At 40.2% G+C, this 144,179-nt stretch overlaps 7 protein-coding genes and 1 long non-coding RNA gene across 10 annotated transcripts in view; 5 read left to right on the top strand and 3 right to left on the bottom strand.

Annotated features, from left to right (window-relative positions):
* Positions 1–2,908: 2,908 nt before the first annotated feature.
* Positions 2,909–36,309, bottom strand: plekhf2 (pleckstrin homology domain containing, family F (with FYVE domain) member 2). Its single transcript, XM_017714381.2, has 2 exons — positions 35,853–36,309; positions 2,909–3,848 (listed from the first exon to the last, which is right to left on the bottom strand). Exon 2 carries the CDS (start codon positions 3,835–3,837, stop codon positions 3,091–3,093), a length of 747 nt encoding a protein of 248 aa, XP_017569870.1. The 5' UTR covers positions 3,838–3,848; positions 35,853–36,309; the 3' UTR covers positions 2,909–3,090.
* LOC119263001 lies at positions 36,309–36,897 on the top strand. Its single transcript, XR_005130041.1, has 2 exons — positions 36,309–36,480; positions 36,572–36,897. It is a non-coding gene; the product is annotated as an uncharacterized LOC119263001 (long non-coding RNA).
* A 5,254-nt stretch (positions 36,898–42,151) lies between these two features.
* On the top strand, positions 42,152–43,315 carry LOC108437327 (beta-3 adrenergic receptor). Its single transcript, XM_017714355.2, has one exon. It carries the CDS (start codon positions 42,233–42,235, stop codon positions 43,220–43,222), a length of 990 nt encoding a protein of 329 aa, XP_017569844.1. The 5' UTR covers positions 42,152–42,232; the 3' UTR covers positions 43,223–43,315.
* A 5,404-nt stretch (positions 43,316–48,719) lies between these two features.
* Positions 48,720–63,615, bottom strand: ndufaf6 (NADH:ubiquinone oxidoreductase complex assembly factor 6). 3 transcript variants are annotated; one of them, XM_037536721.1, is made up of 9 exons: positions 63,160–63,615; positions 59,643–59,742; positions 58,688–58,810; positions 58,334–58,390; positions 56,513–56,615; positions 55,077–55,210; positions 51,564–51,665; positions 51,278–51,334; positions 48,720–49,190 (listed from the first exon to the last, which is right to left on the bottom strand). In XM_037536721.1, the coding sequence occupies exons 1-9, from the start codon at positions 63,495–63,497 to the stop codon at positions 49,062–49,064; spliced, it is 1,143 nt and encodes a 380-aa protein (XP_037392618.1). In that variant the 5' UTR covers positions 63,498–63,615; the 3' UTR covers positions 48,720–49,061. The 3 variants fall into 3 exon arrangements, with proteins under 3 accessions (XP_037392618.1, XP_037392620.1, XP_037392619.1); XM_037536723.1 differs by having other exon boundaries at positions 59,639–59,742; positions 63,160–63,293; XM_037536722.1 differs by lacking the exon at positions 48,720–49,190 and adding an exon at positions 50,883–51,029.
* A 1,831-nt stretch (positions 63,616–65,446) lies between these two features.
* Positions 65,447–92,221, top strand: nagpa (N-acetylglucosamine-1-phosphodiester alpha-N-acetylglucosaminidase). Its single transcript, XM_017714384.2, has 11 exons — positions 65,447–65,618; positions 67,854–68,336; positions 72,853–72,992; positions 75,497–75,605; positions 78,297–78,425; positions 80,696–80,898; positions 82,357–82,404; positions 82,738–82,866; positions 83,275–83,406; positions 86,515–86,596; positions 87,027–92,221. The coding sequence occupies exons 1-11, from the start codon at positions 65,533–65,535 to the stop codon at positions 87,238–87,240; spliced, it is 1,755 nt and encodes a 584-aa protein (XP_017569873.2). The 5' UTR covers positions 65,447–65,532; the 3' UTR covers positions 87,241–92,221.
* Positions 92,222–96,869: 4,648 nt separating this feature from the next.
* On the top strand, positions 96,870–106,130 carry tp53inp1 (tumor protein p53 inducible nuclear protein 1). The gene is made up of 4 exons (XM_017714385.2): positions 96,870–97,083; positions 99,611–99,921; positions 103,172–103,523; positions 103,765–106,130. Exons 2-4 carry the CDS (start codon positions 99,798–99,800, stop codon positions 104,015–104,017), a joined length of 729 nt encoding a protein of 242 aa, XP_017569874.1. The 5' UTR covers positions 96,870–97,083; positions 99,611–99,797; the 3' UTR covers positions 104,018–106,130.
* A 3,538-nt stretch (positions 106,131–109,668) lies between these two features.
* Positions 109,669–117,278, top strand: ccne2 (cyclin E2). The gene is made up of 11 exons (XM_017714356.2): positions 109,669–109,710; positions 110,629–110,685; positions 110,782–110,860; positions 110,966–111,019; positions 112,715–112,860; positions 113,012–113,147; positions 113,251–113,397; positions 113,481–113,711; positions 114,192–114,303; positions 115,412–115,569; positions 116,007–117,278. The coding sequence occupies exons 2-11, from the start codon at positions 110,672–110,674 to the stop codon at positions 116,121–116,123; spliced, it is 1,194 nt and encodes a 397-aa protein (XP_017569845.1). The 5' UTR covers positions 109,669–109,710; positions 110,629–110,671; the 3' UTR covers positions 116,124–117,278.
* A 6,399-nt stretch (positions 117,279–123,677) lies between these two features.
* The window catches only part of si:dkey-22o22.2 (neural-cadherin), a 184,174-nt gene continuing 163,672 nt past the window's right edge, over positions 123,678–144,179 (bottom strand). The window contains exons 21-33 of the mRNA XM_017714353.2: positions 143,142–143,377; positions 141,432–141,709; positions 140,041–140,255; positions 138,396–138,523; positions 137,914–138,041; positions 136,980–137,103; positions 133,828–134,008; positions 132,221–132,387; positions 131,529–131,793; positions 130,487–130,667; positions 129,845–130,098; positions 128,329–128,486; positions 123,678–126,772 (exon numbers count right to left, since the gene is read on the bottom strand). Coding sequence (XP_017569842.2) covers positions 126,299–126,772; positions 128,329–128,486; positions 129,845–130,098; positions 130,487–130,667; positions 131,529–131,793; positions 132,221–132,387; positions 133,828–134,008; positions 136,980–137,103; positions 137,914–138,041; positions 138,396–138,523; positions 140,041–140,255; positions 141,432–141,709; positions 143,142–143,377 — 2,789 coding nt within the window. The 3' untranslated portion in view covers positions 123,678–126,298. The remainder of the gene's footprint in view (positions 126,773–128,328; positions 128,487–129,844; positions 130,099–130,486; positions 130,668–131,528; positions 131,794–132,220; positions 132,388–133,827; positions 134,009–136,979; positions 137,104–137,913; positions 138,042–138,395; positions 138,524–140,040; positions 140,256–141,431; positions 141,710–143,141; positions 143,378–144,179) is intronic.

Here is a 144,179-nt window from a genome sequence, read left to right on the forward strand (position 1 = left end):
GCCCTCACCCCATCCGGCTCAGAAGGCTGAAGTCTAATCCGTCCTGCAGTACTTTATCGCTGCTTTTCCTAAATCCATTCTTTTTCCTGCCACAATAACCGTTGTTTGCACCAATAATCCATCCCTTGGAGTGATAGGAAAGACAAGAGACAGTTTTTAACCAATTCATATATACACACATATACATACATTTATTTATATATATATATAAATATATATATATAAATTTCTATATATATTTATGTATTTTTGTCCTGAAAATTAGTATCTAACAATGATTGATTACATTCAACTTTGAGCCCTTTCAATATTTTAAATGAATTTTAAAATGACAAGACTAACAGATGAAAAGGTGGGACCAAAAAAAAAAATACTAAGATAAATCACCAAAATACAACCAAAAATGAGGGAATCATAAATTACATTAGTCTTGAATGGTTCAAATCATATAAACAAGGGAAAAAAAGGCAAAAATCACAGCCCATCTGGCCATGTACACTTGTTGAATGCACCACCACAGGCTGTCATTATGTGAGAGATGTACTGGCAGAGTAGACGCCAGTTTCCCAGATTAAGCATAAAGCTAGACTAGATCTCCAAAGGTAACTCACAATGTCTGGGAAACTGACCCCAAGTGTTTCAAATGCAGTAGCCAGACAGATCAGTGAAAGCATAATTAGATCACCTCTACTGTAGCATCAAACAGACGTGCTGACCTGACTGACTGTTTAAAGTAAGAAATGCAGGCGAAGCCAAAGCTTAACTCATCTTCAGCGCATGAGCCTGTGGTTGGGAATCCAACAGATGCACTCATTCTCAGATATGTTCTGCTCCGGCTCCCCAAGAGCCTGATTAGTAATCAATATGAGAGACTTTCCTCTGCAGTGACTATCCTGGGTGCCCTTATCCGAGCTAACAGAAGGAATAAAGTGCTGGTAGCTGATCCAGAAGTGTTCAGGAAACACCCACACAAATGCAGAAAGAGCTGCAAGTCAATACCAGTCCCCAAAAGAAAATAACAAAACAAAACAAGAAAAAAAAAAACAAAAAAAACAAAAACTGTACAAATTTTACAACAGGCAGGATTAAATTTTTCTTATCAAACAAGTTCGCTGAGAAAAAAAAAACAAAAAAAAAAAAAAACACCACTAGACAGACATGTAGCAATGTAGTTCCTTAAGTCCAATGTTATTCAAAAGTAAAATTAGATTATTACCTTTGAGATCAAGTACAGAAAACTCAATTCTAAGTAACTCATTTACATATAATCTGAAAGACCAAAAAAAAATGTATCGCACTGCTCAAGCTTACATGAACATCTTGAGAAAATGCATGCCATTTTAAATTGCATATTAATTACTCAGTTCATTTGATTTCCCTTTAGAATGTCAGTTTCATAAAGGTTCCTGTAAATGTAATAAATACAAACACAGGAAACCTGCCCAACAAATCAAACCCCTGTGTTACTGAGATGCAAAGTTTTCAAGGCTGAGAAAAGCAGATTCATCTTGTCTCACTTGAACACCACACTGCACATATTAGCATAGCTAGATCGTAACAGTCTTACATTAGTAATGAAACACTTTCAACTGAAATTCAGAGTGTTAGTGCATTAAGTCATGTGTGATTCAAATGTAGAACAAGTCAGGGTTGTGTGGAGGTTACTTCCTCATAATGCTCTGCATCTCGATTCCCATTCTGAGACTTGCAGGAATGACTGCCACAGCCACTGTGTAGCCATGGTAACACAAAGTCCCTCATCCAATAAGAATTCAGGGGAAAGGGGAGGACGGCTTTAGCCCCTATTGACAGACAGTGCCCAGTTCTGCTAAGCAACACAAAAACTCAGCACTGAGCCAGGATTCAGACTACAAGTCGGACTGTAGTCACGCAGTGGGGAACCCACAGGATCTTTTAAGCCTGCACTCTCAGGACATTACTGCAAAAGCAAAAACGATAGACTGCGAATGGAGATATGGCAAATCCTATATTCTTTACCAGCTCTACCAGTTAGTCTGCAAAGATAAGTCAGACCTGACGATGGAGGCAGACTTCTCTGATCTCTAATAAGCTGCAAAAATAGCTTTAAGTTCAGTCATTTTCTACAGAAGAATATTTAAGAAGGCACTACGGCAATCAAGGCCTTTGTCCAATTACATTTTGGTGTTGACTATTTATATTCCTCGTTATATACATTTAAGAACTTGATTACAACTCAAAAAGCTTCTCACCGATTTGTCGTTAGCAAAAATTTGATGCATCAACTGACCAAATAGATCAAATTAAAAAGTTTTACATATAGACCTACCAAAATATGCATACTTTTCTTATTGGTATGTTCCCCCCGCTGTGTAAAACGTGGTTCCTGATAAGGGTACATCTAGAAAAATACTGTTAGAAATCTACACAACATGAACCAGACAGTTTTACCTGAAAGATTTTGCAGTCAGCATACAGACACAGCTGAACTTACTCATCCCTGCAGAAACAGCAGCATCGTAGCAGACACAAGCTCAACTTACAGATTAACTAATAACAAAAAGAAAAGGGAAATAAGGAATAGGACAATAAAAGCACCTATACATAGAGTATACAGAGGCTGAAATTAGCAATGAAGGTTAATATCTTAATGCAGTGGTTCTAAAATGGTAGTCAGGGACCCCCACACAGCCCACATTTTTAATGTATTCCTACATACTGTAGTTAGGTTGGAGCAAAAAATCTGGACCATCTCAGAGTCCCTGAGGAGTGGTTTGAGAACCACTGTTTTAATGCATTCATTTTCCTGTAGTGGGCTGGCAAATGGTGTCTACAAAGGGCAGGCCGCTCCCCCTGCGAGTAATGTTTAGTTGTATGCAGCACCTCAGGATTCCTACTGTGCATATTATCCATATGCACATGGTGTGAATACATTCAGAGTGTGTTTATTATGCTACTTCATCGGTACTGTTACCTAAGGAGTAAAATCACGGCAAAAGATCGTAGAATCTTTGCTAATTTCAAACCTTTCCACTACTAGCTACTAAAGCACGTGGGACTCTAAACAAGAAGACCATAGTTCTAAAAGAGCAAAGGGCAGTTTCACTGCCCTCAGTCACTGCTATCGTCTTCATCCTCGTCGTCAGAGACGTTGGAGCCGAATTTGCAGCTAGGTGGTAGGAGGCTGTAGGAGTTCGAGCGGACTGGCAGGGTGGCCCCTGTGGAGAGCTGGTCGTAACAGAACTCGCAAACACGGACCGGTTTGGACGACTGGCTGGGCAGCAGGAACTTTTTCTCCGAGCAGGGCCCGCACACCACAAAGCCACACTTTCTGCAGTGGTGGCGCCTGCTGACGGGGGTGAACTTCACCTTCTGGCAGCGCATGCAGACGGATGCCTCAGAGTCCGGCACCCACACTGCCGCATGCTCGCCGGTGGGCGACTTGCCGCTCTTTTCCAGCAGATCTGACACGCACTTGCTGATGTGGCTCATCCACTCTGACTTCTCTGTGGCTGTGGCAGCATACACTGCAAAAGACTTGGTAGGGGTTTTGATGAGCCAGCCGTTGCGCAGGTCTCCCTCATCCGCCACAGTATCTATGGTGACACTTTCCAGCGGGATGATGTGCTGCTTGTTGTACTTTTTTTTCTGGATGACGATGTTGCCATACACCAGGATGTCATTAAAGAGGAAGAACTGTCGTGCTTTGGGCTTTTTACGGCACAGTTTGGTGAGCACGCCCTCTCCGATGAGCACACGGCCTGGGATGGCCAGTGGTTGACCGGCCGTGCCGAAGCAGCTCTCCACCACCGCGATGCGCTTGGAGTTGGCCTCGCTGTTTGCCAAGCGGTCCACCATCTTTCAGTAACCTGGAAAATGGAGAGCATAGAAAAGAGGACAAATAAGTCTAAGCACATAGAGTTCTTTATATCATTCTATATAACAACACCCTGCACTGCAAAAAAACCTAAATCAACCCCAACCCTTCATTTTTCACTCCATTTATCCTTTTTTGGTATGTTTTTGGAATTATCAATGCAGCTTTACAAGCAAGCTTGTTTAAGGTTAAAATAGTAGAAGTGTGCTTGATTTGACAGATGTGATGCCACAGATTATACAAAGATTATATTCACAGCTTGACATATTGCATTATTTAAAAAAATGTTTTAAAAACTAATGATTTTAATTTTATAGTTCTAAATGCATTTTTAAAATACCAGTATATGTCTGCAATATTTATAACAAAAAATACATTAAAAAATGCCAATATTAATACTCACTGTGTATCACTATTCAGAATTTGGACAGGAGTTGAGAACTCCAGCACTGAGACCATTACTAAAAACTGAACAGGTGCTCCAACATAAAATACAGCATGGAAGAAATTACAAGCACCAGGGAAATGGCTATTCCACACTGTATCATTTAATTATCATGAACATGCCACACCAGAGTGAGTGAGTGAGTGAGTGAGTGAGTGAGTGAGTGAGTGAGTGAGTGAGTGAGTGAGTGAGTGAGTGAGTGAGTGAGTGAGTGAGTGAGTGAGTGAGTGAGTGAGTGAGTGAGTGAGTGGCAGAGAGCATGCAGAGGAAAAATGTTAGCTAGCTAGTAAGTACAAACAGCAACAAAAAAGAAAGGTTTGTTCCCTCTACTGGGTTGGTACCCCTCTGGTCACTGTAGCGGGACCCTCAAGTGTATGTAAAGGGTAATTAGGGAACATAATTGTACCACAATCCATTGCAATTTCATTCTTTAAGATGTACAGACTCCACATACCCAGTCACAAATTCACGCCCGCACACTTCCTGTCAGAAAACGTGTTTTAAGGTTTAAAACTGGACCAAAGGCACATTTACTTTGTAACGAGTGCAGCTGCACAGGACCTTTTTTGTCTGACCGTGTGTAATGACATCTAGCAGCAGTATTTGGACAAGACTTGAATGAAGCTTAAACCCATACTCAAGAAAAATTGTTACCTCAGTGATCTAATGACTGCAACAAAGTTAAAGTACTTAAAAACAAATTTAAGCACAAAAAATTATTAGTAACTAAAGATAGATTAATTTTCTCATAGGTTTATAACAAAACCACATTGTGGATTTTTATACAGCACTGTGCAAAAATTTTAGGCGGCCATGAAAATTGTTGAAAATCTGATGGCCGTTTTGCCAGTTATGAATATATTGGTTAAAATAAATCAGAATACAAAATAATACTTCTCACTGCACTCCAGTCCTGTCATGGATTTGTTCAATTCCATCAGCAGCAGACCTCATTTATTTAATGAAGGACTGATAAGATAAACTAGGGCTGAATCTCAAGTGACTCCTAAATTCCTATTTAGTGCATTCTGTGAATTTTGAAATTTGGCTTTTTCATACAGATAGTGCAGTATGGCTGAATCCTAAACGATTCTGTCTGGGTGCAGGAGCTTTTATTTTAAGACCCATGTTGTACATTACGCAGAGAGTGGGGGGCCACTTGAGACTCAGTCTAGGCATTGGGTTATAACTGTAACTGTAATACTAGACTTCCTCAAAGAGAGACTTGAAAATGGTTAATCTAACACCATCACTTTGTGTATGTGTATTTGTACTATGGTGTGTTTTTCTAAATGAATAAATACCACCTAATTAAATAGAATTTGCATAGCATTCTATAGACACAACTTACAATCTGTTTCTTTTGCAAATGAACACAAAGTTTAGGCAAGTTTCAGCTTCTGGTCAGTAGGTTTTAATCACAATTTGGGATGGAGATTTTTACTGGACCTGGCAACCCTGAGTACTAATATACACTCACTGGCCACTTTATTAGGTACAACTTGCTAGTAAAAGGTTGGACGCCCTTTTGCGTTCAGTACTGTCTTAATTCTTCATTGCATACTTTCAACAAGGTGTTGGAAACATTCCTCAGAGATTTTGGTTGGTTATTTGAGTTACTGTTGTCTTTCTATCATCTGGAACCAGTCTGCCCATTCTCCTCTGACTTCTCACATCAACAAGGCATTTTCGTCCACACAACCGCCGCTCACTGGATATTTTCTCTTTTTCTGATCGTTCTCTGTGAACCCTAGAGATGGCTGTGTGTGAAAATCCCAGTAGATCAGCAGTTTCTGAAATACTCAGATCAGCCCGTCTGGCACCAACAACCACGCCACGTTCAAAGTCACTGAAATCACCTTTCTTCCCCCATTCTGATGCTCAGTCTGCACTTCAGCAAGTTGTCTTGACCAGCTCTGCATGCCTAAATGCACTGAGCTGCAGCCATGTGATTGGCTGATTAGCTATTTGTGTTAACAAGCAATTGAACAGGTGTACCTAATAAAGTGGCCGATGAGTGTAGTTTTAGACTACAAATGGAATGCAGACAAGCTTATAACGAACTTTCAGGTCAGCTTTTTTTCTACTTGGTATTCTTTAGATATTTAAACCTAATGCTGAACTACTTGACTTGCCTGTGAACTCATTTGCATAGCCAAAAAGCTTAGGTTAAGTTGGAGATGCTTTCATACCTTTTACTGTATATACACAAAGTTTGTGAGTGCAAACTTAAGTGTATTTGAGATAGAGCATTTTGTTTCATCCCCAAGTTGGTGCAAACATGACTTTTCACCTTTCTGATGAAATTCGCTTCTGGGATTGTATCACATGATTGAGCGTGAGTGTGCAGTAGGAGTTTGTGAAAGCAGAGCTGCTCTCAGGTGAAAATGCAGCTTGTTTGACTAAAATCACAGTGATGGTATTTACCATGTTATAACATCAAGGTTTACTGAATTACTGAATATGTGGTCATATTTACAGGACATGCAGTGTACATATAGGCTATAAAATGCATGAACTTTACTGAAGCTAACATTACATATACACATATACACACACACACGAATAAATGTGGAAAAAAAACCTTTGAGACCGATTTAGCTTTTTAAAAACATATTGGTTGTTAAATCCTCAGTTTCATAGGCCTACACACAAATGCAGTTGTACACATCAACATCCAAAAACTACATTTTCTTCTACGCATGAATGAGGTGCATTGTTTATACTTCAATGCACAGGCAAATCTTCCTTTATGTTCATGTCTAAGAAGTCTTCTCTTGTAAATCTCAGAATATCAACAAAATGCGAGTCAACACACTAGATTTTATCTAAGCACTTGAAGTCAAGAGCGATAAGTCTGTATCTACTGCGATAAAACCCTAGAAGTAATGCTCAGAATACTAGGACTTGCACTCCAGCAGCTTCATGTGCTGCATTTTGTGAACACCATTAGTCTCTGAGGAAACTGAGCAGTTACTGAGCAACCGTTCAAGTTGCATAAATGAGCTTCTCAAGATCTGTGGAGAGAATAAATATTTCACTACTGGTAATAAAACTGAATGAAACAAAAGCGAGCACATATAAATAGGTAAACGCTCGTTTGTAATGGAGGGATGGATACACAAAACTCATACTTGAGCTTTAAACATGTCAGCTGCATGAAGAGGCTAGAGCTTCACAAACATCCTCTTTTTCTTTCTAGTCAGACTCTTAACATTTCAACAGAAGATAACCACTCAGCTTCCTACACAACTCTGTGGACATCCACCGAACCAGTTTTACCAAGCATATCATTATACAGTAATATTCAGCTTTGGGCAATATGGCAAAAATATAATATCACAGTTCTTGAAGATATCTTCACAAGACATGATGGGCTTCAATATCTTTCTATTTATGCAGAAAACCAAGGAAGTAAATCAACAAACAAAGAGAGCCACCTTTTTAAATAGTTACAACCACAGCTTGGCATTTTTAGTCTCAATTCAAGTTGCAGGGTTTTACACAATGTCTTGTATGTATGTGTATGTTAGCATGAAGGCCTGGTTAATCATTTTATATCAAAAACAGTTTAAAGTGCAGTGTTCAAAGCACAAGAGCTGCATTTTTAATTATAGCCCTACTTCTCAACCACATTATCTTTAGTTTGAAGTAATAACACGGAGCTGACGAACTGCCTGTTGATAAGTTAGATCAATCAAAAGCAACCAAACACTGATGTGCTGCGTACAAGACAACTAGAGGATGTGCATTTAGATGAACAGATATCTCGTAAACAAACCTCAGGGAAGGGGAAAAAAAAATGTTTAAAAACAGAATTCAACCAAAATTAGAACATGGCTGTGTGCTTACGTTTTAGACGGTAACACAGAGTTTGAAAACATTTCGCTTTTTTTTTTTTTTATAAATAGTCAAGAGTAACAGAAGCTGCCTCTTCAGAGGAGCTAATGTGTATCAGCACAACACTGGACGTTGATGATTCATCATCTACATGAGCTCTTTTCTCTTTAGTGAACAAGTTTCTCTCCGTTTTTCAGTTTTTCACAAAATTTGAAAACGGCTGTTTTACTTGTTTTACTTTACAATTAACGCAAATTTAATTTACAATGGACGAAAAGAAACGGCCCAAAATGATTAGGAAAAATGTTTGGTTCCACTCACTTACATTAAAATTACAGTAGGTTTTTCCTTTTCCTGTAAAGTTACCATTTTGGAGATACAGCGTTTCCTTCCGAAAACAGTAATATGGATGGATGGATGGATGGATGGATGGATGGATGGCTCTATCCAGCATCAACTATCGTAGTTAGCCTAATCAGCGGAAAAACATGCCAAAGGCAGCTGCGTTATCTCTGCCCTTGCAGTGATGTCATTAACAATACATCTTTGGCTGCACACTCCTGTTTTGTAGTACTGAGTATAATAGTACAACATTTTCACAATCCCATTAAAACATAAAATCAACATTTCCCTGCATTGTTAGCCGCCTTATTTTCTCAATATTCCGGACATGGAACAGTATACAGTAACAGTATACAGTAACAGGCACCTTGAATGGTTAACCAAGTACTTGAGTACTTGTGCACATCCCCAGAGACAGGCAGTATGTAGCTGCATTCAGACCTGGATCTTAATTTATAGGCAACAACTGCAATTTAAATGGCAGCAATAATGCTGATCAGAAAAATCACAATTAGATATTTTCCTTAAATCATCCAGCCCTACTTGCATGTTGGTCTCACCAAGAGGTCTTTTTTTATCCTGTGGTTCTGGGCCCTGTGTTTGTGTCATCAACTAATGCTAAAGGTGAACACCCTTCTTAGGATAACCCCCCTGCACATTAGGATAACCACAGCACCTGACTCAACCACTCCCACCTTCACACCTACGTACAAGCATGCAAGTTTGTTCCATGCACTGCTTGATGACTGAGTGGAAGTATTTCGCCTCTCTCAGAGGCCAGGCGGTCCTCATTACAGCTCTGATAAGCGTCTTAATTAGCTGAGTAGACTAATACACTACTGGAGAGCCTGCAAACCAGATCTTAATAAATCATTTCATTCCTTCATTCTGCTCAATCAACTTCAACATAGTTCTAAATAAGCTTTAGAGAAACAAAATGGAGAGAGTGAGGCATTCAAAGACAGCAAGCCTGATACCCAATCACCATTTCACTGACATGAAGCCTTCACCAACTGCAGGCACTAGCAGGAAAGATCTCTTGAGGCTACCTTTCATTAATATACAGAACTGTGCCGAAGTCAGAGACCACCGCTCATTTATTTCATGTTAAAACAGTCAGTTAAGTACAAGTCATTCATTTTGTGGAGATATTTCCCAGAAGTTAATCCACTAGCATAAAGCACAAACCTACAGTTCAAAAAAATTATTAAAAAGATGCAGAAAAACAACCGTGCAAGGCCTGGTAGACCACCGAAACTGTGGCCATCAGATAAACAGCACTTCAAGCTTTAATCTTTGAGAGAGACAGGAGAAAATCAAGCTTGACTCATGGTTTAGATCTGAAAAATACAGGTGTTTTTATCCATTTTCCCACTGTGAGGTCACAACTCAAACAGATACTTACTATTGAAAAAACTAATATAAAAACCCATATAATGCTGCTCTTCCCCCCAACACTGAAAAATTAACTTTATTAGCTGCCTGGAAATTAAATAAAGTGGTGGGCTCTGTCTTTTGTACAGTACTCTAGATAGATAATATAATTAGTTTTGATATAATGAGATTAGTGTGTAATGCTGACAAAAGATTAAAAAAACTAAACTATTCTAACACACGCTGACTGATGTCCATGTTCCCTTTATTTAACCTTTCAAGTGAGCAAGACTTCCTTATCAAATGCAAATAAAGCTCAATTATGGATATCTGTTATTTTGCTATTTTGCATTTTGGAGCTGTAAATAAACAACCTTTTTAGACATGATTGCACATTACAGATTTTGATCTAAAATATTTGAAAATTTTGTTAAAAAGCTAAGAAAAAAAATTTTAATTAAAAAATAAGTTTATTTTTTCAGATTTAAAAAGGGAAAAAATTAATGGAAAATTAATAAATTAACAAATTTTGAAAAATGACACCCAACACATACACACCCACACACGAAGTGGAAAGAAAAAGGCATAACACATTTACAACATCTCTTTATGAATAACACAATTAAAAGTTTCCAAGAACTAACTGAAACATCTGACTTAAAAGAAAATCAATATCTAAAATACTATCAATTAAAAAGTATACTTAAAGCCAAAATGAATATCTTTCAAAACAATCTCAGTCCATCCCCCATTACTGAAAATATAAAACCCCTAAATCAGCCCTAAGAAAATCTTATCAAATTTATAGGCTCTCATAGGTACTTTAAATTCAACCATATCAATGCCAACTAATCAGTGGGAAAAGGATTTTGATATTAGCACTGACACACAATTCTGGACACAAATCTGTGAAAATATCTTCATTATGAGTAAAAACACAAACATCCCATTAATTCAATATAAAATCATTCATAGGACGCACATTACGCAGTGCAAATTGTTTAAAATGGGACTCAGCAATTCAAGCATATGTACACAATGTACAACTAGTAAAACAGATGAGTATTTTCATGCATTTTGGATTTGCACACCAGTCCAATGTTTTTGGGAAAATATAATCTCAAAATTATCCCTATATTTGAAGAACAGCATTCCAATGTCACCCTCCCTATGCCTCCTAGGAGACCTTTCAGAAGTAGATCCATCAGTCAAAGATACAGTTCCTTTACTCCTGGCACTAATTATAGCAAAAAAACAAAACTGCTAAATTGGAAAGACAAAAAAAATATTTCTGTAACACAGTGGACTAATCTACTAACAGAACACCTACGCTGTGAACAAGCATCAGCGGCAATATCACAACAAGACAGAAACTATGCAACATGACATGAGCAGAAGCACCCAGAAATCCTTTTTTCATCTTCTTTATATATTTTTTTTCTTCTCCCCTCTTTTCTGTTTCTTTCCTTCTTTTAGACATTTGCGTATGTGAATGTATGAATATGTATATATGTGTGTATATACATTAATATAAGGCCAGGTGGGCGCTTCAGAGGAGTCCTTTGCAACGTGGTCTTTTAAATAAGACCCAGAAAGCTCTGACATGATGCTCAACCTGCGCTGGGAAGCAGGTTTGGGCTGGGGGCAGGGGGTCAGACGAAGAGTATGGAGCACCCTGGCTCTTCCTCTCTTCTGCACAGCAAGGCTATATTGTCTACTTATTATTGATGTAACAGATTATTGTATGTTGTATACAAGATGTTCAATGTGTGTGTGTGTGTGTGTGTGTGTGTGTGTGTGTGTGTGTGTGTGTGTGTGTGTGTGTGTGTGTGTGTGTGTGTGTGTGTGTGTATGTGTATATGAGTATACATATATCTTACCACTGTATTTACTTAGCATACTGCCTGGCTGTCATTATTATAATAATTAATAATTTTCTTTTTTTTGCTTAATGTACTGTCTGTCCATTTTTTAAAGTATTGGGTTTTGTTTGTTTTTTTTTTGTGTCTTTGTGGCTCGTCATGACGCACCTGTCTATTTCTACCAAGACAGGGCAACTGTGCAGCTCACTTGGAAAAACAAGACATGTGGTGACAAGAAACCCCACTACAAAGTTGTCCTTGTGACTCACTTCCTTTCCTATAAAGAAATGAAAGTATCACACAGTGTACCACTTAAGAGCACCCAACAGAACCAGGCAAAATGACTGAACACACAGCTAATGTGATATGGAAATTTATATCTTCAGGGTCAGGGCATTTTTGACCTCATCTAAAATTTTTTCAGGGTATGTAAAGAGATAAAAATTGTGTACGAGAAAAGAAAAAACTAGGAAAAATATTTCCGCACCAATATATTTCCACCACACATTAAGTTTAAAATGCACCTTAAATCAGACCTCTACAATAAAATGTCCAAGATAACCTGTAAATACAAGCACAACTAAAAAAAAATGTGCATCCTCATTACATACAGATGTTTACCCTCATCTCCATTTCACAAGTATTGATTTTTGTGGCCAAAAGTCTTTTATAAGAGGTAATTTACTACATTTACATACCAGATACTTACAACAGTATAACTGAAGTGTTAGCATTTATCTCCTGCTTGCTTCCACTGTATTTACTGCAGTGACCACTGCATAGAGTACTACAACAACAACATCAAGACTTCTGGGATAAGTCTCTCAATAAGGAAGACTTCAGAGCTGCTTTCAGTGCATTCCACTGAAGGTTTCCACAACTACTGCCCTTTTCAAGATCACAACAGAGAAAGGGCTACGTTACAGATAGGACACCACCCACCGAAACAGAAGAAGCAGAAGTGGAACTGGCTTTTACATCACAACTGCACTACAGAGATTCAAACTCTTCAATGAGGTCGTTTGTTTGCACACCTAAAATAAAAAAAAAAAATAGGCGAGCTACTACAACAATGCACTGCCTATACTATCCCTGTCATTGACTAAATCAACCCCTTAGATACACTGATGCCGCTTTTGGAAGCACCAGCACTACAAGCACTTTAGAAGCCTATTTACACTTTGCCATATCATTCAAATCTGGATAGTGCTCAATTTAGATTTATCCACATTCCACTAACACTTAGAGAGATCTGATTTGCACCCAATGCTGTTTTGCTTGTAAATATGTAAACATGGAATACAGGAATGTTGTTTTCAGTTACACATTCATAAAATGAAAAGGCGGAAACCAGCTTTATATTTTACAAGGCAGCTGGAGACGTTTTACGTAGATTTGTTTTGCCGTCAGCTCACTAGTGAAAGAGCTCTGCGGCTGAGAGCCAGTAGGGATGGACTGGCCCACAGCAGACATTTGATATTTTTCTTCTGCACATCTGCAGACGCCAATATATAAACATTTCTAAAACGTGGAATATTTCTATATTAGCATTACAGGGAAGCATAACATATTTCTGTAGAGTAACTAATGTGGTAAAAGTAGTGAGCTGTATGGCCAAAAATGAATACCACTGTCTAACTAAAATATCTGACTGTTTTGGCATATGAATATAGTATTTTCAAACCATTTTAGATGCTTAAGTAAACCTATTCTTGTATATTCACACTGACTTATCATTCTGTCCCCATTTAAATAAGATGCTTTTATGATCAAAAAAGTTGGGACTGTATTTGAAATGCTAATAAAAATACAAAGCAATGATCAGTAAATTCTGTTTGACCTGTGCTAAACTGAAAACAGAACATAAAAACCCTTATGCTTCACCTTTTGAGCTTTACTGTTTTTTTGTAAATATAGGTTCATTCAAAATTTAAAGCCAGCAACAGGTTTCAAAAAAGCATACCACTGTATTACTTCACCTTTTCTTTTATGTCCCTTAATAATCATTTTGGTACTGAAGACACAAACAGTTCAGCTGTGCAACTGTACAGGGCTTTTGTTGTCAAGAGGCCCGTCTAGTATCTGTACTCTCTGATAACACAGCCATGCTGTTGTAACACATGCAGTATGTGTCTTGGTGCAGTCATGTTGAAATAAGCAGGGCCCTTGAAAAAGAAGGCATCTAAAAGGCTGCATAAGTTGCTCCAAAATGAGTTCAGCATTAATGGTGCTTCCAAAGATAAGAAAGAAGTCACTCACTAAGACCCCTCCAGTACTACAACAGACCCTGGCTCTTGAACTTTACAACAGTAACAATCTAGATGGTCCTTTGCTTCCTCGGCTCAGAGAACACAGTGCCCTTTATTTTCATAAACAACCTGAAAGGCTGACTTGTCAGACCACAACAGCTGTTTCCACTGTGCATCAGTCGATTTCAGATGAGCTTGAGCCCAGAGAAGTCAGCAGCATGACTAGACATTGCTGACATATGGCTTCTGCTGTGCTTAGTGCAGTCTTTACATGCATTTGCAGATATAGCAACGGATGTTTTTTCAAAGTATTCCCAGGCTCATGTGGTGAGATCCGTTACGGAATGACTGTTTCTAATGCAGTTCTAATTCATTTGTGCTTTTTTGCCTTTATGGATGGATTTTTCCAGATTCCCTGAATCATTTGATATGATACATTATAGAGGACGAAATACCTAAAATCTTTACAATCTCTGGCTCAAGAACGTTCGTTTTAAACTGTCAAATTTTCTGCTGATGTATTTTTGGCAAAGTACTGAGTCTCCACCCATCCTTGCTGACAAAGGTCTAGTGCTTTCCTTAAAGCTCCTTTTATATCCAATGATTATATCACCCGTTTAGCAAGATTTTGTGAAAATCTTACAACGTTCTTAGACAACGTCTTACTTTTTTTGGAACTTGTTGCAGGTATCCATTTCAGAATGAGCATGTATGTATAAACAACAATGAAGTTCAACAGCTAAAACATTACATATCTTGTTTTTGTAGTCTTTCTGTTTAAATACAGATCAGAAATAAAAATAGTACAAAAAATAAATAAAACTGAATACATAGATAAACCTCAATCAATACTGCCTTCTAACACAAATTAAAATGAGAAGCCAACTTCTGGAATTTCTCAAGTCATTTCTCACACGCGTTCCGTATACTTGTGTCTCCGAACCGTCAGACGCTTATAGAATTTGGAAAATATTACAGTCATTCACACCGTCAATGCCAGCTGGCCCACAGTTTGCTGCACACACAAACCCAGAGGATGCTGTCTGATGCAGCTGATGTGCTAGGTTAAGGCTTACCCCAAACAATCAGCCATTCCTTTATGTCCACTACCCCGAGAACAAAGTGGACTTCTTCAGATGCAACAGACTAGAAAGCGGGAGTGGACTGTAGGACTGGATTTCCATATTAATTTGAAACCTGACAAACATCCTTGGCTCAGCTGTTTGGATAACCAAGCAAATGTTAGCATGGTTTGCACCATTTGTATGTCACATTAACTGAGCGTACTTCTGGCATAGCAATATAGCGGTTACATTAAAACTCATATCTGAGGAAAATGTAGACACTTGAATACAGGATAGTGCCATAAGTAGTGACTTGCTAACTAGCTTCCAAATGAAGCATTAAACATTTTATTTCCTCTGTTGGGCCTCATATCTCATGTTCCATACTAGTTACATTTTGGAAGATTACATATTAGGTTTGAGAGAAAAAAAAAAGAAGATACATTTACACTGAATTTCGTACGCAATGTATCTCGAACCACCTTCTGAACTGATTACGCAGTAATCTATGTGGAACACTGCATTTACTTGGCCTTTCACAGTAATCTGATCATCTACACGAAGAGCTTTCCCATGCCATAGGCATTAGACTAATCAGAATGCTTAGTGCATAGCCTTCCTATAGACAAAACAGACATGTCTGAAAACACGCTTTGTTAGTCAAATCCTGTGGCAAAATTTTCATGCGTAAAGTTTTGTTAACCTTTAGTCTTTGCTAAACACTCCTTCAGGAGGCCTAAAAGATAAAAAAGATAAAAGCACTGTTGATCAGGTTCTATGAATCCAGTGTTCCCCTGGGCCAAATTTATGTACTGCCCAGCTTGGATGAGACCCAGACATGGGATGTAACTGACAGGCTAAATTTTACTTCCTAACATTCAGCTTTCATTTCGTATGCGCTCAGGTTTTTGTCCAAAATAAAATTCTCATCTGTACTCAAATGTGAAGATGATGGAGCCACGTCTAGCTCCAGCATCTGGTCACAGCATACTGTAATCACAGAACTGCTTGGTCCTTTTGAGATGATTATACTCAGAGTTTTGTTTCTTCCATGATTACAGGTTAATAAAAGACCTCAAACGTGATGTTCAATCTTTGCTGTTTTAATGACAAGAGAGACAGCAAGAAATGTTTGCAAATGCAAGCAATCCATTTCTTATGGCTTTCTTCAAGCCATTAAAATTAAAAGCAGATATACCCTGCCTGGCCAAAAAAAGCTCACCACCTGGATTTAACTAAGCACATAGGTAAGAGCCTCCCATTGGATAATTACTGCATGGATGATTATGTTTCAGCTGGAAAGAAGTTATTTAACCCTAACTGATGCAGTGAGTAGCTTCTCATTTGTTAAACAACCATGTCGAAAAACACATCCTGCGGTCGTGGAGATGTTAATCTGTTTCAGAAGAGTCAAATTATTGGCATGCATCAAGCAGACAAAACATCTAAGGAGACTGCTGAAACTAGTAAAATCAGGTTAAGAACTGTCCAATGCATTTTTTAAAAGTGGAAGGACAGTGGGGAAACATCTTCGAGGACGGAATGTGGTCGGAAAAAAATCTTGAATGATCGTGACCTGTGATCATTTAAACATTTGCTAAAATCAAATCGTAGAAAAACAAGTTTAATAGTGAAAGTAAGAGAATCTCCACACACAAAATGCGAAGGGAACTCATGGGATTGGGACTAAACAGCTGTGTAGCCTTTAGAAAACCACTCATCAGTGAGGCTAACCGGCAAAAACGGCTTCATTCTCTTAGGGAGCATAAAGATTGGACTCTGGAGCAATGGAAGAAGGTCATGTGGTCTGATGAGTGCAGATTTACCCAGTTCCAGAGTGATGGGCGCATCAGGGTAAGAAGAGAGGCGGCTGAAGTGATGCACCCATCATGCCTAATGCCTACTGTACAAGCCTGTGGGGGCAGTGCTATGATCTGGGGTTGCTGCAGTTGGTCAGGTCTAGGTTTAGCAACGCTGTGTTCAAAGAATGAGGTCAGCTGACTACCTGAATATACTGAACGACCAGGTTATTCCATCACTGGATTTTTTTTTCTTCCCTGATGGCATGGGCATATTCCAAGATGACAGTGCCGGAATTTATCGGGCTCAAATTGTGAAAGAGTGGTTCAGGGAGCATGAAACATCATTTTCACACGTGGATTGGCCACCACAGCGTCCAGACCTGAACCCCATTGAGTATCTCTGGGATGTGCTGGAGAAGACTTCGCGCAGAGGTCCAAATCTCCCATCATCAATACAAGATGTTGGGGAAAAATTTATGCAATTCTGGACAGAAATGAATGTTGTGATGTTGCAGAAGCTTGTGGAAACGATGCCACAGTGAATGCATGCCATAATCAAAGCTAAAGTCGGTCCAATGAAATATTAGAGTGTGTGACTTTTTTTTTTTTTTTTTTGGCCAGGCAGTGTATTTGGGATTTATAGTCCAATACAGTATTTAATACTACTTTGAGAAACTACTAACTGTATTCCTATATAATTCAGCAGAAAGGCACTTTATTCTTTGGCACAGTAAGAACAACACAGCATTCAGTTAAACATGAATTCTTTAAATTAGGTGTGGGTGGTACAGCAAAAATATCACATCACAATACACCACAAATAACACGAAGGGACGATATTACAAAGGGACGTAGATAATCAACTATAATCAAATTGGAATCTTATTAACGTAGAATAATTTTTAAGTTCCTTTGAGAAACGCGCTGTGACATGACATAAGAACTTGTTTGAGTCCATCTCCAATTTATCCAACCAAATATGGCAGCTGCCTGTAGAACAAGAGTAGGGTTTTCCATCGTCATATAACTGGGTGAAAGGTGACCAATTGGGAACAGTTGACCATTGGGGACATTTTAGGCAGAAGACGGACACTATCTGTGGTGACTGAATCTCACCCATGACACTGTGTTCAGTTTTACTTCTGAGCTTAAACAAGTGAGTTTTGATTGTAACGATGAATCAGAAATTGGACTGAATATGTCTAATTTACATATAATTTGCATAAAACTAACTGCTTTGACAAAGTCTGTGTTAGATGGGGAAGATACCTGCAGGCGCCGTCAGCCCCAACTGTCTCTTTCTCTCTCTCCACCTAGCCTGCTGATTTCATTAAGCTTCTGCCCCAGTTCAGCCTTTGCGTGTGAGGTTACGCCTGTTTGTGTGAATGCGTTGAACTGTTAAGCTTATTTTTTTGAACTGTTAAGCTTATTTTATTCCTATAATTATGTTTCCCTTTTCATAGTCCTGTTTACCTGAAAAACACTTCTTATTAAATTTGATAATCTATTTTACTTTTAAAAATCAATGTGTGTTCTTCTCTTTTCAGTTTTGGGGTATACTGTATCACAGAACTTTGAGCTTTCTCACACATTACTTAACTTATCTTAATTATGCTGAATTAAGGTGAATTACCCAACAACAAAACTTCAACGATTAAGATTTTTATTCAATGTTTTACAAAGGGCATTTTAGTCACAAGCATAGTTCAGAAACACAGTTAGTCAGTGTTCTTTAAGTACTGCTGATATGCTTAGAAACAGATAACGATTAAATGCTGTATTTTCCATTTCTACTTCAAATATAAATGAACGGACTATAAAAGAGCTCCTAATCAAATCACAACTGCACTACCTTAAAATAAAGACAGAGAATTAAACACTTGGCGTAGTCATAGCTTAGTTCACCACATTTTTAAAAATCATTCTGTGTGATGACAGTACGCCGGCCCCTGATCATGGGACGTCTGTGAAAAAACCTGCCACCAGGAAAGAAGGGTCATTCCCAGCAATACACTGTTGTGGTTTGCAAGTTATGCAACACACCAGCCCCACGCCGAGTCATTTACGATTGAAGCTCCCTGGGTATTCACTTGATCCAGATTTGGCTGCACATTCCTGGAACTTCCTTTTCTCGTGAATATGAGTGTGCTGCACATCAATTGCAAAATGGAAACCACAAGAAAGACTATAAAAATAGAATAAAAAGGTTACTGGGTTGTACAGTGGGTAACATCTCTGACCCACACACAGAAGATCAGGATTCAGTTTGGAAGGTAACCTAGACACCTTAGATCAGTATTACATTCACTCTTTGAGCTTTAACATATTAAAGTCTGGCCTTTACAGATCTATAATTATACTACACAGGGCACAACCCCTATAACATGTAAGTAAATTCAAAACAAACCCCTGTCATTTGAACATTAGACCATGCATAGCAAATGCCACTCCCCCTCCTCACCCACTTTACTCTGATAAGATTCAGCCAGAAGCATAGTCTTCATCAGTGACAGCAGCGCTGGCCCAAACAGCAGTTTACAGGCTATTACTGCACAGATATCATGGAACGAGTACTAAAATTCTCCCATACTCTTAAAAACAACTTTTACATTTTATAATTAACAGTAATTTTAAGTATGTTTCTTACTGCAGTGCAAAACGGGGGTGGCAATGTACTAACAGTCAGGCTGAAGCCCAGCTGTTTACGTGCTGTATGTTGCCATAGAAACCACGACTGTAGCCCATCTATTATAGCTTTTACAATCAGGAGCTGAGGGTGTAGAAAATGATCCTTTCAACTCCATCACAGTTTTTGTTTTAATTCATAGCTTTTACTTATCCAGTTATTTTATTTGGCCACTGGATGGTGAATCATACGTCAAGTTATGCCCAAGTTACCCCATGGAGTGGAGGGCTTGGGAGCTTTTAGAGGCCAAACCAAACACAAGTTCTCCGGTTTCAGGGTTGCCCTCAGCAGAAACTAGTTTTACTTATAAACCACTACACTTCCATACCTGAGCAGGTTCATCAAAATGTTTCCATACCAGCCTCATTTGTCTAATGTTCAATAATTAAAATGTTCCTACATGTGACCTCTTAGGGATCCTAGCTCTTTTAGCTTCAATCTCAATGTGAAAAGCTGTGCAGAGTGTTGCACTAGAGTGAGGTGACATGAATGCCTAAACTAAACCTGATTATTTATTTTGAATATTTTCCATTTTATAACAATTGCTGTCCTTTAAAAGGCATTTGCTGATGAAACATCGTTTAGGCTACATAGACATAGTTTAGGAAAAAAGACAAAGCTTCTAAATACCTCACACAGAACTGAATACCAGTGTAACGAAAACACTCAAATTATGTGGGATAGACTGAAATGACAGTTCATTCAAAACAACAGCAAACAATCTGCACTGCTATGAACCTTCATTTTATCAATGGGGTATTGAAATCATTACACCCTTGCCGTTCAGCATTATGATCGAGACTAGGCACTGAAACCGACGAGACAGCCTGATCGCAACAAGGTGGGAGAAATTAAGAGAAATGAATGCTGGGTGGTGTCCTTGTTGAGCAATGTTCTAACTCACAACTCTGCCTCACAATGAAGAACAAGAGTAGACATGCACCTTTCTCAATCAGCAGACTCCCTAGCATGACTAACAAACACGGTTAACCATTCACAGCCACAAATTCACAAAAATCAAGACTCTCGCCTCCCCATTTATATGGATAAGGTTGCACACTGATTTTCAGACTTGGGACACAATTTCATTAAAACAATCTGACAACTAACTGCCCACAATGTGGCCAAGAGGGACAGGGATGCAGTCTCACTTCCTGCTCTCAGATGCAGGAGTGCAGCTAAAACTGTTTCACTTTAAAATAAAATCAAGATATTTTAAATACAATGAGAAAAAAAATGCAAAATAAATAAATAAATAGTCCTTGCAAAAAATCTGAGGACTGATTTTTTTTTTCTTCACATAACTTTTTAACTGTGTGACCACAGTTTGAACTAAATCAGGACAATGGTCCATATACAAGCAGGAACTAAAAGGCTCATGTCAAAAATCGTGCTGCCTGGATTTCCTGCATTTTTGCAAGTCATCACAAGTTCCTTTCTCAGGCTCTTTTCCTTGGCCTGTTTCTCTGTCTCTCACTTTCTATTCATGCTGTTTGTAGAATGGCACGGGGTGGGAGAGGAGCTAGAGATTGGGAAGTGGTGTGAATGATTTTCTCCATTTATGAGTAATTCTCTGCATGTTTTGGGTAACCTCACTGACTCTCACTGAACTCAACTGCCTTACTTCACTAAAAAAAAAAGAACCTACAGCCAGTGTTGGTCAATAAACTGTCTATCCCCTGAATACTGATATTGGTGTCACACAATATTTGACTGATTATTGGTTTTGAAGGTACTGATAGAAAAAGCATGAAAATGTTTATAGTAAATAATAGTAAGGGTTGGTACCAGCAAGTGTTGGCACCGCGTATCAGTGTCGGGCCAGTAACAGCAGAAAATACTGGACGAGGTATCTGAGCGAATAAAAAGAATGAATCCGATCCAATCCTGTAACAAATCTAACCTTAAATAGCTCTCGCTCACACTAGGCGACCTGATGTTATCAGTTGTGTATTTCTTCCTGTGGAGTAATACAGCGTAGAAGTTACACCGTTCTACTTTTAGACACCCATCTAAAGTGAAGTGCTTCTATTAAAAGTGCCTCATTTTAAAACTTAGTATTTTTAAATATCCGAAGCAGCAAAGGAAAACTACCATTGCACCACCTTTAATCTGTATTTCACAAAATGAACATTAAAATTAATATTTTATTCTGGTTTTATTTTTAGTTAAAATAACATCCATCACTTTTAGGGATTAATGCTTTTTAGAAGCATTATTTTGGATTATTCCCCCTTAAGTGCTACTATTCTTGCAAAGCTACTCGCACCAGTGCTACCTGCTCAAAAACTGACACACTGTGCTGCTTCTGGAGGATTATATTAATAAACTTTATCAATATTCATCAGAACTACCTACAATACGGCACTAAACATTAAGAGCATTTGCATATTTTTAAAACCTGACAGTAAATTTGAAACACTGCACGGTCTGTGAAATAAGTGCGCCTTGGCATTTGCAGAGGCTTGTGTGGAGGCCAGAGTTCAGAGAGGCAGGTGAGAGAGCAGCAGTGCAGACCAGAGCTCTGTGTCTATGAGAAATGCTGATGTACTGCTGGTCTCCCAGCAGAAAGCTGCTTGACCCAGATCGTCTGTAACCTCTCCTCGGTCTGCAAACAACTAGAAAAAGCTGAGGCCATGCAGTCACAATGCCAACGTCCAGTAATTAATCTCCCTACAAACAGAGCACAGATTTCTGCGTAAAACTCTTTCAGCTGGCCATGAGCTAATTCTGTAGCAGCAAGTGAACATGTGCTTTGAGGAACTTTTTCTTGCCAGGAGAGAAACTGGTGCACATGCACTTCTTCGCCACTATCTTTGTAAGCAGCTGAGAGAAAGAGAGAGAGATGATTAATATTACTATTATGCCACATAAGTTACAGTTTCAAAAATATCAAATACCAGCAACAGCCCGCCGTTATCGATCCATCTGAATAAAAACAGCTACACCCTTGCTTATGCAAAAGTTTCAAACAGATGTGAAACAGGGGTGAGATGGAGCTGGAAAGGGAGAGAGTCTGTGCCTGGCACTCACATGCTCATACTGAGCCACTGCAATGAGAGAGCTGGAGGCTCACGCTACATCTATGCTTAATTCATGAAAGTGATGTTTTCCTTGTCTCGGTGCATCTGTGAGCATAACTGGCTCAAGCCAAAAAACACAGTTAAAACTGTACACCTCAAATTATTTTTAGCAAATCACATTACTTACAATTATATGAGCAGTGATAATTTTTCCAGTCATTCAATCACCATGCTAACTTAGCTCATAAATAATAGAAGCTTATACCCTGCTAACCGCCACTGTACAAAATGTAAGCCTGACTCATCACTTGCCTGAATCCAAACTGGGTTGGTAAATAACCTCAAATACACTTGTGTGGTTTGAGACACTGTATGACACGCTATTATCTACAAAAATGGACAAAAGTTGACAAAAATTTAGGTTGTGAAAGGTCAATATGTTCATTAATAAAATGAGGGCAACAAATCAATCACTGGATTATTCAGATATAAGTATGTAACCTGAAGACAGCATATTAGCTGTGACATGCCTGGTTTTATAAGCTCCAAAAATGGTTACAATGAATCCTCGTGATCATCACACGTGTAAAAACTGACAAAGCACTGAGAAATTCCACAAATGCATGAAGCTACACAGACTGCCAGCTGCTGGCAGGACTGACAACCGCCTGCAAATATACTCCAAAGCATTCACAGCCACAATATGTTTGGTGGCAAATACTCACAGGATTAACCTGGAAAGCCTAATCAGAGAACCCTTCTTCTTGCTGGTCATTTAAGGTAGGCCTGTATGGTATGATGTCAGGTTTCAGACATCAGACAAAACAGCTGCGGGTCTTGGGAAAAACAAAACCTCATCTCAGCTTTCGTACATCAGGCCAATCAAATAACTTCAGGCAAAATGGCTGAAGAGACAAAGGCATGAGGCTAAGCTAACATGACTCGGATGGTCCTTTAATACTAGATCAGTTACAGTTTTATGACCAAATTCCAGAGGACAGGATACAACTAACTTTTACTGAACTACATTTTTTTTATTTCACAAAGACTGAGCTTCAACTCACATGATCTGTTTTCTCCCATGCCCGCTTCTGTGCCAGGGAGAGTGTCATATTACAGGACAAGAACATGTTCATATAATATACACTCACTGGCCACTTTATTAGGTACGCCAGTAAAAGGTTGGACCCCCTTTTGCCTTCAGAACTGTCTTAATTCTTCGTGGCGAAGGTGTTGGAAACGTTCCTCAGAGATTTTGGTTGGTTATTTGAGTTACTGTTGCCTTTCTATCATCTCGACCAGTCTGCCCATTCTCCTCTGACCTCTCACATCAACAAGGCATTTTCGTCCACACAACTGCCGCTCACTGGATATTTTCTCTTTTTCTGATCGTTCTCTGTAAACCCTAGAGATGGCTGTGTGTGAAAATCCCAGCAGACCAGCAGTTTCTGAAATACTCAGATCAGCCCGTCTGGCACCAACAACCACGCCACGTTCAAAGTCACTGAAATCCCCTTTCTTCCCCATTCTGATGCTCGTCTGCACTTCAGCAAGTTGTCTTGACCACCTCTACACGCCTAAATGCACTGAGTTGTGGCCATGTGATTGGCTGATTAGCTATTTGTGTTAACAAGCAACTTCTACCACCTAACCCACCATACACTCTGGTTTAACCACTTACTGCAGTTATTTTACAAACAAGTACCCACATGAGAGCACTGTCTTGTGGGCAAAAGTCTACTGTAAGCAAAATATAAATTAAAATGTATACTTTGGATGTGCTATGCAACGTGACACCAGGTTTCAGTTCCTCAGTCAAACAAGAGTTTTACTGGCTGTATAATAGCAACAACCACTGACACTGACTGGCCTCAGCAGTGTCTAAGAATGTGTCAGAATCGAAAGGACATTCCCTCTTAACAATGAGATGTATGAAAAATGATGGTTACATGTCAGGTTTGGATTTCAGTTTTCAACTCACGTACGTCTCTCAAGTACGAAATGCATGAAACCCATTTTCCAGCCTTGCTTTCAAAATGATCAATTGCAGATCTACATACATATTTTCTACTTTTCAGATAAAATATCAATGTTCACTCAAACAACACGATTATGTAATTGCTGTAATTGTCTATAATGAAAGCAAAGCCATCTTTAAGCACAAAATCAGACTCAAAATCCAGAACAGACATTATACTTAAACAGAATAAGACCCACAGATTGAGAAACCCTGAACGAGTAGACAGAGTAAAAAATGTATTTGACTACAGTCTCTCAACAGAAAGGTTCATGGGCACATGAACTGATAAACTGCTGCATCCTTGATACAAGTAAAATTTACTCAATGAAATGTAAGCAATTTCAGACATATTAATGGGTGAAGTGTAACATATCAAGTCAAGATTATAATGCCCATCATGGATTTCTAGGGTATTCCTATTAGATTTCAAGACAGCACAAATAACCCCACTCATCATTACAATTCCTGATTTTGTCTTGAGCCCAAGAACCTTTATAACCTGCCAGTCCTGGGATTTGAATCCATGACCTTGTGGTTGCAGGCTCACCCTCTCTTGCCACGAGGATACAAGCCACCCCTCAAATAGGACACTAACATACAACCTATTGCTTAGGGTGGCATAATGTCCAAAAGGTGTAACAAATAAGTCAGTGGTTCCTAACCCAGTTATCAGGGATACCCAGACAGTCTACATTTTTCCACCATCCCTATGTGCTACAAGCTGGGTTGGAGCAAGAGGTGGGCCATCTGGGAGACCCCAAAGGCTGGGCTGAGAACGTCTCACCCAAGCTGCATTAATTACCACCCCCACAATGATTTAATAATCCATGCTACATCTTCACATTGCAGTTACATTTTGCAAAAAAAAAATAATAATAAAAAAATCCAATTTGATTACAGAAAATATAGTCAGAGAGTATATTATATACAACCCCAAATCAAAAGATTCAGAGAATCAAGAGAAATCTCTGCAAGTAAGCGGCAAGGCACAAAACCAACATTGAACACCCGTGACCTTCGATCTCTCAGGTGGCACTGCATTAAAAACCGACATCATTCTGTAACGGATATTACCACATGAGCTCAGGGACACTTCAGAAAACCACTGTCAGTGAACTCAGTTTGTCGCTCCATCTACAAGTGCAAGTTAAAACTCTGCCATGCAAAGCGAAAGCCACATATCAACAACACTCAGAAACACCGCCGGCTTCTCTGGGCCCGAGCTCATCTGAGATGGACTGACGCAAAGTGGAAAAGTGTCCTGTGGTCTGACGAGTCCACATTTCAAATTGTTTTTGGAAATCATGGACGTCGTGTCCTGTGGGCCAAAGAGGAAAAGGACTGTCCGGATTGTTATCAGCGCAAAGTTCAAAAGCCAGCATCTCTGATGGTGTGGGGGTGTGTTAGTGCCCTTGGCATGGGTAACTTGCACATCTGTGAAGGCACCATTAATGCTGAAAGGTACATACAGGTTTTGGAGCAACATATGCTGCCATCCAAGCAACGTCTTTTTCAGGGACGTCCTACTTATTTCAGCACAACAACGCCAAGCCACATTCTCCACGTGTTACAACAGCGTGGCTTCATAGTAAAAGAGTGTGGGTACTAGACTGGCCTGCCTGCAGTCCAGACCTGTCTCCCATTGAAAGTGTGTGGCGCATTATGAAGCGCAAAATACGACAACGGAGACCCCGGACTGTTGAGCAACTGAAGTTGTACATCAAGCAAGAATGGGAAAGAATTCCACCTACAAAGCTTCAACAATTAATGCCCTCAGTTCCCAAACGCTTACTGAGAGTTGTTGAAAGGAAAGGTGATATAACACAGTGGTAAACATGCCCCTGTCCCAACTTCTGTGGAACATGTTGCATGCATCAAATTCAAAATGAGTGAATATTTGCAAAAAACAATACAGTCTATCCGTTTGAACATTAAATATCTTGTCTTTGTAGTGTATTCAACTGAATATAGGTCGAAAAGGATTTGCAAATCATCGTATTCTGTTTTTATTTAGGTTTATTTAGGTTATTTACGTCCCAACTTCATTGGAATTAGGATTGTACTATATGAGCTTAATGCTATGTGACAAGCTTTAAAAAAAAACAGGAAATGCACAAGAATTCATTTAACAGGTGTCAGTTTCACTATAAGTGAAACGTTTGGTGATGCTTTATTAAAGGTCATCAATAACTGTGAAACTAAGTGATGAGTGATAAGATGTCTGCTGTGGTTCATACTGCTTTAACTTTCACAAACAGGGGAGTAATCATACATAACCAGTTAGAAATACATCAAATCAAGGGCAATTACAGGTAGGCAATACCTTAACACTTACTGTATGAATCTCTCATCGGGGAAGGCACAATCTTACAGGCAATAAACATCAATATTTTGCAGTTAGTACATTTGCTAATATTTTAATTAACCACATAATCAAATGTATAAATTTCAAAATCTGTCACAAATGATGGCAAAGTTGATCAAACTATCAGCAAACTGGAAATGAATTAACTGTGAGATAATTCAAAATGTTCTACACTGAAGAACTAAGTCATCCAAATGCTCTGGAAACATCATTAACATATTTTTAACAAAGAACAGCAAAGAGCTTCACAGCATCAATGACAGCAATGACAGCAGCATCAATGACAAATTCACAACAGCACTTCTAAATAAAGTAACGTATAAAGCTTTGGAGCCCACAAAATTAAATTAAGCATGCTCTTGCATGCGTATACACCCACCCACCCACCAAACATCCTGTTGAACTACAGCGACCAACTACTTGAGAGATAAGATCTACTTTGGCATTTCAGTTATCAAAACACATATTACGGCATGACAGCTATGACACTCCTCACAGGCTGTAACATAAGCTGGAAGACAGTACGCTGCAATATCTTTGTCACTCCTAATTAAACTATGACCACGTTTCTTAATAACACCGAGGTGGAGCTCCAGTCCTGGCAGGACAGCACAAGACTGCATTCTGATTTAGCCTCTCTGATTTACTCATGAAGAAATGATAGAGCAAAAGAAAACTGCTGCGGCCCTCTAAGTCCTGCAGGAGCTGCCTGTGGCCTACATCAGTTCCCTAGAAGCCAATCAGAATGGAGCTGCTGACAAGGGTTTTCTAATCTTGTGCCACAAAAATTACAAGCAGGTTGGCCAAAAAATACTACAGGAGATAATGTGATGTCTGATCTCCCTGAAGTAAACAGCAGTGACCCTAACACCCAGGAGCTCCTGTTATGTTGATAACTTACACTTATGCTTTACACAGTTGTTTTAACTCAGATCCAGACCCATATCTGCTAATGAACTATTGGACTTTGTTGGGTACAGAAATAAGGTCAAATGCCAGGTACAGGTGCTTGTAAATGGAGTCAATCTTTTCCCAAATCATTCTGTTTTAGCTCAGCTTGTTCTAAGACCTACTGGCTCTAGTTTAAAGTTACTGTCTAGTTTAAAGTACTGTTTACATAGAACACTTCAGTCACAGAACCTGTGTGGTAAACCATTGTAAACCATTAACTCCTTTAGGAAAGCTTATTGTGATCATATAGATCAAATGTGTTACCATAGCACAGAACATTATTTTAAAAGCTTTCACTTTCTTTCTAGGGCACTACATAGCATTTTTTTTATAGGTTGCAAGCTTGAAAACATGTTTCAATACACCAAAATATGCTTATGAGAGGATTATGATGGGATTATCCCCAGGTAACTTACTACTACTGTGCATAAATGTTGTTGGTATTTAAAATTAAGATGTCAAATTTAGCTCCACATCGATCTGATCAACTGTCAAATATGATGAGTCAGAACTGTTACTGTCCTGGCTAAGCAGAATTGCACTGTCCAATAAGCATGCAGCTTAACATAAAATTAGCATAATAACAGCTTCACAGTTCACGTTTGCTTGCACCAAAATGCTGCACTGGCAAGACTCAAATCTGAGCGAGCAACTTTACACGGTAGTGGGTGAAGCTCTTAACCAAGCTACTCTTGCTTCACAATACTGTTCACATTATTAGTCGGCATGCAAATTTATCATGCAAATTTAAGTTATCATGCAAATTTAAATAATACCTCTTCACATTCTTAATGAGTGTTAAAAACAAACAGGCATAACTGAAAAACAATTTCTAGACTAAAAATTAGAGAAAATATACTGTACGGCAAATTGTACAAGGGTACCTAAATAGAGGTGTGGACACGACTTGGGGACCTGGACTCGAGGCTGACTCGAGTCACGAATATGATGACTTGATACTCTACTCAAGAAAATCAAAAAAGACTTACGACTCAACTTTGACTTCAAAAACCAATGACTCGGACTTTGACTTTAGTCTTATGACTCGGAAAGACCTAAAGTGGAAGAAATGTGGAGAGGCGTGCAGACTGCTACACCGGTGGTTACATTTCATGTGAATGGATTTGTTTCCTGCCATAAATATGATATACAGCAACGTCATCAGATGTCTGTCACTGTGCCTGTGATCAGGCACTGATGCTGGACGAGAAATCATCCAAAAGGTGTTCAGTGCAGTTCAGGTCAGGGCTCTGTGCAGGGCACTGGAGTTCCCCCACACCCAACCTGTGCGGTCATGCTGGAACAGACAGTTGGAAGCATTAAATTGTCTAATATATGTTTGTATGCTGTAGCATTAACATTACCCTTCAATGGAACTACGGGCCAAATCCCAAACTCTGAAAAACAGCCCCAGATTACTATCCTTCCTCTACCAAACTTTACAGTTGGCATCATGCATTCCAGTAGACACTGTTGTCCTGGCATCTGCCAAACCCAGATTTATCAATCAGACTGCCAGTTTGTGAAGCGTGATTCACCACTCCAAAGAATGTTTCCACTGCTCAGTGGCAGTGTGGTTTACACCACTCCATCAACGTCTGGCATTCCACACAGTGCCCTTTACAGCTGCTCAGCCATGGAAACTCATTACATGAAGCTCCCAATGTACAGTTCTTGTGCTGATTGTGCTGTTTGGTGGTTCGGATATTTGTACTGAGTGATGCAACAGAGGGTAAGTGATTTTAAACATGCTGCATTCTTCAGCCCTGGGTAGCTCCGCTGTGGGTTTGTGCAGTGTACCTGTCTGTGGCACTTCCATTTCACAATAATAACACTTACAGTGATCTAGCAGGGTAGAAATTTCATGAAGTGGTACTCAGCTGTTTGGTACCCTTGCTACTGCTAATGCTTGTCTATGGAGGTTGCAGGGCTATGTGCTTGATTTTACACACTTGTTAGCAGTGAGCGTGGCTCAAACACCTGAACTCAATCATTTGAAGCAGTGTCCACTTCTATTGGCCATATAGTATATGACAATTCAGCCTTTAGACAATTGAGATATCTAGTCCATTTCCAGTGGCACAGCTTGCATAGAAAAATACACGCTAATCAACAGCTGTAAAACACTTTAAAAGTGAGCTAAACTGTCTTATGAAGCTGCTTGGGCAGATGCTCCAGGGGATGTGGTGACTGGCTTGAGGGAAGCAGTTTTTGCCCACACCAAGGTGATAACCACTAAACAGAAGTCATACAGCATCTAAAGGGGTGGCCAAAAATACAATTTTGTGACACTTGAAGACACTTTCATGATGTACCATATGTATGGTGATACATTTTTATGAGATTTAATAAGATTCAACACAATACGCACAGTTTCATATTTACAGAAAATTTGGAATTTTATCAATATAGGAATATTGTGAGTAAATGCCAATATGGTTCATTTATATATCCAAAAATGCTGATATATAAACTACGATACACATTCAGAAAATGTTGAAATTGGGATTACCTGGACTAACAATACAGAGAAACATAGCATTTACCACCAGATGGTCACAAGCGCAGTTAAATAAAATGCAGTAGCTTCGTGTGATCTGAATATTCTACTGTTCCAGAGTACAATAAATACTTTAACAAATATCAGTCTGAAAGACCATTTTTTCCTTTTTTTAAGCATATACTTGTCAATAGCAAAACGATTCCTGAAATCTTTGTGCAACATTGAACCCAAAAAAAATTTTAAATAAAAAACTATGAACATAGTGATTGATGCTCAAGGTTTCACGTACTGCACTAACTCCAACTAAAGAGGACTAATTATGTTTTCTATGTAATGACGCACGCAGCTGCTTAGTGTTTTTCTTTACGTAGTGACAATATCTATCATATGCTCAGAAAACTATTTCTCACTGCAATTTCACACGATAACAACAAAATATTGCTATATTACCCAACCCTATACATCTGCACATACCATGGTTACTTGTACAGATTTACAAACAGCATTACCGTGATCTTCAACCACAAACGTCTTTGGACTGGTTAACAAATGCACCACCAGAAGTGTCCTTCCTTTCAGACATAGATCACTGACTTTCACAAAAAAAAAAAAATCACTGTTCTGAAAGTCTAAATGCTCTCAAAAGTATGAAGTTAGGAACTAGCGGTTCAGACGGTGGACTGCAGTAAACAGTGAGCCGATCACTGTTATTAAACGGGCTAACGTGGTGCCTGTTCAACTCACAGGGACAAGAACTACCTTCACCGCTGCAGAACTATATGCTCAAATCTGAAGGACCTTCATGGGCCTACACTTCATCACTGTAATATTCTACTACTCTTAACATTACCTGACTTTCTTAGCATGTTTTACTTAGATTGTACTAACACTACAACTTCAGTTACTTGCAAAAAACAGCAAGTCTCGAGCTGCACTAACGACGAACACTAGTGAAAGGAATGCACTGCAACATCTGTTTCTCTCATTCAAAACTCCTTCCAATTCTTCTGTATATTGTCAGTTGAATACCAAGCAGATCAGCACCACCCCCCGTTCCCAAATGGACATACAGCTGAACAAATCCATTAGGATGTATAGACCATTTTATAAAGTTCCTGTGCCCAGCATTAAACGCAGAACACTACCGAAGTAAAGGCACGCACTGGTGAAAACATGTGGTAGTCAGACACCACAGTAGAATATGATCCAGCAAGCTAAATGCAGAACAACGTTTACATTAGACTATAGTTACTTGCTATGTGGATTAATCATTTTAAAAATGCTTTGTTGATTCTGGAATTTACTGTTGGTCAACAACTGCTGTTATAACCAACAAAAACGCTGTCTTTTTTATTAATTAAAAAAAAAAAAAAAAAAAAAAAAAAAAAAAAAAAAAAAAAACAGTACACAGTGCTGGGGGAACTGCATTCAGCATAATTTATAGCGGGGATTTTATCACAGGATGCTTTTTCTTCATTTCAATAAGCAGAAATTTTACACTACAATTTTATACAATTTTCACTAAAGTAGGGAATTACATGGAACTAGGAATGCCTCAATCCAGAATCTAAAGCCTCTGATACGGAGTTTAGACAGAGTCTAGTGCAGCATTTGTATTTTCATAAGGTAAACTAAGATGCCAATCCCCGCTGCAGTAAAGTCACACAATTCATTCTGTGACGAATGGGGCGCTCTAGGCTGATAAGATTTGGTTTTTTTGTTTGTTTTAGTTTTTTTTTTTTTTTAGGAACTACTTTCTCAAATTATTATTTGCTTACATCTTTAAAATTTACTATTATCCAATTTAACTGATGTACCTGATTATTTGTCAACCCCTTTTACATGTTGCAGCAAAATCACGGTGCACAGTGATAAACTCTTAACTGACATCGTTTGTGGTTTTTTTGGACTGTTTGTGTGAAAAACACATTTACTGTTGTAAATACACTTCAATTTCAGACAAAGTAGTCTGCTCCTCTCTCCGTTTTGCGTGCGCCCCCTTTGTTAAGCCTGTCTGTCTGGGCAACTCCTACACAATGGATCTGGGTCTTATTGGCAAATTTAAACAGTGTAGTAGTTGTGAAACTCTTGCCATTACTCTGTACGCTAACTGCTGATTTACTAAATCACAGCTGCCCAAAGTACAAAGATTAACCAATAAAATCAACCCCCAAATAATCATGTACGGATCACCTACTGCCTTTCACAGCACGCAATGAATGATTGTTAAACCTTTCATGTTTCTAGCTTTTATTATTTATTAAGTTATCTGAATACCGTTTGATACACTTTGAATACACACAATTTCTTACTAATTATTTTCTGATATTTTCACCTCATGTCCTCCTTTTCACTGGATTGCTAATAAGCTTTGCTGTCAAAAAACAGTGTAGTGTGGCAGAGAGTTTGCCCTTCACTTTCTAGCACCTCTAACTGCCAACTCACAAACAAACAAGCCCAGAAAAGTCAAACACGTATAAACATTATGATCATTACAGCCCCACAGGGTGGATTATGTGCATAATCATAGGCTCACCTTTACAGAGCCAGGCGCTAGAAAAAGACAGCACTTCTTATTTACACACCTATTCCCATAAAACAAGCATTTCTCTTACAGCCAGTAGCGATGTAGTCTGAGAAATACTGCAGTCACAATCACCTGACTACAGTGTACTTTGGACAACTGGCTTTAAACAAGGCAAAAAAATGGGTCACACAGAACACAATACCTAGTCTAGGATTTAGATGACTATGGAAGGAAAACCGGTTTTTCTATCAAATGGAATATAAACCGGACAAAAACATTCTATGAATTACGTTTAAGTTAAAACGAAAACAACCAGCAGTGTCACATTTAAAAATACTATCAAAAAATATGAACACAATCATTTTTATTCAACACTTCACATACAGCACTGTACTAACCCCAGTTAAACCCAAGCCTAACGTTGTAATGAAACATGCAGTTGTTCAGCGTCTTTAAAGTACTGATAACACCCACAGTCATTTATCACAATATGATCATATTCTGCTGTATCTCCAATCTCAGCCAGTAAGTCACTCTGGCTGGAGGTTACTGAGAGCTGAGATGTTTCCGGATAGTTTTCCACTTACTTAAACTAAGATGAGTAGGTTGGGTTTTCTCAGTCCTGGTCTTGAAGTGGCCCTGCATTGTTTTCCTACCTACAACCCATCTGATCCAACTCCAAAAGAGCTTAACAACTAGCTGCTAAATTTGAAAGAGGTGTCACAACAAGGAAAACAAACTGTACAATGCTTAGACCAGGGCTGTGAGCAGAAAAATTGTTTCATTGCAGTCTAAGGGTTTTCTATTATTCACTAACAGACACAAATACTTAGGGATGCACTGATGTGGGAAATTGTATCCTGCCTTCCGCAACCCAGAAGGAGAAGCGGCTTAGAAGATGTGTGCTTGTGTGTGTTGTGCGAAATTGTGAACAGAGGTAAATACCCGATAATTTCCATGTGCGTGTCTGTCTAGATTAAAATAAACACATCAAGCACTGGTCAAATCTGAGTATCTGTCCGATGCCAATTATTTCGCAATAACTGATATATTTTGGTTCACCTGTAGAGTCACAATTAAAAGATGTTAAAACTGCTATTTAATATTTTACCTACTGCACTGTGGTAAATCCAATGAAACAGGTCTAATTCTGACGTCTTTATAATGAAACACGTCGTTGTTCAGTTTTCTTTATGATACCCACACTATGCTCAGAAACGCATATCATGTATCACTAAGAAAAAACGATCACAATAACAATATCGTTACATTGTAAACCCCTGCCGATATGATTCAGACATTAATGGGCATCCCTACAAATACAAGCTAAAGGTGGTCATTAACTGATCAACAGAACCAGGGGAGTGTCATACTCCTGAGGGTCATAGTGCTGCTGTGTGTTTAATCTAATATAATCTTGGCTTTGCAATTAGCTAATGCGTTGAATCAGGTCCATTACATCAGTGAAAACAGTCAGCTCGGCAGCGCTGCGGTCCTCCACACTGCTGACCTAAAATGTTCCACTTCTTACCCACTGCCCTGCTTTCTGTGTAGGTGTGTAGGTGATGAGTAATAACAACCTATAGGGAGCACAATAGACCAGTGTTCTCCATGACAGCTAGACAGACTAACATGCGCATTCACATAGGTTAGTATGTGGACACTGGTGAAACGCAGCCCTGTGTAATCTCTGACCTCAATATCCCTTCATATGAATGACTTACTGGTTACACACACAGTACTGTGTGAAAGTCTTAGGCACCCAAGACACATTTTCAAAATCTATTAATTTGTGTCTGCGTTTATTTGCTGAGATAAGTGTTAATATTTGAATAAACTACATTCAGAGAATATTCATTAATAATAATGAATTCATTATTAAAAGCAGCTCCTGGTTTGACCAATCAGTGCTTCAGTAAATTGCGCTCATGGTGTAACTGAGGATATTAACAAGTCTCTGTGGTGGCTGTGAAGGTGTCAAGGAAAAATATGGACCCAAGAAAGTCTGGTTACTTTTGATTGTTTTTATGTTTATTTGAATTATGAATATGACTTTATTCTAATGTATATTGGGATAAACTCGCTGCTGAGGTCAATTGTTTACAAATTTGCCCAGATGCCTAAAACCTTCGCACAGTGCTGTATATCACTGGTATATGACTGATATATCACGTCTAGGCAAGTTATATGTGGCTAAACTGAAAGAAAACGTAGTAGGTTTTACTAATAAATACATCCCAAATTATTGTCCAACAAGTGGGTCCGCTAACCCGACTGAGACGAGCTAACGAAGCCTTCCGTTTTGCCCAAAACTTTTCGGAAGAGGCTCTTCACTTCGCCCGAATTCCCATAAACTCCGTTTACCACTGTGACAAAAACAACACATTTTGTAACAAAAGCTACAGAAATGCGCGGCCCTCCACACTTAAAAGGACAAGTTTATGAGACGCGACCTGCTGGTCTCGCTAGCGTTAGCGTTAGCGTTAGCCAGCCCCACCGAGCGAGCTGGTTTCGGTCCTTAGGGAAGTTAGTTAGCTCCTAGCCAGTTAGCGAACTAAACCTGCCGTGTTGTTTGGATGAGAGCCGCTCGTCTGCGCCTGAAACCTGTGACCTTATACTCAGACAAACAGATCTCTGTGCTGTTTAGCTAGGTTAGCGACGCTGCCTGTCAGCCAACGCCATAAGCACAGCGACAGCAGCTGGAAGGCTGTGTAGTGAACTACGGGCAGGCTGGCTAAGCCTGGCTAGCGTCAACAGCAGAGGGTACAGTTACTCCGTTAGCTCGCTAGCGCGCGGCTGTGCTCGCAGAAAAGTTATTTTTTACCGAAAATTAGAAGATAACTTCGCGGCCAGTTCTCTTGAGTGCCAGGGTTTGGGTGCCTAGCTAATCTGACAGTCACGAATGAAGTAAATATCCGAGGCCAACTTAGGTTACAAACTTACCCAGCACGGCGACCGACGGGCGGGCGGACGGGCGGCGTTTAATCCGGGCAGCAGCCGCGCAGCGACCGGAGACTCTCTCAGTGACAGCAGTGAAATGTAAAATCCAAATCACGCTATTGAGTTAGTCGGAGTGCTTCTTCGGAGCCCTTCCAACTTTTCGGACACTTTTCCGTGCAGCCAGGGGTAAAAGGGTAACGGCAGAGTCCGAAGCGCTTAGCAGCAATATGGCTGAGTGTGCTGCGGAGTGGAAGGGAAGGGAATGTAGGCGCCACTGAGTCAGTGTGGGAGAAACGGGCAGCCGCTGCTCGCTCCTCTGCACTGATCCTCTACTAGTCAGACAGGGCGAACACTTCTTAACAACATTCAAACGAACGCGTGCCACACACCCCTGCTAACGTCCGCAGCCTGTGCTCGAAACTGTCTCGGCTATTTTCGGATTCCTGCGTTTCTAATGCGCTCAGGAAGTGTCGAGAGCCACAGTCTGCCCGATCTCACTGAACTGTAAAACAGATCCAGACACCGATCACGACCGCAAGAGCCCAGCGAGGCTCTTCCAACCACCACTGACACCAACAGTAGCACAAAGCCAGAAAGTGGGATTTCACACTACACCATGGCTGAGTTTACTGTGAGTAACACTGGACAGTTTAGCGCCAGGAGTGAGCGCAATTCTGTCTTACGCGATTTGGGCTTTTTGTGTTTTCTCTTTTTCTGTCCAGCCACAGAGAGTCATAACAGAAAGCAGAAGTAGTCTTGCGAACGGCTAAAGACTAAGTTCTCGGTGGGGCGGCAACAACGTCTCACGAGTCAGTAACACTTGAAGACATTTCTTCATCTATTTCATTTGTCTAGTCATTTGTACACGTTGACAGGTGTAAATACAGAGAATGCGCCCACTGTTCATTTGCTAAATTTAATAGGGGCACTGGGCCACACGATATAATGTAGCCTGTGCAAAAGTTATGGCACATTTTATCCTTCCTGTTTTTCCAACATGTTAAACTTCACAAATAAACGGAAATTTTCCACTAAAACTTGCAGAAAATGTCATGTTTAAGTTAAAAGCTAAAACATGCGTTCATGTGTTTTCATTTAGTAAAACAAAATGTGGTTTGACGAGAGGTGTTCAAACTTTTGCACATGACTCTATCTTTTATATCTGTTCACTAATGACATTGGTATATAGAGTAGTACTGATTTTCAGTTTTAGCAATCATTTTTAGTGAATATCATCCTTGTTATAACGGCCATACAATAGCCGTTCAACTGGTTTTGTAGTATTTTGTGAACTTTACTCAAGGTGACAGTTAACTATAATCAGGGTTGGGGAGAAAAATCGATTCTTAGGTGCATCACGATGCGGACGTGAACGATTCTGAATCGATTCTTAAATGTCAAAAATCGATTTTCTATATTTTAATTTATACCGTAATGTTGACGGAACATAAAAGGAGGAACTTGGAAGTGGATAAGTGCAGCGCCTGGACAGTCTGTAGCGGCACATAACAAGAACACAGCTGGATGAGCGAGAAGTCCGACCGGCTCTGCGTTAAAGCCAGGCTCGGTCAGGAGTCACAACCTAAATGATAAAAAGAACCATTTTGTCCTTTCAACAAAAATAAAACTACCCTGGGAGCCACAACATTTAATTCCCAGTATGTCTCAGTGTGTGCGAATGTGCTACTGTAGGCTAAAAAACATAAATGAAAACACAGACTTACTTTGCTCTGCTTTAAGTTTAGCTATAGCCGCTTTCCTCACCTTTCCGACAGGAAAATTCTCCTCAGAACTAGAAGTTTCTTGTAAATGTCTCCCAATGTTCGATTGTTTTACGAGGCTTAAGTGGTTTCTCATTCTCCAGCTTCTTGTTTGAATTTTCCCATTCCACCTTAAATTCTGCCTGAGGTGCCAGAATGTAAATGCGGCACCATTTAACATGAAATGAAAAAGTTCAACAGAGAAGCGACTTCATCTTCGCAGCTTTTTAATGTTTGACAGTTTCTCACTGCAGATTTAACGTTCCAGGAAACCAACTGCGCTGCTTATACATGCGAATAAGTCCAGTCGTCTCCAAATGTTCGTCTTAAATCTCTCTCTTTGCCTTTTAATTAGATACTAGCCAGGCAAGACTGTGTCCCAATTCACTTGCTACAACACTACCATTTGTTTTATTAACAAAAGATATTGGAAGTAAATTCATTGTAGATCATTATTAATACTTTACTTTAAAAGTCATCACACAGTGAGAAAAAAGAAATCCTGTATAGAAAAAAGTTGCATCGATAATCATTTTTTTAATCGCATCGCAGCCTCTGAATCGCAATCGAATCAAATCGTGAGGCGCCTAAAGATTCCCACCCCTAATTATATACATGTTTTGAAACAGTTTCAAATACATTTAAAAATAAAACAAATAGTCATTTTCGTTTTCGAGAAATGTGTTTGCTGTCTGCTTAACATTTACAGCATTTACAGTGTAAGGCTTCATTTTAGGAGACAAAAGCAGAACCAACAGTCCAATGAAAACAAGCTATGCATGTAACACATTCTTTTAGCATATAGACTAGCAGGACTCAGGAAACATTACATCAACAACATCAACTTTATTAATGCTGACTTACTTAAACTTAAATATCATCTGATATCATGACGCTGCGTTTAGTTGGGAAGTATTGCAATATAGAATTTAATCTGTATTACCCAGTCCTAATCTGAGATTCAGACCTCTTGTGATCGCAGCCGGAGATCGGTGATCTTAGGCCTATTCCCTGTTGTGGATGTCTGGAGGGCAGCTGTGCGGTGGCAACTGTCGTCATACGCTGTGTGTTTCATACAGGTGCAATGTTCAGTTACAGTGCTGCTCTGCTTTCTCAGCACCAGAGTCTGGCCTTTGAAGTTGTTCATGCAGCAAGTCATTCTGAGAATATTTTTTATTTGGCTTAATTTCCTGTGTATCCTTCGCTTTTTTCATTCTGTCATCATCATTTCTGCCACAATGAAGATACAAGAGATCTGGAATGTATAAAAGATGCGTTATGAGAGTGGTGATGAGGTGAGATGGTCAGCAGAGTCTTTTTTCAGGATCAGAATCAAGCTTCATTGGCCAGGTATGCTTACAAATACAAGGAAAATAAAACATGCATTCCTACCATCACTCACTTATACACCTACACACACACACACACACACACACACACCCATACACACTGATACACATGCAGTCATACCTGTAAACCCTTTTATAGATTGTCATTATTGCTAAGTGGTTTAGTGTGAAATGCACAGGGTTATACCATCATCACATAATTGTCTCCCAGTAATATCAGATCAGACTACAAAACATTTTGCTATGAGATCAGGATTTCTTAGTCAGTCACATAAAGTGATTTTATTGACACTCTATATAATGCAATATAAGTACTGCATGAATTCTTAATGGAAAAGAACAGATCACTAAGAAATCATGTGATAGTTCTCTGATTACATTGCAAAAGGTGACAAAACCAAAAAGTGTATTTGCACAGATTTACATGTAGGTCTTTTTGGTGTTTCAGCTCTTTGTCGCCTCCACCTGTCTCATTACAGAAAGTTCAGAATATTCATTGCTGATAAACAGTCCTGTATCTGAAATGAAGAACGCAATGATCTGTAAGTTATGTTTGAAGATGTGTAAGTTTATTCTAATAGTTATTTATTAATAAATAGATGTTAACATTATTGAAGCACTATCTGGTTGTTTTTCATAAAATAAAAAATAACTGTAATAACTTAATGGGGAAGTCCACAAATCTAGCAAAATTTCTGCATATTTATATCGTTAAATGTCAACAAAGTCATTTAGAGTGGTTTGGTGTGAAAAAATGCGCTGAGTCAGAATTGTTCACAGTGGTGGTGATAGGAACCAGATGTCTGAAGAGTTTAATGCTTCTAAAAGCCCCATCACTGGAAGTTATTACATGAAATGGTTATGAATACATTACCTGAAGACTCAACCCTTGTTGTATAATAGTTTTGAGAGACGGTTTTGGCCTAAAATGTACACTATATTTCCAAAATTATTCAGTCACCCATCCAAATCATTGAATTCAGGCATTCCATGGCCACAGGTATTAGAAGACCAAGCACCTAGGCCTGCAGACTGCTTCTACAAACTTTAGTGAAAGAATGGGTCCAGTCATGAAATTTCCTCACTACTAAATATTCCACAGTCAACTGTCAGTGGGATTATAACAAAGTGGAAGCGATTGGGAATGACAGCAACTTAGCCATGAAGTGGTCGGCCACGTAAAATGACAGAGCAGGGTCAGTGGATGCTGAGGCACACAGTGAGCAGAGGTTGCCCAAAGAGGTTTACCTCCAAACTTCATGTGGCCTTCAGATCAGCTCAAGAACAGCGTAGAGAGTTTCATGGAATGGGTTTTGATGGCCAAACAGCTGCATCCAAGGCTTACACCACCAAACGCAATGCAAAGTGTCGAATGCAGTGGTGTCACTGGACTCTAGAGCAGTGGAGACGTGTTCTCTGGAGTGACTAATCATGCTTCTCTGTCTAGCAATCCGATGGATGAGTCTGAGTTTGGCGGTTGGCATGAGAACAGTACTTGTCTGACTGCATTGTGCCAACTGTAAAATTTGGTGGAGGGGGGATTATGGTGTGGGGTTGTTTTTCAGGAGTTGGACTCAGCCCCTTAGTTCCAGTGAAGGGAACACTTAATGCTTCAGCACCAAGAGATTTTGGACAATTTCATGCTTCCAACTTTGTGGGAACAGTTTGGGGACGGCCCCTTCCTGTTCCAACATGACTGCACACCAGTGCACAGAGCAAGGTCCATAAAGATGTGGATGAGCGAGTTTGATGTGGAAGAACTTGACTGGCCTGCACAGAGTCCTGACCTCAACCCGATAGAACACAAATGCGCTTCTGGAAGAATGGTCAAAATTCCTATAAACATACTCCTAAACCTTGTGGACAACCTTCTCAGAAGAGTTGAAGCTGTTATAGCTGCAAAGGGTGGGCCGACATCATATTAAACCCTATGCATTAAGAATGGGATATCATAAATTCATATGCGTGTGAAGCCAGACGAGTGAATACTTTTGGAAATGTAGTGTATTTTATTTTATTTTAAATATTTTATTGTGGAAAATTGGGTACTTTGCTATTATTAAAGAAAAGATGGGTATTCTGAGTGTAGATGATTAATAGCTTTACAGAGAATCAGTAACGTCAACAACGTATCAATGAAGTAGCAGTGAAGTAGCAGTAGGGAAGCATCTGAATGCATTGAGGTAAATACCTTGAAGATATACTGTTCATACACTACTTACATTAATATCTTAACCCTAATCCTGACCCTTACCTCAACCTTAACCCAAAACCTAACCCTCATCATGGACCCAACAGTAGCCTTAACCTCAACCCAAAACCTAATCCTAACTTTAATCCTGACCCTCATCTCAACCCCAACCTTAACCCTAAAGCAGCTCATCCCAAAGGTGTTGGATGGCGCTCCATCACTCCAGAGAACCCAGTTCCACTGACCAGTGCCTGACTTTATACCCCTCTAAATGACTCCTGGCACTGGACATGGTGATCTTAGGCATGAGAGACAGTCAGAGACAGTCTACGGAAAACGTCATGTCACACATGTTCACACACGCGCACGGGACGAAGAGTGACATCTCGCGCGCTCTTCGCTCCACAAACACACGCGCTCACACCTCGCGCGCAGCAAGCTGATACACCGACAGGACGGTACCTGCCAGTGGCATTAAGATAGAAACAGTACAGCTTTATAACAGAAGACTCTCCACTTTCTGCTCTCCATCCACTCGACCCCTCCTCCTGCGGCTGCTTCTCTAAAACAGCAGGAGATCCTCAGGCTGCTGGACTCCTCCGACTCCTCCTCCTCCTCCTCTTGTGGCTGCATCTTTAAAACAGCAGGAGATCCTCAGGCTGCTGGACTCCTCCTCTTCCTCCTCCTCCTGTGGCTGCATCTCTAAAGGAGCAGGAGATCCTCTACAGACTGTGAGACTCCTCCTCACCCTCTTCTTGCTTCTCTAGAGTAGGAGGAGACCCTCTACAGACTGTGAGACTCCTTCTTCTCCTTCTCCTCCTACTGCTGTTTCTCTAAAGGTGCAGGAGATCCTCCACAGGCTGCTGGACTCTTCCTCCTCGTCCTGCAACTCCTCTTCCTCCTCCTGATCTAAAGGTGGAGATCCTCCACTAGGCTGCTGGACTTGTCCTCCTTCACCTCTTGCTGCTTCTCTAGAGGAGCAGGAGATCTTCTACAGCCTGTTGGGCTCCTCCTCCTCCTCCTTCTCCTCCTGCTTCTCTAGAGGAGCAGAAGATCCTCTTGAGGCTGCTGGACTCGGACTCTATGCCGGAAGACGTGTGCTGCTGTAGCGCGCTCGGCCGCGCGGTGGCGCTGCTCTTCATGGTGTTGCTGGCCGCCGCCACGCTGCTGGGCAACGCGCTGACTCTGGCGGTGCTGCTGGGCACGCGCCGCTACCGCACACCGCACGGCTACCTGAAGGCGTCTCTGGCCGTGGCCGACCTGACCGTGGGCGCGCTCGTGGTGCCACTGTCCGTGCACGCGGAGCTGGCGCTCGCGCTGGGCGGCCCAGCCCCCGCGTGGACGGCGCGCGCCAACGTGAGTGGAAGCGGCGGCGGCGCGCTGCACCCGTGCGCGCTCGTGGGCCCCGTGTTCGCGGGCTGCACACTCGTGTCCATCAGCACCATCTTCCTGCTGACCCTGGAGCGCGCCGTGGCCGTGCTCAGGCCGCTGCACCGCGACGCCGTGGTGACGCGCAGGCGTACGGGCGCGCTCATCGCGCTCTCGTGGCTCGGCAGCTTCTTCCTCGCCGTGTCGCCGCTGCTTTTCGGCCGCGACGTGGCGCTCGAGTATAACCCGTGCAGCAGGATGTGCACGTACGCGCCGCGCGCCGCCGCCAGCGCGCTCCTTCTCTTCCCTGCCTTCGACTTCACGCTGCTGGGCGCCGCTGTGCTCGTGAACCTCGTGTCTCTGGGCAGTCTGCGCAGACACTCGCGCCGCAGGAGGCGCCTGGCTGGGAACGAGTGCGCGCTCGCGGGCGCGCGCCGGCTGCCAAGCGGCGCGGACATCCGGGCGGCCAGGAGCATCGGCGCGCTCACGCTCGCCTTCACCGCGTCCTTCAGCCCCGTGGCCGTGCTGGTGGTGGGCAACGCGCGCGGCAACGAGTGGTGCGGCTTCTCCTTCTTCGCCTTCTGGGGGCTCGCGGCCAACAGCTGCTGGAACGTGGTGATCTACAGCGCGGGAGAGAGGCGCTTCAGACAGCGCGCGCTCAGACTGCTCACCGGGTGCAGAAACAAGAGCTCCACACACACATGACAGGCGCACAGCAACAGGCCTGTTTCAACACACACACACACACACACACAAGCACATACATACACACACACACGCAGACACACACACACACACACGCACATACACACACACACACACACACACAAGCACACACATACACACACACACACGCAGACACACACATGCTCTCTCACACACACACATGCACACACACACAGACACACATGCTCTCTCACACACACACACGCAGACACACACATGCTCTCTCACACTCACGCAGACACACATGCTCTTTCTCACACACACACACACACACGAGTAGATTCTACACAAATGGCTCTGCACAGACCACCAGAGGCTCAGCCAAAGGGGTGACCAGTGCCACCCTGGATGAAGCATGGCCACCCGTCTGGCTACCTCAGTCACAGAGTGAGGCAGCCAGTGATCATCAGTTATACTTAATAGTGAAAATGTGTCATCAGGTAGTTACCAGTCAGATATGAGATTAGTAATGACGCAGTTTTCAATAATAAACAAGCAGGTGAGTGAATGGGCACTGTGTCCCTTCAGCGGTGCTGCTCTGTGAGCTACGTCATAATAAAGAGGCTATTGGATGATGAGCTGAGTTATCTACAAAACATTAGTCAGCTATAACCATTTATCATGCTAACTTATTTCGTTTACAGTTGAATGCAGGCATGTAGGTCATCTTATACCAGGAGTAGTAACCCAAATGTTAAGAAGAGCCATTTTGTTCTTTCAATAAACATCAAACCACCCTGGGAGCCACATATAATGTCCATTTCACCATCTTGGTTGTGAATGTGTCTCAATATGTGCTGATGTATTAGTGTGGGCTAGAAAATATAAACGAAAACACAGACCAACTTTGCTGTGCTTTAAGCTTTAGCTCAAATATGGCTGCTTTTCTCGCATCTCTGACAGGAAACCCGTCCCCAAAAGTAGAATAGTTTTGTAAAACATCTCTCAACATTCGACGTTTTGCGAAGATGAACTCAGTTTTTCATTCTAATTTCTCTGTTCACCTTAAATAAGGCCTGAAGGTGGCAGAATGGAACTGCGGCACCGTTTGAGGTGGAACAGGGACATTCGAACGAGAAACTGACTTCATCTTCACGACTTTTTAGTGTTTGGCAGTTTTTCATTGGAGATAAGATGCATCAGGAAACCAGCTGAGAGCTCATAAATGCAAAAAAGACTTTTGGGGAGGCATATATTGGGATGTTGTACTGCCATCGAGATGATGTCTTTTCCAAGGAAGGCCATGGTTATGTTAGCAAAGCAGTGCCAAAGCTCATTCTGCACGTGCTACAACAGCGTGGTTTCATTGACACATAGTGTGTGCACTTGACTGGCCTACTTGCAGTCCAAATGTGTCTCCTATTGAAAATGCATCATTAAGTTGGGCATTGAAAACACTGGAAATCTTTTCTTTGTACTTTTGTCAGTCAAATAAAGGTACAGGAGAATTAACAAATCAGAGTCTAATTTTATTGCATTTCACAGAATGTCCCAGCTTTTCCAGAAATTGGGTTTGCAGTATTGACTGTACAGTTAACCAAAGTAATGTATGATCATATTACATTAAATATTATTCTGAGCACTTCTGTTGCTCTATGTATTATCACTATCCCCTGAAATAACACAGAGCACTCCCAGAGCAAAACAGTGCTACACCGTCACTGTGATGGGACTCTCAAGGGTACGTCTTCAGTACTTATATAGAATATAATTGTACCATAATCCATTGCAGTTGTATGACTCCACACACCGTGTCCTGTTTCCAGGCGTTTTGTTTTATTGTTCTATTCTTAAAGACTAGGCTATGAAAAGGTACAAATACATATTTCTTCCCTGGGAAAAACTTACTTAAGGTACACAGTTGGACCTTTGCTGTACCTTTGAGGGTACGGTTACCTTGTTTTTAACTTGATGAGCGAAACATGTTTCTGCACAGTATCTTTTTATCACAGTGTAGCTTTCTTATATACACAAGATAAAAGGACAACTTTCAGAACCTCATAATAAAATGATAAGTCTTTAATACAAATAATATCTTTAATGAGGCAAATAAACTGTACTCTGAAGTGAAGTTTCAGTCAACTGTCTCAAATGGCCACACTGCAAAAAAAAGGTATCTTGTAAGTAAAATTGTCTTGAATATAGTCAAAAAATATAACATTGCTCCTGTTGAGATTGTTGTAAACTTAATTTAAGATTATTTAACTTATTTCTAGACATTTTTTACTTGTTTGAAGTACTTTTATCGAGTGACATTTTCTCACTATGTTGGCAGATAATTTTGCTTGTCTTAAGAAATGAGCTTGAAACCAGCAAAAGTATCTGCCAGTATAGTGATAATTTTACTCAATTAAATGACCCGAAAACAAGTAAAAATGTCAGAAAATAAGCTAGAAAATCTTATAATAAGTGCACAACCACCCCAAAATGGGAAATGTTTGATAGATCAACTAGATTTAAGATTTCACTTGACAAGATATTTCTTTTTTTTTTTGCAGTGCACCTAATTGACCACTCTAAGTCCTATTCTATAAGAAGAGTTCTCTAAACGCTGCTAGGACCAGCACTTATGAGCGGTCAGGTAAATACTATTCCCAGTCCAAGTAACTGACTCATACTAACTCATACTATATGTCCAGAACTAAATATTCTTTTCAGTTAAGAATCCCCACTCAGAAAGCAGGACTAGTGTTCCTCCCTGTCTGGGAAACCAGCTGTGTATGTCCAAACGTTTCCAGATACCCCTTCTAAATAGTGAATTCAGCTACTTTAAGCTCCACCCATGACAGACACTCTGGAGGAGGATAACACAAGCCTAAGATCACCATGACCAGTGCCGAGAGTCAATTAGAGGGGTATAAAGCCCCACAGCACTGGGCTATTTAGCAGTGGAACTGTGTTCTCTGAAGTGATGGAGCTCCATACAATACCAGAACTGACTGTCCAACATGAGGTACCTGACCTCAATTATGCTCTTGTGGCTGAATGCAATCAAATCCTCAAAAACATGTTCCAACATCTAGTTCCCAGTGTACTTTAGCCATGTACTGCAGCAAGGGGGGAACAAACTCCCAAATAGTATCCTTGATTTCAGAAAAAACGTTATCTGAACAGGTGTCTACAAACCTTCAGGCATATAGTCTCTCACTTGAAAACCTCTTAAATTGTTAATCAAGGCTATTAATGCAGAACTAGAGCCCTGAATGACATTTTAAAGTGTTAGAGAGGGTTTTTTTCTCTCTTTCAAGCTGTCTTCACTTGACCTTCAGTATAAAGGTAATTACAGACTTTTGGTCTGCACTGATGATAATTAAATCCCACTCTGTCAGCCTGCCACTCATCACAAAAAACCCTCAACAATGGCTCCAAAGCTGCGAGAACAGGGCTTGAAACTGGGATTTTTTTTACTCTGGTATACCAGAGCTCCTATCTAAAACTGAGTTAGTATTACATATTTTATGCTATGTTAAAATGCTTTGCTGTAACCAAAGATAAGTAGAAAGTAATGCTCTAGTATATGAAAAAACAAGTATCTCCATTTTTTTGTGATTTTTCTCCCCCGCATCATTTGAGCTCAGCAGCTGTCCTTTACATTGTGTGAAAAAAATCTCTTCACATTAACTCACACTCATACAGGACCCCTCCTGTCACTGGGGCGGTACCCTCAAGGGTCCATCTCAGTCCCTTTAGTCAGGGAACATAACAACCATAATCCATTTAAATCATATTTTCTAGGCTGTACTGACTCCATACAGCCATCTCGTCTCCAGGTTTTTAAAATCTACTATCATTTTTAAAACATTAGATTATAAAATATATACAAATACATACTTTTCACATGGAAAAGCTTATTTAAGGTACACACCTGACCTTAAAACCACTGCAGTACCTTTGAGGGTACATTTACATTGTTGGTACCTTTATTTTAAAAGTAAAGAACATTGCTGCCGTCTCTTATAAAGCTGCCATTTTGGAGATACGTGTTTTTATTTGTACAGTGACAATATGGCAACAAGTCCAGTGCAACTATCAACTATTTCAAATCCTGATCAGACTGTATATGTCTTCACATCGCCTCCCTGGTTTTCCTCATGATTTAATGTACTCTTCATTAATTCTCCACTGTGGCCTCTGTGGTCCGCCAGGTTGTTGGCTGCTACTAAACTTGTTCGCTATTGCTAAACATCTTAAATCAAATAAAAAATATATATATATATATTAGTTTTGTGTTTTTTAACTCCAGGCACTGTCACAATGAAAAGCTACAGAAATCCAGATCTGAGCCCCTAGAGAACAAACCAAGCACAACAGTAGTATCAGACAGACAGACAGATAGACAGATAGATAGATAGATAGACAGAGAGATAGATAGATAGATAGATAGATAGATAGATAGATAGATAGATAGATAGATAGACAGACAGACAGACAGACAGACAGACAGACAGACAGACAGATAGATAGATAGATAGATAGCGAGGGAAAAAAAGCTTATCGGTGTTAATAATTAGACAGAAATTTAGATTAACCAACAAAAACTACATTTGTAAAACTACATATGTAGTACTTCACTACATTTGAACATAGCTAGTCCAATGCCAACTCTCTTGAAAAGATGGTTCTTCAAGTGTTCTTTAGTAAAGGGAATGACTAACCGTGAGGTATGCTGAAATGGTTCTTCAGTTCAATGCAGAGTATGTTACACAAGAAACTCACCGAAGAGTTCTTCTACTGTTACAATGTCAATGTAGAACCATATACAACCTATTCTCCATCAACCTAAGGAATCTTCTTCCCCATGCAAAGTCCCTTTAAAGTGTGAAATGTTTCTATATAGAACTTGCAGTTTGAAATGGGACCATTCCTTTTACAGAAGAACCATTGCAGAACCACCTTTATTAAGAGTGTAATTGCAATAAAAATGGATGTTGCGTCGAATAGCAACGTCTGGGAAAGTTCCAACAGTTCCAAAAGTCTGGGGCGTTCCAGTGAATCACCATGGACACAGTCAGATTCTGAAGCAGCACTGAGATCAACTTCAGCGAAGTGAAACCAGGAGGGCCGAGTAAAACAAATATGGATAATTGTTGTAATCAGGTATAAGCAAAAACATCTCATTCACACATGACTGATGCCCAATTACTCATTGATCAGAGTGTCTTATTTCCTAAACACAACTTTGCCCCACTGTGAGCAAAATTAGCAGCCTCACAATAACAGCAACACTACATCAATCAATAGACCAAGCTTAAGGTTGTTTCGTGTTATTGACTGCTGCTTTTTGTATTCAGGCACTGTGTATGAACAGTGTGAATTACAAGACAGGAAAACTGCCCCAATCCAATTCTTTCATTGATTTAGACAAATTAAATGGTAATGCTGCTGCATTGTTCTCTCTGATTCACGTCATCAAGTAATCCAAATAAATACTTAAATAAATAGATGAATAGAACACTTAAAAAAAAAGGCAACTCAATTTTGCAAAACTCTGTAAATACATAGTGTAATTAAGAATCAGCAGGAAAAATAATTTCGTTTTGAATTTCAAACAATACCAGTTCAAGGTCCCTTTCCTAGACTGATACCTTCTTGTTATGTTCTTGTTGGTTTTTAAGGAAATTCTACTCTGTAACTTGCGTCTAGAAATGACTTCTCTAATATACTTGATCTTTAGTGCCGACAATCAGAAAACTGATATCAAAAAAGATGTAAGTGCATCTATACCATTCCCTACACCACATGGTGTCTACGTTTGGATCATGACTTGCAACATGAATGTATTCTGTATAAATTAAGAGCTAGATTTAAAAAAAATATATCAGTATGTCTTTTTCCATGATCGAAAATAAAGCTGGATGGGCAGTAGTGGGTTCCTCCTCTGCAGGCTGTGATGAAAGACATCAAAGTCTACTTTCCTCACTCTTTCCAGGTAGTCCTCAATAGCGACCTGCAGTACAGACAAACAATCTGACATTAACCATTTCAGTTACAGTCTACTTAACTACAAACTAATCCAATAATATTTTTTTAAAGCTACACTATGTGAAATATGGGGATTTGGAGACCTCTCTGGTGGAAATGTGTAATTGCATGAAACATGTGGAAGATGCATTTGATGATTGAGTACTCTTTCAACATGCTTGCAAATTCAAAACCTAGTGAAGGATATGTCTTCTGAGGATGGAAGTGTATTATTTACTGTTGTCGTTGTAGCTCCATGAGTCTAAATGTTGATTTTGTATTTGAGGCCTAAATACCGAGGAACACATTATTGTGCCTGTGCATTTGACGTGGTCCACAAAAAAAAAAAAAAAAGAATTGTGACAACACATCTGACATTTATTATTTTAGGTTTCACAGGGTGACTCACGGCAGGGCACGCAGATCATATTTCACTGTGTTTTTTCACCTGACTCAGTAAAGCTGCTTCTTTCAATTCTTTCCAAAAAAAAGAAATAGTACAATTTCAAAGTTATTACTTCTTTTGTCATCAAGAAAGTGAGACTTTAGCTATAAAAACTGATTAACAGATTATATAACAGATCACAAAAGACCACCATTTACTCTTAATTATCTCAAGTAAACAATCCAAAGTACGTGAACATGTCTTTCAATTACAACCCAGTTTCCAAAAAAGATGGGATGAAATGAAAAATATGTCAAAGTTGTTGAGCAGCTGAAACCCTACAATGAGCAAGAATGGGAAAATATTTCACTCTCAAGACTACAGCAATTTGGCTGTTCAGTTCCCAAATGCTTAGAGTGTTGTTAAAAGGAGAGGTAATGCAACACAGTGGTAAACAGGCCCCCGTCCCAACCTTATTTTTTTTAAACGTTTCTTCCATTAAATTCAAAATGGGCATTAATTTTTCAAAAAAACAATATCATTTCTATATATAGTGCTTAAATGATGTGCATATCATCACATTCTGTTTTTATTTAGATTTTGCACAGTGTGCCAGGTTTTTGGAAATGGGACTGTAGTACGTTCAGCCTTTGCAGGTTACATTTATTGTTACAACTGTATAAAATCAAAGACTCAGTCATGCACTCTTAATAGACAACATGGATAATAACATGGATCATACTGAAGAGCTCAGTGACTTTCAATGCAGCCATATAATAGGATGACACTTGCCCAAAAGTCAAATTTTTGCCCAGATACAGCTGTCTCAGTCAACAGTAAGTGGCGTTATCATCATGTGAAAATGCATAGGAGCACTCAACAACTAAAGCACAAAGCAGCAGGCCATATATGTTCACAGAAAAGGGCCACCAGTATTAATCAACTCTACATTAACATAGATGGTTTTGAGGTGAGATGTAAGGAGATGCACATACAAAGTGACATTTGGGTGTTCACTACTTTTGCCCATCGGTTTCCATTGATTATTGTGTCAGAGAATGGTAAAAGTGCCATCTGAACACACTTTGTTTCCTGCAAATCCTCTCATATCAAATGTTGACACTTTTAAAAACATTCTAACCATACATTTATAAGTCTATCATCCAAAAAAATAATACAATTAAAATAATAACTAAATGTACTTTAGAGTGGCTTTTTGAAAAGTGACAGTAGCTGGTGTATAAACGTATTCTTAGAATTGCGAGGTTAAAACAGACAGAAAATTTAAGGAAATTGATGCTCATTAAATTTAATAACGCCCCTTGTTGGTCAGAACACGCGACCATTATGAGGAGCTTTGTTTGAAATGCTGGAAATTACAGTCAGAACAGTTTGTCACTTTCCTCCACTTCAGTGTTGGATGCTTGCTTGAAGAAAAAACTGTAATAGAGGAAAAAAGCCAAGCCATACCAGGGTCATCTAATTACACAGGAAGGACCAGGCAGGTTATGTTATGGAGGGCAGACAGAGAGCGAGAGAAAGAGAGAGAAAGCGAGCGAGCAAGCAAGAGAGAGAGAGAGAGAGAGAGAGAGAGAGAGAGAGAGAGAGAGAGAGAGAGAGAGAGAGAGAGAGAGAGAGAGAGAGAGAGAGAGAGACAGAGAGAGACAGAGAGACATAAAATCACTTACTGTGTGCAGAAAAGCAGGCATGGCAGCATCGGGAACATTTTTACTGAATGATCTAGCCTGTATAAAAAGAGTCTGATTAGTGGATGACAAATTAGTCAAGGGTCAATGCAGCATATAACTAATATAACACTGAGACACATGCTGATGCAAATTTTCTTATTTAAAGTGACTAGTATTTCAAGCATCATCTATCTGAGGTTACTTGAAGTTAATGCTATTCAGTCAATACGACAAAACATCCACAGTATATTAACAAAAATTATCAATTTTTAATAAATACACGTACGTGTTGGAGATGGATATGAGCTTGGCTGGCAATGTCATACACAACATCCCTGACATTCTGCTCTCTGCTGCCACGGATGAAGTCTTCCTGAGATGCCCCATGCTGGGAAACATATCAACAGTTCAGTCTTAATCTCAGCTCCACAGAAAAAAACATGTATATCACTGGACTGCTCCAAATGTATGTTTACTCAATGTAATTCCAAGGCTGTGCCAACTGAAATATTCATTATACTTTCCAGATGTTCAAACTCTTGAGGCATAAAGGGACCATAATGCAATAACCAACCAAGTTATCCCCCCAACCCACCCCTAGGGCCTACTCTGCCACATCAGAAGGGCACCTGGAGGCACCGTCAGGAGAACATTATAATCAAAACTAAGCATTGTTGTACAACCTGAAACCAAAATATCAAAAAAGCATAGAATTTAATGTCTAAATGTGCCTTCCAGCTATTTTGATTTTTGTATTTGTAGGCCTATCACAATGATGAAATATAAGCTGGTGAATCATTTTTATATAAATAATAGAGATTAACAATTTTTTTTGTCATTTTTGCAACTAATAAAATAAAAGTCTGCAGTGGACTAATTCACTGATTAGGTATGCTTACCATGTTTACTGTAGCTGACACTATTTTTCATGACATGACATGAAACATTACACTGCTGTATGTGCGCGCACACACACACACACACACACACACACACACACACACAAACACACACACTCAAAATTTAGCAAACATCTTTTAAGACACCTCATTGAGGATGTGCACGAGTACTGGAGTTCTCGCCTAACTGTTGGAGATTCCAGTATCCGAATACTGAACTTACTCTTCCAGCACTCATCGTTTCATCACAGATGCGTGACTCTAAAATGTGGTTCAGCACATATTTGTGAGGAAGTATTTATACTGGACTGTGCCACTCAGCTCTTTGCCAAGGATGTGTTATTAAGGACAAGGCTGAGAAGGCAGATGCGGCATAGCTTTTTCTCTAACAATGCTGATCCAGAAACAGCGGAAATATATTTCTCTGAAAATCTAACATGTTGGCACATCGTCCACTGAGCAAAAAAAAGTCTTGTGTTAGAGATGTTATCAGTGTCTGGGGTGGGCCCTGTTAGCTGTAGCTTTAGCTCATCTGACGAGGCAGCCCCTGTTTCATAAGTATTCCTCTGCTTGCTGCAATTTTTTTCCAGTACTAATGTTTTAGCCACTTAAAACCAGTGCTATCACCTAAAAGAATAGGCCTCCAGCTACAACCCTATTTCATTTTGGCCCCAGTATTTTTATGATTGTTTTTGGGTTTTTTTAACTTCTCCTCAGTTAACCAGTATGAATCCTAATTTTATATCCTCAACCTTCTCAAGGACCCATGGGCAGAGTTAGCAGATTAACATATTTACATAATGTAATCTAATACAGTTAACTGCAAAAGTTGTCATTTATTCTAATTCACTTGTGTACTAGCTAGTTAGTAAAAAAAAGGTTTGGAAGTAAAATCAGGACAGGGATGTATGACTGGTACAGATACTCAACTATGAGAATTAGTAGGGATGCCCATCTCTACCCCTCGAACAAGTATAAATTGAGGTCTTTCTAAAAAGTGATGGCTCATTCTGTAAAAGGCCTATACTGGCTCATAAATCTCCATACTGGCACAAAAATAACTGGCACATTTGAACATTTTTGCATGAAAGGCAACAAGCTTTCATGTACTCTGTTTATCAAAGAAAGGCAAGAAAATAATGACAGTTTTGTTTCACCCTCAATTTTATCCGGTGCGAATTGCGTGAGGAAGTAAAACATGTACAGATGCAGAGCAGCAGACCTTCAAAAGAACAAATCCATTATCCACTTTGTAACTCAACACAATTAAAAAGACAACACATGCACATCTGTACCAAACAAAATGTACCTTAAAATTCTCAACTAAGCACCGCTAACTCCACAGACAATTAGGCTTTAGACACCTGAGCTCATCATGACAATCTGACAATCAGTAGAACGTGACTGACTGCTTAGGTCTGTTCTGAAAAGATTACTGCTTTAGATGCATGTTAAAAGAATGTCTCTAATGACAGTGAGACTGTTGTACAGCAGATTTCAATGCCTTTGGGCAGTCTGAAGTTTGTCTACACTGGCATTTACACTACAGCCTGAGACAAACACCAACTACAATGTTGTGTTCTTCAGCATTTGTTTAATATTAGCCTCTTCTTTGGCTAACTACCTTTAACTAACACTATATAAATATGATTTGCTACTCACTGAGCTACTCACAATGTAATCCTTTAATCCACATCAAAATGAGCACTACAGATGTATGAGAGTGATTCAATTTAAAATGGGAAAAAAAAAGATTTACAAATCGAAATTTCTGTGTGAATAACAACCATTCAGCAGGTTGAAATAACCTGCCAGAGCTGTCACAATCTTAAAATTATATTTCAACTCAAAAGATAAATCAAGTGATTTTTGTACTGTTTGATAATGCTGTGTGCTGCATTCACTTCTGTTATGTTACAACAGTGCCCTCTGCAGTCTGGATTACAACATTAAAAAAACAGACAAAGAACAACAATAAAAGACACTATAGACATCTCAGTACTTGCTTTTCTAGCTGTGATATTTGGTTAGATGACCTAGAATATTCCTTCTATTGTCACCAGATGATTATCTTAATCCCTCAGTCTGTTTACAGCCCATTCAAATTAGAGTAATGACAGATGGTAACAAACAGGTAACAGGTTGAAACTAAGGCAACAGGTCTGGGCTTAATTATAGAGTAGGCACTGGCCAATTACATCAGAGCATAATTAAATCTTCAAGATGTAAACAAAGCCATCAAAAGGGGTTTGATGTGAAATCCTTCATTGTAGAGAATCCTACAAAGTCAAACTGTTCACAGTGGTGGTGATGAGAACCAGACCAGAGCTATTCAACAGCACTTAAAGCCACATCACAAAAAGTTTTTACATGTTATTAATGTTCATGAATTTGCTGTCTGATGCCTGAGGTGTTGTTTTATTAAAGTTCTGCAAGATTTCAGCCAAAACTCCTTTTTTTTCTTCTTCAAATTCATTCATGGCAAAGAGATGTAGGGTGTTGTAAGGCATAACAGTAGCCAAAGAAAACATGTTTTTTCCAGATTCATCACTATTTTACCATCACCAACATTACATATTAAAACTCAGAAGATATGTGTAGGATCACGGGTTTGGACAATAAATATATTTGGTTCTTATCACCTTAAAGTAAGTTTCTGTACTGCACATCAATCCACACGGAATGTCTTTGTTTACATTTCATATACTGAATTATCAAGAAATTTAAAACCTTGGTGGAATTCCACTTTAAACCTTAATGTATTGAGCTTGCTACAGAAATGGGCCCTGCTGTTCCACCACACTGACCCTAAGTACTTCCCATCTTGAGGCTGAAGGACTAACTGACAACTGGGAGATGACCTTTATGTATTGCATGATACCACTCAGCAGTGCACCCACCAGCATGCAGATGTCCATGGGCAGATAGACCTTGCGTCTCTGGCTGTGGTAGAGAGTGGCTCGTAGACACGTCACAATCCCATGTGCTTTGCCAATGTGGCTGGCGGCATGGTCTGCATGGACATTTTTCACTCCTTTATAAACACACACAGAGTACGGCATGTTAAACTTAGTTAAAACTCAGTTAATGACTTTTGCTTCCCATATCACAGAAAATGACACTTTCCTTATAATTATGAAATAAAAGTTGGATATATGTTAGAATCAAAACATTCACTGGTCCGTTCAGTCCATATATGGAAATGAACTTGCAAAAACAACCTGTTAAGTGTTCACTGATTTTGTGATGAAATACATGAAATACAATGCATTTCCATACATCCACTTATTCAGTCTACACTAGTTCAGCCCCATCCAAGAGTGTTTTAACCCTAACTGCTATTTGAACGAGTAAAGAACAGCCAATCAGAAAAGAGGACATTTAAACATATCAGTCTGTAAAAAAAACAGGCGGTTTAACAACAGCTTATAAAAAAGGATGGAAATGGTCATGCAAAAAATAATTATTGACTGTTTTGGTACATAAACCACACAAACAACATTAATGGACTTCAGGGGAAAAGTAATGAAAATGTTCTATATCTGATGTGTGCTTCTTTAGTTTACAACAAAGATGCTGGGCTAACATTGCTAACCAACACTGGACTTACACCGTCCCCAGTCTCAATTTGTTAAGTACATGCTAGAATCTTAAACTGGTTCAGGGTGCTTACAATGGTAGCCCCACAATTCACCTATGAGGAGACAGTTATTTTTGGTTTTTTATAGGCTAAAGTAAGTACGTAAGTAAGTATGGTGTTCTAAACCACATCACTTTGTGTAAAATAAATGAAGACCTGGATGAGTTTTGAGAGGGTTGAGAGAAGTTTTTGGGCAAGTGAAATCCAGTGTTTGTTAACAATGCTAGCCAAGCATCTTTGATACAAAACTAAAGAAGCAAACTTCAGATCCAAGTTTGTGTCTTGACTGATCGACTGCATCTGGCTAAGTGATAAATCATGTTCCTTTGATTTTTCACCAAACTATTCCTTTAAATAAGATCTTTACATCAATTAGTCTGTAGTAACATTTTTTTAAATTTTGTCTTCATTTGAAGGTAAAAAGTCTAAAATATCACGTTTCTTTAGTTCCAGTCCAAAAACATCTTCACAAAAACATTGATATTTATAAAGCAAAAACAATGAACTAAATAAACACCTCAAAAAAGTCAGCCACCAGCAAACTACCTATAAAACACATCACAAGAGTATATCAATGTGTTTCATTCAGATAAGATTTGCTGTGATAAAAACCAATCCATGAAAATAATTGGGGGGAAAAATCATCTGTACTAAAAAGTCAGGGTAGCTCCAGGTTTTCACACTGACAAAGCTCACCTAGAGTCTCCAAGAGGAGATAGAGGAGAGAAGACTGAGTGTTCTCTGCATACGTCTCCAGCTCCTGAAGGTTCCTGTATGCCCTGTCCTCCATGTCCTTCTCCTGTCAAAAAGCAAACAGAAGATTCCATTACTGCTTAATAACATAATACATATTTGGTAGGTGTTAGACATCAGACACTCAGAATGGAGAAATTTCCATCAGTAAGACTGAGCATGGCTGTGTTCCTGAATGAAAACAGAAGCAGTGTAATGAAGACTATTTCTGGACTGAAAGATGATGAATACTAAAGAATCTGGATGTGGTATGAAGCACCTTGAACCGGAAGTTCAAAGTTTTGTTACATTTGTGAAATAATGGCTCAGGTAGAAGTAAAAGTACCTGTCTGAAGACAAAAATAAAATAAAGCAGCAGAACATCTTCGTAAATTCAGCAAAATGAAAAAAAAAACCTTAAATATCAGAGACTAAGCATAAAGGAGCACAACAAAAGGTAACTAAATTGCAGCGACCAAATATACTTGAGCAAAAGTATTAACTGGAATTGCAATGACTTTTAAGACTTCTGCATAAGTCAATCGTTGAGATGTAAACAAAGTTTTTCAGATTGGTTTGATGTAAAATGATTCATTCTAGAGAAACTTTATGACTCAGAAAAGTAACTAAGTGCTGGTGATAGCAACCAGGGCTCACAATATCTACAATGCAAACATACCCATTATTTGCTTTATCTGCAATCAAAAATGACCAGCTGACCGAAATCCATCTTCTGAGATTTTATTATTTTAATTTTGATAATAGTAAAACACCTGTCCTTACCCTGAATTTTATTTATTTTAAAAATGTGTTTTAGGCCAAAGGCTTATCTCAAAACTCTCATTAAAAAATGTCTCAGATAATGCACTTGTAACCATTCAGTGTACTTGTTTTCTGTGATGCAGTTTTTAGTGGTATTAATCGCTGTAGACATCTGGTTCCCATCACCCCTATGCTGAACGATTCTGACTCAGTTTGTCTAGAATGGAGTATTTCACATCAAAACACTCTGAAAACTTGAAGTCTAGGACATTGTATTATGTATAATAGCATACTAGGTAATGTTATAATGTATAAAATCTTTGCCAGTTTGTCATGGTTCTGTTGTACACAGCACAACAAAATGTGTCAGTGGTCCACAAGCCTAGTCATGCCCCTTTGTGTCCATTGTCCTTTCCTGCAAAAAACACATCCACTTTAGCTCTATTAGCCCAATAAATGGATCAGGGGTGTTGGGAGCAGGGCACACACTAAAATGTTCAGGGCAGGGGGTCCTCCAGGACCAGGGTTGGGAACCACTGGTCTAACTCATAATTAGAATAAATTCTCCCCACTCAAAAAATTGCCGTTGATAACACCGTCCAATATAGAAACAACTAATCTTTTGGCTTTGCCTAAAACTAGCATTTAATAGGCTATTTGTCATGTAATTTGTAGTGTAATAAAAATGTCGATTACTGTCATTCAGTAATCTGTATGTCCGCATCGCACCCATCAGCCTCATCAGTTCAACAGAATTCACGATTTTGTATTCTGTTTGTGTTCCCATCTAATAATGCTCTAGCACTACAACACCCATAATACATTACGCACATACAGCATACAAACACTGAGAGCCTTATCTTTAAAGTGGAGGCTTTTGGGATTACTGTGGCATCACTGTAGGTATGTTCAACTTGTAAAAGTTGTATTTTTCATTTTGCCCAGTGTGTCGCTTTAATGAAATCAACAAGAGTTAAATCTAGTAAATCATCCAAACTTCTGCTCAAAAAAAGCAAATCTTACCCTTTCAGCTATGATCTTTAACAGCCATCTCCTCGTCAGTGTGTGTTTCCTCACTGCCTGCAAAGACCGGTACATTTACGTTTAGGAATCACAGTTCGTTCCCTTTTCTGATACAATACTTACTTGATTTCAACATCAGTGTTTGCACTGCAAAAACCACATTTAACCAGAGCATTTAAATTGTGATCACATTCACAAGTCAATGCAGTATTTTCAGCAAATTACCACATAAAATCATGTGTATGTGAATGTACATAAATAGAAAATATATTTTTTGGCATTTAGTTCAATCATGTTATCTTTTTAACAAATGTCATCTTTCATGAACGCTGTTGAGCTCAGAAGAAAACCAACCCGCCACAACTCCACACTGACAGGCTGGACAGGAGGGTCATCTCTGTATATATCCTCCACCGCCGTCTTCCAAAACTGCATACGCATTAGACCAATGGTCTTCTGAGAGACAGAGTCCTTAACCTAATGTAAATGGTCCATATAAAGTAAAGATTCAGGCCACATGGTTATACAGCTTTGAACATATAACACTCACACTAAACAGTCAAAATTTTAAATATTAGAATAGATTAACTTTTTTTTTCTGCAAATGAACTTTTCTCTAACATTTTAAGTTCGCATATTGAAGGACTATGAAATGTGGGTGGGTATTATTCAGATATGTTTAGAAAGATGTAATCCCTTTTAACATAAACCAATCAGCCATAAGAGGCTTGTAGTTCTTTTAAAGCAGCCGAAAGAGCCAAATTACAACTACAATGACCACTAACACCATGACGCAACTTCCAGTGTTATTTAGCACCAACCTAACGCCATTGTACATCTCTCTGCCCACGCTGGGGCTGATTCTCAAATGGCTCCCTGCTCCCTACATAGTGCACTACACAGGAATTATAATACTGCCACTTGCACTGAAATGGTGTCTGACGAAGCCATTCGGAATTCAGTGTGTACCACACTGGACGAATAGTGCACTACACAGGAAATATTTCATAATTTACACAGCACACTGTATAGGACTAAGAGAGCACAACTTTTTTCAATTTCTGCATAATTCAATCATTCAATCAAGATGTAAACAAAGGAATTCAAAATTCGTTCATGTGAAATTAATGAATCGCAGTTTATTAAATCCATCAAAATCATTCAAAAACATATGAAGATTCTCAATGTGCCTGATTCAATCTTTGCCCATTAACATATAAATGATCATTAAAATCACCTTAATCTTAGCCAGCGTGTCTACAGAAGTACATACATGAGTTTCAGTGCACTGATCATCATGAATACCTGCCTGTGCCAGTTCCACATTGAAAGCTCTCAGCGCCAAGGAGGAGCGGCGAGCAGCCTCAGGAAGAAGCAAAGAGCACACGAAGCCTTCATAGTCTCGAGATCTGTCCATGAGAGAACATCAAAAATCTGATATACAAGAGCATTTATATACTATCCCTATAATGGTGTACAGTGAATGATGTTTGAACATAAATGCTGGGGTTACGCTAACTCTGTTAACAACACTGAGTTCAAAGACTTCCGTACAAAAGAATTAGGCCTGATTTCAGCAAATACGCAAACTGTGACTGCTGTCGTGAGGTTTTGTTACTCTGTAGACAGCAGGGCAACAGGTTCAACAGACATATCTTCAAACTAATTCTCAGTTCCTCACTGTGGTCACATGTAGCCAAAGTTAGACACGGACTTGGCTACAACCAGAAGAGCATGTATTTATTTGGTATGAAATGCAAGGGGAGGGCAAGCATTAAGAGGCTATAGGCTATATACAATGCTAAAAATTAGAGATGACATGATACTGCTTTTGCTTTTCGATACTAATACTGAAACATTCATTATGGGGCAGTCGTGGGCTGGAGGTTAGGGAACTGGCCCTGTGACCAGAAGGTTGCTGGTTCAATCCCCAGTGCCAACAGCACATGACTGAGGTGTCCTTGAGCAAGACACCTAACTCCCATTTGCTCCCCGGGCTCAAATGGGTTAAATGAGGTGGAATTTCCCCGTTTGTGGGATTAAAAAAGTATCACTGATCTGATTTTAAAACTTATGCTTTTAAAATGAGGTATTTTTAATTTAAGTGCTTCATTTAAGATGCTTAATTATTTTAATACCCTGTAGGAAGAAATACAGAGCTAACACCATCACATCAAACAGTGTGTGTGTTATTTCTAGAGAGATTTGTAACAAGACCGGATCACTTTAATTTCTTTTTTTCCTCTCTGATATTCAAGACAACAGTCTCTGCTGATATCGGCCATCGATAATTTAGCTGTACTAGCATGTGAAAGTTGCAGATTTCATACGTAAACCTTTGTATTCAAAAATATGCCTAGTTATACTCTCATGATGTCAAATGTTTTAAGTTAAGTGATTTTTTTTTTTTAATCCCACAACTGGGGAAATTCCACCTCCGCATTTAACCCGTCCGTGAAGTGAAACACCACATACACACTACACACTAGTGAATGCACACACACTAGGGGGCACACACACACACAGTGAGCACACTTACCCGGAGTGGCACCCGGGGAGCAATTGAGGGTTAGGTGTCTTGCTCAAGGACACCTCTGTCATGGACTGTCAGTGCTGGGGATTGAACCAGCAACCTTCCAGTCACAGGGCCAGTTCCCTAACCTCCAGCCCATGACTGCCCCCTAGGTCTATATTAAGATACAAAAGGTCTAGGTCTATATTAAGATACAAAAACTAACAATACTATTAATAGTAACTAAATATGCCAACATTTGGTAGAGCAGATCATAATCATGTAATGTAAATAAATCATGTACATCATGTAATCATATAAATCATGTAAATAAAAGGTAATGCAAACTGACACCGTTTGCATACATGGCATGTTTTTCTTTACGCAGCCACTGTCTTTTTTAGCTGATAAAGAGAACCATTTGCATGTTTAGATTCTAGAGAATATTTTGTATATGGTTCTATTTACCACCAAAAAGGGTTCTGTTAATGTTACAAGCTGGACATTGTAACAATACCTAAAAGGCTCTTAAAAGAACAATATACACTATATTTCCAAAAGTATTCAAGTCGTCTACCTTCACAACGCATATGAACTTAAATGAGATCCCATTCTTAATCCATAGGATTTAATATAAGGTCGCCCCACCCTTTGCAGCTATAACAGCTTCAACTCTTCTGGGAAGGCTTTCCACAAGGTTTAGGAGAGTGTTTATTGGAATTTCTGGCCATTCTTCCAGAAGCGCAGATCTGTGAGATCAGACTCTGATGTTGGATGAGAAGGCCTGGCTCGCAGTCTCCGCACTAATTCATCCCAAAGGTGTTCTACTGGGTTGAGGTCAGGACTCTGTGCAGTACTGGGGCGCTTTACACCCCTGCAGTCAACAACTGTCACTGAACATGGTACAGACCAGAGTGCATGGTACAGACATGGACCAGAGTGCTCCTCTGTGCTCAACTAAACACCAGTGTCAGCACTGGGTGCACCTTAAAGCAGATAAATTCACCAGTTAAAAGATGTATCTGCAGAGTCGGACGAAGTACACAAACCATGTACTTGAGTTAAAGTAGAGATACCCAAGGTAAAATATTCCTCCAGTAAAAGTAGAAGTCCTTACTCTAGACCTCAACTTCAGTAAAAGTACAAAAGTATTTGCCTTCAAATTTACTTAAGTATTGAAAGTAAAAGTACTAAAAGATTAATTCTGGCTCTGATGTCCTGTTGTCATTTTTATAACAAGACTCGCTTCCTGAACTCATTTTAGGTGAAAATCCTCCAGCGTCTCTCTTGGTAAACCAGTCTTTTAATAGAACGTCATTAATTAGTGACGCTGACGTCAATTAAAATGATCATAAGCACAAAACACTGAAAGTAAACAGTTTCCATCAGGGAGAACCGAGTGGCTCTGAAATCACTTTTACAAACAAGCAAAGTTTCAGTTTAAGATTACTTTGTAAATTAGTGACAAGTTTAATAAAAACTGGCTTTAAACTCAGGATCACAAATAAGTTTTCCTTTACTGTGTTGATCTGTAGGTCTCTGTTCATAAACATAAACTAACTAATTTACTATCAAATGAAAGTGTTTGTATGAATTCAGAAAAAAAACAAAACATGCCAGTCACAGCTGTGTGTACATATTTCTATATTGTGGTCTATTTACACAAAGTTAGGTTAGTTCATCATTTAGGTGACATGTGTGCTCCCAAATTTTTACGATGCTGCACTGGGTCGGTTTGACCAACAGGTCAAAACAAACTCAGAACAAAGTGACCACTCTGCCCTGATTGGTGCTCTGGCTTTGCACTTCTTTTGTTTTGACATGTTACATTTTTATACACACAAAAACAAAAGGAACGACAGATTTCTCAAAATGTAGTGGAGTAAAAAGTCAGATATTTGACTTTGAAATGTAGTGGAGTGAAAGTAAAAAGTTGCCCAAAGTGGAAAAACTTAAGTAAAGTACAGATACACGAAAAAACTACTTAAGTACAGTAACGAATTACATTTACTTTGTTACTGTCCACCACTGTGTATCTGGATATGGTGGCAAAACGTTGATCATGATGGATCCTAAGAAAGAAACAGCAGTCAACTCTCTTGACCCAACTCTTCAGTTCATTCATCGCGAAGAGCAAATGCAACGTTCGCTCAAGGACACCTGAAAACGGGTGGTCCCAAACAAACTGAACGGAGGAAAATCACAGCAGGGTAAAGGAGGCTACAAAAGGACCTTTTTGTTGTTTTAAACGCTTTAGCTTATGATTTCGTCCATTTGGAGCCCAGCTAGGTAATGACAGCTCAGCACTGCTTACCTGACGAGATCAATACAGTACTGTTCGTCGTGTTGCGAGCTTGAATTAGCGGACGAGCTCAAGCTCTTAATCTCTGTCGGTCTCTGTCTACATGTGGCATGTGGAAATATCTTACTGCAAAGCGACCTTCTGCTGGTTAAAAGTCCGTATTTCATGCTTATAGAAGGTGCCATGTTACTTCTCACATGCCAGCAGAGGGACGCCGAGTCCCCTTCGGCTTCAATCGGCTCCTCCACTTCCAGTCCGCCGAGAGACAACCAGCGAGTTTTGGGTTCCGCCTGTGTTGACGGCCGTTTGAGCGTCGATATCGCTGAATGTGCGCGTGGCTTTGGGGGCATTTATCTCTACACTTAGTCCAATATCATGTATGTTTTCTTCTGCCAAATGCATTATGATATATTATGAATTGAGAACACAAAAAGTCTCCAGTGGTTCAGTGCTGTGTGGACGCTGCGGGGAAGTGGAGCGCAGAGCTGCGCCACCTGCCGGCTACACTCGTTCATTTCGCCACAGTGATTGTTTTTTTTTTTTAATAACGGATTGAAAAAGGGCTTAAATCTGAAACTTTTGCGAAACAATTGTTTTGCAATCACGTAAACAGAGTAGCACAACTGGCTACGCGTACACCCAAAAGGAACGTATTGTTTCCTATCCATTCAGAGATTAAAACACAAATAAACTACAAAACCCATGACTCTCGCTTTCGTGCGGTCGCCGAAAGGGACGCCATCTTTGGAGTCCGATTCGGAAAAACGTCTCTAAAATATTTTTCAGTTTATCATTTTGATCACAAGCAAAGCGAAATATGCGCGTGACATAACAAGGGATGTTGTACAGCCTTTAAGGTGTCCACAATTCATCGGTTTTTAACGCAAGCATCAAAGGGCGATTAGACCACTTTCCTTCCATTCAGTGAAGTTTGTGTGTGACTAGTAAAGTATAATGAGGAACCCTGTGTGCTTGTTAAACATGACTTCATCGGATGTTTATGTCTTGCCCTGTACATGATGGTTTTAATAACTTTAAATGAGGGTCTCATCTCAGGGTGCTTTACTATTAAGAGTCTAAGGGTCGTGGATGAAGATAAAGTATTCATGTCAGCTGAATGAAGACGTGCTACATCCAAGGAACCTATTTTAAATCGTGTTTAAACACTCATGCATCTACAGGAGTAAATGTAGAGCTCCGGTTACGTGTTGGAATAATTAAACATACAGATTTATACAGAACCTGTTCAAATGAACGGACGATACAAACATCCACACATAAATAACAAAGCAAAATAAAATTAAAAATCAGGTAAATAAAATAAAATGAATGAAAAACAAAAAAAAAACAAAAAACTGACCGATACCTAAAATATGGATGTGAACTACATCCAGTGTAACTAATGAAGTGTATGATATTGATATGATATCGGGCTTTAATATACATCTAGCTGTTTTCTGTCTGAAAGTCTATCAAAAGGCTCAAAAGGCCGTGTGTTTCAATGGAGCTCTGGCTGAAAAAGGCTCTATGTGTGTCGACGGAGCCTGAGCGAGGGGGCCCTAGTTTCAGGTCCCAGGAGAGAGTTGGGCCTCTCTGTCTTTCTAGAAGCTGAGGCCATAATAACCAAAACCAGATGTAAGCCATACCATAAGATATTGTCACGTGCTAATGTATGGATTTTGCGGTATGTGTGTGCGTAAATTTTGCTTAAAAAGCTGAAGCATCTCGGACTTCAGGAAGATTCCACATTGGCTTCTGGGTCTCTGCAATAAGGGCTTTAAGCGCTATCTTTAATTGAAATAAAGTTGTTCATGTTTAAATCCAGATAGTGTCTACTGAGCTTTCGTCATCCCACCTGCACAACTGAGAATAAACAACACTAATAAATATATATAAATAAATATAGAGCACTTCTTCACCTCTCAAGTGTGAAAGTTTAATACAGCCGAAGGTTGAGCGGATGTAAAATCAGGAATACGCGTTTATCTCACTCTCTGCGGAAGCTACACGGTAAATAAGACTCTGTATACCGGCACATACGGAGCCCCGCTGGAGGCATCCTGCGGAAATAAAAATAATGCGCGGCCACGCCAAATTGACGCGTGGGAACGAGATCCTAATGCGTGGTCACGACTTAGTAAGGCGTGTGGATTAAATGATTAAGTCGTGGCCATGACTTAGTAAGTCATGGGAACGAGATCGCGGCTTACTAATTCGTTCCTACGCTTCATTCCCACGCGTAGATGGCGCCCCGGCGACGGTAGATGGCGCCCCGGCGCGGCACATGACTGAGTCACATGACAGTTCAGTGCTGGGAAGCTCAGGGGAACTCGAGAATAATGGAAATACAGCTGTGTTTGATCTAGCCGCTCGAGTTTTTATCATATGGCAGCTCTGGTGGAGAATTTACGACGTATTTATTTTCTCCTCCTGTGTGTTGGAGTTTGGGCGACGGGCAGCAGAGACATCCGGTAAGATTCATCTCTACTCGAGTTTCTACAGTGTGTAGCGAACGAGGCAGGAACTGTCTTCATTATTAGGATCAATTCCGCTCACACCTGAAACTACATCGGTCTGGAGAGAGCACAGTTTAAACTTCGGTACTGATTCCCACCACAGCTGGGAGGAAACGGGCGGAAGCACCGCCAGCTATTGATCATGTAACCTGGTCACTGTGTGGAGGAGGGCAAAGTGCGGGAGGAGTGCAGTGGGGAGACCAGCTGCGGCTCAGACTCACTTACACCCGTTTAAGGCTTTTTACTGATTCGGCTGCAGCGCCTCGTTCTGATGAAGTCGACTGCTGGTTTGTGTGAGACGTTCATTTACATTTGCCATGCAAACTAGATAACTGCAGTCTTTACCCCGGAGGCCTTTAGAGCTACAGGAGAGCCACCGTGTCAGTGCAAACATCCTGGTAGACCCCTGCATGTACCCCCAACAACCCCCATGAATGAGTATGTTTTAGGTCAAAATTGGATCTCAAAAACCTCATAAAACAGCTTTTAGAACAGTTCTGACCCACTGAACGTCTATAGAATGGAGCATTTCACATCAAACCATTTTTTGTAGGTTGTTGATCATAAAATTCTCTCAAACTTCTATCTCAAAACTGTGGTAAGACTACATCTCCGGCGTTAACTAACGTGTTGGTAACCATCTCATTTAATAACTTTGTGTGAGGGAGCTTTTAGAGCCATTAAATTCTTTAGATGTCTGGTTCCCATCGACACCTGAGAACCATTCCAACTTAGTAAGTTTCTCTAGAACAAAGCATTTCATGTCAAACCACTTACATCTTAGCGATTTAATTACGCAAACTTTACGCAAAAAAAAATTGGTGGCTTTCCCCTTCAAACACTTCAGTTGTCTAGATTGGAGCATTTCACATCAAAATGCACAATACACCATAACCATTTAATTCTATCGATTTTTTCAAAATTTCTTCATAATTCAGTGGCTGGGATGTAAACAAAGTCATTCAGAGAAGTTTGATGTGAAAGAGTTCATTGTATAGAAACTTGTCTATTCAGATGTCTTTATAGTGGTAGTGATGGGAACCAGGCCTCGCAATGTCTACAGCACAAATATGGCCATTTTATTTACTATCCAGAACCACCAGTAACCTACACCTGTCCTCTGAGGCTTCCTATGTAATGGTAAAATGGTGACAAAACTACTTTTGTCAGATTTATTTGGGGACCGTTTTGCCGCACAGCAATGTCTCTGGCTTCAGGCAGTTTGTTCACATAATCATGTAATGTAATAACTTCTTGCAAGGGAGCTTTTAGAGGCATTGATGTGTTCAGACGTCTGGATCACTACCACTGTAAACAATTCAGACTCTGAGTTTCTTTAGAATGGAGTAACCACTCGGAAAGACTTTGTTTACATCTTAACCATTTAATTATGCAGACATTTTGAAAAATCTAAGGCTTAGAGCTTTTGGTTTCCCAAAAGAGTTTTCAGAATACCAAGGATTTCTCTGATGTCACTGGCAAAGTGTCATTACTCTGCAGCTTATCAGATTACATTTTGCTGACGCTCTTATCCAGAGCGACTTACAATTTAATCATTTTTACAGAGGTAGGCCAAGGTGGTGTTAGGACTCTTGCCCAAGGACCCCTATTGGTATAGTGTAGGGTGCTTGCCCTGGTGGGGGATTGAACCCCAGTCTACAGCGTAGAAAGCAAAGGTGTTAACCACTACACTAACCAACAACCAGATTATCAGCATTAATCTTCTTAGCTCCTCGTTCAGTAATGTACACAATGTGATGTTGGCACTGGAAGCCATGTGGGCATAGCTGAAAGCTTCATTCGCGTTTGATCCTACTTGTTTTTGGTAGTGCACAACAGCACCTTTTAGAATTCTAACCAAATGGGAGGTAATATTAAATTTGTGCACACTTAAAGTGAAAAATGAATGAATGGAAATGTTGCAATCCGCTCCCAAGATATCTACTTTTTGGAACAAATAAATGTATTTTTTACCTTTTACTGTATTTGTATTCATTTGCATCTATTGTAGTGATATATGGATTTTTTTTTTAAAGCTCAGACACACTTATTGCCAAGATAAATGGTTTCAAACATTGTGCTTAGGTGCCTGAGACTTTCGCACAGTGCAGTATGTATATATGACATTTTGACATGTAAAAACATGACTTCAGAAATGCTGTAATATTCTTATGTTTTCTCCCCCGACAGGTACTCTTTGGATGATGATGTCTTGTCTCCCTACACCGGTTCTTATGGCTCTTCTCACTCTCATCGGTACGTGAGGGACTGTCAGCCAATCACCCATGGCAACGTAACCCACGAAACCTGGCCGGCCAGCAATCACTCCGGGTCACCTGTGGTGGAGTCCAAGATGTTCATGTCGGACATCAGCACCAATTCAGAGACTCCTAAATGGGTGAGTGGCCACATCACCGTGGTTCATGACCCTGTGAGGACAGTGTCTGTTCTAGAGCCTGGAGGCCCAGACGGCTGTGAAAAATCCCGTAGAGAGCTAGTGGAGAACACTGCTAGAACGAGAAAGTGTCTGATCGCCCAGAATGGTGGCTATTTTGACACGCTCAGTGGACACTGTTTAGGGAATGTTGTGAGTGATGGCAGACTGGTACAGAACAGCAGAGGACTGCAGAATGCCCAGTTTGGCATTAAAAAGGATGGGACTCTTGTGTTTGGGTAAGTTTATGTTCCTTTTGGATGAATGTCCCTCAGTAGATATGTATGTTGTTCTTTTCTTTTTTGGGCAGTCTCAGTAAAAAGAACTGAAATGTAAGCATTGATGGGCTGTAAGTATTGATATTTCTCCATGAAAGTTAAAAGAAATTCCAAGCCTATACTGCTTAGTGTCTGTAAAAATTTAAACTGAGACCTTATCATGCTCAATGTTTGGGCTGGGCAGTACAGTATTGGACAATATTTATGGTTTATTGCGTATTACATGTCAGTGTGCTTCTCTAAACAGAATGAGGATATCGTCAGTACTTAAAAGCCGCATTATGACCTAAAACCAGCGTTTAGTACGTTATTTGCCATGCTATGTAATAATCTGTAGCATTTTATCACTTAGCCTCATCAGTTTGGAAGAATTCCATTATTCTATCCTTGTTGTGTTTTCGTTACTCAGTGTTCTTGCACTGCAGTACTGAGCAATATTACACAAATATTACATAATACATCATACAACCACTGGGATTCCACCACATGGTTATGTAGAAATCTTATTTGCTGTCCAGGTCCTTGTAGCAGCTAATCAATCCGATTAATATTAGCTCTCTGGCTTAATTCTGCTTTTATTTTTCTAATTTTTCTGGTGTATATTTGTATATACATGCACTGAGCAGCCATAACATTAAAAATTGTTTCTACATTCCTTGTCCGTTTACCACGTAGCTGCACTTTGTAGTTCTATAATTATAGACTTTAGTTCATCAGCAGTGCTGTTTGTGTATGTTTGTGTGTGTGTGTGTGTGTGTGTGTGTGTGTGTGTGTGTGTGTGTGTGTGTGTGTGTGTGTGTGTGTATATATATATATATATATATATATATATATATATATATATAAACATACATACATACATACATACATACATAGGGTGGGCCATTTATATGGATACACCCAAATAAAATGGGAATGGTTGGTGATATTTAAAATGTCCACTAGGGGTGGGGGAAAAATCGATTCTTAGGTGCATCACGATGCGGACGTGAACGATTCTGACTCGATTCTTAAATGTCAAAAATCGATTTTCTATATTTTAATTTATACCGTAATGTTGACGGAATATAAAAGGAGGAACTTGGAAGTGGATAAGTGCAGCGCCTGGACAGTCTGTAGCGGCACATAACAAGAACACAGCTGGATGAGCGAGAAGTCCGACCGGCTCTGCGTTAAAGCCAGGTTCAGTCAGTCACAACCCAAATGTTAGGAAGAGCCATTTTGTCCTTTCAACAAAAATCAAACCACCTTTGGAGCCACAACATTTAATGTCCAGTATGTCTCAGTGTGTATTAATGTCCTAGTGTAGGCTAAACAATATGAACGTACACGCAGACTCACTTTGCTCTGCTTTAAGCTTTAGCTATAGCCGCTTTTCCTGAAGTCGCCAGCGTCTTGTTCGAATTTTCCCATTCCACCTTAAATTCTGTCTGAGGCGCCAAATGTAAATGCAACAGCATTTAAGGTGGACCGGGAAAATTCGAAAGAGAAGCCAAGATCTTCACAACTTTTTAGTGTTTGACAGTCTCTCATTGCAGATATAACATCAGGAAACCAACTGCGCTGCTTATAATTGCGAATAAGTCAATTTGTCTAAAAATGTTCAAGCAAGCGATGTCGAAGCTTCCACCCAAGTTGGAAGTGAAATAGTTCATTACAAACTCTGTCGCAACTTGTCCTGCCAAGGTTAGAGTCTGTTCTGTGTCGTTGAGATCCAGGTCTTTCGCGCTATGCTGTCCACTTTGGAGATACAGCGCCCCGTCTCGAACATATTTTAATGAAAAAATGGCCTTTTTGCTTAAGACAACGTATTGGAAGTAAATTAATTAGGTAATATTACAAATACTTTGCTTTAAAAGTACAAAGTTGTCACACAGTGTAAAAAAGAAATCCTGTATAGAAAAAAGATGCATCGATAATCGTTTTATAATTGCATCTCAGCCCTGTGAACCGTAATCGAATCGTGAGGTGCCTAGAGATCCCCACCCCTACTGTCCACTCACTGTCCACTCTATTAGACACAGCTTCCTTGTTGGTCAACCTTGTAGATGCATCCTCTAGTCCTTCATCAGTGGTCACAGGACGCTGTTGGCTGGATATTTTTGGTCGGTGGACTATTCTCAGTCCATCAGTGACACTGAGGTGTTTAAAAACCCCAGTAGCACTGCTGTGTGTGATCCACTCAGACCAGCACAACACACACTAACACACCCACGCCACAGCAGTGTCACTGCAGTGCTGAGAATGATCCATCACCTAAATAATACCTACTCTGTGGTGGTCCTGTGGGGGTCCTGACCACTGAAGAACACAGTTTAACAAAGGGAAACAGATGCACTACAGTCTGTAATTGTGGAACTACAAAGTGCGCCTGTATAGAAAGTGGAGCTTAGTAGTTTAACTGATTTGCATGAATGTTTTTTTTGTTCCTTTTCGATTAAGCACAGAAGTTTGAAGCCTCTTCCATGTTTTACCTGAGGCTTTTGACATACATATTAGCCTATGGTTTACCTTGTAACACTTTCACAGTGACTCTTTCAGTAGAGAAGCCTGGTATGCAGTTTTCTATTTCTGACAACCCTCTGTTTAAGCTGCTGTTTGTATTCTCAGTCAGTGATGTATATTGAAGTTCCAGAAGGACCAGAGTGATTATTTTTTGTCTCATGAATATTTTTAAATCTCATTTGTTGATTTATGCTATCACTTTCATTATTTTGATAGTTATTATAACATATTATGCCTGTGTTTCTACTCTTGAAGACCAAAGGAGAGCTTGCCTAGCTATATCTACCCGGATACCATGGAGAAAAATAACTACAAATAATTACAGATATGAATTCCCAGAAATCATCAGGCCTTCTCTGAAGGTCTGGAAGGTTCCCAAGGTGCTTGTCGTTCTTCCTCCCACCTTTTTAAGATGCATCATCAGAGGGGGATGTTCCTAGTATTGAAACCAAAAAAATCTTACTCTAGAGAGTGCTGTGGAACCACGGTCGGGTATGAGTAGACTTGTTTACAAGAGATGTGAAGATGGTTATGATGAAATTTTGGCATGAAATGTCCCTTGAAAGAACGCTGACTGTGTATTATAAAGAAAGCAGGATTAGTCCTGTTTAATTTGATTTAGTGCAGTGCGTGAAATGCTGAATAAAAACGATCTTCATCATTTTGATAAGTCCTATTTTGAATAACACTTTCTTCTCTGTTCCAAATGATAAAACCTCAAAAACACAAAATATTGTGATGCTTTTCGTGTATCGAGGACATGTCTCAAAGTGATGTTATATATTTTTTGTTATATTTAATTTCACACAGCTTACTAAACCATGTTAAAACATATAAAACCTTTTATCTCCCTTTATGAAGCATTAACAAGCCATTCATTTACAGCATGGTAAATTTTACACTGTCTTTGCTGCAGCATACTATCCGAGGAATATTTTAAGCTTAAATGTCCCAATGGCTCGGCTTAGCTTGCAGTTTTATGAAAATATAATACTTTTTCATCTCCCAGGCCTTTGTCACCACCTATTTGCAGCTGCTTTAAGAGAACTAGACTGATAGATTTGTCTCATTGTTTTTCTCACCAGATTTCATTTCACATTTATTATGATGGAAATGAATGACCACAGAAGGGAAGTGTTTTGTTGTGAGGCTCATAAGGGACAAGAATGTGCCTTACAGTTAATAAATCCCTGCCCGAAACCTGATACTGAAGCATTGAGCATAGACGTGAACTGGTTTTGACCCCTCAAAAAAAAAAAAAAAAAAAATCATCACTCAGTCTTATCACACACACACTCCCTCACAGGGTGGCGCTGTATCAGCTGACTGATCAGAGTGAACTCAGAACACTGACGGGCAGATCTAAGATGAGACAGGAAAGACAGACGCCAAGAAGGGCCTGAGAATGCAGAGGCCCAAAAACATCTGCTCCTCAAAATAGCAGCGTTACAAAACGCAGCACTCTTGCATAACAGACCACTGTTCACAAATAAGAGTGAGTCGTTATGTGCTTTGAGTGCTAAAAGTGTCACAGCCTGTTGTTCATTATGAAGGTGCAGGTTTCCATGGAATTTTCCACCATGAGATAAAGGTGTTTGACCACTTATGTGAAAAAGTTACTGTGGTTGTTAAACAATAAACAGATTCAAACAACCATGTTTTTGGCTGTTCTTATGAATCAGGGGGTTTATTGCGCTTCCACATAGTAGCTGAATTGTTCAGGGAAAAACTGTGCCAGATGCAGCTTTGCCTGTTTTCATTCATCTCTCTCTCTCTCTCTCTCTCTCTCTCTCTCTCTCTCTCTCTCTCTCTCTCTCTCTCTCTCTCTCTCTCTCTCTCTCTCTCTCTCTCTCTCTCTCTCTCTCTCTCTCTCTCTCTCTCTCTCTCTCTCCCCCTCTCTCTCTCTCTCTCTCTCCCCCTCTCTCTATCTACCTCTCTCTATCTACCTCTCTCTCTCTCTCCACGGTGGTAGTTATCTCTCTGAGGAAGACGTTTTGGATGAGGTAAACCCCTTCGTGCAGCTCATCAGTGGGGTGGTGTGGCTGCTGAGGGCAGGAGAAGTTTACATTAATGAGAGCATGCAGGCCGAATGCGACAGGACTCAGGAGACAGGTACGTTTGGTCTAAGCCAGGGGTCTCAGACTCCAACTGTGTGCTGGTTCAATTAAATCAAGTCAGCTTGCGTTTATTAGTAGAACTATATGGTTCTCTTATTGTGTTCGCAGTGTGTTCCTGGTATACACGAGTGAAGTTTTGTGAGTGAAGTGACATGGAGAGCATTTAATTCTACATTCTCAGTGAATTTGCTGATTCTATTCAAATCTGACACACTGTATTTACCACTGTCTTGAATGAATCCATGAAGGCAGATTTAACGATCAGTCCTAAATTCAGATGAGCACTTAGTTTGAGCTAAACTATAGCCATGTCTCTTTAGCGTGCAGCGTTCGTGCTGCTTCCAGTTAATTTGTTCACAAGACAAATTAAGCTTCAGCCTAAACTGATATGTTGGGCAACCAGCCAGGGTGTCTGATGAAGCAAATTCAGTCATGAAGTATAAATACTGAGCTGCAGTGCAATGAGAAAGGTAGACATAAGGGAAAAACTGTCAACACGCAGCAGATCATTGGCTATCTGAGGGGAGGGATATGGCCTGTGAGGCAGTGCTGTGACATCACTGGTCTATAAGGGGGTTCTCAAGTGAGGCAATAGTGGAAAATTTCAACAAGCTGTATCAGCCCATTGAACAAAATCATAAATCATAAATGATAAATAAAGACATCATAAATAATACAGATAAAAGGTAAATTACAGCACTGAAATGGAATCAAATTAAAATGCAGTGAAGTAGTCCTGACCAATATTGTCTGTACTGGCGTACCTGTATTGCCCATCAAATGACGGTATCAGTTCTTAGATATTGAACAATGCCGAAAACTTAGTATAGTACTTTTATGTAATTTGCTCCAGTTTGTTTAAATAAAACTGTTTAAATATATAAAAAGTGTGGTTTCTGTCTGATTAGGAATCTGCAGAATCTTTACACAAGTTAGGCGAATCATTTGCAATAAAAAAAAAAAAAATGTAAAAAGTGTGTATTAGGTTTAGGCATAGGTCTTTATTGTCAATGTCACAAGTACAACGAAATTTAAAGCGCTCTCCAGTCAGTGCATCGTATATGTGTGTGTGTGTGTGTGTATATGTGTGTGTGTGTGTATATATATATATATATATATATATATATATATATATATATATATATATATATATATACATACACATACACATACACAGGGTGGGCCGTTTATATGGATACACCCAAATAAAATGGAAATGGTTGGTGATATTAACTTCCTGTTTGTGGCACATTAGTTTATGGGAGGGGGAAAACTTTTCAAGATGGGTGGTGACCATGGTGGCCATTTCATTTTGAAGTCGGCCATTTTGGATCCAACTTTAGTTTTTCCAATGGGAAGAGGGTCGTGTGACACATCAAACTTACTGAGGATTTCACAACAAAAACAAAAAAAAAACTTGGTTTTAACGTAACTTTATTCTTTCATGAGTTATTTACAAGTTTATGACCACTTATAAAATGTGTTCAAAGTGCTGCCCGTTGTGTTGGATTGTCAGCGCAACCCTCTTCTCCCACTCTTCACACACTGACAGCAACACCGCAGAAGAAATGCCAGCACAGGCTTCCAGTATCTGTAGTTTCAGGTGCTGCACATCTCGTATCTTCACAGCATAGACAGTTGCCTTCAGATGACCCCCAAAGATAAAAGTCTAAGGAGGTCAGATCGGGAGACCTTGGGGGCCATTCAACTGGCCCACGAAGACCATTCCACTTTGGAAGCTGGCACATTCCCTGAGGTTTTCCAGCAAGATGGTGCACCACCACATTATGGGTGTCAGGTCCGAGCATTCCTAGATGAACAGTTTCCTGGAAAGTGGATTGGTCATCATGGGCCAGTTGAATGGCCCCCAAGGTCTCCCTTAGACCTTTATCTTTGTTTTTCTTGTGAAATCCTCAGTAAGTTTGATGTGTCACACGACCCTCTTCCCATTGGAAAAACTAAAGTTGGATCCAAAATGGCCGACTTCAAAATGGCCACCATGGTCATCACCCATCTTGAAAAGTTTTCCCCCTCCCATAAATGTGCCACAAACAGGAAGTTAATATCACCAACCATTCCCATTTTATTTGGGTGTATCCATATAAATGGCCCACCCTATATATATATATATATCCACAAGTGCAGAAAACCTTTGTGCATGCATGTGATTGTAGTTTACATTCGTAGTGTAAAAAGTTAACAGTACTTCAGTCTCTTTGTTTTTTTAAGAGAAAAAACTGAAGTAGAAGTCAAAACAAGCTATGCCAAGTTTGTAAGACATTATTTAATAGAGTAGCAGCACTTAAAAAGCAGTGTTTTCTTAACTTCATTAATTAATTAATTAACCCAGTTGATGACCTAGATGTCATCTGATACTGTAGTATGATTGGACGGCATTATAATACTGAATGCTATCTGTACCACTCAGCACTAAGATTAATAAAACAGAAAACGTTGTCCTGTGTTACAGTGAAATATCAACCCTGTTGTTTGTTACAGGAACGTTTCAGCGCTTTGTTGAGGTGATGTCTGCCCGGACAGCAGTGGGTCATGATGTGGAGGGCAGACTGATTCTCTTCCACGTTGATGGCCAAACAGATAGAAGAGGGTGAGAATCGCAGTCAAATGGATGTATTTTTCACACCAGCTGGTTCGTTAGCTTTGGGCTCCTACTTTGTTCTAACGGTCACACAGCTCTTTTATGTTTTGTGCAGTGATTGTGTTCATGTTTATTTTATTCATTTGTAACTACTTACTGCCAGTTTTTTTTTCAGTGCATGTGGGGAACCTTTACGTTATTTTTTTTATTTCATGAAGAGCCAAAAGCAGGTTATCTACATGCAGTTCAAATCAGAAACCACCACAAATACTCCACTCGTTTGGTGCTCCATGGCTCTTCTCTTACTGTTATGTGGATGTTGAGTGTTATACACACCTCTTTCACCACTGCCCCCCATCCTGTAATTGACTGTATCCATTTATAAACTTCAGAGAGGGAAATTCTCCAGTGTCCTGATGATACTCATACTACACCTCATTGATGTTAATGTTTAGGACCTTGTGCTCCTGTATTTTTATGTGCAGGTTGCATCATAGTTGGAGGGAACAAAGCCCTTTTGGATTAAGTGGGAAAACTACATATTGTCTTAGTTTCTTTTCTCTTTAAAAAACTATTTTTTTACTTTTAACTGTAAAAGGTGAAGCAAAATGACCTCATGCAGTCACTTTTTAATGCAAATTAGTGAAGAGAATGATGGACATCTGTGTACAGTCATAGGCAAAAGTTTGAGCATGTTTTGCTGATGTAAAAATAGCACATGCTCTAAAGAGAACACTTTAAAATATAAAATTTCTCTTCATTTTTTAGCCCACAAGTTCTAATTATTTGGTTAGTTAAACATACTGGGGAAAAAAAAGAAACTGTAAAATTAACCTTTACACATAGTATATTAGACACTAGACTTGCCTACACCATACAAATAAAATGTGCCAGAACTTTTGTACAGACTACATTTTTTTTTTTAATATGTAATTACCACTACATGTAATTTGAGCAGGCAGACCCAAACTTGTGACTGTGTTTGTAGTAGTTTTTGTACAACCCCAATTCCAATGAAGTTGGGACGTTGTGTAAAACATAAATAAAAACAGAATACTATGATGTCCAAATCCTTTTCAACCTATATTCAATTGAATACACTACAAAGACAAGATATTTAATGTTCAAACGGATAAACTTTGTTGTTTTTTGCAAATATTCACTCATTTTGAATTTGATGCCTGCAACACATTCCAAAGAAGTTGGGACAGGGGCAACAAAAGACTGGGAAAGTTGAGGAATGCTCAAAAAACACCTGTTTGGAACATTCCACAGGTGAGCAGGTTAATTGGAAACAGGTGAGTGTCATGATTGGGTATAAAGGGAGCATCCCTGAAAGACTCAGTCGTTCACGAGCAAGGACGGGGCGAGGTTCACCACTTTGTGAACAACTGTGTGAGCAAATAGTCCAACAGTTTAAGAACAACGTTTCTCAATGTGCAACTGCAAGGAATTTAGGGATTTCATCATCTACAGTCCATAATATCATCAGAAGATTCATAGAATCTGGAGAAATCTCTGCAAGTAAGCGGCAAGGCAGAAAACCAACATTGAATGCCTGTGACCTTCGATCCCTCAGGCGGCACTGCATTAAAAACCGACATCATTCTGTAACGGATATTACCACATGGGCTCAGGGACACTTCAGAAAACCATCGTCAGTGAACTCAGTTCGTCGCTCCATCTACAAGTGCAAGTTAAAACTCTGCCATGCAAAGCAAAAGCCATATATCAACAACACCCAGAAACGCTGCCAGCTTCTCTGGGCCCGAGCTCATCTGAGATGGACATTTCAAATTGTTTTTGGAAATCATGGACGTCGTGTCCTGTGGGCCAAAGAGGAAAAGGACTGTCCGGATTGTTATCAGCGCAAAGTTCAAAAGCCAGCATCTCTGATGGTGTGGGGGTGTGTTAGTGCCCATGGCATGGGTAACTTGCACATCTGTGAAGGCACCATTAATGCTGAAAGGTACATACAGGTTTTGGAGCAACATATGCTGCCATCCAAGCAACGTCTTTTTCAGGGACGTCCTGCTTATTTCAGCAAGACAACGCCAAGCCACATTCTGCATGTGTTACAACAGGGTGGCTTCGTAGTAAAAGAGTGCGGGTACTAGACTGGCCTGCCTGCAGTTCAGACCTGTCTCCCATTGAAAATGTGTGGAGCGTTATGAAGCTCAAAATACGACAACGGAGCCCCCGGACTGTTGAGCAACTGAAGTTGTACATCAAGCAAGAATGGGAAAGAATTCCAATTGAATTCAATTGAATATTGGTTGAAAAGGATTTGCACATCATCGTATTCTGTTTTTATTTATGTTTTACACAACGTCCCAACTTCATTGGAATTGGGTTGTATTTGTTTGTGGTCTCTGAGGTATATTTTAATATATCAGCAGTTTATCCTGATGACTAATCCTCTTTTGCTGAGTCATTGATCAATTCAGTTACAGAGAACAGGATGTTAAAGGCTTTCTATGTTGGCATTAATGTCCCTAATGGTCAGCGCTTCTCCTCAGTACCGCACGTCCCGAAAGCTTAATGTCTTTGCCTGTTTATATTAGAAGACACTCTCAAATGTACAGGTTTAAAGCAGGGAAACCAAAATATTAGCCCAATGTAACTACCTGTATATTTAGACATTATTATTCAGGTGAAGTATTGTTTTTCTTTAATGAAATGTGTTTTTGTTGTATGCAGCATGAACCTGTGGGAGGTGGCGGAGTTCCTAAAGAAACAGGGAGTCGTCAATGCCATTAATCTGGACGGAGGCGGCTCTGCTACTTATGTCCTTAATGGCTCTCTGGCCAGCCTCCCGTCAGATCACTGGTGTGTAAATCCTAGTCATCATTTTTAACCAGCAGTAAATATTCTAAATAGGAGTGGGTGACATGGCAAAAAATGTAACATCAGGATACCAGAGGACATTTTTGCCTTACATGATGTATATCTGATGTAGATCTGATATATATGATGTTTTTTCTGACATTTGGTAAGCTATAGCAGACAAAAAAAACCAATAAGTGATTTTTATTCAGCAGTTGTTCAGTGTCCTTTAGTGTTCTTAAGTACTGACAATATCCACAGTATCGACCATATCTACGATATCCTCAGAAAAACATGTTGTGGCACATTTTAGCATATTGTATAATGATAAAATACTGTCATATTGCCCACCCCAAATGCTTATTGTATTTAATAAGTAGAAGGCTTTCAAGAAACATAGGCCTTACTGCCAGTGGTGCTGACAATAGTATACTTCCATGGTTCAGCCTATTAGTAATGTTTTGCTTCAGTACTTAAGAACTTTTGTTTTCAGATGAAAAAGGTCCCATAAGGTTAAAGTGCAGAATGTACACACAGTTCTGTGTGACAGTTTAGGCACCCATGATCAGATGATATATTTTGTTGGTTTTCTAGGTGAAAATGTTTCTGCACATTTTACTGCACAGTTACTGTTTATCTGCTGAAAGTAATATTTGCATATGACACCTGCTCACCCAGCCTTTCTTCTGACATCAGTGGTAATAATAGCCAGAAGAGTATTTGTATGTGTGTATATTTACACATAGTCATATACAAAGTTTGACTCAAATAATGTTGTGAAATTGGAAATAACACATACTCAAACAAATCTTCTACAGGAAGCAAACTTGAATATGTAATATTTCTGCAGAATTTCTTGGCAATGTAGTAAATATAGCGGTAAACCATAATTGTGTACTAAAATGTGCAGAAATGTGTACTCTGTAGAGAATGTGCTAACCTGCTCTCACTTAGAAAATCAATAAAATGTAATTTTACCAGGAGCACCCAAACTTTTGCATGCAAATGTGTGTGTGTGTGTGTGTGTGTGTGTGTGTGTGTGTGTGTGTGTGTGTGTGTGTGTGTGTGTGTGTATATATGTGTGTATATATAAATATATATATATATATATATATATATATATATATATACCCACAGACACACCCACGTCACTAGGCTTTATAGAGAGCTTTGGGTTGTGAAGCAGTGGAACTGTATCCAATACCTTTTGAGATGAGTTGAAGTTGAGTTGTGATCCAGAACTGATCATCCAACATCAGTAGCTAACCTCACTAATGCTCTTGTGTCTGAATGCAAATAAATCCTCTCAGCAATGTTCCTACTTCTAGTGTAAAGTCTCAGAAGAGTGGAGAGGGGGCAAACATTTGGACATATAGGGTGTGCGGACACCCCTCATAATTGAGTTCAAATATTTGGGTCACGCATTGCTAACAGGTGTATTAAACTATGCACTTAGATCATTATATGCAATGCCAAGTGTTGGCTAGAGTGGTGTAAAGCAAGCCACCACTGGACTCTGGAGTAGTGTAAAGGTGTGCTCTGGAGTGATGAATCAGATGGAGGATTTTAGGTTTGGCAGATGTCAGGATATGTGCCAGAATACATAGCATCAGTAAAGTTTGGTGGAGTAGGGATAATGGTCTGGAACTGGTATTCAGGGTTTGGGCTCAGCCCCTTCTTTCCATACAAAAATATTTTACAGGTATATGTTTGTGGCAACAGGTTGGGGAAGGCTCTTTCCTGTTCCAGCATGGTGTGGCCCTGTGTACAAAATGAGGTCCATGGTTTAATGAGTTTAGTGTTTAGGAACTCTAGTCTGTACAGAGCCCTGACCTCAATCCCACTGAACACCTTTGCAATCAATTGGAATGTTAATAGCAAGCCAGGTCTTCTTGTTCAATGTCGGTTCCTGACCCACGAATTCTCAAAGACACACTCCAAAATCTTGCGGAAAGCCTTCTCAGAAGATTGTAGGCTGTTTTAGCCTCAAAGGAGGGGGGCATCTCCATATTAATACCCATGATTTTGAAATGGGATGCCCAACAAACTCAGACAGATGTGATGTCATTTTGGCACTTGAGTGTGTATATATATATATATATATATATATATATATATATATATATATATATATATATATATATATATATATATATATATAAAAACTAAAGCAGGTTTTAAAAACAAAAACATCAAATGCTCTGGTAAACTTTTTTTGGTAAGGTTTGCTGTTTTCTGCAGTATTAATTGACTACTGCCTCTTCTGGGTCCAGTGTTGAGGCAATGTGGCGATGCCCTCGAGCTGTCTCCACCGTGCTGTGTGTTCATGAGCGTTTGTGCCAGCCAGAGGACTGTAGCCAACATGGGGTCTGTGTGGATGGCCAGTGTGAGTGCCAGCCCGGCTGGACCGGGCCCACATGTGCCAATTTAACATGCCAGCCAGCAGCCTGTGGAGACCATGGGATGTGTACTCCAGGTGAGTGTCTCCATCTTTAAATCCCTGCACTTGTTTTAGATGATTTCCAAAAGATAGACGTGTTCAGAGCATGCAGGGTTCTGTTTGCAAATGTAAGTGTTTCTGTATATATACAGTATATTACATACACTACATGGAAAAATTATGGGGACACCTACAGAAGCTTTTATGACATCCCATTCTAAATACAGAGGCATTAATATGCAATTGGTCCAACCTATAGCAGCTATAACAGCTTCCACCGGAACTAAGAAATTTCATGAACTTACTTGTGGCATGCTTTTACAGTACCATGCTCAAATTCAGTGAGCTCTTTCCCCATATTGTCCCAATACTTTTGGCTGCCAACAGAATGTTGTTTTTATAGTTCCTGTAGGTTCTACAGTGTCCTAAACAACATCAACATATCTGAACAACCTTAAACAAGACCTAACAGTGGTTTGAGAAAGATGAAAGAAGTGTTGGTGATGAATGTTTATAGAAATGTTTTGGGCTGTTTCGGTTCTTTGTCAGCAACATTAGCCTTGTGGCCCCAGTTTTAAACAAAACAAGTAAACCTTGGACTCCAAACATGTCTTGGCTGATGAATTACATCTGAGTTAAGTGGAAAATTGTGTAAATTAGATTTTTTTGCTAAACTATTCTTACTTGAAAGCCTTATATCCTATTACAGCAGTATAACTGCAGTACCTGTCACTGAGTCATCAATATAATGGAGAGAGTGGATTATTAAAATGACAGAAGTGACAGACATGATCAAATGAGGAGGACAGCAGGCGAATCTTAGCAAGGTATCTATCTGGCTGTCTAGATACTTTAGCTTAGCTTGGCGTATTTTCTCTGGCTAAAAGGGTATGAATGTTGACTGAGGTAAGAGTTACACTAATGTTAACTGGGTTGTAATTAGTAGCTTGTTGATCAACGGCTCGGCCAACTGTCAGGATTGACTGATACCATATATTCCCAGTGGTTGTATGATGTATTTGTATAATGCATGCATGCGGCGAAGGATAGAAAACAATATAAAATCATGGATTCTGTCAAACTGGTGAGACTTAAGGATATAATGCGGTGCTACAGAATACTGCATAAAATGACAAATAGCATAATAAACTCTGTCATTTTAAAAAGTATCTTAAATGATTATCTCTGAACAAGCCCATACCAACCTAATCTAGTTTTTTCAAGGCTTAAATCCTCACAGCAATGTTCCAACACCTAGTGTAAAGCCTTCTCAGAAGAGTAGATGCTGTTACTGCAGCAAAGGGGAACAAACTTCCTATTAGTACCCATGATTTCAGGAAAAATGTTGGATGTGCAGGTGTCTACAAACTTTTGTATATGTTATGTGGTATTAATTAATACAGATATGCTTGCCACTTATAGTTAATAAGGAAGATTTGTCAGCTATGCACATGTATGTGAAGTTGTCAGGATGTTGTTCATCTCTCTGAACAGATGGCTGTGTCTGTGATGCGGGGTGGATGGGTGCCAATTGTAGCCAAGGTAAACACAGACAAATTCAACTCACCGGTTGCACACATACTGGTTTATTTAACTATATGACTAAGGATAAATAATGGAAAATATGGCTCTCTGCTACATCATGTTCAGGTAGAGTACAGTTAAAATTCAAAAGAGTAAAGAAAAATACAACCACTAATAATAATGATAGTATTTCTACTGCAGTCTTATTATTAATCTTGAGTTTTGTCTATGTTTTAAAAAATGTGTGTTCAACAGTGCTTCAGGTAGATTTGAATTGCAGGCCCATTGTATTTTTAGCAAAGTTCTCACAGCCCATCAGACAAACCTCTCTTACTGTGTCTCTCGTTCCAGAGTGTGCAGCAGGTTTCTATGGTGATGGCTGTAACCAGATGTGCACATGCGTAAATGGAGGATCTTGTGACTCTGTCCATGGGCGATGCTCCTGTCCTGCTGGTTTTTATGGAGATTCTTGTGAAGAAGGTGCGTAAAACAGTTCTAATGCAATTATGCAGTGCACAAGGAGCGCCGCTGTTTTAATTTTAGTTGTGAAATCTTTTCTGACGTCTTTTTGTACCTTAGGCTTAAACAGGCTGTTTTTGGTTCTGTGCCTTTAGGACTCATATATTTAAATGACCTCTGTCCTAATTGGCCACTTTGTATTGAACCTTATTCAAAAAGCAGTCTGGGCTGACTTGTTCCCTATAACTTCAAGGTGAATGGGAGGGCTTAAACTGCTGTAAGCTGAATAGGCAGATACAGTTGTATGCAAAAGGTTGGCGTCGTAGGTGCCACGGCCTCTAAAGAGAACACACAACACACAGGGACAATCTAGTTCTCTGAAATGGACCCTTTAACACTGTACGGACACTTTTTCCAACTTTTTCTTAGAATGTCCCCTGGGTTTCTATGGGCTGCGCTGTCTGCAGCCGTGCCAATGCAGTGACCTGTGCCCATGTGATCCTGTCACCGGCAGCTGCAATAACACGCTGCATGACCAGAGGAACAGCAGCCTGCATAGAGGTACTGATCATATCAGCACTGCTCTGTCTATGTAAATGATTTAGATCTTGCCCTTGCTGTCCCATGTCCCTCATGTTCTTAGATAAAGCCTTACATACTGTGCTTTCCATTTTTCTTCTTTCATTGTGCTTTCTTTACTGTCCTCCATCTGACATTATTTATCAGTGCAAGTAACCAGTACATCAGGCTCATGTACATCAGTACATCAGTACATCATGTAAAAGTGTAGGGTGATGGCCGTCTCCTTTGGAAACTGACCTGCACAGCATGATGGAATTTGAGTTCTCAGCAAATTTGTGTCTGCTAGGTTTTTCTTCTTGTAGCAATTGGAGATATTGTCTTGATAACTCACTTAAATTTTCCAATTGTTGGTTGGTGATATGGCTTGACCTGTTCAATCATCTCATCTTAAGGTTTCATGGATTTACTGGTTTCAGCAAAAATTGCTCCGATTTCGATTTGAAGTTATTTGATTTACACGATATTATCCAAAAGTTTGTGGACACCTGCTCATCTAACGTTTCTTCTGGAATCAAGATTATTAATAGGGAGTTTGGCGCCTTTTGCTGCAGTAACAGCCTCTAATCTTCTGGGATTACTTTAATATGTGAACATTGCTGTGAGGGTTTAATTGCATAAAACCAATTAGTGAGGTCAGGTACTAATGTGGGATGATCAGTTCTGGATCACATACTTCACTCTAGCTCACACCACAGGTATTTAATGAAGCTTTATCACTCCAGAAAACACAGTTCCACTGCTCCACAGCCCAGTGTTGGGGGGTATTTATACTCATCTAGCTGACACTTGTCATTGGACATGGTGACCATAGGCTCCTATCTGTTGACTGTGCATTTCTGTGGAAATTATACAAGGTGTGTCCAGAACTGAATGCCTGTGCCAGCAATGGGTGCACCTCAAAGTAGCTGAATTTAGTAATTAGAAGGGTATGTGAATACTTTTGGGCATATAGTGCACATTCTAATAATATGCACCTCTGGTGTGAGGAAAGTCGTTCAGCTGACACCTGAACATTTAATCAGTCAGTGGAAGATTGGAGTCTGTTTTGGTTGGTATTAGAATTTTGAGCTCCTTAAATGGGCTCTGTGGCTAAAATGAAACATTTAACAATTATTATGGCTGCATCCAGAAACCGTTCCAGGATGCTGCCTACTTCTGTTGTAAACATGCCTACTTGCCTCCAAGAATGGTGCCATAGTAGTCCAGAGTGAGATTTTAGAGTCTAGAAAACTCCCTTTCTGATGATGTATCTTGAATGTGAGAGGAACTTTCAAAAAACCATGAGGGCTGTGAAGCAGATACGTGAGGACAGGCTGTGTGAAATATTTTTGCTAGCGAATGCAGAAGGAAGCCAAGGAGATAATGTTACTACTAGGAAGTCAACTATCATATCTGTATTTATTACCCTCTGCATGAGTGGTACTTCAGTACCTATTCTTTATTGCTGTGGGAATTGAGAAATACTCAATTGTTGTACGATATATTTGTGTAATGCATGATAGATATTGTGGTGAGAGAATATGAATGGGGAGAAAATACAAACAGATACAAAGCAGGACTTCTGTTCAACAAATGAGGCACCACAAAATATAACATCATAAGGCTGGAATGCCCCTGTAAAATCAGTATCAATGACAGCATTTCAGTTTCTGTCAGGCCCTAGATATTCACAGTTCTACATTACACATCCAGTGAATCATGTAACTCATGGTCTCCCTTTGTCTGTCTTTAACTACCAAATGATACCTTTTCTTTGCTCTTGTGCGCAAACAAAGAAGGTGCAGGGATGTTTGTGCAGGATGAGGGTGTGAGAGAATCTCCTTCAGCTTAGTGGAAGTCTTGTAGCGCTTAATAGTTCAGGAGTCGAGGCTGAGGTTTTCAGGGACAGTCAGAAAGATCAGCCAGTTCCAACTTCTCCAGCTCCCTGACCTTTATTGGCCAGCATGCCCTGGACCTCACTCTGCCCTATGAGAGCTGAAGATTGTTGGCTTTTTCTGCCTGTCTCCCTTCTGTCTGCTGAGTGCCTGGCCCACTCTGCCTGCTTTACTCTGAGTCTGGCCGTCTGCCTCTGTCTGGCTGATGGAGGGTTTAAAATTAGATTCCATCAAGCTCTGCTGCACTCTTCTCTTTAAAGCCCCCTCTGAGTGTTTATCAAAAGTACTTTATCCACCCTGTCAGTTCCTAACTGATGTATTTGCACTGCATGATTGTTTTACTATGTCTAGAGTGAGTGCACCTGCTGCCTTGTGCTAGAGAAAAGCTTTCCTGTCTTTTTTGCTTCTGCATCATATCTGAACCCAGTGTTGTGAGGCAGTAGACACTTTAGAAACTTTCTTAATCCCCAAGGAAGTTGCACGACTGCAAAAACATCTGTGCAAACCATTTAGGTGAGCACAAGCAAATGTAGAGTGAAATGTAACAGATTTTTTTAATGTAGTAGAAGAGATACTTGTGAACAGTTTCAGAAATTCTTATAAATGTGGCTGAATGTTTACATTTTAAAGCTTGCTATTTAGGTTTTGGGGATTTGGAGACCCCTCTGTTTTAAAATACGTTATAGCACATGGGCGGGAGAAGTATCTGGTGTGCTTCGGCCTCCTTCCCATGCAGATGAATCTGATGATTGCGAGTGCGGTGAAGGATTATTCAAAGAGAACTTAGTCAAAGCTAATAATAATATGTAGAATAAAGTTGATTTTGGCATTTGAGACCAAAATATTTAGCCCGACCTTGTTTTTCAACCTGTGCATTTGACGCTAATACATACAGTTGCATCCTTTTTCTGCTGACTCTGTAGCTCTGCTTCTTTCAATTTTAACACAAGAAAAATCTTCTGGCCTTTGATATTTGTACCAATAGCTTTTATGATTTTAATTAAAATTTGTGGAGTAAAATGTTGTTGTTTTTTTTCCTTTAAGGTATATTATTGGGTAAATATTAAATTTCAGTAATACTCGAATGAGCTGCAAGCATAGTGACGAAATGCAATAACTTAAACCTCTAACTGAGCATCAGTCACCCTGTGTGGCAGTGCTACAAGTCGTGGTCTTGGTGAGGAAATGGAATGTTTATTTCTTCCCCCTTCAGCTGGTCACTGCCTGGCAACCCAAATGTTGAAGGAGTGGAGAGAGCAGGAGGAGGCTCACAAACCAAGGCCTCATCTGTCTGAGTAAGTGTCCTCATATGTAAACAAACATAACCCTGCTTTTAGTCACCTAAATATGTAGTGCAACTGGATCCATAACGCTGGCTTCCTCTCAGTTTTCAGCTGGCTTTGCTCCAGTGGAAAAGTCTATTGCCTTAAGAGAAAGGTCATATTTTAACAGTGTTCTCTGAGAGTTTGCATAATAACTTGATTATTGCCATGGAAATGGACTTGAATATCTCAGACCTTTGTTGACTTGACCAGTCTTTGCAGGCAGACTGAGTCCCCACTGTGCTTGTAAACAAGTCATTCAGTAGAGAGGCAGTTGCGCATGTATTAGCCTCCTATGCCATTCAAATGTAAGTGTGTAGTTGCTATGGTTTTGATGTAGGCCTTTGTGTAGGTTCTGGTAGTGAATTCAGGTTACTGTCTGTGTCCCACTGTGTGCTTGTAGGCAGAGCTGGCTGGTTATCACCACTGTCTTGGCTGTTCTCTTGCTGACCAGTGTCACTGGAAACATGATCCAAGTGTGCCGAAGGTTCAGAGGCCATCTGCAGGAGTACTCCTATGTGCCGCTGGAGGAGATGAACGGACGCACAGGACAGAGCACACAGCCTTTAAAGAGCCTCTTTCTACCAGATGACTCGGACTCGCAAGACTCCCCATGACCTGAACAGTGATCATAGACTCTGTATGATTAGATCTGTGCATCTGAAAGTAAGCATGTCCTGATGAATACATGAGCATACATGAGTCAGTATTTGTATTATGGCCAAAACTGTCCTTACATGACCACAGCTGCCCAAGTGATCTCTGCCTGAGAGAGTTGCCTTTCTGACTCCATCTGCATTGGCTCTGGCCTTTATTAGTAGGCCTGTCGCAATTATTACATTATTGTCTGATTGTAATTATTTAAGTTGATCGCACTTGTTTTTCATAGTCATATGTTCACATGGCAACAGAATCTGATGCATTTTCATCAATGTGAATCGAATGCGTTTTCATCAGTTGGGTTGAGGTAAAGGCTTTTACATAAAATAAATTTTGCAAACACAAGAAAAGTGCTGACTTCTAACCATGACGCCTTTAGAGGGCAGCGGCGAGTAATGTGTTTGAGCTCAGGCTGTTTCTGTTGTGGAGTTGTGAGCTACTAAGTAAGTTTGGGCAGTAATATGGTAATAAGGCACAGGGAGATTCACTCGGAAGAGGCCCCGAATATTCTGTTGTAACTCCCATTAGGATGAAGCAATCTGAACCAAAAACATCCACTACGTACCTTGATGTGTAATTGATTGCAGTACATGCGATGCTGGAAGTGATCTCCGATTTCTGCCAGACAGATGAAGGGGTACGGGGGTATGCACCTGGAAGTTGCGAATGAATGTTAAACGTTGCGACGGCTGTCCCGCGCCTACCTTGTTGCTTCGATGCAGGGGAATCCCAGCTTGTTCAATCCCAGCGGTTGTTTTGGTCAGATTGCTTTGTCCTAGAGAGAGTTATCACAGATTATTTGGGCCTCTTTCGAGTGAATCTCCCTGTGTAATGCGTTGTTAAAAACTATGCTAATTATGCAAGTGCACTTTTTTAATATGAAATTTCTGTTCCACCTTCAAATGGCACATTCGAAATAAACACATTTCACCCATTTATATTTTAGGGGTTCACTGATTGGTAGTGAGGGAGCTCACTGGTGTGCCACCGAAAGAAGGGGGGGTTACTTTAAAAAACTAAGCATGTTTGTAGCTTAGCAGCGACTAAGAGCTGTAGACACCACAGAATATGTTAAATTTCAGTGCTCTCAGCTATCTGCTAAGTAAGTGTCATTTCAGCGTCAGTTAGCTGGAAATAAGTCTGAACTATGCTGTGTGGAATGTTTGGCCTGCTAACTAAGCTATCATTAGCTTAGTCGACTTGCTACAGTTCTGAACACCACAGAACAGATTTTAATTCCTCTTTCTCTCACTCTGACACCAGTTGCTTGACTTTTGCACTCACACTTCAGCTACTTTAGCTTTTAATCATCTAAACTGATGTCAGCAGAGCACCAGTTAGTCAGACTAGAACCTGAGCTGTGGTATGTGGCACTGTTTGGGTCTGTAATCTGTCCGCTAAGCTAACATTAAGGCTAAAGATGCAAACTCTTCACAACAGGTTTAGCTTTGCCTTTCTTTCGCTTCACCAACAGTTGCTTGACTACCCAGCTTTAAGCCCTCTTTTAAGCCCCTTTGTTAGCCAGAATCCAACATGTTCTGTGGTGAGCAGAGCTGTTATCATTCTAGATAAGCTAATGCTAAGTGGCTCCTCTCTCCTAGTTAGCAGCATTCATTAATTCGGTGAATAATGGCTTGAGAATTGTGCACTGTGTACACTTATTTGGTGACCATGTATGCGAACAAACTTTTTCATTATTCTCAATTTTGAAATAATGCAGGACTGCACAAAATTGACAAATGCTTTTACATCTTCTACAGTGCTTTTATCCTTTACCCTTTAACCCCACTGGTATATATACTGCAGTAATATTTGGAGATGGTTTGAAACAATTGAATACCACCCAACTCTACTACTAAAGTGCCAACAGCAAGGAAGCAAATAGCTAGTCAACCAATTTGGCTACTTTAGGCTTGTATATTGTATACAGTGAACATAAACGTTTAATTAAAATGTTAATTGAAAACATTTATGTGGCAGTCAACCCTTATTGTAACAGGACTTTTGGGAGTTTTGAGCCATTTGTTCCTGCTGATAGTTAAGGATATATTTCACAAGGCAGGATTTCTCAGTAAACTGGATAGCCCTAAAGTGAGGACTGTCCGGTCAGAACATGCCTCATCTCTGCTGCTTTCAGGCAGGCTTGTCTTTGGAAATTAAAGGAAAAATGTTGACCTAAAACACAATTCGAGTCAATGGGCAGATATACTGTCTGCTCACAGTTCAAATGTAGCTGTGTCAGCTATGCCTTCTTGTGGTCATATCCCCGCTAGAAAGACAAAGCGAATGTGCAAAAATATCAAAAATGGAAAAAATGGCACCTCATTTTGAGGCTTTTACAGTCTTACTAACAGGCATCTTGGCTCGGGTTCCATGGTTTCTCAGTATTGTCTTGTTTGGTGTTGTTTACTCCATACTTCAGGAGCTTCCATTTTGGTCACCAGGCTTGCATATTAACTTTAGAAAGGCCCTTCATTATCTTGATGCTCCACTTGTTGCTCTAGCACCAGACCAGGTTGAACTGTGAATGAAAATTTCCTTACCTTTTTTTTTCCCTTCATTCTTTTCCTTTTGAAAACGGTGTGACCCCATTTGGCTTTTATTATTGTCTTGGCCTACAGTTTATGTTGTCATAAGCAGTTTCCTTTGGCACACATTGTAAATTCATGCACTGATTAGTTTTTTTGTAGATTTCGAGAAGGCAAAACAAGGAAATTCCCAATGGACTTCGGACTTGACAGACTCATTCATTAGTTTTTTGCGAGGATGTGTTTACTAAAATGTTGGGAGGTAATACCTAACTGAACAAGAGATGTAAGGGCTAGGATTAACTGGTTTCAGTGCCTTTTATTACCTGCCGGCTCAATATTTAAAGGAATTTTATACAATATCACTGTACAAAGGTAATCAGCTTGGCTCAGTAGAGCCTGTAGAGCCATTAGTTGCAGCAATACAGCAACAAAATGAGCTGCTTTAGTCTATAGTTGAATATCACCAGACAGTTGCCAAACAGATTGTCAAAACAGGCTGCTTTATTTTTATAGCAAGAGATATAAAAGCCGAAAAGCAAATAGTTCATAGCATGCTTATAGTAAGAGAAGAGTGGAAGGGGAGGCGGAGGCAGATGCCTTTTTTCCACTTTATTTTTGTGGTGTCATTCTTCCAGTCCTTTAGGACATCTGGTGACATTTCACTTGAACATGTGATGGAAGGTGCCAATGGATTTTTATGATTTTGTACTAAGCTGCTATTTCTATGTGTTACTGAGAGTTGCTCAAGTTAATCTTGTGTTTGATACTTGGGTCTTGCTGATTTTGGTGGCTTGATGATCAGGCAGGTATCCCTCTCTGCGATTGCTTAACGGCATGGTTTGGTCAAAAATCAAATTTAAACAGTTTTCCACTTAACTTGGATGTATTTGCTCAGCCAAGGCATGTTTGGAATCCAAGTTTTGTAGCTACAAGGTCAACATTGCTAGCAAATGCTGGAGGTCAATAGTAACCCAAATCTTTTTGGGTAATACATCCCCAAACCTCTCTCAGCCCATTTAAATGTCCACATCTTTATTATGGCCACACAACCTTCCTTCAAAAGCAGTTAAGGATGTGTAGACAGAAGAGATTTGGGTGATTGTTGATGTTTAAATGGGTTTGCTAGCGACTTGTAGCTCCAGCACTGAAATAAATAAGCTAAATTTGGACACCAAACATGTCTTGTCTAATCAGCTACATTTGCAGAAAGCAGAAAATTCTCCATCCAGATTGCCCATCTGACCCCTTACAGGAAGTACCTTTTGCTTTATACACAGCTGGTCTTAGAGCCATGTGACCATTCCTTTAGTTCTGTTCATGCAGTGTTCATGTTTCACCTCTGATTTAATGTGAAAGATCTGATGTTCTTGTTTAGAGTGTGATCTCACACACTCACTCATAAGCTCCTGAAGATCATGATGAGCTGAGTTGGAGTGAGATGTGAGGTTAGGGTTGGACCTAACATCTGCATATGAGAAGTTGTCTGTGAGTATAGTGCTAATGGATTGGTTTTGAACTGTGAGAAAGTTACTGCACGGTTTCTGCTCAGTGATGTTCATATGAGAGGGTGAGTCCCCTCCACTGTAAAGCTCAGGAGGCCCCAACTCTTCAATATCTTCACTTTTTTTTTTTTTATACTTAAATGCTCCATGTACTGCACACTCAAACAATAAGTCAGGGCAATCTGAATGATGGTTGAGGTTCTACACTACCGTTCAATGGTTTTCAATAATATAAACTAGTTGTATAGAAATGTATACAATGATTCAAATTTGTAACTGGATAATTACAATATATTATTTATCATGTTATTTGCTTGTTTACAGATTTATTGACTGATTAAAAATACCATTTTGGTGACAAGTGTGTTTTTCAAATACACGTTGCAAACAGTAGTTTAGTAGATAAAAAAAAAGTTACTATGGCTAGTGATTCCAAACTTTTGAACAGTAGTATATATGAGCTTGTGTTTTATATGCTGTCTTGTACATTGAGGTCAGGCATTTGTATACAAAGTAATATGAATGAAATAAAATAAATTATTTAATATCAGATAAATCTGGTAATTTCTCACATGAACCTACGCTATGATCCACACTCACGTTGACATTGTTTTTTTTGTTTTGTTTTTTATTAATCACTGTCAACATGGGTGGTTCCACACTGTTGCTTAGCATTCTGGTATCCATAATAACTGCGCTCCACCTCTGATATGCATGCATAAGCTGTGCAATAACTGTGATGTACTGCAGTGTGATTTATGTGCTTGTTGATCCTGCAGTTTTAACGTTGCTGTTTGAATTTGAGCTTGAGATTTTGATTTTGAAAATTTTGATACAAATGCTTTACTTTGTTATTTGTATTAACAACTAAAATAATATAAAATAAACAAATGTTGAAATAGAAACCTTGTGTGCTCGGATGTATGATTCATGCTCTATGTATGCAATTCTCATTCAACAGGTCAACATATTCAACCACTGCTAATACATCTGGGATTACATGTGAGGCAGTGCTGACTTGTTTGGGCTGTGGATAGACAAAGTTGGGCATGTACATTTTGTCGTATGCTGCTGTAACATTTATGATTCACAGCAGATTTTTGCTCACGTTAATTGATGTGGCACACTGTGTGTGAGCTGTATAGTCAGTCTATGGTGTCAGGTGGCAGGAATATTCCACCTGTCTGTTGTCTAATTGCCTCAGGCTGGTCCCGCCCACATGTCTGTGCCGTTTAGCTGATGCAATCTCCTGCCCAGATGTCAATTTGTAAGCTCCTTTACATCATCTCTCATTACCTTCACTTTGCACATTACCTGCCCTCCAAATGTTCTGTTCATTTGGTACAAATTACCTTGCTCCACTGCTGTTCCCATTTGATTTGACGGCTGTGCTGTTTACACAGCTTCTTGGTACAAATGAACCATTCCCTATCTACCTGTGTCGAATGATTGTTTTTTTTTTTCCCATGGTGATAGTCTGCAGAGTTAAGGGGGAAGCCTACCAGTTTTTCAAAAGTTTGGCATAATTCAAGGATGATGTGTAAAATAAATTCAAATCATTCAAAATGTTTTGATGCGAAATGATTCATTGTAGAGAAACGTACCAACTCAGACTTCTTTACAGTGGTGATGATAATCAGAGGTCACAGTGTCTGCAATGCAAATAAAGCCATTTTATTCCCAATGCAAAATGACTGATAAACCTATACATACGTCATACATGAGTTTTTAAATGGTTGCTGTCCAAAAAAATCTCCAGAACTGTAACTTAACAACATTAACAACTTAGCATTCTTAACTTTTAATGCATTTAATGGTTGTCAGTTCATAAAGAAATTTCCACACAATGTAAAAGGCAGCTGCTGTGCTCAGATGAAGTTTTACAAAAGGTAACATGGTAATGGAAAAAACTGTAAACCTGTAAAAATATTTTCTTTGGGGACTATTTTGCCTCTTATAGTGTCCTGCATGTATCTCATTGTAAATGGATTTTTAAATATGTTTTAGGCTAAACTTTATCTCAAAACTATTGTAAAACAAAGTGTATTAATAACCATTTAGAGATGGACATCTGGTTCCTATCACTACCACTGTGAACAGTCCTCACTCTGTGTTTCTATAGAATGCAGCTTTTCACATCAAACCATTTCTAATGACTTTACGTCTTTGAAAATTCAGTGGAATTCCCCTTTAGTGCTATGCCAGCTGCTGGGGCTCGTAGGTGGTAATGATCCACATAAGACCACATACAGGTTATTTAAACCTCGATGGCACAACTCCAGGTTTAAGCTCTTCCTCTTGGGGGTCAACATGACAGAATCTGGCCCACTTATTGGACTGTTTGTATCTGATTACATTACATAACTACACTGTAAATGTAATGGCATATGTCAGCTGTCTTTACTGTAATTATTAAATCATGTTAGCTGCTCTACCAACTCTTCCTGAACTGAATCCGAGGTCTGTGTGCAAAATAAATAGAGCTTTCCAGAAAATGAGAGGACTTTTGACATGCTGATGCCGTCAACTGGGGTGTAAACTTTGTCCAAAAGTCTATAAACACCTGCTCATCCAACGTTTCTTCTGTTATCCCGTGTGTTAAAAGTTCATTTGTCCCCCTCTGCTGCAACCTCTGCTCTACTAACCTGAGAAGACTTTAGATGTTGGAACATTGCTGTGAGGGTTTGATTGTATTCAGCCAATTAGAGCATTAGTGAGGTCAGGACTCCATCGCTCCAAAGAACACAGTTCCATTGCTCCACAGCCCAATGTCTGGGGGGTTTATACCCCTCTAGTCAGTGCATGGCAAGATTAGGCTCATGTGTAGCAGCTCCATAGCATCCCATTCTATTAGCAATGCTTTGTTATGGAGATTACACAAGCTGTGTGTGCATAAGGGAACATCTGTGCTAGCAATACCTACACCTTAAAGATGGATTCACACAAATACCTGTGTCTTAATTTTTATTGTGTTTTACTATTTGTCATTTCAAAACTCAGTTAACTTTTATGTTGTGTTAAAATTTTGTGATGAATAGATCAACAAAAGTGATCCAAAACTGGAAATACATCTTGTTCCATTACCTTCCTTATACATATAGGCACAAACACACAAACATGCCACTCAGGAACTGAAACTTGATGTCAGAATTCATGGAAAAGGCTGCTTCAGTACGATGGGGACACCTGATTACATGTAATTGATAAACACAGTGGTGTAGTCATTGAACTCTCGTCACTGCTATTGCACAAGACGTCCTGAACATGCCCTAAACATTAACAAAATTACATAAGCCAGGCAGCAGCCGGCTGACAGGGTTCTGGTACAGTACATCTAGTGTTGTTTCTGCTTGATGGGCTTTGAAATTTGAATGGGAAAAAAATGTTTATCAGATGGGGGGTATTATTATTTTTTTAACCCAGCTTTGGATTTAAGACCAATCTTAGCTAAGGAACACTGCATGTTTTAGGTTTTCAAGCGATCATGTGAGGCCTGTGCACAGACAAGAGTCATGGGCACTGAAGAAAACATCACATTGTATGTGAGAGAGCTGCTTCACACTCACATCTCTTCAGCAATTGGAACACATGCAGTAAGAAAATATTTGCTTAGTAGGAAGAGTGTGCTCCTTGTTAAACAGTTACTGTGCTGTAACTTGAAGGAGTGCAGCGAGGCCACCAGCTGACGAAGGAACGGCCACTGTTCCTGACCCAGGAAGGAATGTTTTTGAGCCTCTGTTTAACAGCCAACTTTCAGTCATCAACAGGAAATGACACAGCAGACAGCACAAAGAGCAACATGGCTCTGTACATCACCCCACCCTTATTCTCCTCACTGCCTCAAACAGCCTCGTTAACGTAGTTATCTACATTGTCCACAAGTCAAAGGTATTATTAGTGAGTTTGTCCTCCATTGTTCTCTACTCTTCTGAGAGGTAGATGCTAGAACATTGCTGTGAAGATCCCATTGCATTCAGCCACTGAACAACATTAATGAAGTCAAGTACTGTCACCGATGGGTGCATTTTCAGTTTGAAGTCATATGTAAAGATTGTTACAGTTTTTAAATATCATTCATCCTTGAGTCAATACAGTTCATATATAGAATATATAGAATATCTGTCTATTCATACTCACAAAGCAGTAATTATATATTCTGTATTTATTGTGTGCTGTAAAAACTAAATACTCTGCACATCGTATAAACGTGCTTTGTGCTATCAAACATGTGGAGGTGAGATTCTGAACAGTGAAACAAATGAGATCTAAAGAATGATCATGTCTGAGGTTAAACTGAGAGTGGTTTGATTAACACTCTCACTTGGCCTGAGTTTCCAGTCTTGCAAATATGAAAGAGCTTTGTCTAAACTGGTGTCCTGCTCTGTGCCTGCAGGGGGTTGTAGCATATTCAATCAGCTCCATTTAACCCCCCCCCTTCTGATTCTATAGTCCCCCCCTTTCCAGAGCAGCCTCTTCAGATCCATCTGCCTGGAGGTGGGGGGGGTCCTTGTAATCCCTAGAACTGGTGACCTACATCTTTTGCAGCAATGTGTCATCATTTTCACTTCTTTGTTTGATACAGCCTCTCAAGACTTAGTTAAAAAAAAAATATATATATATATATATATATTTTTTTTTTTTTTTATTTAACCCATTCATTACTAATAGTAGGGGACAAATGCTGCAGAACTTGTGCTGATTGGTCTAAAGTGATGTTTTATTTAGCTATACCTTGAACAAACAATCAACAGTTTGCAATGTGATAACATTGATAATATATGATAACAATAATAATAATAAAAATATCAATTGAAAAAGTGAGATTATGCTCATTTTGAGCAACACTGGAAATGTGCTTTTTATTTTATCCTTATTAATGTGTAATACTATATTGGGTCTACATTGCAACAGTTTTTGTGTATGATTTGAATTTCTTTCAAGCCAAACCGAGTCAGAGTGGTAGTAGTAATCTAGACACCAACACCTCAGCTGACTGACAACAACCTGAGTCAGATAAGGGAAGACAGAAAACCTGCCTCAGCAGATAAGATTTCTTCATTTATTTCATCTATTTAGTCATTTGTGCATATTCACACTCGTTTGTGTTGCTACAGTCTGTGGATTATCCTAAGGATCTGAGTCACATCGAGCCTTGTGTTCTTTGGCCCCTAAGCCCTGGCCCCAATGACCCGTCCAGTAATCCACTCCTGTAATGGAGCAGTTTGGACCTACTGACAGAAGGACGTGCTGTAGAACGACTTTCTGCACGACCTCAGAACCTGAAAACCAAGTACACACAGTGGGCACTAGAAGCCCCGCCGCTGCTAAGGGTCCAGCTCCTGCCGGCTCGCCTCACTCCGCTCCGGCCCGTGTAGCTGAGGCGCGTTGCCCGGTCATGTCTCGCTTTGTTTGATCACGTGCGTTGGTGACAGTCAGTCAGAGCGGAGCGCCGCTCCTGATTGGCTGGTGAATTTTAAACGAGTCCCTCCCATAGGCTGGGCGAAGTGACGTCGCCGGCGATCAGCTGTTCATTTTCCACAACAATAACAAAGAGAGCGCTTCGCTTCGCACTCGGAGGAGCCGCCGCCGCTGCAGGAGAGACGCCGCTGAGAGCTCCGACTCTGAGGGTCCAGAAACTCAGTTTTTCCACACAGTAGCTGTATTTATATATTTTTATATCGTGTAACACATTCTACCTCAACTGCCAAGGGACCTGCGGGGTTTTTGAAGGCTTTACGCTCTTCCTGTTTACAGTACTTCGCCGCAGGTGAGTCTTTCTTTGTTCGTCGTTTAGCGCAGCAGCCGTTAGCAGCGCCTTTGAACTGAGTCTGTTTCGGGTTTTATCTTCTAAAATGCTCATATTAACCACTCATATGTGCAAGCTGTTAAACATTGCGTCGATAGGGATTCTTATGTTGTCTTGCCTAAACTTTTGTTTGCTTCAAACGCTTTAAAAGCGCAGGGTTGGAGAAATGTAAAAATATGATTTTTTTCATACTTAGCATGTTTTTGGAGGGCTTGACCTTCCTGACCTCCCTGTTTACTATGTTTACTGCTGTGCTTCGCTGGGTGAGCTGACCGATGATATCGGTCTTAGGGGTTAGGTTTGGCTCAGTTGGCCTGCTGCTGTGGTCGTCCGCCCTGCTGTGGGTGGGTGTAGAGTTACTCAGCCCTCCCCCACTGCTTATGTAGGCATCGACAACATTAGGTTAGCTGTTTAAGGCAGGCCGAAGCTACACCATCTCAGAGGATTAGATTCGCCTAAACCATGTACTAAACATACAGATGCAGCGGGAGCTGCCGGTGAATTACAACTATGTCTCATTGGGAACCGTGTGTTTCAGTAAGTTTGCTTAAGATGCCGGTCATCTTTGTTCCTGACGCTGTTAGTCCGGTACGGCTCAGTGTTAGCTCAGTTAGTCTGGTACGGCTCAGTGTTAGCTCAGTTAGTCCGGTACGGCTCAGTGTTAGCTCAGTTAGTCCGGTACGGCTCAGTGTTAGCTCAGTTAGTCCGGTACGGCTCAGTGTTAGCTCAGTTAGTCCGGTACGGCTCAGTGTTAGCTCAGTTAGTCCGGTACTGCTCAGTGTTAGCTCAGTTAGTCCGGTACGGCTCAGTGTTAGCTCAGTTAGTCCGGTACGGCTCAGTGTTAGCTCAGTTAGTCCGGTACGGCTCAGTGTTAGCTCAGTTAGTCCGGTACGGCTCAGTGTTAGCTCAGTTAGTCCGATACGGCTCAGTGTTAGCTCAGTTAGTCCGGTACGGCTCAGTGTTAGCTCAGTTAGTCCGGTACGGCTCAGTGTTAGCTCAGTTAGTCCGATACTGCTCAGTGTTAGCTCAGTTAGTCCGATACGGCTCAGTGTTAGCTCAGTTAGTCCGGTACTGCTCAGTGTTAGCTCAGTTAGTCCGGTACGGCTCAGTGTTAGCTCAGTTAGTCCGGTACGGCTCAGTGTTGGCTCAGTTAGTCCGATACTGCTCAGTGTTGGCTCAGTTAGTCCGATACTGCTCAGTGTTGGCTCTGTTAGTCCGATACTGCTCAGTGTTGGTTCAGTTAGTCCGGTCCAGTGTTTGAATTCATGACTTCGACCTCATACTGTGGAAATTCCGCTTTTATTGGCGAGGCCAGTTTTATTGGTGTCCAGGTTTGGCCAGTCAATAAGCTTGTAAGAAAGTAGAGGACTTTCCTCAAGCATGCCTTCATTTTAGCACTGTGTGAAACTGATTACATTTAATATCACAATAGTTTTCAACTGTATTACAGTAACAGATTAGATTTGAAAAAAGTCTTGATGTTTTGTTGCACAATAATTTTGCCACATCACACACCTCTACTGTGAACTGCGTTGTTTTTTTTTTTTCTTTTAGAATACACCAAGTTTAACTTGTAAACATTGACAAGACAGGATGCATTTACCTTAAAGGAAACATATTACATATTATTTATTTCATTTTTACTCATTTTAAATATTCTATGACACAATGTCCTATATGACATCACAGCAGCATTTTTTTGGCCTAAATGCTGCATATCTCTGTAATTTGACTTGTTTAATACAGCTGACTCATGTCAGAACCTTCTGAAAAAAACTACCAGTCTGTATGAGGATTTGTGAGTAATCCTCTTCTTCTGGGCTCTGTGCTGTGGGTGACCCCACAGAGCCCCACACACTCCTACACAGACAAAGCAAGCTATGCTGAGCAGGTGCAAGAGATTGTGAATCGACTGCCTGTCAGATAAAGACACAGCTGGTTGAGGGGAAGCTCTCAGTGTTTCATTGCCCAGCTGTTCTGTTGTTGTAACATGCAAAACAACAGATAAGAGGTTCCTCATGACTCAGTTCTGAACAGAGCAATCAACACAAAGAGCAGTTGTCATTGGTATCAGCTTCCTCTGAAGTGGTGTATCATTACCTAGGATAGATGACCCTACAGGCAGTACTCTGTTGGGCAGGGACTGTCAATCAGAACTAGTTGGCAGCCTTTTGGCATTTTATGAGGGTAAGCATAAGGTTTATGGCTGAAATGAATCATCTAGACAATCTTGCTTGTGCAGTTTTGAGATTCCTTACCACATAGCATTAAAACCAGTTTTCAAAACACATACTTAAAAATGTGTAATGCTTCTGCAAATAATGAGCAAATGTTGCTACTGAGACTGTGACCTCCTGCATAGAGTAATCTGGATTTGTTGATGGGTTCTTTTGTTAATAACGGTTGTTTCTGTCATGTTTTTATGCCTTTGTCTCTTATCTGAAATTTGGGTAAATAATGATAGATTCCTCTCTTATTTTGTCCACAGATCCTTTAATTTTGCACCTGTGAACATTATGACTGACCTTTGTTAGTGGTGTTCTTCACACGAGAAGAAGAAACTAATGCACTTCAGCACCTTTTCGGAGACCTCTGTTAGCGGCTTCAGCAGCTGATGACCAAAGAGCTCCTTCCTCAGCCACTAGCAGGCCCACTCCTCTCCCAGCAGCCTCACCATGTTCCAGAGGTTCACCAGCATCCTGTTTGGAGACGCCTTGGAGGAGGCCAGTGGATGTCCTGCAGATCTGGACTTTAATGAAAATGAAGACGACGAGGAGTGGATCCTTGTTGATTACCTTGGTGAGTGAAACCTTGTTACATGTATTGCAAAATCACCTGATTGAAATTATTTGAGCTGAACGCAGTTGTTTTCCACTGTTGTTGGTTTTCACAACCATATATTTGCATTGAATTAAACAGAAAGTGACTGTTTTAATGTGTGTTAAAATGCTATAAGATATGTCATGGGCACCTTTTAAGTGGTGTGTAACACCTTTAGAGAACAGTGAACAAAAGAAGACCGGTCTAGTTTTAATCACTCATAGGTTACGGGTAAAATGAAGAGTCCGGGCATACTTTGTGTTACATTAAAGTAAGTTTTGTACTTTAATGTGATGTCTTCTTCAGAAGTGAGGGTCTTGAATGTGGTGTAATGCACTGCAGAGTAATGCAGTGATGCCTCTAGCAGTGGTGACAGACCAGAGTACAATCACTTAAATATTTTTTACCCCATTATTATAAAGCTTGACTTGGCAACCCTTCAGTCTGAAAATATAAATACAGACTTTAAAAATGATTCTCAGACCTGAAACTAGTTTTCAGACTTAAAGCAGTACCCAGACTTTCTCGGCACCCTGAACGCAATGCCTGAAGTGAAACAATATGTGGTTTTCATATTTAGTGTTCTTTTTTATATGGCTTCTGGCTTGCTGGGGTTTGCAGTGACCCCAGCTAACCCTAACTGAATATGAACAGTGGCTGCACAGCCCTGTCTCGCATCATACAGGGTGTGAATATTTCAGGTGCAAGGAGATCTGTCTGGCTCGGTTCAGTTCTCTGAGGTGGGGGCTTGAGCCACAGAGGGTGACCAGGGCATTAGTCCTGCAGCCAAAAACCTCTTAATATATCACACAACAGTGTCTGCTGCAGGGGTTAGAATAAATATAGCCCTCATTCGGTTACCTTTCAACTTAATAACAGCAAACTGTGCAGGGAGACACAAATGCAGAACTTTTCCTGCCCACAACTCTAGAGGTCTAGAGCCACCTGGAGGACCAGACAGTGGCTAATGGCCAGATCAGCAGGATAGGAAAAATATACAAGATATTTCAGACTGCAAAACTAAAACATTGTGAGATCTTTTTACTTGGACAGAGGATGTTCTCCAATTGGTCCATGGTGTTGAGTGAATAAGAGTTTAATTGGCTTCTCGGGGACAGTAAAGAGCACTGTAAGAGGGTTAAGGGCCTTCTTTTTAACCAGCTGGAAGCAGGCAGTCACCCAGCTTTGGATAAACAAGGTTGTGTAGGCCTTAAAAGTTGTAGATGTAAACACATTTGAATTCCTTAATATTCAGTAGCTGCAGATGTGAATGTGGGTCAAGGCTATGCAGTGGATCTTAGTCAGTTATAGTTTTGCGCATGGTTTTACTTAAAGGTTTGCATTTGCTTAAACGCTGTGTTCAAAGCATTTGCAGCATTTTCCGCCGTGCTGTATAAAGGTTCTAAAATAAGAAAAATCTTTCGTTTTGTATTGAACTGTATAGTATATACTGTGGGTGGGAAGGGGGAATTCCTGTACTTTTCAGCTTTTCTGCATAATTCAGTGGTTTTAATGTAAATAAAGTCATTCAGAATGCTTTTGATGTGATCGTGCCTTGTAAAGAAGCTAACTGACACAGAGTCCTTGACAGTGTTTATGGAAACCAGCAGTCACAATGTCTGCTATGCGAATACAGCCATTTTAGTTATTATCCAGAGCAACCAGTAAACATGTCTCTTGAGGTTTTTTTTGGTTTTACCACTAAAATACATTTTCCTTTTTGCCTTGAATTGATTTTTTTAAAAATACACCGTAGGCCAAGATCTTATCTTAAAACTGTTGTGTATTCCTAGCATTTAGTGTAAATGGCTTTAAATGAAGTGGCTTTAAGAGGCGTTCAACTCTTCAGACGTCTGGTTCCTGTTACCACCACTGTGAACAACTTTCTTTTCTCTGGAGAATATTTCATATCAAACCACTCTGAATCACTTTATTTACTTTATTCACTATTTATTAATTTATCTTAACCATTTGATTATAAAGGGTCTTCACACTTGCACATCTTCTTTTAAAGGACCCTTCATTTTAAGGTTCTAAAAGGAGCAAAAGCATCTGGCATCTGTCCAAGGAATGCTTTCATGTTCGTATTCGTTCTTTAAGAGTATGAAATAAGCTGCTTTCTGTAAAATTATTAGGTGAAATGTGTTAATGGTGCACAGCGAAAGAAAGTCAGTGGTTTGTGTGTCATTGTAGACTTTTAGCTGTAATTGTTTCAGAGAAAACCTGCTGAAGGTGGGCTCTCTAATGGGAGAGCATCTGACCCTCGTGACCGTGAAATCCAAGACATAATTTGTTTACTCACATTATTTGCAGTACGCTCAAGAGCTTTATTTCCTCTATCCGTAAAGAGTATCGCAACATTTATAGCTCAGAATAGAAATATCTTAATTCTTTGGCTGGTTATATTCATATATCAAAGGTTTGTGGAGACATTGTTTTTGTTTGTGGACAGGGATCAAACTTTAGTCTTTGATTAATGTGTTAATGGTCACCCTCCTTTTGAATATCCTTTGTAGCCTTGGGGTAAGATTGCCATGGAAACTTGCTGGGGCTTTGTGTTGCTGGCTGGTCTTAAATCCACTATGTGCTGCAGTGCCACCTAGCGATTGTTTTGTGTAATACACCATGCAGACTCCGTATTGTTTACACCATATTTGATGAGCTGCCAAGAACCTCAGGGAGTAAAAATAGCACTGAACTATGAAAATAGATTTCTCTGCTAGTTTTTGCTGATACAAACCAGTCATTGATTTTGTTGATAACAAAATCAATGATTTTTCCTCTTGAGCATTTTTTCCTTTCCTTTGTGGTAGTAACTATTCCCTATTATATTTGACTTTTATATACATATTTTTATTTCTCATGTTCTCCTATAGGATTAAAAACTAGGAATTGATTTTAAAATGACCTGATGTGTCAGCCTGAAGGTGGTGATATGACTGCATCGATTTTAAGAGATTAAAACCGAATATGACCAATTCTAGTAACGTTCAATAAAGTGTGTGCATATTTAGTCCAAGCAAAAAATCTCAGCCTGTTTTTAATTGTAAGAATCCTAAAAGGTCAGTGCTTTGTTTTATTTTCTTTATTCTCCTGCTGTTGAAATAGTTTCTTCTGTCATTTGTTTTTTTAACGTAATGTGATCGAACTGAATCATTGTGAGGTCTTTTTTCCATAAGATTATTGTAGGGGAATGTAAATGCTGACCCCTGTCTGTATGTTTTCGTAGCGGAGGCTTGCTCCAGTGCCTGCGGGGATGGGCTGGTGGAGGTCTGCTCGGAGGACGTGGCTGGCCCAGACTGCCCTCTGCGCTGCTCTTCCTGCTCCTCTCTGGACTCGGCAGCAGACACAGATCCTGAGGATGGGGGCTTCCTGAGGCTTGATGAAGCGTGTGATCTGGAGGAGAGCTGGTTCATCACCCCGCCACCCTGCTTCACTGCAGGAGGCCGGGCTCCAGTGCTGCTGGAGACCAGTCCTCTGGAGAACCTGCTGATCGAGCACCCCAGCATGTCTGTGTATGCTGTCCACAGCTCCCGCCACCGGCCCACCAAGGACAACTCCTGCGAGCCCACCATCCTCAGGTAGCTTTTAATTCTTTTATTCAGCCTGATGGAAATAAAATGTGAATGTAGTTTGCTTGTGTAGTTTTCCACCGGAGCTATGTGGTTAATGTACCTAAAAAGTCACGGAAGCTCATTTCTACCAGGTTAACATGGAAACTGCGTAGCTAAAACAGCATAAACATTGTTGAGTGATCGAGTGTCTGTACCATCGCTTTAAAACAGTTGTGGTCTAAGTTGTGTTTCGTCCACCTTTCTGCAGGACTGAAGTTCAGCGTAGGCCGAGTCATCCCACTGACTGCTATGCAGCCACTCTCGCTGCCGCCCATGCCGGCTTCCTGGACCAGGCCAAAAACAGCCGCCTGGCTCAGAGAATCCGCGACAACGTAGACCGCCAACAGCTGTCCCGCAATGCCCTCCGCCGCCTTAACCTGCTCCGTGACGGGGGAGCCAGGCAGGCTAAAGCCGCCACAGGCCACGTTCACCAGCCCGGGCAGAGGCAGTACAACTACTGAGGCCGTCCCCACTGTGCTCCTCCAAACAGCTCCTTGTAGTAGCCCACCTCCACTGGTAATCACGCCTTTTTCCACAGGATGAATCAGTAGCATAGGTCACTTTACTTCAACGCAGGAACCGGTCTGCTTGAGCGCATGTCCAAATCGGGCGCCATTCAGCTCTGTGGCTCCTTCCTGGATGGCATTGTATTGTAATTGTCCCGAATCCTGCAGTGGATAATGTTCCAAGGTGTTTGTGTGTACTTTCTTCAACATCCACAGTTCCATATGGTGTGACTGAGAAGTGCATTTATTTTGCATCCTGTAACATGGAGAACATCTAATGTCTTTCTGTAAAGCCATATTTCTTTTTCTTTTTGTTTTTTTTTTTTATCACAGTAGTGATTAAATAATCAGCAACACCTCTCTGGATAAGAGTGAAGTGGCCTACTTTGTCTCTTTTATTAGGTGTATTGTCACTAAAAGCCTTGTTTTAGGAGTAGATTCCACAATGTGTAAAATTATATTTTAAAGAAAATTAAAATATTTTTAAAAGGAAAAAACATATTGATAATATTCCATATCAGTATGAAGTTGCTATCTGCAGTGTACGGTATGTGAGTTAGTAGAATTGTTTTTCTTATAATAGTGTGCAGTTGTTGTATGACTGTGTAGTGGTAGTCTTGAAACGGATGTATAAAAACTAAACTAAAGCCTAGTTTTATTGTAATACATATATATATATATTTTTAAAATCATTGTTCGCTCTGTATCTGCAGTACACTTCTCAGGGTCTTATCAGTTCACCTGTACTCTTTACTAAAATGCAGATTACTTGACAAATGTGTTAATTATCTTTGTATATACTGGAGAACCTCTAAATTTGACATTATGTTCATTGCCTTGTGGAAATGTTTGTAATTAATGATCATTTTAAGCAAAATTCAATGCTCGCTTGTCTTAGGACTGTGAAAACACTTTTCTTGATTGACTGTTAAGACCTGCAAACATGGAGTAAAACTGTTAGTCTTCTTTTTCAGAAATGTCTTGATTTCTTCACACTATAGTGATCGTTCCATGGTTTCATTGTATGCTTGATTAGTTACATGAAGATGTCATATTTGGTGAAGTTCATATTTAAACTCCGTGTAGCAGAAATGTCAGTCTAGTAATGTTTGAAATGTTGTTTTTTTGTTTGTTTGGGGTTTTTTTGTTGTTTTTTTTTCTTAAACGTGTTCTCTGATCTGGCAAATCTGGCATTGTGAATTTCTGACGACTGCTGAGACAAATGAATTGACTGCTAGATATGAAGTGCAGACTTGACTCAAAGGAATATTCATGATCTCTTGTGAACGTGAGTCTGGTCTTGATTCGTCACCGTATGGCTTATAAGACATACGGTGTTTCTGCGGACAGACATGGGACGTAGACACGTTGTTCTGCGTGATTTGAGTCTCCCTCACCCCTGTTACTGCTCGTTTTACTCTTTTTGGTTTTATTTCTAGAAAATATAACAGACAATGCATTGTTTCTGCAGTTAAAGGGACTGAGTGATGCAGCCGTTTCCCCATTTCCCCACGTGTCTCTGTCTGGAAGAGCAGCTTTTCTCTTTTTCATCAGTAGCCTGACTTTTAATGTTTAAAAACAGGGATTTTGTTTTGCCTTGAATTGTCTTGAGGATCTTGTGCCTTCCAGGTTAAACAGTGCGACAATGCATCAATCACGAACTTGAAAACCTGTCCAAAGGGACAAAGGGACAGCAAATGACTATGCACAGGGGAATAAACTTGTCTCTGTGAGCCACTCGCTCTGTACGTTTTACATGCTAATGTAGCAAATGTTCTTTCTGTGTTCACGTGCTAAGGATAGTTTGCGTGGCGGAGTGTTCAACTATGCTTTCATTCGTTTTTAGTTTACTGGAATAATGCAGCACTTTGCCAAAGGCGTAGGTGTTTTTAGCAACATTTTGTTCTCCATTCTTACATTTTGGACTCATACAAAATGTACACCAATTTCTCTCTCTCTCTCTCTTTTTGTGTAAGTAATATCAGTTTCAGTTGTGCTCAAAACAGTCCCTTGTCAGTATAATTTATGTGCATTTGTTTTTCAATAAATGTTTTCGTACAGATTTTAACATGGTGCATAAGCGTCTTTTTTCCATTGAGCATTAGATCCCCGTTGTCCCTGAGCTAAATCGTTCTCAGGCACCGTAGTGGAAAAACACACTTCTGTCCTATTTGTAAGCTTGCAGTTCTGGGAAATGCATGAACTCAAATTTTCAAATAAAAAATTCATTTCTTACAGTCATACAACATATTTTATTCATTTATTTTTCCAAAATCGTTGGCTAAATTGGACCCTTCTACTTCTCATTGTAGAGCGATATATTGTCTACCTTGGTATTGACATACTTCTACAATGTTGTCTTTTTTTTTTTTTTTTTTTAAGCTGTTCTAAAAGACATCTGCCAAAATTTGGGCACCCCCAGTCAAAAGACATGTTCTGTTGAATTTCTAAATGAAAAGCTATGCATGCTCTATGGAGTGCGCATTTAAATATGGCATTTCCCTCCGTATGTAAAATTCAACAAATAAACAGTAATTGTGCATTAAAATGTGTGTAAGAAGTGTGTTCTCGGACATGATGATAGCATCCCAAACCTTTTAGTCTCATACCCCATCAGACATTAAACTTCCTGCTGCGTACCCCCTCTCGCTTCTAATACACACATACACAATTACATTGCCATGATGCATACATGAGACATTTCAACTAAAATCAATCCATCTTAATACATACACATGACACAACACACCTGATGTACACTTAGAAATAAAGTGCTAAATTTACATTTTCAGGACTGTTAGTTAGGGAACACAGTTGTACCACATTCGTTTGCAATTATAGATAATTTGAAGTTACGTTGAGTCCATTTTCTCTGTCTTGACCAGGTTTTTTACTTCACTGATCTGTTTGAAACTTTTAGAAAAATGTACAATTAGGTCCTTTTCTCCTGGGAAGCTGACTGTGGTGTATCTAAAGCTCATTTACAATACACAATTGAGCCTTGAAACCAGTACTGCACCTTTGAGGGTATATTTACATTGTTGGTACCTTGGTTTACAAAAATGTCCTTATACAGTACCTTTTTTTCTGACAACATACTACAGACATTTTTGTTAATGATTACCTTCCCTGCTAGAAAACCAGTGTAGACCAGCATGATAACCAGCAAAACCACTGTGTTTTGGATGTTGGTATGCTGGTCAACCAGCATGACCATGCTGGGAAACCAGCTAAACCAACAACAGTCCAGCATGAACTCGCTTAGACCAGCTGTTTTCCTTTTTTCAGCAGAGCTGTGATGGACGCTGTTTGTGTCACTGTATCAGGGGAGTACCTGTGCAAATGTGCAGCTGTGTGATGAAATGAAATGAATGCCACAAATCAACATGGTCTCTAAAGCCACTGTGGCAGCTTTTTTGGCCTAATAACTGCTTTATGTTCTTTGTTTTCAGGTAGCATGATTTATTGGAGTTGATCATGTGGCTGATGATGGAAACCTCATGAAGGGTTTGCTCAGTTGTTACATTTGTAATGTCTCGTTCTTTATGTGAGATATACAACAAGCTAAGAGCTGATGACTTGCAGCAGGAGCGGGTTGGGCATGCAGACCACTCATTTGTCACTATTTGTTACAGTAGTGGTGATTGGAATCAGGGGTCACAGTCTCTATGACACAAATATAGACATTTTATTTACTTTCCAAAACCACCAGTGAACCTACATGAGTCTTCTGAGTTTATATATACACTCACCAGCCATTTTATTAGGTACACCTCAATTGCTTGTTAACACAAATAGCTAATCAGCCAATCACATGGCCACAACTCAGTGCATTTAGGCCTGTAGAGGTGGTCAAGACAACTTGCTGAAGTGCAGACTGAGCATCAGAATGGGGGAAGAAAGGGGATTTCAGTGACTTTGAACGTGGCGTGGTTGTTGGTGCCAGACGGGCTGGTCTGAGTATCTCAGAAACTGCTGGGATTTTCACTCACAACCATCTCTAGGGTTTACAGAGAACGGTCCAAAAAGGAGAAAATATCCAGTGAGCGGCAGTTGTGTGGACGAAAATGCCTTGTTGATGTGAGAGGTCAGAGGAGAATGGGCAGACTGGTTCCAGATGATATTTTTTTTTTCTGACTCACTACTGTTTTATCAGCATCGTCATCGCTAGACACGTAAAGATCCACTGGTGGTTTTGGATAGTAAATAAGATCAGTAAGTCACTAAGTTTCTCTACACCATTTCCCATCAAATCACTACGAACTACTTTGTCTAAATTTAGCTGGCTAAGTGAAAAATCCTGTTTAGTGAGACGGGACCTAGATCTGACAGTTAACTGCTGTGTCAGTAATTTGCTGGGTTTTCAGAATGTTTTGAAATTCACAATAAATACATAAATAGTATTTAAGATCCTCCCAAAAATAAACAGTTCCTTTCAGTCTGATTAATGTTTGCCATAATGTGTAAGGTTTCCATTTCATTGCCAATTTAAGAGAAGAAATCTGAACAAAACAGTCCAATCAAAACAAGCAGTATCAGGTTTGTAAGATATTTTTTAAGCAGACAGTACCATTACCATTAACACTAGAACCATTTGGATTAAAACTTAATGGTTTTGCTTTTTATGGGAACTAGTTTAACGGTTGCCTTTAGAGACCACTAGTTTCCCGCAGGACACCTTCAGATCCTATTAGGAAACCATCAAATGAATCTGGAATCAGCCACAGAACATCTGTTATTACCTGCCATGACTGACTGTTGGACACCACTAGGAACCAGCAGGCGTTTAATGGTATCTGATTTTTTTTTTTTGTCAGCGTGGTCTCATTAACTCTATTAATGCAATGTGAATATCATCTGTCTCCGTGATATACTGTGAATGCACCACTGGGTGTTGTCAGTGTGTTTGACCGCTCCTGGTCCTTTACGGGTGTGCGGGTCCTCTAGCGCGCCCTTCAGTCCGCAGCGCTCCTGCAAACACGGGCTCCACTTTCTGTTGAAACGTGTCACAAACTGAATAAAGCCACAATATCCACTCAAATCCTCTCCGCCGAGCGGCTGTGTTGACGGGCCTCCCTCGTCTGACAGCGCCTCTCCGGCGGGTTTGTTTACACTTTTCGAGCTGGAGCACGTTGTTTCTGTCTGGTCGGCTCTCATTGGCCAGACAGAGCCTGGGGCTCCTCCTCCTGCCCGCGCTCACACCAGGAAGTGTCAGTCAGTCCCCCAAAAAAGCTGTAAAATACTTTAAAACTCGTCTTTTCTCTGACGGAAGTGAGCGGACTTCGTGTGTTTGGTCCTTGCGCGCCAGATCGGTTTGACCGGGAAATCAGGAAAGCGCTCTTTTTAAATAAAATCGCCAAACAAAGTCTCTCCGCGCACAGAGAGCGGCAAGCGGGGTTTCAGGCTCGGCCTGTGGAGAAATAATGTAAAATCACGGTAAACCTGCCCGAAGGCGGCTGCTTTGTCCCTCACACCGCCTGTTTAATGTGATTAGTCGGACGTGTAAAATACAGCGGCGGTGTATTTTGAATTTGTCGCGGCTCTACGGCCGCCGGGACCGCCGCGCATGCGCGGTGTCGGAGCCCCTCCTGCTTTATAAAGGTTGGCGCCGGCGCCAGCTGATGTCTGTTCATTCATCCCTCCAGCTGGTGAGTAGCTGCAGCGTCTCCTGGATTCAGCTGAGTCTGATATTTTAACTAAATGATTGCAGGAATTCGGGAACAAGCCGTTTGTGTGTTGTGTGTTGGTTGTTTGGGGAGCGAAGTCAGGTTTGGGGATTGTAGCTAGGTCAGGGTTAGCTAGGTTAGCGGGCTGGCCGGACAGCCAGTTCTGCAGCTGTGGCTGTAGTAAACATGTGTCTGCTCAGATTTATATTAACCAGATTCGCCTCTGACTGGGTCAGATTAAGAGAGAGTTCAGTTTCCGTCGTGTTAGTCAGCTCGCAGTCTCGGGGCAGTCAGGTAACTTTTACGTGGCAGTGGACTGTGTGAACGGCTAGCTCGTTAGCCGAGCCCTTATTGTGAGGAAGAGAGGAGAACAAACGGCGGAGGAATAAAATAGGCAGATTTTTTAGATAAATAAAAGTGTGCAGGCTTTAGGTGGTTAGTGTGTTGACTGCAGGGAGCTTAAGTCAGCAGGTACGGGCTCTTTTGTTGTCTTTGTGTTCGAGGCGGGTCGCCCAGTCGGTCCTCCCGCTTCAGATAAATTGGCGGGGACTCCACTTTCACAAACTCGCCCGGTTAAAGAAAACTGCGGTGTAATAGCCCTTTAACTACACGATAGTACACTGGTTATGCAGAAGACCAACGAACAGGGTCACTGTTTAGTACATTTGCTGTTTATTTGATTTAAACTAGCCCGAATATCGGTCTTTATTCGACCCGCCTGGGCCAGTCGTGTCTGACCTGTTCGCCTAGTTAACCTACTTAGCTAGGTTAGCTGGTAGCCCTTAGCCTGCTGTGAAAGGGTTTGGTTTTGTTTTTTGTGCTTATTTTCTCGCTCAATTTGAATAAAATGTCTAAAAATATTTAGTCGTGAAACTAACATTACTGTTGCCTCATTTTCAGGAGTTTCAGCCAGGAGTTTCTGCCAGTATTTGCCATTGGAAAAATGTCCAGACGCAGGTGAGAAGCGGTCGCTAAGTCTTGTTAAACCGTCTGTTTAAAAGGCAGCTCGGTGGCCTATTATTCTTATAAACATCACTGTTTTCTTTTGCACAGTTGTCGTAATACACTCCAAGAAAGGGATGAAAACGCTGCAGACCAGGGCATCAAATGTCCAAGGAAAAGAAAAGCTGAGGTAGCGGACTTGATTAGTCACCACAAGAGCTGTTCCATACATTGAATACATGCATAACTCCTCATGCTGTGTGCTGCATTATAACTGACTGTACTCCCGTCTCAGACATGCAAGAGGAAAACGCCAGGAACAGCCAAGAAGCAGAGTTATGAGATCCAGGTGAGTGAGAGGTGTTTACAGACACACAGGTCTTGGTATATTGGAGAGACTCCGGAACAGAAACGACCGCGATGCTCTCAGTAATGACCCGCGGTTGCGATATGAATAAAGTTTGTTTATAAAGTAATAAAGAAGTGTTTTTAACGGGGGCAGTGGGTTAATTATCTGTGCGTGATGACGCAGAGGCGGAGCAGCGTCACTGTAGCGCCTCCCACTCAGCCCGCGAAATCTAGCTTTGTTCAGCTGGCGGGAGAAGAGCTGGCCTGAGGAGTGTGAACTCTGCTGGCCCACACACACACACACACACACACACGTATACATTCGTGTATATATATATATATGTATGTGTGTGTGTATATATATATATATATATATACAGTACTGTGAGAAAGTCTTAGCAACCCAAGACACATTTTCAAAATCTATTTATTTGTGTTTGTGTTTATTTGCTGAGAAAAGTGTTAACATTTGAATAAACAAAATGTATGGACTATTAAATGATTTTATTATATTAAAATAAATTTATAATAAATATGTAATAAAACTATTATATAAAAAATAGTGATTTTCTGGATGTTATTGTGTTTGTTTAACAGTTTTCAAACCTCTCCTCGAGGAAGCCCAGTATTACAGTATTACATGTAGTTAAAAAGCAGCTCCTGGTTTGACCAATCAGTGCTTCAGTAAATTGCGCTCATGGTGTAACTGAGGATATTAACAAGTCTCTGTGGTGGCTGTGAAGGTGTCAAGGAAAAATATGGTCCCAAGAAATTCTGGTTACTTTTGATTGTTTTTATGTTTATTTGAATTATGAATTTATTCTGTGTTTTGGGATAAACTCACTGCTGAGGTCAATTATTTACAAATTTGCTTAGATGCCTAAAACTTTTGCACAGTACTATATATATATATATATATATATATATATATATATATATGTTTGTGTGTGTGTGACTATGGATGGGTGGGTGTACAGATGATGGTCAATATAGCAAAAATATACTCGATTGCACTTTATGTCACATTACTTATTACTGTGTAGCTGCTCTACAGTAGTTGTTTACAAATATTTTTTGTAATCAGTCTGTTACAAAATTATATTTTTATGATATGAAACAATGTAATTGAGGTGCATGTTATAGTATTGTCTTATTATTATTATATTTTAGTCATTCATTTATTTTAGTAGGGATAATCATGAGTTTTTACGGCCACTTTAAAAACCTGAAAGTCTCAGTGTGTGAGCCCGTACTTAGCATTAGCCAAAGTTCCAATGCACAAATATTTATCTGTGGTTTAAGAAACTGAATTTAAAGTCCTGAAATGAAAATAAATGAAAAATCTGTTGCCTTTTTGAATAATATGAATCAAATTAAAGTAAGTAGGTTGCAAATGGCTAGTTAATATAATAAGTCATTGAGTAATAAGTGTATAACTGTGCTATAACGTAGCATTTATTACTTATTACTCATGCCAAGTGTAGCAGCAGCACTGAAATATAGTGCAAGGGCACTAACCTGCCTCATGTTATTTACACCAAAGATCAGTCAAAATAATAATACATTTTTAGATTGCCAATTTTGTTTTGAGGGAAAATCAGTTAATTCCAATTGTACATTCTTAGTGGTTAGTGTACAATACTTTGTAAGTGGCGTTATAACTCTTAATTAACATGTACTTTCTGTGTTCTTGTAGAATCGATGGGTAGAAGGTGACCTTGGACCCTGTGGCCTTGTTGAGACTCCTCACAAGGAGCTAGATGAGACATGTAACCTGTCTGGTTTTAAACACTTCCGATTTAAGAATCTGTTCATCAAGCCATCTCCCCTGCCTTGTCTCAGGTAAGATTCAGTAGAGACTGAATGTTCATGCGGTTAGAATTGCGTGAGGCTGTGGAGCTTCCTGTTGTGATTACTTGTTTCTCTATATATTTTGTGTTTATTGAATTTGTTCCTTTTTAAATAGCATTAATGTTGCATGCTGTCTCCGCAGTTGGGCCAGTTCTGATGATGTGTGGATAAAGATGCTAAACAAGGAACTGAAGTATGTACATGACAAAGGCTTCATACAGCAACACCCCAACCTGCAACCCAAGATGAGGGCTATTCTGCTTGACTGGCTTTTAGAGGTGTGTGGCCTATGTTTGTCCTAAGCTGATACCCGCCTACGTTAAGTGTGCAGATGGACTAACTGAACGGCTTGTGACATGTTAAATTCCTCTCTGTGTCTAGGTGAGTGAAGTGTATACACTTCATCGTGAGACCTTTTATCTGGCTCAGGACTTCTTCGATCGCTTCATGCTGACTCAGGAAGACATTGGCAAGAACAAGCTGCAGCTCATTGGCATTACCTCACTGTTCATCGCATCCAAAATGGAGGTAATGAAGTGGAACTTGGTTGCCTGTGTAGTGGGTTTTGTAGTTTGTGTGATTTCTAACTTGGCCCTGTGTTTTTAAAACAGGAAATCTACCCACCGAAGCTTCAAGAGTTTGCCTACGTCACAGATGGTGCCTGCGATGAGGATGAAATCCTTGAAATGGAGCTTGTTATGCTGAAGGCACTAAACTGGCAGCTTTGTCCAGAAACAGTCATCTCTTGGTTGAAACTTTATGCTCAAGTTGATTCCTTAAAGGAAAGCCCAAATTTCCTTGTCCCTCAGTTTTCTCAGGAAACCTACATACAGATTACCCAGGTAAGCGTGGTATGCATATTATATATATATATATATATATTATTTCTCTATGTATATAGTACTGTGCAAAAGTTTTAGGCATATAAGCAAATTTGTAAACAATTGACCTCAGCAGTGAGTTTATCCCAATATACATTAGAATAAAGTCATATTCATAATTCAAATAAACATAAAAACAATCAAAAGTAACCAGAATTTCTTGGGTCCATACTTTTCCTTGACACCTTCACAGCCACCACAGAGACTTGTTAATATCCTCAGTTACACCATGAGCGCAATTTACTGAAGCACTGATTGGTCAAACCAGGAGTTGCTTAAACAAACCAAATGTATGTATGTAAACAAACTATACAAATAAATAGATTTTGAAAATGTGTCTTGGGGGGCCTAAGACTTTCACACAGTACTGTATAGGTATATGTGATTGTCTATGTGTGTTTAGTTGCTACTATTAACGTTAATGAATTTCTCTCTTTACAGTTGCTGGATCTTTGTATACTGGACATTAACTCATTAGATTACCAGTATGGGGTTCTGGCTGCTGCTGCATTTTGTCACTTTACCTCCTTTGAAACTGTGCAGCGAGTATCAGGTAAGGGTATAACTGAATTTGTAATGGTTCTTTTTCATGTACTTTATTTCTGAACAGAATTCTATTAAAATAAGGGTTCGGCAAATAATCACAGTTAGTTTTTGATTTAACCCAGATGCAGTTGATCAGCCCAAAGTGTTTGGTGTCCAAATTTTGCTTTTGTAGTTTAGCGCTTACACTAGAAGTCAATTATCACACGAAACATTCTCATAAATACACCCCTAGAAGTTCTTCCAACCAGCCCTCAGGCTAATATTGTACAGTTATTATGGTCACAGACTGGCCAATGTGGTTTAGGGCACAGCGTGACTTACTTTGAGCTATAAAAACGAACAAAACTGCGCCATCTAGTTGAATGCAGTGGGTAGCCATTTTAGAAAACAAGCGGCGTGCTGAGTTCTGCCTCCCCTCTGCGTAAACATGTTACACAGAAATATACTACAAAATATGTTGTTTCTGTCATTCACTTTATAATGAAGTATTTAATCTTGAATTTTCAAATGGAAGACGTGATTTAAGATGGGAGGGTTGTCTAAAATGGCCGCCCACATGCTTCAGCCACACGGTGAGGTTTTGGTCACCTTTTCAGGTTCAGAATGTCATACTGTCCAAAACCACATTGATAAGGCAGCGTTGCCAAACTAAAAGGCTGTGTGTGGTTCGTGCGAGTTTGGAGAAGATTTGCAGAGGTATTTAAATAAAGGATTTGGGTGACTGATGACTTCTAGTGTTTGCCAACAGCATTAGACTTGTAGCTCCAGAGCTAAATTAAAAAAGCTAAAGTTGGACACCAAACATGTCTTGGCTGATTTGAGTACTTCTGGCGTAAGTGGAAAATTGTAAAAATTAGATTTTTTTGCTGAACCATTTCTTTAAAACTACAGTTTACCTTTACAGTCCTTGTTCTTCAGTTAAGCGTATGTGTTTATTAGTGTTGATCAGACTGGCACACAGAATTGTGTCTTCTACAATACTAAAGACCTTCCACTGAATAGTGATCATGCGTAATGGTACTAATTTTTGGCTCATTAACTGGACCGTGTGAAATAAAGAAATATTGTTTGAGGTTCACTAGAAATGAATGCTTATGTATGCCATTTTGTTTCAGGGCTGACATGGGAAAGTATATCCAGTTGTGTGCGCTGGATGACCCCCTTCATGAGGACAGTGAGTGAGTGTGGAAGGCCCAGGCTGAAGGACTTCAAGAAGGTGGCAGTAGAGGACCGACACAACATTCAGACACATGTAGACTATCTGGCCATGTTGGTGAGTGCTGGTTTTATCATATGATTATTTTATATTCACCCTGTTTTTCATGATCATGAGTTGGTAATTAAAGGCTGAGTTATATTTATTTATGTATTTAACCCCTGAATTTTACACTATGTTGGCTACATAAACACTTTAGAACATTTTTTCATAAACTAAATATGGATATATTTCAAAAATATTCGAATTAAAAATACAATTTACTCCTTAATGGGTCGTGCTGTTGTAAATCCTTAAATTAAAAAATTGGTTGCCTATTTAAATAACAACAAATAAAGTGCTACATAAGAGGCAAATGGCTATTAAGCACAAGTCATAATTCTGATACAGTTTGGTGTAGGTGTAGCAGCAGCATTCAAATACTCAGACACAGCATGCCCTAACCTGCCTCATACAGATCTGCCAAATACTAATATTCATTTGTCTATCCCCAGAACGACGCTCATCAGCGACAGCAGGAGAACTTGGACCGGTTATCTCCAGTGCCTGTTGGAGGCCTGCTGACTCCACCCAAAAGCACAGAGAAGCCCGCTAACGTCTCAGAGGCTTAGAAGGATAACCATCTGCTGGCCTGTCCTCTTCTCCTATCTACATGATCTGGCAGTCACAGCCCATCAGAGCCTTTCTGACAACACTACAGGTTTAAGAAATCCCCAGCCAGCCTCATTCCCCAAGGAGACATGAACTTGTATGCAGAACTTTCAGCAGAAGCTTTAAACTGGGCTTAATAAGCTTTGCTTAAGTGTGTACGTCAGTGTTGGGAAGAGCTGCACAGGCCGAGCTGTGGTGCTATACGATTCAGAAAACAGTGGTCAGGTGAAGTGAGCGCGTTTGATCTCACAAAATAGCAGTCCGATGTGCCTTTCATTAAGGACTTAAGGCAATGTTTACAGGTATTTTAGTCCTACATAGACATTTTTAGGGCTTTGTCAAACATCTACCATGAGCAAATGGCAGCGTTTAAGGTTGCTGCTCCTTTATGGTTAGAGACGGTGTGTGCGAGATTTATTATTTTAAAAATAATTTAAATATAAACGTATACATCAGTACGTTTGCTATAGCTGCTCTATTCAATGGTGCTGTTAAGCTCTGGTTATTGTGAAGCAGAAATCCTGCAGCGTGCAGGTGGTCAGTTACTGAAGGCTACTTGCCGTGCTTGAAGGTGGTGCAGAGGAGTCATACTGCATTTCTTAAAGACTTGTATTTTCCACTCTGAAATGAGCTTAACACATTTAAAATGGCAGACTTTTAGATGTTACCATTTTGTCTTTCTGTATTTAAATGATCCTGCCTTCCGCCCAGTGACAGCTGGGATAGGCTCCAGCACCCTCTGTGGCCCGGAAGGAGAAATGGCTTAGAAGGGGTGTGTGTGTGTGTGTGTGTATGTTTTTAAATGTAATTTTCATATTGCTATGAATTTCATTTTTATTGCCAAAGGCAGATATTTAATTGAATGCGTGCTTATTTATGAATTTCTATCTAAAATGACTGTAAGATGCAGTGTTGTACTGAGCCTTACACGTGTAGCACAGCCTGACAGTTTTTTTTTAATTATAAACTCCCAGAAAGCTAGGAGCCAAATCCAGAGCCTGTAAACTAGAACTAAAATGAACCCTATAAAGCTGTACAGGAGAGGATATGTGTGTACATACGGTATTAAAATGTTTTCACAGCTTCAATGTAAATCTCTAATGTGAAATATATTAAAGGAGCAACACACAGTTTGTGCTTTGTTTCAGCATATTTTTGGCGTGGAATGCAAGCATTTATTCATACTCAATGGGGTTCATGTGTAACTATTTTTATTTGTTGGCACAGTGTTCGAATGCCTGGAAGGTTGAGGTTACATTAGCACGTGCCAGCTTCTTAGAGCAGCATTCACTTCGAATGTTTCAACAGAACTCGTGATGACGGCTTGAGGAGTGGTGTGTGTCAGCCTATCAGTAAGAGGTTGTTGGGGTTGTAATGTTCACTTTAAGGATGTTGGCAGCTGTGAGCACTGCAGTAACACTGATGTGGTGGAGTGTTAGTGTGTCGCCCTGGTCTGAGTGGATCAGGCACAGCAGACACATCTAACCACAAAATCAGCCAAAGCGTCTTGTGATCACCGATGAAGGACTAGAGGACGACCAACACAAACTGCAGCAGCAGATGAGCTGTCGTCTCTGACTTTACATCTACATGGTGGACCGACAAGGTAGGAGTGTCTAATAGATTGGACAGTGTTTAAAAACTCCAGGCACTGCTGTGTCTGATCCGTTCATACCAGCACAACACACACTAACACCACCACCATGTCAGTGTTACTGCAGAGCTGAGAATGATCTACCACACAAATAGTACCAGCTCTGTGAGGGTCCGTGGGGTCCTGATCACTGAAGAACAGGGTGAAAGGGGGCTAACAAAGTATCAGAGAAACAGATGGACTACAGTCTGTAACTGTAGAACTACAAAGTGCACCTATACAGTAAGTGGAGCTGATAAAATGGACAATGAGCATAGAAACAAGGGGGTGGCCACAATGTTGTGCCTGGTCAGTGTGTATATATGCTATATATGTGATAAGAGGTGAAGAACAGTGTTCAGTGTTCTGCAAAAAGTGAATAAGCCGTTTGTAATGAGAGAAAGGCAGTAAAACGTTAAGACCCAGTGAAGCTTCAGATATTCTGATATTCTGAACCAGCACACAGTCTGTAAGATGTTAAGAAAAACAAAATCTGAAATCTCTGCAGTGGATGCTGCTTGATTTTCACGATCAAGCTAGAAAGATATCACAAAGCACACCACTAACAAAACCTTTATTTTTGTCCTGAGTGACAAATTAGACCTGTGAGAACAAAGTGTTCGCTTCACACTTGAGTTTAATCAGATAAGCTGGTGGAGGCCTTTGCTCACATCTACCTGGCAGAGGAGCTGCTTTTCTAATGCAGTGTGTAGGCTGGTTTTTGTCAGCAGAGTGTGAAATGATCTAGTGAGAGTTTCCTACAATAACATAACTCAACTTGAGCTGCGACCATTAAAAGGTATGGGAATGTTTGGCAAACAGCCGCAGCTCTCTTGCAACTCAGCCATTCCGAATGAAGTGATGGGTCTCCTTTTATGTTTTCTAGAGTTAAAATCTAACCCATTCATACCTGACAATATTAGTACACTCCCAGAAAACCCCTCAGGGGCTTGTCTTCAGTACCTTCAGTTAGGCAACATAATTGTACCATAATCTACTGCAGTTCCATATTTTTAAGTTGAATTGACTCCACACACCCTCTCGTGTACACAGTTGAACCTTAAAACCACTCTTGTACCTTGAGGGTGAAATTTACATTGTGCCTTTATGAATAAAAAATGACAGTAAGGAAGGATGTGATAACGGCACAGAACGTATTCTGCTTGGCCTAAAGTGATGACGTTTTGAATAGTTATTCGCTGACCGAAAAACGAATAGTACCCATTCATATTCATATTAACACATATAATGTTGATCAAAAACAGTTGCTAGTTACATTAACGCAATTATTCTCAAGGAAAATGTAGATAAATTTGCAATTTTTAAGGTTTTAGCACTTCTACACTCTTAAAAAAGATGTTTCTTTAGCAAAGAAAATAGATCTATACAGAACAGGTAAAGGGTTCTTTGAATTATGAAAGCGTTCTTCAGATTGATGGTTCTGTATAGAACCTCTTTGAAAAGGGGTCTGTTTAGCCCCAAAAGGGTTCTGCTATTGTTATGATATGAAGTATCAATTGTTGTAACAACAGAAGAACCCCTTTAGTAACAGTAGTAATAGCAACAATAATAGTAGAATGGTAATAACTATGGGCTTTGCTTGGCTGTAATTATTACTAACACTGCGCATGCCTGGTGTTGGAGACTGAATAGAAAAATCATCATCATGTCCAAAAAACCCACCCGACTGTGGCTGAGCTGTGAGCATAAAGCGTGGCTGAGACATTGAGCCCATGTTACACTCGAATGTATCTTTGGGCCTCTGCTCGTAGGTGTTGATCCAGACAAACTGTCTCTCCTCACAATGCTGCTGTTGTGAGAGTCTTTGTGTACGCCTGGGAAAGGGGACTCCCCCTCCTTAGCGGTCTTCAGCTCCCCCCATAACACGCTCAGCTCTCCTAAAACAGCCCCCAACACACACACATGCACTAACAATCACTTAAACAAAGACCCAACCCCCCTCCCCCCTCCCCCCACCGCCAACTTTCTCCAAGTGTCCCAGATGCAACCATTAAGACTGAGATTGTTCTTGTTCTCTGGAAGGTTCCCATTCAGTTGACCTACTCTGTTGCTTAATAAGGAAAACATTTATGAAATTAAATGTGTTATTCAAATGAAATGAAAGAAATATGCAAAATATCGTTTTCCATTTCAACTTCAGCCATTAATGTCCACATCCGGAATTTTGGTATTAGTGTTATTATTTAGTATTTTAATATTTGAATAGATTTTAGCTTTGTTCCTTATGTTCTGAAGATGTTCTTCAAACAGATCAAAGCATATTGCAAAAACAATATAGAAACAACATAGAAAATCCTACAGTGATTGTGAATAAAAAGTATGAAAATCACATCAACAAAAAATGGGTACTGTTAGATCATCATCCATGTCAATGGATGGTCAACCAATCACAACAACATCTGTGACTTTTTTCCTCATCATACTAAGTGTAGATGCTGAACATGAATGGATGGAGGATGAAACGGCATAAAATTATAAACAAAAAATAGAACTGTAATTAGATATAAGAAATATGCATATTGTATCTCAACTATAGCCCAGTAGATCCAAAGGGAGCCAGATTCAGTCATATCAAAATACCTGTGGGCTGGTCACTTTTTGCTTTGGGGCAGTCGTGGGCTGGAGGTTAGGGATCTGGCCCTGTGACCAGAAGGCTGCCGGTTCGATCCCCAGGGCCGACAGTCCATGACTGAGGTGTCCTTGAGCAAGACACCTAACCCCCAACTGCTCCCCGGGTGCCGTGGATAGGGCTGCCCACCGCTCCGGGCAAGTGTGCTCACTGCCCCCTAATGTGTGTGTTCACTAGTGTGTATGTGGTGTTTCACTTCATGGATGGGTTAAATGCGGAGGTGGAATTTCCCCGGTTGTGGGATCAAAAAAGTAATGCAGCCTAATTTGTTGCTGAAAAGTGGCTTACTTAAATAGGGGCAGTGATTCTTTACCGACCATACGAAGACCAACAGGGGTGGCCACTTGTGCTTCATGGCATATGCATTTATAGAAATTTCCAACTGATGCATGTATGTTACAACTCAAAAAAACTCCATTTGAACTTTGAAGAGCATAAAAATATTTCTCCTACGTGGTGAAATCAGGCAGCTGTGTTATATTGCGCTGGCCATATGACAGATGCAAAGATGTGCCTGTGTTCTGCCACTAAGTATTCAAAATATGGAAAACACAAATGTATAACAATTAATGAATGAACCACTAATATTGCAAGACCAGCACGACCTAAAGTCCAACTGCCTTAGTTAATTTGCCCTTATGTCACCGGAATATTGTTTGTAATGTCCATGCTTTACTTTTGCTACTTTTTATTGATTTGTATTTTTGTGTTTTCGGCTGTAGTCATGACTGTATTGGCTTGCAGGCCACATATAATGTGGTCTATATATCAATCAAGTTTCGTATCGGGGAGCTGGACTTTGGACACTCCTACTGGGAATAAAGAAGAGCAACCACACAGTTTGAACTGCTTTACGGAAAACATTGTATTTATTAAAATTCAAATACAAAAAGGAATATTTGACGTTAGATCCCTAGAAAACATATATATGCACATTATATACATGACAAGGTCATAGGGCCTGTATCCAGTACGAGGATCGCATGACAGCTGTGAGAGGGAGAGAGTGGAATGTTTGTATTTGTGCCATCGACAGCACACACACGCGCACACACACACACACACACACACACACACACACACACACACACACACACACACACACACACACTAGGAGTCTCATTAGGAACATGCGTGGGTGCTGTTGGGTCCTGTCAGTCCAGGCTTGGCCTCTGGGATTGATGTCCTTAACTAGATTCTATTCTAGCTCTATTAGTCTACAATGTAACAGCAGCAGTCTCCCGTTACCTGCACTGGGCTTGTGCGTATCTCTTCTTGGTTTCAAATCTTTTCTCAGAACAGCTGGTTTTATCTGTTTTTCAAAGCTAACAGAACACATTTAGTCAACACAAGGTTTGGGGTATAGAAATCTTAAAGTATAAAATAAGAAAAGTTGAAAATGCCAATCATACATGTGTCTAAGAAATAAGTATTCCAAATTTTCTAACACTGCTTCTTTCGGCACAAAAAGTAAAATAAAAAGTGAGAAGATTCTGCAGATCTAATATTCTTGCTTTCACAGCAACAAAAATAGAACTATATATTTCTTTAGGCCAACAGTTACATATTTTTTGTGATTGTTTTTTCCGCTTTTTTGACCTTGACACACAGCAGTCAGTCTTTTTCCTGTTTGTTATTGTATAATACATTCAACTGACACTATCAGTCTCACATTCTGCTCCTGTTTCAATATATTTTTAACATGCCCTCGCCAACTTTGATACAGAAGTGCGTCACACCTAGTGGACACTTGCAGCACAAGGAGAGGAGGGGACAGTGAGGAGCAGATTAGTGAATTAATAAGCTAGCTATGCAAAGTTTCTAAAAAAAAATAACATATAAAATCTGAATATAACACATAAAATCTTGCTTTGTCTGGCTATAAACTTTGGTGCAGAACTGTGCTGTAGTATTTTTTGTTGCTATCTGTGTAGACTTTAGTTTGTTAACTATTAAGATGGCATAGTAAAGTGATAAAGTTACACTATCTCACAAAAGTGAGTACACCCCTCACATTTCTGCAAATATTTTATTATTTATTTTATTATCTTTTCATGGGACAACACTATAGAAACGAAGCTTGGATATAGCTTAAAGTAGTCAGTGTGCAGCTTGTATAGATTTACTGTCCTCTGAAAAGAACTCAGCCATTAATGTCTAAATAGCTGGCAACACAAGTGAGCACCTCTCAGTGAACGTGTCCAAATTGTGCTCAAACTGTAAATATTTTGTGTGACCACCATTATTATCTAGTACTGCCTGAACCCTCTTGGGCATGAAATTCACCAGAGCTGCACATGTTGCTACTGGAATCCTGTTCCACTCCTCCATGATGACATCACAGAGCTGGTGGATGTTAGACTTGGCACCTCCTCCTCCTTCCGCTTGAGGATGCCCCACAGGTGCTCAACTGGGTTTAGGTCTGGAGATATACTTGGCCAGTCAATCACCTTTACCTTTAGCAAGGAAGTAGTCATCTTGGAGGTGTGTTTGGGGTCGTTATCTTGGAAAACTGCCATGAGGCGCAGTTTCCGAAGGGATGGGATCATGCTCTGCTTCAGAATGTCACAGTACATGTTGGAATTGCAGCTCCAGACCATGAAGCTACCACCACCATACTTGACTGGAGGCAAGAGACAGTTGTTTTGGTACTCCTCACCAGGGCACCACCACACATGCTGGACACCATCTGAGCCAAACAAGTTTATCTTGGTCTTGTCAGACTACAGGACATGGTTCCAGTAATCCATGTTCTTGGACTGCTTGTCTTCAGCAAACTGTCTGCTGTCTTTCTTGTGTGTCAGCTTCAGAAGAAGCTTCCTTCTGGGACGACAGCCATGCAGACCGAGTTGATGCATTGTGCAGCATATGGTCTGAGCACTGACAGGCTGACCTCCCACTTCTTCAACCTCTGCAGCAATGCTGGCAGCACTCATCCATTTATTTTTTGAAGCCAACTTCTGGATATGATGCTGAACACATGGACTCAACCCTGGCGAGGCCTGTTCCGAGTGGAACCTGTCCTGGAAAACCGCTGTATGGCCTGATCCACTGTGCTATAGCTCAGTTTCAGGGTGTTAGCAATCTTCTTATAGCCGAGGCCATCTTTGTGGAGAGCAACAATTCTATTTCTCATATCCTCAGAGAGTTCTTTGCCATGAGGTGCCATCTTGAATATCCAGTATGAGAGAATTGTACCCAAAACACCAAATTTAACAGTCCTGCTCCCCATTCACACCTGGAACTTTGTAACTCTAACGAGCCACATGACACCAGGGAGTGACAACAACACAACTGGACACAATTTGGACATGTTCACTGTGAGGTGGACTCACTTGTGTTGCCAGCTATTCAGACATTAAAGGCTGTGTGTTAATGGGTGAGTGTTGAGTTTCAGAGGACAGTAAATCTATACTGCTATACAAGCTGCAAACTGACCAAGTTATATCCAAGTTTCATTTCTACAGTGTTGCACCCTGAAGATATAACAAAATATTTGCAGAAATGTGAGGGGTGTACTCACTTTTGTGAGATACTGTGTAGTCATGCGTAACAGATGGAGTAGTTTGCTACGTGAAAACCCACTCTGAACACAGCAAATCAATGTTTAAAATATGGCTTATAAACAGCTTTGTCGTGAAATGTGTCAGATAAAGCCTAAGTTCTGGGCATGGTCTGCCACCTAAAGTTCCATTCTGATTCATTTAGTTAAATATGGTGAACAGCAGCATTCACAAGGAGATGTGTATCTGGATGGGGCTAACATGATCAGGTCACAGCTGAGTTAAATGGAAAACAGTAGAAAGTTTGGCCTATCTTCTTCTTTCGGCTGCTCCCTTTAGGGGTCGCCACACCGGATCATCTGCCTCCATCTTGCCCTATCCACTGCCTCCTCTACTTTCACACCAACCATCTCCATGTCCACCATCACTACATAGAATGTTTGGCCTATAATGTTCTAAAATGAGGAAATAGAAAAACAGACATGGCCATTCTGGACAGTAATAAAATGACAGAGTAGCACCTGTAAAAGAAATGACCACAGGAACCCAAGCAAATTTAATTCCTAAATCAAGCTAAAGCTGAAACGTATGTTCACTCTCCAAGATTCTCTGAGGGAAAATGGCGAGGGCTTGTTAAAAAGAATGGAAGTGGATTAAATGCATCAGACTGAGGTGTCAGAAAAGATCCATTTGGACACCCCAACATGGGAAAGAAAAGAATGGCAAAAAGCCTTTTTTTTAAAAAACTAAATAACAACACAGTGAACACCCATGACAGCATTTATACCAGTGTGCAAAAGTAGCTCACCCACTGATAGACGCTCATCCACTGTAGTGTTCTGTATAGCACAGCAAATTGTGCAGAACTGCCGCATCAGACTTTCCGACTTCCAACTGCAGTCTTAAGGTGCCTTAACAGCCCCAATTTGGACAATGGACGGAGTATAGGACTCATCACTAGGGCTGAGGTATTTCTCACTAGTGACAAACAGGGTGCACATCATGCTTACGCCCTGATTGGTCATCTGCTTGGAATAACGAAGACTGTTTGTGTTCTCTCCTCCTGGAGATATGAATGTAACTGGACACAGAAAATGCTTCTCAATGCAAAAAAATGCAAATAGTTTTTCTCTGGCTTTTGTTCCGTGTGTAAAACATCTCTCAAGACTAAAATAAATACAGTACACTTGAACAGTTCACACTGAGAGAAACTGAATAAATAAAGAGCATCTGTCATCCATTCTTCTGTTCGTCTTAAAGCTTTCATGGCAGTTTCACAAAGGAAAAGACGGATTGCCATCAGTCTGTAAATGGAACTCAATAAAGGACACAGAACACACACAGGAAGATGGGAACTCTCGCTGGCAGGCGTGTGGGGTCAGGCAGCATTCACAAGGACATTTTGGTTTCTGTCAAAAACACACCTCTTTCATTGAGAACAATGCACTTACGAACAACGCAGTGCATGAGAATTTTTGACAGAACATACTCTGACCTGAGCATGTGTCAGCCAATAGGAGATGGACAGGGCTGTAGCCAGTCATGTGGAGGTTGAGCAGGTTAGAGGAGAAACTATTCAATGGTGTCAGTTCACGTCCAGAGCTGTACAATCCAGCTCTAAAGATCTATATCAGGAGTGCCCAGTCTGGGTCCTGGAAATCTACCACACTGTAGAGTCTAGTTCCGCCCCTAATCTAACACACCTGATCCAGGTAATGAAGGCCTTCAAGAGCATCTGAATATCAGAGCCATGTATAGTAGTGTGCAAAAGTCAGAAACCACCCTTTAAAACCACAGCATTAAATAAAAGCTACTTATTTTCCAGTACAAGAAAAAAAGCAGAAACATATCAAAATAAACGAAGAACTAAATACAATATACTTTATATTCACAATTTTCTGTGTCCACTCTTTGCATTTACGACAGCTTCCATTCTTTTTAGGAGACTCTGCAGGGATATTTTTCCACACTTCTAAAGTTCTGTCTTAGAAGTTGGTTGCATTTTCTGCTTCTCACAATCCAACTGGACAGGAAATTATGCAAAAGGAAGAGTGGCCTCTGACTTTTCCATGGAACTGTGTGTTGGTCCTAAACTCTTCAGGGGCAGATCTCCAGGACCAGGTTTAGGCACCCCTGATCTATAAGAAAAAGCTCATGCCTCAGGCCAGAGGAGCTTTGCGTGTTTCACTTACTTCTGTAAGAACCAGCAACCACTAGCAGTTTTTCTTTATGAGCATTCATAGTTGAATGATTTGAATGACGCTCACACTGATCTCTGTCCACAACAAACCACTAACGGACACCAATTTGTTTTTTGAAGGACACCAAAATATCTCTGTGAAAGCGACCTTACTGCAGTTGCTCGAGGCTTTTGCTCTGGCTGTGGTTCTGGCTCTGGACAGCATCCCTGTAAGTGAGGGCCAGCTCCGGCCTACGGTACAGCTCACTCAGGCCCTCGAACTTGGGCCCCCAGTGTCGCAGGTAGTCGTAACTGAAGTCATCCTCAGGGATGGCGGAGCTGAGAGAGCTGAGGCTGCCCAGGCTGGACCCCTCGCCCTCTATGCAATAAACGTGGTAGGTGTCCATGGGGAAGGCCAGGCTGTCGTTGTCCGCCTCCCAGATGATGCGTGCCACATAGTTCTTAAAGTCCATGGCGCAGTGTGTGCTGCAGCCCGGGTTGTGGTGGTAGGTCAGTGGCCCACCCGGGTGCACCTCCTCCTGAGAGCCCTGAGAGGACTTGATGAGAGGAGCCGTGGTGCAGGACGAAGACTGAGACAGGCTGGAGCACAGCGGCCTCTTCAGCTCTGTGATGTCATATGCATTCTGTGGCGAGGTAAAGACAGCAGGGGTCAGGCACTTCTATTCAAATCTTTCACTCAAGTAACAGGCTGACCACAATGTACAGCATTTTCCTCAAATATTATCAGTCACGGTGTTTGATGTCCAAAATTTGCTGCTTCTGCACTAAAACTGAACTAGTGCATTCTGCACTAAAACTACATCAGATACAAGATTGTTAGATGCTGCTAAAATTTCTAGAAGCTTCTACCACCCCAACAGGCTTCATAACTGCTGTTCCTGTTTTTACTGTCATTTTACTGTCATTGTTTACAGCTAACAGGGTGTTAAGCAACACCAGGAACCACATTAGAAAATCTATTTGGGATTCACAATAGTTTACACAGTTAACACAGTTGTACAGTTACACAGTAGTTCAATGTTGTTTAAAAGAGGCACATGATGACTTACTGCACACGCACAATGATAATTAATGTGCTATTATTAACTATTAAAGAGAATACATGTCTGGGGAGAGCCTGTTAAACCTTTGGTGCTGGATTGGGCTAATGTATGGAAGGCATGGAGACAGAAATATACTTATGTAGCCTCAAAAAACTAAACAAGTTGGATGACTGAATGAGCTGCTGTGAAGGCCACAGGTTACTGGAACTGAAGCTGATGTGATTAAACTCTAAAGATATAAACAGTCATTCAAAGTGTTTTGATATGGAATGAGGAAATAGTGGTCACAATGTCTACAACACAAACATAGCCACTACTAGTTTTGTAAGATGTTTCAGTGTTTTACTATTATTATCATTTAAAAACGAATGTGGGTGGTGGTTCACTGTTCATTTTGAACAACAAATTAAATGACTACATTTGGCATCATAACACCTGGTTCCTATCACCACCACTGTCAAGAAAACAGAAAATCTGAAGGTTTCTCTTCAGTGCATAATTTTTATCAGACCACTCTGAGTGACTGTTTACTTTTCAACCACTGAATTATGAAGACGTTCTGCTTTAACACATGTATGTGGACATACAGTGTTGAAAGAAACGCTAAGATTAGACAGAAGAGGTCTATGAGAATTAAAAAGAAAGAACAGCACATGAAAAACATCATGCTGGGGTTTTGATAGTTCTGGCTTTATATTCGAAGAGAAACCAGAACCTTTACAGGTCTTATTTAAAGTATGTAAGCCAAAAAAAAAAAAAATTAAATAAGTAAAAAAGGAAAATCAATTTGGCTTTGAAACTCTACTGGTTTATAATGTGGAACATTATTAATTCTCTTTCTTTTTCTTGCTTTTTTTAAACGAACCAGATTCCTAAACTAACTCAGGATAATAAAAAATGTTCTTGTATGCTGCATGTGAAATATCACTAATATTAATGTTACACAAAACTGGCAAGATATTGCTGAAGTGACACACCTAACAAAAATGGCACAATGCTACCATCTAGTGGACGGAACATAAAAAAGCTTCAGACCTGCTGATCATGATTCCACACTTTTTTCTCATGGGAACTTCCAGGAAGGAACTGAAGGTAAATCAATACATTATGTGTCAGTGATGTGGACAGTGGTGTACCTGGTCCTGCTCTCCGCCACCCTCCTCGTTGTAGTTGAGGATGTTCTCCCGGATGTCCTCCCAGCTCTCATGCTCCGCCGGGATGTGATATACGCCACGTTTCCGGAACTTATTCCGACTACCCTTCTGGTTCCACACGGTCACTGCCACCAGCACAGCTAGAAAAGAAAGAGTCAGGAGAGAAGAGAATGTTAAGATGAAGAGATGTTTGCCATCCCTCCTGAAAAACAATGGAGGTGTGGACGGTCTATTATCACAATGGTCCAAAGACAGTAACAGTTAAAAATGCAGAAATGTCACTTTAATGATTTTTTTTGTTTGTTTTCCATGACGTATGTTGTTAGGAGTGAGAGGTTTATACATCACACTGTATTATTATTCATACTACTTTTATCAGAGAAAAAAATGTTTTTGTTGCTGTTTTTTCTCCATTGGATACACAGCATGAAACTCCTCATTTATTCGCAGTCCTTCCCCAAATCCATTTTTCATCCATCAGTTACTGTAGAGCCTTTCACTACTGACACAGGTGTCCACAGGTGCACCCATAGCTTGTACAATCTCTATAGAAATGGACACTCTGAGCAGCCACATGAGCCTAAGCCCACCACGTCCAATGCCAAGGGTGTAACGCCCCCCAGCATTGAGCTGTAGAGCAGTGGAACTGTGTTCTCTGGAGTGACGGGGCTCCATCTAATATCTTTAGGATGAGTTGGACTGGAGTTTCTGATCAAGAACTGATCATCTAACGTCAGTACCTGACCTCACCAATGCTCTTGTGGCTGAATGCAACCAAATCCTCACAGCATTGTTCCAACATCTAGTGTAAAGCCTTCTCAGAGGAGTAGAGGCAGTTACGGCAGCAAAGGGGTACAAGCTCCTTGTTAATAATCTCAGAAGAAATGTTGGAAGATCAGGTGTCTACATACTTTTGGACAAGTTGTGTAAGTACCGTATAATTTTTCTCATTTTGTTTTGATATGCTTTGGTTCGACTCTTATTGCAGCCTGGATGGAAACTCTTTAGGTTGGCATGCTGCCTGTGATGTGGTTGATAAGGCTGGCAGAGGGGCCTCGAGGGTACTGCCAACCCTTCAGTACACCTGTCAGAGGTGCACACCCGCATACACACGTTGGCTCTGCTCCATGACTCATCTCTCTGTGTCTGTTTCTGTTGGCTGATCAGTGCTGCCAGGCTCTCTCAGCACTGTAACAAATCTGTGAGGTGTTCACCATCACTTCTAATGAATAATGGAGGTATGGGCAAGTCTTGAAAGAGGCACTGTCACAGTGGGCCAAACACAATTACTCTTCCGCACTGCACCACTGAAACAGAGCTGATGAGCGTAAATACGTATCATATGTACACAACCATTCAACAGTCAACTCACAGAAGATACATATAATACGGACCATCTCTTTTACTCTTTTATCCTGAAAGGAGTTTAAAGGCCTGAAAGATTTGAGTGTTGATCAGTGCTAAAATATAAACTGTAAGGAACCCGAGCAGAATTTACCGAAGAAGACGAGCAGGCACATGCTGATGGCGAGGATGGAGCTGGGGCTGAGTGCAGCGAGGCGCAGGGCTTTGGCCTGCCCCAGCTCACACCACTGGCCCCTGAAGCCCTCCGGGCAACGGCACTGGTAGCTTTTCGTGGAGTGAGCCAGACAAGTGCCTCCATTCCGGCATGTGGAGGGGCCACATGGGGAAGCAGCGCACTGCACCACCCCTGTGAGCTCATCAGCAACAGCTAACTGACCAGCCGGACACCTGCATGCACACACAGAAAACACTAATCAGCCATGAAGAATTAATGGGGATAGAACACGCTCTAATTACACTGAACATTTTAAAAGGATTACATCTGACAATTTAAACAGCTTAACCGTTAAGATTCCTTGATAATGAAATGTTTGTATCAATAGTAAAGCAAAGAACTGAAAATGTTCAGTTGACACCACAATTTTGTTTATATAGACAATACATTTTATTATAATTTTAATGATCTAGTCTTGTTTCGCAGAAAGAAAAAAACACTCATTAGTTACTTTTGATTCATTACGCAATATAAATTGAATGCACTGTTATGCATTAATAACTCTAGAATGTTAGGGTTAAAGGTGAAATTCTGAAGCAGTGAAGAAGAGTAAAGCCTGACCTGCACTCGTGTTTCCTCCAAAGATCTACGCAGTACAGAGGGCTGTGACAGGGTTTGGAGCTGCAGGCGTCTGAGTGGCAGCCTGCCTGCACCCCGCGTCGCTCCAGCACTGTGGCAAACTCACTACTCTGACCGTCCAGCGGCAGAGAGTGACCATTCAGCCGTACATCACGCATGCAGCCTGCACACACATGGACATCACAAGGGTTAAATACTCACCACCATATAAACATAACACTGTGTATTCACTCACGGTGGTCACAGGCTCACCAAAACCAGACAGCTGAAGACTGGGAAAACCTAGCCTGGTATAATAAATCTCAATTTCATTAAAAACATTAGATTATGAAAAGGTGCGTAAATGTACTTTTCCAGTGGGAGAAACTTACATAAGGTACACAATTGGACCTTAAAACCACTGTTGGTACATTTGAGGGTACATTTACATTGTTTGTACCTTGATTAGTGTGAAATGTACCTGCAAAGTACCTTTATTTCTAACAGTGTACTGTTTGAATTTGGCACCAACAGCATGAATACATGGACCCAACCTGCCCTGGGTCAGCAGTCAAGGCTGGTGGTGGTGGTGTGATGGTGTACAGAATGTTTTCTTGGCACACTTTGGGCCCATTAATACTAATCAATCATCACTTGAATACCACACCCTAATGGCGTACTGTTGTTGACCATGCACATCCCATGGCCATAATTTACCATCTTCTAATGGCTATTTCCAGCATGATAATGCACCATGTCGCAAAAAAATTGGTTTCATGAACATGACATTGAGTTCAGTGTTCTGCACTCGCCTTCAGAGTCACCGGCAGTGTTTGGTTTTGCCAAATGTGTTTTTTGCCAACGAAGACATTTAAAGATATATCACTTTGTTCAATAAATGGATGAGAAACTAAATAACTGTTCTTTTTCATTTTATTAGGTTATCTTTATCTACTGTTATGATTTACATGCAGATCCTATCATATTTTAGGTTACAGTTACATAGAAATTCACAAAAAAGGATTAGACAGTGATAAAACCCCACCTTGAAAGTCTGTGAGAGCGCTTTGTGTAGCACTGTTTCCCAGAAGAACGCTGGATGGATGCACCACGATCTCTCGTTTGAGGCCAAGAACTCCTGAGACCTCTCGCGACCCCCCACCCTGCTCCAGCCGCAGGCTGAACATGTTGTCGTGGCGATGGAGACTGACCATAACCCACTGGCCGCAGTCCACTCGTTGGCTTCCCAGTCTAAGGGTGTGGGCTCCATCACCCAGGTTGGCACTAACACTCAGATACCCATCCACTATCTGAGAGAACATGTGGAAATACATCTACATTAGAATCGGAAACTATAAATAATGCAGTAACTAATATGAATTATTCAGTAACTTATAATAATAATTAAGTAACTATTTATAAATAATTATGAATTATCCAGTAATCCAATAACTATTTATAACATATTCAGTATCTAATATAAACTACTCAATTTTGAATGTTTCAGTATCTACTATGAATGATTTTGTAAATATTTCTGAATTATTCAGTAATTATTATGAATTCATTAACTACTAATACTATTCAACAACTACTATCAGCGTAGTTCTGGGAGTGAGGAAGGCTAATCCGAATTAGTCAAGTTTAAGAAGTTAACATGATATATTGAAATAAGAAAAAACTACTTTTCAATGCATTAGAGGCAAATGTGTGCGACCGTGTGTGGCTACCATTGACCTGCAGTATGATAAACTCAATGGAGTCGCGGGAGCTCATGCTGAGCAGATTGCCAGAGGAGGAATGCGTTCTAAGGAGGAGCTGAGCGTGCGTCCTCCGTGGACTCCCGCCTCCTCTCAACTGATATCTCAGCATGCTCTCCTTCTCAAAGGACCACTCAGGGAGAGCTGGAGAACACAACAGCATGGTCAGCACACACACACACAACAGCATGTCAGGAGACAACACACTCCAAACACAGTCTTCAGGAAATTACTGAACATGAATAAAGATAGTTGACTTTTTCTCGTTGAGTTGCTCTCCAGCCTTCTGAACTTTGTTCCTGCATCATACATACCTAACACAAGCACTCACTAGCTTAAGCAAGTGTGGGGAAAAATGCAAAGGACTAACCCACTCAAAACACTAATAACATGGATTCGGGCAGAGTGAACTTATACTAGGTAATGGTTAAGCGGGACAATTATTTGCAATCAGCATGCACACAGATTAAATGACCACTTATGATTGTCTTGTGTTAGCTGGGTGTATCTTAGCCCTGTCCCATTTGGCTCACTTGTGGTCCTATGTTCCTCACTAGCACATGCCCACAAAGACTACCAGGCCACAAGGTGGCACACGTATCATTTATAATCAAGGGGACACTTTTCCTTTTTCTAATCCCCCAAAATGACACAAAAAGCTGTTTTTAAGCCATAGCAACAATATACTTTAAGATACTTCATATTTCAAAACCATAAAATCTGCTATGTCTTAGGTAGCAAACTACCCCATCTGGTATACATGACTGTGAATACAACTTCAACTTCATACTTTTATTCTGTTAGCTAGGTAGTTACTGAGCTAGCGTCCTTAGCTGGAAACAAAGGCAATAAACCACAGGTCTAAACCAAAGCTTATAGCCAGGCAAAGCAATCATACAGAAAATGAGTGCATGTTATGTTTACATTTACGGCATTTGGCAGATGCTCTTATTCAGAGCTACTTACAGTTTGATCATTTTACACAGGTAGGCAAAGGTGGTGTTAGGGGTCTTACCCAAGGACTCTTATTGGTTTAGTGTAGGGTGCTTACCCAGGTGGGGATTGAACCCCAGTCTACATCATAGAAGGCAGAGGTGTTACCCAGTACACTAACCAACCACCAGTGTGGTGTTTAAACTCTCCAAAAGACTTATTACAAAGTTTGCATGGCTAGCTGCTTCGCTAACTGAAGCTAACCTAGCTAAGGTCAACTACATTCCACTTAAAAAATGCTCCTCTCTGTCCTTTCATCTTCTGGTGCTGCAGGTGGGCTGCCAGGCTGATGCAGTTGTGATACACTTCTGAGTGGTGTGCTGAAGTTGGCGAGGGCATGCTACAAGACTATTGAAATGGGGCCATACATTTCACCTAGCTCTCTTTACCTGTAAGTCCACAAGTTGTTGACCCTGGACTTTGAGGACAACCTCAGAGTTAAGAGTCTCTTGTGGGACAGGCTCTTGTGTGGTCGGTGAGTGGAGGGTAACTGAGCAGTACCCATACCCATGCATTTCAAAATGGAATCACAAGCATTCAGTTCTATGAACATGTACTGAACACTGAACACATTCTACACATGCAGCTCACCCTTCTCACACTTGTGTCCACTGTAGCCAGGGTGGCAGTCACAGCTGAAGGAGCCCCACTCCCCCAGGCACTTCCCGTGAAGGCCACAGGAGGGCCCTCCTGCAGTCAGACACACTCCATCGGTCAGTCCACACCCAGGGGCACTGTTCTCACTCTCCGCCGCACTGCCCAAGTCATACACCTGAGTGAGGAGATTAAAGAGTCTGAGTCAGCACTTTGAGAAACCATAGTGACCTGTACTGATGACAGTCTTGACTCCATATCCACAGAAACAGCAGGATGTGCCATCATGCTGTTTTTTTAATGAGTTACCAAGCTTTGCCATTTCTTTCCAGCACAAAGTTAAACTCTTAAATCCCAGGCTATTATTCACTCATTGATCTGACCTATGATTTAGTAACTACAATGAACCATGTAATATGTAAGTGTGGATGTATATATATATGTCCCACAGTGTTTAATATTACTATTTTGGTGTAGCTTGACATACGTTGTGTGAAAGAGAGTTTATTCAGATTCAGATTCCTTTATTGATCCCAGGGGGAAATTGCAGTTGTTACAGTAGCCATTTATGTAAAAATAAACACTTATAATAACACACTAATAATTTAAGACAATATAGAGAATTTACAGTATGTACACCAGATTTAAGTACTTAAGGAACCTTCTGCCTTTCCAAAAATGGAAAAAACTTCCTACAACATGTTGTATATTAAAAGCTTTATATTTCTGTACATCACCTGAGGTGTAAGAAGCATTGCTTGTTTAGTGTATCTCTACTGATCAGAGTATAAATTATCTCCTGTAATGCAATGTTTGTCTTTTAACACAGAATAGATTTTATAATAATATATTTCTTAGACCCAGAAATAAATTTGTTTGGCTTTTATGTCTCTGTGATGCCTGCGGTTTATTTGGGTGGGGATTATCATGGACATCATGGTGCTTGGAGAGTGACTGTTCCTTGAGAAGGTCATTTGGATTGAGAACTGCAAAACTGGGTACATTCATCATTGTGGAACTGTGTATGTCCATCACTGTGGAACTCAAACTGTAAGAACTGCATACGTCCGTCATTGTGCAATTGCATACGTCCATCATTGAGGACCTGGGTACGTCCATCATTGTGGAATGGGGAATTTGCATCATTGGGGAACTGTGTATGTCCATCACTGTGGAAATGGGTACTTCAGTCATTGTGGAACTGCACACGCCCATCATTGTGGAACTGCACACAACTTTCAGTGTGGAACTGTGTACGTTCATCTTTGTGGAACTTCATACAGTACTGTGTGAAAGTCTTAGACACCCAAGACACATTTTCAAAATCTATTTATTTGTGTAGTTTGTGTTTATTTGCTTAGAAAAGTGTTAATATTTGAATATACAAAATGTATAGAATATTAATTAACAATATATATATATATGTCCAAAATTGGGCATGACTGAGTGTGACAGTTACAAATGCATATGAGTGACTGGACACTATCTTTGTTGGCTGAACATAATCAATGACATTGTGTTTAGCTATGGTTGTGAATCAATCCACGCCTCCTTCTATTAGCTTTGCGATGTAATGAATCAGCAGCATGCATAGTTTGTCTAATCTACGTTTAATTTTGATGAACGCATAAGTGCTTTGTCTAAATCTTTTCACTCTCTCTCTTTTGTTCTAGTTCTAGTCCTCAGATTTCTTTTTGATGCTACTGTTTATCTCTTTAATATTTTACCTTAGCTTTTATGTGTAAGTTTATGTGTTTATGTAATTGTGTTGACCAGCTGAGGAGGTCTCCTTTTTTATTAATTCTCTCTTGGTGTTTTCTTTTTGTGTTCCTGTAATCCTGACACACAGTTTCTCTTAAATTTGACAGTTTTTCTAGTTGAATCATGGTCTTTTGATTTTCTAGGATGTATCACATCACAGAAAGTACGAATTGGTGTTTTTGCATACATTTTTATACATTTTATCTTAGTCTTTTTAAATTAAAACCAAAACTACTTTAAAGACCGTTATGTCATATGCCATTAAGAAATGATGATACTGAGTGTTGAGCAGGTGCTCAAACTTCACATTTTAATTCTAGAATCAGGCATAACTGGCCAAGATTTCTCCTGAGATGCCACACCTTCATCACAAGATACTATATGTCACTTTTAGTTGCGGCTTTGTTCACTCTTCACAAAAACATCTGCATTGTCAGAAAATTGTGAGTGTGTCTCAGGCCTGTCAGGAAATGCTGTTCTCTCAGCATTCTTCACCCACTCAAACTGTGAGACTGTGCATTTCAATATGGCTGTAAAAACTCTGACAGTAAATATGGTAATGTATTGTTAGTACGTGCAAAACTGGGTTAACTCAGTCTTAAAAACAACAAGCGATCAGTGGCATGTGTTAGATTTGACATCTACTGTATGCTTCTATACATGAAATGTGTTCATATGTGGAGCAACTTCTAATCATGCATATGCAAAAACCTCCAATGGTGGAAATGTGTAATTACGGATAAACTCCCACTTGTAATCATTTCAGCATGAATAGGAAAATGATTGCAGACTCTGATGCTCATACAGATGAGGTGACGCAGAGGACATCTGAATTATTTTCATGGTAAATATAAAGAAAAATCATATAAAAAAAGCACATTTAAAGATTGAGATTATGTAGACAGCGGATGCCTTGACTGAAGCTTTCAAAGCTTTTAACTCAAAAGCTGGCAAAAGTAAGAAGTAAATATTAATAAATATTGTCATTTTTTGGGCTAGACCCTTAAACCTCACACACCTCACTGCCCTATGCAGCACTGCTCAGCTTGTAGTGTTTAGTTTGGCAACAAAATGACAAATTTCCCTTGCAGGATCAACAAAAGTATACAGTGCACAAAATAACATGAACGGTTCAACAGAAATTTTAACAAGAAAACCTTTCAGGTTGTGTAAGCTTCTGTTTCGTGTGTGAGTGTGATTCCTGCTTTTACAGAGCAGTGTTCCAATAACAGGTGACCTAAAAAAAGGGCAGAAGAAAAGTCCTGACCCTGTCTCCTAATGGGAAATCCTCTCTGATGCTATGCATGTCATAATGTATAACAGACACAGCTGTATATGAGGCACAGTCTTGAGGCACACAAGGAAACTGTGAGAATAAAAAGCCACACCTGACTGTCCACCACCAGGTTTCTGATGCAACCCACAAAGCCTTTGTAGTGAGGGTGTGTGCGACGCAGGGGATGTGTTTCCTTCACTCCTCCGAGCTGCAGAGGCTGATCCACATTCAGGAATCTACACAGAGAAAAGCAGAGGCATCAGTGATCTCTCATATACAGTACAGCTAATGGCAACAGCTTCTAAACAACGTCCTCTGCACAAATGTCAGTAGAGTCACTTCTGATCATATTAAACAATTAAGAGAATCTAACTGTACCCTTCCGATGTGATTATTTTATTTGAATAAGTTGCAACGACTTGATAAACACTGTCGTGACACCAGGCTCTTTTATTTTATTTTTCATTAAAATGATTATTAGAAGATGCCAGTATGATACTTTCATCTAGGAAAGTGAACACAGTGCACCATGTAAAGTTACTGAAGTTCCACAATTGGACCTTAAGGACCATGTTGTACTTTTGATGGTATATTTATACTGGGCACAAAAAATTTACCTGTACAGTAACCTTTTTTGTGCATTAACATTGTAAAATCTCAGGCTTATTATTCAGTTATTGCATGCACTACAGCTAAAACTGGTTATTCTTTGATCATAGATGTGTGGAATAAAAGTTTAGAGCCACCAGCAGATTCTGGCCATTTATGGGTATATATGTACTGTGGATGCCCTCTTGTTACATATAAAGTTCCTTTAACCCCTTAACATGGCAGGTTTATTTCACACAAAGGTTCATTATTCAGTAACTACTATTCAGGCACTTCAATGCAAACTAATGGAGCTATAGAAGTGTGTATTAAAACTTTGGGCCCTAAAGCCAGGGGGCCCATATAGAATCTGAAAGGTCTACTCATGCTCAGTCAGTAGGCCTACACACAAACGAAAAGATTATAAAGAGCACATAAACAAACAGGTATTCTCTCACCTCTCACTGCCTGGCGTGTCTGCAGATACTTTACACACTGATTGGTCTGTTTCAAAAACCTCCACTCCTAAACCCTCCACTTCATTCACCATGGCCCCCGAGCAGTGATCCAGGACCAGCTGCACTTCCTGTAGACATTCAAGCACACATAATGCAAATAATCAATAAAAAGTCAGAGCGCAAAACACATTTTGGACTTTTCACTGGCTTGGACTAAAATCCTTTAATCCTTTAAAATCCTTAAATATCTTTATTTTGTTTAAAAAAGCCAGATGTGCAGACCCTGTCAACACTGTGTATGAATGTAATTATGAAACTGTGTAAATAAATATGAAACTATAATTTTACATAATTACAATGACATTGATTATGGCTGAACAGGAGTGAGTAGGAACTAGCTCACAAGAACAGACTCTCTCTCTCTCTCTCTCTCTCTCTCTCTCTCTCCCCCTCTCATTCTGTGGCTTTCACTGAGGTTCTACCTTGCCATCGCTGATGATGTCGAGACGATGCCAGCGACGGTCGTTGACGGAGGCCTGAGGAGGAAGCTGTAGAGTGAGAGTGCCTGAACCATGATTAACACTCAGCAATGGAACACCCTTCTTCAGCTCTGCAGAGAGACAGAGAGAGAGAGAGAGAGAGAGAGAGAGAGAGAGAGAGAGAGAGAGAGAGAGAAAGACAGAGAGAGTGAGAGAGAGAGAGAGAGAGAGAGAGATTATTAATACATCCTCAATGTATTACATTTTCAAAAAAGGTTTATTAAAAACTTCTAAAACTCTCAAACTTTGGCATTTCAAATGTAGTATTTGTCATGTGATGAAGGAAGAGGAGGAAATAAAGAACGAAAGAAAGAAAGAAAGAAAGCGCATGTCAATCACACACCATGTCAGAGACTAAATGAAGTTAGAGAGAAATGAGAAAGAGAATGGAACATAGACATGAAGAATGAGAGTAAAAGATGAGAGAAAGAAAAAAAGAGAAACTGAGACAAGGACAGAGAGAGAAACAGATGGAGAGAAAAAGAGAGAAAGAGTGAAAGAGAGAGAGGAGAGAGAAAGAAGAGAAGGAGGAAAATAGAGATGATGGGAGAATGAGTGAGAGATTTACAGAATGGAAGAAAAAGAAAACGAAAGAACGAATAAGAGAGCAAATGAGAAAGCACGTCAGTCACACATCAAGTCAAAATGAATTGAGAAAATTCACAGTAGGAAACAGACGAAGAGAGAGAGAGAGAGAGTGAGAGATAGATGGGGAGGGAAAATGAAAGAAAAAGAAAAGACAGTGAGAGAAAGAAAGGGAGAGAGACACATGCGGAGAAAGATGGACGGAGAGAAAGAAGGTGAAAGAGAGAGAGAGATTCTATCATTTCTGAGTATATTAAGATGTTGATCTCAGCTGTTTACTGTAAACTGTTCATTCGTTCTAATTTATACTCCAGCATTCATCATTTTATGAACCCAATTTGATCTTCAAACCGACTAATACATTACTCATGTAAGTGTGTACAACATCACACTCCAGACGCAGTTGCTGGACTTGAGTGTGGTCTCCGGGATCTGTGTTGACCCCGGTGGCGAAAAATGCTTCACTGCAATCAATTGGTGGTCAAGTTCGATTTGCTGCCTCTAATCAGGGGAGCACAGGGCCAGCCTGACAATTACACAACTACAGGCAACACGTATCAAACCCATGAGCTCAGCTTATTTAAGGCCACTGCAGGTCACTGTCTGGAAGTGTATGAGTTGCTGGAAAGGACAGAAGAGAGAGGACAGCATGTGGGCAAAGTTTGACTTTCACCAAGGGTCAGTTTCGGTGCTCATCCCTTTAGCTGCCAGTGCTGACCACAGACACATTTCCATTCAGACCCATTCATCACTAAGTGTTCAACCTTCGCCATGTTTGCTGTCATCCATTGATTCTATTGCTGCAGTTAATTGGTGAGGGAAATTAATTTCTTGCATGGGCAATGTAAAAATCTTAAATCATGGTGGTATCGATTGCGTGTGGCGTTTTCATTATCAGGATGACGCCTCGCTGCTTCTTCTGGCTTTTCATTACAGGCTGTAACACAAACAGACACTGCAGAGGACGAGCGGAATACAGTCTAATGGGGTTTGTGTAATGTACCAAGTGAGATGAAGTCTTCTTTGTCTCCAGGCTGGAGGACGCCGAGAGGGCCGTTGTAGAGCAGCAGGCCGTTGGCTGCCTCCGTGATGAACTCCAGAGAGATGTGGCTCTGGAAGCAAGGCCTTAGGGGTGGGAACCAGGCGTAGCCATCTCCAAGAAATGTGTGCTTGGTCTGCTGACACTCTGGCCCATCAAACATGGGGGGACACTTACACCTAGGTAAGACGTGATTGCACATAATTAAAGGGGAATCCCATCAAATTTTTTAAATTTCAGCAGAATTAAATGGTTAGGCTGTAAACAAAGTTGTCCAGAGTGGTCTGAAGTGTTCAATGCTTTTAAAAGCTATATCATAGATGCTATTTTGCACAACAGCTACGAATATGCTGCCTGATGCCTGCAAAATTGTTTCATGATAGTTTTGAGATTTTTTTAAGGTGCCGGGTGTTGTGAGGCAAAACAGTACTAAAAGAAAATCGTTTTTGTTGATCAGTTTTGCCATTATTTACTACTATTACCGAGAAAAACTCTCTTGTATAGGCTCACTTACAAGATAGCTTTGGGAAGCAAATAAGATACTCAATTTGTGACATTACAGCCGCTGGTTCCCACATCCCATCACCTTAATGTAATCCTTACAATCAGTCTGAGAGACTGAAAACTTCTCTATAATTCACTATTTAAAATCAAGCTACTCTACATCATCATCAGCAGCGGCAGCAGCAGAAGCAGCCTTTCACATGCTCAAGGACACTTCACAATCAAAGAACATGAATACATCAAATAAGAGGTACACAATTAATTACGAAAAGACATTACAGGCATTACATTCAAGTACAGGAGGAAGACTGCATAGTAGCATAGTGAAAACAACTTTGTCTTTAACAGAGATTTAAATGAAGATAGAGAGGATAATCTCAAACAGACTTGGGGTCAGTCTCCATCTAATAGGTGAGGATCCTAGCAGTGCCATTCTAATGGTGACATACTGTACCCTCTTAAAGGGAGGCCAGATATAAGAACATTACAGTTATTTAACTGCAATGTCACAAATGCATTCACAAATGTTTCAACATCTGCTAGGCTGAGAGATGGTGGAGACGATTAATACTTGACAGATGGAAAAATGCTGTCTCAACTATATAATTGATAAGAATGTCAAAGGAGAGTGTTGGGTTAAAGATAAAGATAATGAACGAAGGCATCTCAGTTTGGCAGCGCTCAGTTTTGAAAAGTTCATACATAATCTGTTTATACAGGATATAAACTGAAGGTAAGTGTAATTCATTAAAGAATTAACTATTATTGAAATAGTATAAGAAATAAACAAACAAATATTGATGTAAACATCATAGTAGGACTATAGTTACTTTCAGTAAATACTTTAGTACCTGTAGCCCATCTCGCTGTCCACGCATGTACCCCCATTGAGGCAGGGGCTGCGGGGGTAGGATGAGCAGGACAGATGCTGGCTCTCCCTGGCCAGACAGCCACATTGAGCGCTGGCTGTAGCTGAGACAGACACCAGAGAGGCATTTCCACTGTTCAGAACAGAAGGAGTGTCACTGAACGTCACCCTGCTGGAACAGCCACCCGCGTGACTGCAGTCTGTGTACGCACATTCATTCACCCCCACCTGGAGAACAGTCACACCCAGAGCTGACTCCAACTGAGAGAGAGAGAGAGAGAGAGAGAGAGAGAGAGAGAGAGAGAGAGAGAGAGAGAGAGAGAGAGAGAGAGAGAGAATATGAGAGAGACAGCAAAGAGAAAGAGGGAGAGAGAAATGAAAAAAACAGAGAAACAGCAAAAAAGAAAGAGAAATACAGACAGAGAGAGATAGAAACAAGAAAGGGAGAGAGACAGCAAAAAGACAGAGTTGGAGAGAGAGAGAGAGAGAGAGAGAGAGAGAGAGAAACAAAAAAGGGGAGAGAAATACAGCAAAAAAGAAAGACAAACAGACACAGAAAGATAGAAACAAGAAAGGGAGAGAGACAGAAAAAAGACGCAGAGAGAGAGAGAGACAAACAAAAAGGGGAGAGAAACAGCAGAAAAGCAAGAGAGAGAGATACAGACAGTGAGAGACAGAGAGACAAAAAACAGGAAGGGGAGAGAGAGACAGAGAGATAGAAACAAGAAGGGGAGACAGTGAAAAGACAAAGTGAAAGAGAGAGAGAACGAAAGGGAGACAGAAAGAGAGAGACAGAGAAAAAGAAACAAAGACAGAAAGAGACAGAGAAAAAACCAAGAAGAGAAAAAAGAGTGAAGGGGGGCAGAGAGGGGAGAAAATATAACAAGAAGAGGAGCAAAAAAGAAGAAGAGAGATCCAGAAAAAGGAAGAAAGATAGAGATCCAGAGAAAAAGGTGGATAGAAAAGATCAGGACAGATAAATAGGAGAGACAGAGAGAGTGAGTTAGAGACAGAAACAAATTGAAAGCAAGAGAGTGAGTGACAGACAGAGTGTTAAAGAGAGCAAAAAAGAGAATGACGGAGAGATAAAGATGGAGAGAAAGAGAAACGGAGCAAGAGAGAGAACAACAGAGAAAGAGAGATTTCAGTTGGAAGTTAGATTCTACATCACAGAGTAAATCAAACACTGAAGATAACACAGCTGAATATTTTTTGCTGGTTCAGTATAAGAACTGTATAGTAGTTCACACAGTGTGCGCTGCAACTGTTCGAGTGAGTGTGTATGCATGTAAAAATTGCTAAAATCCATGTGTGAGTGTAGTCAGTCCCTCACATTCTTTATAAGCGTTTGAAAAGCTGTCAGAGCAGCTTTCAGCACTTTGTGTAAACATTCATCTGGGAGAGACGGTCCACTCCACACAGGCCGAGAGGAGCTCCCACTCATGCACCTGATTTACACAGCATTTGTTCTCTCCCTCCATTCCTGCTCCCCTCCCTCCTTTCTCAGCTCACCGGCGGCAAACACAGTCTGTCGTTTCTTACCTTACATGGACATGAAATATTCATAAAGGCTCGAACAGAGTGTCACTGCATGTTCCTGTGTAATGTGTTAGCTGCTGTCTGTGGTCATAGATGTGGAACAATGGCTGTGGACAGGAATACAAACTGTGTTTGTGCGTCTGTTAGCTGTCACCTTGGCCTTGTGCATGGCCACACTGCCATGGAGTTTCTCAGGCTTGTAGTAGGGAGAGCCATGAGCAGCAAACCACACGCTGAGGTGCTGCTGGTTGGGCTGAGTGCCGCTGGCCAGGCTGAAGATGTGCACCTTCTCCAAGTCCGTCTGCAACAGCTCTGACAGCAGACGCTGCAGATGCTCGTAAAGACTTTCCCTGCCATCAGATATCCGGAACAACTCCTCTGCTGTCAGATCTGCACATAACAAACACACTTGGGTTACAACTATAACATTTTTTTTTTTACAATTTCCCTCCCTTTTTCTTCAAATGTAGCTCATCAGTCAAAACATGCTTGGTATCTGAAATTTGCACAGGAGCCACAACTCTAATGTAAGTAAGAAAGCAATAGAAGCTTTGGAGGAAGGAATGTGATGATCAGCCCATTCAAAACAACCTGAATCACCATTTAGTTCCCTACTGGGGAATTTTTGATAAAGCATTGAAAAGGTTCCATATCATGAAATCACATTTTTGATGTGGTATGTGAAGGTTATAAAACAGTTTTCTATCCAGTCCATAAAGTCCACATATAGAAATTAAGCTGCAGAAAAGCCTATTTTACAATTTGTTTCTGTGATGCTATGAGAACCAACTCATTGACATATATCTGCCTATTAAGCCTGCAGCAGTTTAAGCTCACCCATTCAAATGGCATTTGAACAAGGCATAATACGGGACAGCCAACAGATGTTATTAACACATAGCAGTATTAAGGGCACTGTAACAGAAACAGCTTGTTTCTAAGGGATGAGGAGAGGTTGGAAAATACACAAAACCACGCAAATGTTATTTGTGGACCTAAGATACAAGTAAAAGCAGGATATGGGCCCTTAAAGCTGGAACTTTAATGAAATGGCCTTTTTAGCAATCACACAAACATAGCAGCTATGAATACAATATAGAATTAGAACACATTGCTAAAGCTACTAACCATGAAGAGTAAAATACAACAGGACTACAAATTCTATGGCTCAACACTAACACTGCTTAATGGG

This window comes from Pygocentrus nattereri, chromosome 3, assembly GCF_015220715.1.
Source record: "Pygocentrus nattereri isolate fPygNat1 chromosome 3, fPygNat1.pri, whole genome shotgun sequence".
Classification (NCBI taxonomy): Eukaryota; Metazoa; Chordata; class Actinopteri; order Characiformes; family Serrasalmidae; genus Pygocentrus; species Pygocentrus nattereri.

Excerpts from the sequence above, each read along its gene's own strand:
- LOC108437327 (XM_017714355.2), top strand. The coding sequence starts at position 42,233 with ATGCCGGAAGACGTGTGCTGCTGTAGCGCGCTCGGCCGCGCGGTGGCG.
- plekhf2 (XM_017714381.2), bottom strand. The coding sequence starts at position 3,837 with ATGGTGGACCGCTTGGCAAACAGCGAGGCCAACTCCAAGCGCATCGCG.
- ndufaf6 (XM_037536721.1), bottom strand. The coding sequence starts at position 63,497 with ATGCCCCCAAAGCCACGCGCACATTCAGCGATATCGACGCTCAAACGG. Across the intron at positions 58,811-59,642 it reads TCAATGTGGAACTGGCACAG|GTTAAGGACTCTGTCTCTCA; the intron begins GCAGGTATTCAT and ends CATTTACATTAG. Across the intron at positions 49,191-51,277 it reads TGCCTGCTTTTCTGCACACA|GTCGCTATTGAGGACTACCT; the intron begins GTAAGTGATTTT and ends TCTGTACTGCAG.
- tp53inp1 (XM_017714385.2), top strand. The coding sequence starts at position 99,798 with ATGTTCCAGAGGTTCACCAGCATCCTGTTTGGAGACGCCTTGGAGGAG. Across the intron at positions 99,922-103,171 it reads GATCCTTGTTGATTACCTTG|CGGAGGCTTGCTCCAGTGCC; the intron begins GTGAGTGAAACC and ends ATGTTTTCGTAG. Across the intron at positions 103,524-103,764 it reads TGCGAGCCCACCATCCTCAG|GACTGAAGTTCAGCGTAGGC; the intron begins GTAGCTTTTAAT and ends ACCTTTCTGCAG.
- ccne2 (XM_017714356.2), top strand. Across the intron at positions 110,861-110,965 it reads CAAGGAAAAGAAAAGCTGAG|ACATGCAAGAGGAAAACGCC; the intron begins GTAGCGGACTTG and ends CTCCCGTCTCAG. Across the intron at positions 114,304-115,411 it reads AACTGTGCAGCGAGTATCAG|GGCTGACATGGGAAAGTATA; the intron begins GTAAGGGTATAA and ends ATTTTGTTTCAG.
- nagpa (XM_017714384.2), top strand. The coding sequence starts at position 65,533 with ATGGCAGCTCTGGTGGAGAATTTACGACGTATTTATTTTCTCCTCCTG. Across the intron at positions 82,405-82,737 it reads GGGTGCCAATTGTAGCCAAG|AGTGTGCAGCAGGTTTCTAT; the intron begins GTAAACACAGAC and ends CTCTCGTTCCAG. Across the intron at positions 83,407-86,514 it reads GAACAGCAGCCTGCATAGAG|CTGGTCACTGCCTGGCAACC; the intron begins GTACTGATCATA and ends TTCCCCCTTCAG.